The sequence below is a fragment of the Peromyscus californicus genome, unplaced genomic scaffold (assembly GCF_007827085.1).
Source record: "Peromyscus californicus insignis strain IS unplaced genomic scaffold, ASM782708v3 Scaffold_5__1_contigs__length_169319896, whole genome shotgun sequence".
NCBI lineage: Eukaryota > Metazoa > Chordata > Mammalia > Rodentia > Cricetidae > Peromyscus > Peromyscus californicus.
In genome coordinates, this window is record NW_026294573.1 from 43,340,379 (window position 1) to 43,483,119 (window position 142,741).

Here is a 142,741-nt window from a genome sequence, read left to right on the forward strand (position 1 = left end):
ATGCATATTGGTGCTTTTCCTGCATGTATGTCTGTGTACTACATGAATGCCTGGTGCCAGAAGAGGGCATCAGATTCCTTGAAGCTGGAGTTACAGACAGTTGTGAGCTGTTAAATGTCTTGGGAATTGAACCCGGGTCCTCTGAAAGAGCAACCAGTGTTCTTAACCACTAAGCCATCTCTCCAGCCAGTTTACCTGTTTTAAAATTTTTATTTTTCTGGTTATTTCTTTTTATTCTATTTTACAAAAATATAGGTCTGTTCCTGAATCAAAAACTGGAGTTACACCCCAGGTCCTTTTTTGTAAATTTTTAGTTGGATACAGGATCTTTTTATTTGTTTTGTTTTGTTTGTTTGTTTGTTTTTTGGAGACAGGGTTTCTTGGCATAGCCCTGGATGTCTTGGAACTAGCTTTGTAGACCAGGCTGGCCTCGAACTCACAGAGATCCGTATGCCTCTGCCTCCTGAGTCCTGGGATTAAAGGCGTGTGCCACCACAGCCCAGCCAAAAAATTGTTATTATTTCTTTTATGTGCATGGATGTTTTGCCTGCATATTATGTCTGTGTACCATGTGCATGCCTGGTTTCCTCAGAGGCCAGAAGCGGGTGTCAGATCCCTTGGAACTGTAGTTACCCTTGGTGGTAAGCTGCCACGTGGGTGCTAGATCCTCTGAAAGAACAGCAAGTGCTCTTAACCGTCAAGCCATCTTCCAGCTCCTGGAGCCTTTTTGCTAGTATAAAGGAAAGAGAGAAGGAATGAAGAAAGAAAGTGAATACGGGGACAATTTCCATCATGGGCAACAGACTCTAAATGAATTTTTGAAATGAGAAGCTGAAGGTAGTTCGAGGAAATAATTAAAGGAAGCGGGCCGGTGGCTTTTGGGTCTTGAATGAGTTGAAAGTTGGAGTCCTGCAGCGTGAACTAGAAAGACAGGAGGTTAAGGAGGGGAAGGGAGATGGTCAAAATTGAGATTGTGGGGCTGGAGCATGTGGCAGGCCCTAGGCTCATCCTCAGCATCACAATAAATAAATACATACATTTGAAAATTTAGCGGACTTTTGGAGAGGTCACAATCTCTGACAGTAAGAAATGTGGCAATGACAGGCAGAAAAAAGGGTGATATCCAGCGGGAAGGAGGCAGAAAGGCAGAGCACCGCCCAAATCAAACAGCTCTGGTTAGAGGGATAGTTCAGCAACTAGGAGCACTGACTGCTCTTCCAGAGAGCACGGGTACAATTCCTAGTCCCCACATGGCAGCTCAGGACTATGTAACTCCAGTTCCAGGCGATCTGGTTCCCTTTTCTGGTCTCACCGGCACCAAACATACAAGTGGTGTACAGACATACATACAGGCGAAACACCCATACTCAAAACAAAATTTAAAAATAATAAATTACTTAGGACTGGTCAGACGATGTAGAAGTTAACAGAGCTTACCTCTGAGAATAATCATCTGAGTTCAATTTTGGAGACCAACACGGTGGAAGAGAACCCACTCAACTGGAAGTCTTTTGACCTCCACAGGTACTCACGCCCCATACACGCCCAAATACACACAAAATAAATAAATATAATTAAAAAAAAGTATTTGAGCTGGGCAGTGGTGGCGCATGCCTTTAATCCCAGCACTCGGGAGGCACAGGCAGGTGAATCTCTCCAGAGTTCCATGCTGGCCCTGTCTACATGGTGAGTTCTAGGCCAGCCAGAGCTACGTAGCTTGTCAAAACAACAACAACAACAACAAAAAATTCGCTGGGTGTGGAGGTGTATGCCTCTAATCCTAGCATTCAGGAGGCAGAGACAGGAGGATTTCTGTGAGTTCCAGGTTAGACCGATCTGCATAATGAGTTTCAGGACCGCTAGGCTATGAAGAGAGACCCTGTCTCAAAAATAAATAAATAAATAAATAAATAAATAAATAAATAAATAATATATATATATATATAAAACAATGCTGAAATTACCTAGGCTATGAAGAGAGACCCTGTCTCAAAAATAAATGAATAAATAAATAAATAAATAAATAAATAAATAAATAAAATATATATATATATATAAAACAATGCTGAAATTACCAAGAACGATGACAACAATAATGACCGGGAATCAGAAGCTAAATTTAAAAATTGAGGGTGAGTGACGCGCAGGCACTGCAGTCTCCGGGAGGTGAGGTTTAAAGCTCTTCCAGTCAGAAAGGTTTGACCCGCGTGAGAGGGCGTGGCGCCTTTAAGGACTCACGCCCTAAGAAGGGACAGTCTACGCTAGGACGGGGCGGAGTCTCGAGGGGGCGGGACCTTGTGGGGCGTGGCGCGGCAGGCACGGGGAGAGGGGCGGGACTTCTAGGGGGCAGGGCGCGGTGGGCACGGGGAGAGGGGCGGGGCCTCGTGTGGGCGGGGCGCGGCGGGCACGGCGAGCGAGGCGGAGTCTGTGTTTCGGTCAGGCTGCGGCTTGCGGCTGTGGGGCTGTAGTTCAGAAGAGGGAGGCCGAGGCCTGGGCCCAGCCCGGAGCCGCTGCCCGACCGGAGCCTCCTGGAGCCCCCGCGCCGGCTGATCTTAGGGGCGGGCTCGGGTTCGGCCCGCCGCCGCACGCAGGACCGAGGCTGCATGCCGGAGGACCAGGCCCACGCAGCCATGGTGAGCTAGCGCGGCCTGCCTCCCCCCACCCCACCCCCAACCCCCGGGTGGCCCGAGGACGCTGGGCAACCTAGCCTCCTCTCACCCTTCTTCCCGCACCCTCGGCCTCTGCCGCCTCCCGCCCGGCGTTCCCCATCCAGCGGGAGCGAATCCCTTTAGGGGACATCCCTTAATCTCCCTCCTCTCCGGTGACACCCTATTGTCCCCCGGTGACAGCCTCCTTCGCGTTCTCACCCTCCCAGCCTCCGTCCTTAACCCTTCCCTTTTCTCCTCAGCCATTCTCCCTTTCTCCTCTGTGATCGTTAGCCGCCGCCCCCCCCCCTTCTCCCTGTTTTTCGTTCCCGCATTTTGCTTGCTTTCTCTCCTCGCCCCCCTTCCCCCCTTCCCCATTTTGTCTCCGCCGCCCCCTCTTCCCCTTGGTCCTCGACCATCCGCATTTCCTCTGCCCCTTGTCGGATGTCCTCCGTCGCCGGCTCGCACATCTGCCCCTGTTTCCTTCTTCAGACTTCAGGAGTCTAAGCAGGAACAATTTGAAGGCGATTGCTTCCCCGGAGCTGTTGGGCGGGCACGTACAGATTCTTAGCCTGCCTTTCCCTTTTCTGTTTTGGAGGGCGGAAGGGGGGAGATTGGAGGCATGGAAGAATAGGCTGGAAGCTTTACGACCTAGTGTTATCAACCTAAGTGATAGTGTGTTACAGAGTACATATTGTGGCCTTATGTGATCATCTGGCCTTTTGACAGAAATACCTGAAAAGGTTTTGAAATTGTCTATTTCCAGGGTGTTTTCATGTGGAGTTACAGTTCGGGAAATTAAAGCCTTTTTAAATTTGCAAGCATGACAGTTATTGCTCAGAACAAATAATTTGTTTTTTGTTGGGAGGCAGAGGCCAAGGGCATTTGAGGTCTGAAAATCAGCCTGGCAGTCAGATTGTGACAGCCTTCCGAATTCCTTCCTTGTAAAGGACGCATTTGTTCTGCCCTTTCTGTCCTTTCTTGGAGGAACCTCTTCTGTGCAAATTTTCCTTCTGCTTCAAAATGGCTGTGATTACAGTCCATTTTTAAGTGAGTTGAGTTACCTGTGTTTTGCAGTATATATATTGAAAACATTGTTCCATCATACACAAGAAGCTAAATTTTGATCTACATTCTAGTCAAAGGAGTGATACATTCTATCTAGTCAAAAGGATTCAGGCTAATCATAGTTTTCTAGTTTCTATTTTCCTCCATTTTTTATCCATTTTTTAGGAAAGTAATTTCTTGTCTGGCCATTTAACATATAAACCTTCCCTAGTTCACTCGACTCTGCCTTTCATACGTTGTCATTCTCCAGTGACTGCCTCCTTCACTTTTATTGCTGTCATTGTGTGCTAATCTGTCCTTTTCATGAAACATGGATTCTGGAAATGACTGTGCCATACTTAATTTCTTTCCAGTGCCCAGATCAGGTGGACACTTGAATGACATATGGTCTCATTTCCCTACCTGACAAATAAAGTCTCACACTGAAATTTGAGGCACCTACAGACTATTCAGGGTGAGCTGAAGCATCTTGCTTTTGGTGCAGAAAGGAATGTAGTGGGATGCAGTGATAGTGACAGACTAGAGGGCATCTTGCTGGAGAAGACAGCAGACTGCTAAACTTTGGGAAATGTGGGCCTTCCCACCTGGATTCCAAAGAATCATTTGAGCTGGGCCTAAAAGATGCATGGAATTTATATGAACTATTTGGGAAAGAAGAAGAAAGCTTCCGTTATAAATGTGAGTAGAAGGATGAACGAAGTTTAAGATGTGTTGTGAAAGCCATGTGTGTTGTGCATGCCGTTAGTCCTGGCACCTGGAAAGCAGAGGCAGGTGGATCTCTGAGTTCATGGTTAGCCTGGTCTACAGCGTGAGTTCCAGAACAGTCAGGGCTATACAGAGAAACCCTGTCTCTGGGTGGGGGCAGGGAAGGAAAGAAAAGATTTGTAGTGAAGGATTACCTGGTTACTGCCTGGAAGGAAGGAAGAAATAGGATGTGTAGTGGGACATGGAGTGAGAAAGATACTGTCTTAGTCCATTTAGGTTGCTATGACAAAATGTCGTCAGCTGGCAAACTTACAGCCTACAGAAAATGGTAAAAGTTTTGGAGCATAGGATATCCAGGAACAGCACCTCCACATGGATTGTCTGAAAGGTGCTTTCTTTTCTCTTCGAGTATGTGTGTTAACATGTGTGTGTGTGTGTGTAAGTGCTCATGTACATGTGTATGTATGTATGCATGTGTATGTGTGTAGAGGCCAGAATTTTGTTTTTTTTCTTTTTAAAATTTCTTCTAGATTTTTAATATGTGTGAGTGTTTTGTGTGTATGATGTGTATTGCTTGTTTGCCTGGTGCCTGTGGAGGTCAGAAGAAGGTGTCAGATCCCCTAGAACTGGAATTATACATGGTTGTAAGCATGAATTGAACCCTGGTTCTTTGAAAGAACAGCAAGTGCTCTTAACTGTGATCCAAGTGGACAGGCGTCAGGTTCAGTAAAGGATCCTGTCTCAGGAAATTAAATAAGGGAACAGGATCCCTTACTGAACCTAATGCTTGTCCATTTGGCTAGGCTGGTTGGCCAATGAGCTTCAGGAATCTGCCTGTCTCTGCCTCCCAGCACCAGGGTCACAGGCACACATTGCCGTGCCCAGCTTTTATGTGGGTGCTGAGGATCTGAATTCAGGCCCTCATGCTTTCAAGGAGAGCATTTATACGACTGTTACCTCTCCAGCCCCTTCTTTTACTGCTCCCTACAACAAAGCCTCAATGTAGCCCAGGCTGGTGTAAAACTCACTGTGTAGTGGAGGATGATCTTGAACTCCTGATCCACCTGCCTCAGCCTCCCTAGTGCTGAGATTTTTCGGTGTGTGCCACAACACCTGGTTTATATGGAGCGGTGTATTGAACCCAGACTCTTGTGCATGCCAGGTAAGGACTCTGTCATCTGAGCTATATCCTGAGTCCCATCCCATCCTCCCCCTGACACCACTCCCCATCCAGCTTTAATGGTTTTTTTCCCTAAGATTTCTCTGTGTGTAGCCCTGGCTGTCCTGGAACTCACTCTGTAGACCAGGCTGGCCTCGAACTCAGAGATCCGCCTGCCTCTGTCTCCCAAGTGCTGGGATTAAAGGCATACACCACCATCGCCCAGCATCCTTTTTTGAGACAGTCTTGCTATGTGGCTTGCCATGTAGTACTGGCTGTCCTCCAACTGGAAGGTGTCTTCCTGCCACAGCCTCCTGGGTACTGGCATACACCACCATGCCCAGTGTTTAGTGGGAGTTTTTACTCTGGTTCATAGATGCATGTTTCCCCTGTATCTGTGCATGGTGGATAAGCAAGGCTGCTCCCTGGGGCTTCTTTTATAGAAGGATACTGGTTTCATTTGGAGGGTTCTGCCTGGCTGATTAATCACTTTCCAAAGGTCCTACCTCCTTAGGCATCTTGTAGGCTAGAATAGGCAGTCAACATAGGAATTAGGGGGAAACACATTTGGATCACAGCAATAATTGGGCATTATTGTGTTTTAAACTTCATATTCAACTAACTTGTGTTGTTCTTGCTTGTTAAAACATGTACGAACGGCAAGAGTGTATGGGAGAAGTGAAGGGAAAATACTGGCCTATTGTGAGCTGGAAATTACTAGTAGGGGCTACTTTTTTGTTTTTCTTGCACAGTACCTTTAATATCTATTTAGTAAGTAACTGAATGATTATTATAAAGCTTTGTAATGTATATTTTTCAAATGTTTGTTATGGTACAGTTTGGATACTTGAGATATTTAAGTCAGAGGTTCTCAGAGTTTACTGTGAATCAGGAAGGGTTTGCTGGGCTCCCTACCTCCAGAGTTTGATTCATTACGTTTGGAGTTGAGCCTGAGAGTTGTATTTCTTACAAGAACTGTTGTAATGCTGATGCTTCAGGCCTAAGTTACAGCCCTGACCTTTCATTCATTTAACAGAGTTTCTGCCATTTGACGGTGTTTGTATTGGGAATATCGATTGTGAAACAGGTGTCCTCCCTACCTTTTATATTTTTGTGAATGTAGAGTAGTTTTAGGTGTGAAGGGGTTTAATATTCTTAAAATGTACTAAAAAAGACATGGTGGCATCATGGAATATGATAGCAAGTGGTGACTTTGGAAAGGATCCTTCTTTCTAATGGAGACTTGAGGAATTGTAAGAGTTCTGTTGCGGAGAGGCTAGTATAGTTAGAAGGAACCACATGTGCAGTTGACTTGTCTTCCAAGAAATTCCTCAAAAGACAAAAAATAACAACAAAAACTCCTCGGGCTAAACGTATGACGGTGCCATAAAGGGGACCAGGAAGAAATTGCTTAGTGGTTCAAGGTGCTTTGATGCTCCTCCAGAGGACTTCAGTGTGGCAACCTCCTGCAACTCCAGCTCCAGAGGATGTGATGCCCTCTTCTGGCCTTTGGCTGCTTTATGCACCTGCACTCACATCCACATATTCACACATGAACACACAATTAAAAATATATCAGAAACAACAGTATGATGGCTTGAATGTGAAATGTCTTCCACATGCTCCACTGTCTAAAGTTAACTCCCCTATGGTCTTCCTGTTGTAGGTTGTAGAACCTGTAAGAGGGAGTACCTGCCTGGGGAAATAGGTTGCCACAGGGCAGGCCTTTGGAGTTAAAGCTGGGCCCGGTTCAGGCCTTAGCCCTTTGCTGTCTAACTGCTGATGGGATGTAACAAACTGCCTCACTTTGACTGACATGCCATTCCCACCATGGTGGAGCATGTCCTTGAACTGTGAGCCAAAAGAAATCCTTCCCTTTGGTGGTTTTTGTCAGGTAGTCTAGCACTATGCTGAGAAAAGTCACGAGTACAGAAAATGCTGAGAGTAGAGTGTAGATAGGAACAAGAGGATCAGGACACAGCTGTGTGCTCTTAAGCTCATGGTAGCTCTGGTTACTTGAGTTACAAGATTGGGCTCATCACTACTCTATCATAGAAAGGGAAAGGCTCATGGGGTCCTAGTCTTCTGTGATATGAAAACAGAAGGGGGATGGTTAGGAGGAGTAAGGGGACCAGTGGGAAGGGGGAAAGGCTGGGGGTTGGTGCATGCTTAGTCTCAGGTGACAACATGAGGATCAGTAGTCAAAGTCATCCTTGGTGATTTTGAGGTCAGCCTGTGCTACAGGAGACCCTCTCTCAAAAAGCAAAACAAAATAGCAACAAAAGTCACTAAAGGTAGTATGAAGGCTAGGCAGGATACGTTCTAGAAGTCGTGACTTCAGCATTGAAGGTGTGGTAGATTAGATAAAACAAACCTGTGATCAGACTGAGGAGACCTTGAGTCCTATTAAAAACCTTCAGTAGCTTGAAAAGCTTGTTTGTTACTTTTTTGAGATGGGCTCTTGCTATATTGTCCAGGCTGGACTTGAACTGGTAGATTCAGGTGATCCCCTGCCTTACCCTCCCAAGTGCTAGGACTACAGGTACAGGCCACTGTACCCAGGTGCAAAGACTATGTGAAGTAGTGTCATATTTGAGATGGAGGATGGCCTTTCTTAAATGAATTATGAAACGTGGTCTGGAATGGGGACAACTTTTGTTCAGCCAGGTAGTAGGTGATCATGTTAGAATAGCAATTTCCTTGCAATTATTTATTTTAAAATCATTATTATATTATTTATGTGTTGAGAGTGTGTGTGTGGTCAAATGACAACTTACAGCAGTCCTTTCCTTCCACCACTGGGACCTGGGGATTGAACTCAGGATGTACGTTTTCAGCAAGTGCCTTTACTCGCTGAGCTATATCACCAGCCCAGTAGTGTGATTTAAATCAGAGGAAGGAGTGTAAGAAGACAAACTGCAAGGATCTGGCTTGCCACTTCGGCTAAGTACATTTTCTGTGATGACCTCACTCTGGACTTGTGAGAAGGGCATATTGATGATAGTGTTGGAATTTTGCTTAATGATTCTCAGTTTCATATAAACTGCTATTGGGGATTTATGAGATTATTAAAACAGTATACACACCTGTAATCCCAATATTTGGAAGGTACAAGAGGATCTTGAGTTTGAGGCCAGTCTGGGCTACATAGTGAGCCCCATCTGAAAAAAACCAGAGGGTGTGAAGTGTACCTTAGTCTTAGAGCACTTCTCAGCACGTGCAAGACACAGGGTCAGATTCCTCAGGACCACAGAACAACAACAGATGAATTTACTAAAATCTTTTATTCATTAAACAAAGTTCTTGCAAAAGTCATGTATTAGATTACTAGCCTTTCCTAGGTTTATTCAATTTTTGGTTGCTTTAAAAAAATTTTTTTAGCTGGGTGGTGATGGCACATGCTTTTAATCCCAGCAACTTGGGAGGCAGAGGCAGAGGGAACCTCTGTGAGTTTAAGGCCAGCCTGGTCTACAGAAAGAGTTCCAGGACACCAAGGGCTACACAGAGAAACCCTCCCTCGAAATATATATTTTTTATTGGTTTATGAGTTAGAGTCTCATATAACCCATGCTGGCCTTGAACTCCTGCTCATTCTGTCCCTACCTTACAAGTGCTGAGACTACATGTGTGTACTACTAAACCTGGCTCTCCTGTTTCTTAAAGAAAGGGTAGTAAGATTTTAAAATTAAAGGTAATTACTGTAAAAGAGTTTAAATTTTTCATAAACTTGACTTCTTAGCTTTGAAGAATGTATTAACTAACTTTTCATACCAAGGACTCTTATTTCACTGGTGTTTATATTTGCTAATAACTTAAGGGTCTAGGTTGTTTGGCTGGATTTTTGCAATGCTGAGGATCAAACCCAGGACCTTGTGAATGCTAGACAAATGCTTTACCACTGAGCTCTATCCTCAGCTCAAATATTGTAGCATTTTATTTTATTTTATTTTATTTTATTTGCGGTGCTCAGAATTGAATCCAGGGCCTATGTAGCACCATGGTGCTACATAGACCATGGTGGTTGGGTGATTTTGAGACTTACACTCACTATGTAGCTTTAGATGGCTTTGAACCTGCTGTATTGCCCAGGGTGGCCTTGAATTTTCAATCTTTCTGTCTGACCTTGCCATTGCTAGGATTACAGGTGTGTGCCATCATGCCTCTCTTACTTTAGTATTTTATATCTGGTTTTCACACAAATCCCATCTACTCGGTACTAATACCATATGAGATAGTTAGGATAGAGGTAGCTTCACTTTTTCAGATAAGGAAACTGAGAAATTAATTGCTTTTCCTTAGACCACATAGCTATTAAGTAGCAAAACCAGGAGACTCTAAGCCCATAACTGCTCTTTACATTATTAAACCTGTATCTGTGAACTATATTGTATTTCAAAACTCAAGCTTTCGGCCAAAAGGGAAATAATGCTAAGATATCTCTGTGTTGCTCATCAGTATAATCCATAAGTGCTCAGTGATTACTGACCTGAATTTTTGTTTCTTAGAATAGCTTTATTACATGAGCTAAGGAGGAGGCAGGGAGGGATTGATTACCATTTGAGACCTTGATCTTTTTTAGCTAGAACTCTACCTCCTTGCTCTTTAGCACATAGCTACTTGCCATATTGGCTAGGTTTTTAAGTGATGCATGCAGAAAACTTGCTTTATCTGCTTTTAAATGTTTAATCTAGGAGTTTCTGAAGAGTAGTGATTTCTTTTAGTAAAGCAGCTCAGGATATAGCTTAGCAGTAGAGCACTTGAGTAGCATAGACAAGACCCTGGGTGTGAGCCAGTTATGGTGGCACATGCCTTTAATCCCAGCACTCAGACAGGCAGAGGCAGGGCTCTCTTTGAATTCTCCTCCAGCCTGGGGTGTGAGACTCTATCTCAAAAACAAGCAAGCAAAAGACCTTGGGGTTGAGCCCTAGCACAAAACACAAGCATAAACCCATAGTCCAGTTGTTCATAACATCTGCATTCTTTTTTAAAATGTGCATGTCTATGTGAGGGTGTCGGATTCCCAGAACTGGCGTTACAGACAGGTGTGAACTGCCATGTGGATGCTAGGAATTGAACCTGGGTCCCTTGGAAGAGCAGCCAGTGCTCTTAACTGAGGAACCATCTCTTCAGCCCCTGATATCTGTATTCTCGAGGATATCACCTGTGTCCTTGAGACTATTGACTTCGTCATTTGTAAGATGTTGTCAGAAAGGGGTAGAGTGGAAGATTTGATAGTCTCAGATGCTTCTAGAAATCTGACTTGGTGGAATTATTGGTAGAAAATAATGAGGGGGGCGGCTGTAGCTCAGTGACGCTGTACTTGTACAACCCCTGACACTGCAAAAGAAACAAAAATCCATAAACCAGTAGGTGCTTTCTCATGAAGTATGGTGGTAGGAAGTCAAAATGGGTATGTGTGTGCTTCTAACTTGTAACTTAATATCTCTGGGTATGTCATCTCTTTCTCTAGGAGTGAAGGACACCTAACAGTGAATTTGTGCTTGACGATTCGCTGTTTAATCCACGTTTGTTGTTATGATGTAGTAGGTGTTATTTTAGGCTTATGACTGTATCAGTGAACAAAACATTTTTTTCCTGGTGGAACTTACATTCTATAATAAGCACTAACTCAGCAGTTAGTACATGCTGGGCACTACTTCAAGAGTTCTGCATTTAGAGTGTAGTTATTTTTGACAGCAGTTCCATGAGGTAGGTCCTGTTATCTGCATTTTTTTAGATCATAGACTGAAGTACAGGAAGACTACGTCCTTTACCTTATAAGTTTACATAGTTTTGTAAATGGTGTTTTAATCCAGACAACTGGATTAAAATCCAATATATTACTCAATCCTTCAAAAAGATATTAGTAAAAATGCATTTCATAGCCAGATTATAGATTATCCACCTATAATCAATCTTAGGGCTCGGGAAACTGATGGAGGAAGATAGTTTGACACCAACTTGGGCTGCGTAGAGTTCCAGGCTAGTTTGTTTTTAAAAATGAAATGCAGGCTGGGATCAAGGGCGTGTGCCACCATGCCTGGCTTATTTACTTTCTGAGGATTTTTTTAATGTTTCTTTTTTTTTTTTTTTTTTTTTTTTTTAAGATTTATTTATTTATTATGTATACAGTATTCTGCCTGCATGTATGCCTGCAGGAAGAGGGCGCCAGATCTCACTACAGATGGTTGTGAGCCTCCATGTGGGCGCTGGGAATTGAACTCAGGACCTCTGGAAGAGCAACCAGTGCTCTTAACCTCTAGGCCATCCCTCCAGCCCCTTAATGTTTCTTTTTATGTGTGTGTTTTGTCTACATGTATGCCTCGTGTCCACGGAGGTCAGAAGGGGGCCCTGCATCCCCTAGAAGTTGCAGGATGTGGGCCATGCTGTGGGTGCTAGGAAAGGAACCTGGGTCCTCTGCAGCAGAAGCCAGGGCTTCACTGCTGAGCCATCGTCCCTCTAGCCTGAGACTTCATTTTTCAAGTTTTACTTATTCGTTATTGTCTTTTTTTTTTTTTTTTTTTTTTTTTTTTTTTTTTTTTTGGTTTTTTTCGAGACAGGGTTTCTCTGTGTAGCTTTGCGCCTTTTCCTGGAACTCACTTGATAGCCCAGGCTGGCCTCGAACTCATAGAGATCCGCCTGGCTCTGCCTCCCGAGTGCTGGGATTAAAGGCGTGCGCCACCACCGCCCGGCTTCGTTATTGTCTTTTGATGCTGGAACCTTTGAAGTAGATCTTGAACTTAAACTTGATTCATAAGAATTAAGCCGGGCGGTGGTGGCGCACGCCTTTAATCCCAGCACTCGGGAGGCAGAGCCAGGCGGATCTCTGTGAGTTCGAGGCCAGCCTGGTCTACAGCGCGAGATCCAGGAAAGGCGCAAAGCTACACAGAGAAACCCTGTCTCGAAAAACCAAAAAAAAAAAAAAAAAAAAAAAGAATTAACACTGAGACTAAATAAAGCCAGAAACTCTAAAGGACCCACACTCCCAGTGAAAGGGAAGACTATAAAAATACTTATTTGATGGAGAAGGGAGATGTGATGGTTAATTTGATTGTCAGCTTGACACAATCTAAAATCACCTGGGAAGAATTTCAGGGACAGATTGTCTGCATCAGGTTGGCCTGTGGGCTTTCTTTGGGGGACTATCTTGGTTGCCTTAGTAGATGTGGGAAGACTCAATCTGAAAGTGGGTGGCACAGTTCTCTGGCTTTGGGGCCTGGGCTGTGTAAGAGTAGAGAAGGGTAGCTTAGCACCAAATATATATGATTCATCTCTCTGCTCTTGAATGTAATGAGATATGAGCAGTTGTTTTAAGCTCCTGACACCTTGATTGACCTTGTGTGATGTACTGAATTTGGAATTGAGAGATAAATAAACCTTTTCCATCTATGTCTCTCTACTAAGGCTCTGTCCATTCAGATAACTCTAGTGTGTGTGTTACGTGGACATAAGACTAGCCACACAGAAGGATTCAGATAGGAAAGTCACAGTTGAAGAATTTCGTCTTTGTGGCTGCACTGGTGGTGCTCACCTTTAATCTTAGTACTCCAGAGGAAGGAGCAGGTGGATCTCTGTGATTTCCAGGCCAGCCTGGTCTATGTATTGAGTTCCAGTCCGGCTAGAGGTAAGTGTGAAACTGTCTGAAAAGAAAAAGAAAAAAGAATAGCTGTCTTTAGGGTATCAAGTGATAACTTAGGAAGACTAGTCTGCTCTTCCTCTGAGGCCTTCCCTATCTGCTTTTGACTTAGAACCTGCTGTGTGTTTACACAGTCCCCGGTGTGTCCTCCCTTGTACTACTTAAGGGACTGTGTGGAGATTTGTTTCAGGACTTCTGTTCTCTTGCTTCTGAGATGCACATTACAGACTGTATCCCACTGCCTAACATGGCATCTGGTGCTGTCACTGTATTCGTTGTCTGTCTCATAGGCAGTAGTTACTGAATGAGAAAATAAGTGATTCTCTGCTCTTCTGGAAACTAATTTGTTCATTTTTGTGTGTGTATTCCCTTTATGTTCCTTCCTGTGTTCCAAGGAGGAAGCATCTCCCTATTCCTTACTTGACATCTGCTTGAGTTTCCTGACCACTAACCTTGAGAAGTTCTGTTCAGCACGACAAGATGGAACATTGTGTCTTCAGGAACCTGGAGTATTTCCACAGGAGGTGGCTGATCGACTGCTTCAGACCATGGCAGTTCATGGTAAATGATGAAAGATGGAAGAGACAAATTGTGTGCTGTTAAAATTGGCATTGGATTTTAAAGTACTGCTATGGCCCATTTAATTATTTTCTTAGAAATAGTCGACGTAGTAGAAAAAGTCAGATGAACCTGTTTCTAGGAAAAGGAATTCCTGTTTTTGCCTCAGATTTAATAATTTTTTTTTTCCTTTCCAATTTAGGCAAACCATTTTTCTTTTTTGATTTAAGAAGCAATTCTTGCTGGATGGCGGTGGCACATGCCTTTAATCCCAGCACTCGGGAGGCAGAGCCAGGCGGATCTCTGTGAGTTCGAGATCAGCCTGGTCTACAGAGTGAGTTCCAGGACAGGCACCAAAACTACACAGAGAAACCCTGTCTTGAAATGCATCCCCTCCCCCGTGCCCCCCAAAAAGAAGCAGTTCTTTAAAGTAGACACACGCAAACACACACACACACACACACATTTTGCTTTATTTATTTTATCTGAATGAGTGTTTTGCCTGCATGTATGTATATGTATCATGTGCATTCCTGGTGCCCATGGAGATCAGAAGAGGGTGTCAGGTCCCTTGGAACTGGAGTTAGGGATGGTTGTGAACCATTATGTGGATGCTGGGATCTGAACACTGGCCCTCTATAGGAATAGTAAATGCTCTTAACCATTAGCCATCTCTCCAAGACCTAAAAGTGATTCTTACAACACAAGGAACTTCTCTAACTACAGTATTTCTATGTAGAAGTCAACAGGTATAGAAATACTTTACGTCTTCTCTTGACAGTGGGAAAATCATACGATTATGAAAAAACTGCTTTCTGCTCTTGACTCTTTTCTGTTGTTGTTTTGAGACAGGGTTTCTCTGTGTAGCCCTGGCTGTCCTGGAACTCACTCTGTAGACCAAGCTGGCCTCCAACTCGAGAGATCCGCCTGCCTCTGCCTCGTGTGTGTGTGTGTGTGTGTGTGTGTGTGTGTGTGTGTGTGTGTGTGTGTGTGTGAGAGAGAGAGAGAGAGAGAGAGAGAGAGACAGAGACAGAGAGAGAGAGAGAGAGAGAGAGAGAGAGAGAATGAATTGGGATGCTGGAAGTGTCTCAGTGGGTAAAGTACTTCAACATAACGACTTAGTTAGGATCCCTAGGTTCAGGTGAGAAGCTAGGTGTGGCTACACCGGTGTTGGTAAGGGATGAAGACAAGAAGATCACTGTTGCCACCCTGACTAAAAATAGATAACTAGAAGAACCATTAGCTCCAGGTTCAGTAAGAGACCCTGTCTCAAAGGAAGAGGACTAAGAACAACAGAGGAGGACACTTGAAAACCTCCTCTGGCCTCCGCGTGTTTTCTCCCACCCCCACCCATATTAAATGTAAGAGGAAAAAAAGAAAAATATTGTTAGGTGTGCATGCAAATTACGCGTTCCAAAGAAGAATAAGGAAAATGGAGCTACAATTGAGTTATTTGGTATAATTTAGAAAAGAAGTATCTCTATATTTGTTTGTTTTCACTGAATTGCTGATTTCATTCTGACCCAGGAACTAGAATAACTATCAATAAGTACTATAGCTATTAAAAGTAAGTCACTTGCTGGGCGGTGGTTGCGCACGCCTTTAATCCCAGCACTCGGGAGGCAGAGGCAGGCAGATCTCTGTGAGTTCCAGGAAAGGAGCAAAGCTACACAGAGAAACCCTGTCTCAAAAAAAAAAAAAAAAAACCAAAAAGTAAATCACTCACAGTGCTGTGCAACAATTTAAGAGATTATGTAATACCAGCATTTCTCAGTGATCATGTTTAGCATGTTCAGTCTAAAAATTCATTTTAAAAAGCCAGGTGTGATGGGCCCGTGAGATAGCGTAGTGGGCAAAGGTTCCTGCTGCCTGATGACCTAGTTCAGTCCCACAGATCCATGTGCTGAAAGGAAAAACTTGAATTCTACAGGTTGTCTTCTGAACTCCACATGTGCAATGTGGTATGCATACACATCCAAAAAATAAAATAAAATAAACGCTATGTATATTGGCACGTGCCTATAATACCAACACTTCGGACACTGGGGCAAGAGAATCAGGAGTTCAAGGTCATCCTTAGCTACAGAGTGAGTTTGAGTTCAGTCTGGACTACATGAAAACCTATCTCAAAAAAAAAATTCAATTTTGTGTTATATTAGTTTCTTTCCTATTGCTGGTTTTTAAAATTTGTTTGTTTTTGGTTTTTGGGTTTTGGAGACAGGGTTTCTCTGTGTAGCCCTGGCTGTCCTGGCACTCACTCGGTAGACCAGGCTGGCCTTGAACTGCCTGCCTCTGCCTCCCAAGTGCTGGGATTAAAGGCATGTGCCACCACCACCCAGCTTTGCTGTTGCTGTACATCACTTACATGCCTGGTCACCTACAGAGACCAGAGGAGGATGTTGACTTCCCTGAATCTGGAGTTACAGATAGTTGTGAGCCATCATGTGGGTGCTTGGTTATTGAACCCAGGTCCTCTGCAAGAGCAAGTGCTCTTAATCCACTGAGCCGTCTTTCTAGCCCTAGCATTTTTTTCCCCCAATTTGTGGTACCTCGTCCACATAACTTGGAAAAGATATACACACAAAAAGTAAATCAGTAAGATTCATTATAACAAAACAAAAGTTCAGGTTTTGGATATACTACCAAGAGAGACAGGACCACCTGAGTGGGAGAGTACTGAAAGGTATTGGTTATTGTTTGGGGCTTTATTTTATGGAGTTTCGTGGAAGGAGGAGCTGCTTATAGGAGATGTTAGTGAGGGTGGTTCTCTGTTTGATTGACAGGTTTGGGTTGTACTGCCTTTTCTCTACTACACATCCCTTACCATGATGCAACTGATATAAATCATATGTATGCCCAATTATGCCTAAGCATAAAATAGTAAATGGGGGATTCTCTCTAAAAGAACTCTCAGAGTGCCCAGCAGTGGTGGCACACACCTTTGATCCCAGCATTCAGGGGGTAGAGGTAGAGTGATCTCTGTGAGTTCGAGGCTAGCCTGGTCTGCAGAGATACGGGACAGCTGGAGTGGTAACAGAGGGAAGCCCTGTCTCAAAAAACAAACAAACAACAACAACAAAGGTCTCAGAGTACACAATTTTTTTTGAGACAGGGTTTCTCTGTGTAGCTTTGTGCCTTTCCTGGAACTCACTCTGTAGCCCAGGCCGGCCTCGAACTCACAGAGATCCGCCTGCCTCTGCCTTCCGAGTGCTGGGATTAAAGATGTGTGCCACCACCACCCGGCTAGTACACAATTTGCCCTGATGGTTATATACCTACAACCTGTCCAGGCTGAATTGGCCCAGATACCTGATACATTTCACAACATTTGAATAGAAACAGGTGATATCTCGGGATTGCTAAGAAGAGTAACTAGTTTTCATTGTTAAAGCAGGTGTATATGTAGTTCAGTGCAGGTGTGTGGAGGGTTCCCAGGTTGCCAGCAGGTTGCAAGGTGCATTGTTAAGAAAGGGCTGCTGGGCGGTGGTGGAGGCGCATGCCTTTAATCCCAGCACTCGGGAGGCAGAGGCAGGCAGATCTCTGGGAGTTCGAGGCCAGCCTGGGCTACAGAGTGAGTTCCAGGAAAGGCACAAAGCTACACAGAGAAACCCTGTCTTGAGAAACCAAAAAAAAAAAAAAAAAAAAAGACAATACATCAGACCTTCAAAAGTATACATCAGACACATGCCATCGCACAGGTATGCACACACACACACACACATGCACACATGCACATACATACATACAGTTAAAAATACACATGAACCCTATGGCTGTTCTGCTCAAAACCCCGAAAAAGGCCTTATATGTCACTCCAATAAAAGCCAATGTACAAGGGACTAGGTTGCTGTTTAGTGGTAGAACATTAGCTTAAAAAAAAGGGGGGGGGGGCTGCGTTACTGCAATTCTTGGTATCCAGTGTTTTTTGCTGAGCTATTCCCTGTGCTCTCTTGACTCAGTTTTTGTTCAACATAACAAGTTTCATGAAGACTTTTTTAGTTTTTCCAGACAGGGTTTCTCTGTGTAGCACATGAAGACTTTTTTTTTTTTTTTTTTTTTTTTGGTTTTTTTCGAGACAGGGTTTCTCTGTGTAGCTTTGCGCCTTTCCTGGATCTCGCGCTGTAGACCAGGCTGGCCTCGAACTCACAGAGATCCGCCTGCCTCTGCCTCCGGAGTGCTGGGATTAAAGGCGTGCACCACCACCGCCCGGCAGACTTTTAAATGTCTAACAATAATTAAGCTTTGAACATGCTGGGTAAAGTGCTCTCTACCCCTTAGCAACAGCTCTCAGACAAAAATGCCTTGGTTCTGATTTGATAATGGCTATCTGGCAGCTTGAATGGCATCATTAGTATGGACTAGCTGATATGACCATAAAAATTCTTCTTTTAACCCCATAGTATGTATTTATCTTGCCCCAAATGCTTACAGCCACAGACTGTTCTTAGAGTACATTTTATAGGTATGGCTGTTATGTTCTTTCTTAGTAGGTATTGTTTGGTATGTAATATTTTGAGGTAAGGCTCCAAAGTGTCATATTCTTGTAGCACTATTGTCTGGTAGATCCTTTCCTTTTTTTGTTTTTTGTTTTTGAGGCAGGGTTTCTCTGTGTAGCCCTGGCTGTCCTGAAACTCTCTCTTAGACCAGGCTGGCCTCAAACTCAGAGATCCGACTGCCTCTGTCTCTCAAGTGCAGGGATTAAAGCCGTGTGCCACCACTGCCCAGCATGATAGATCATTTCTAAGAGGCTTTTACTCTACTCGTTTTATTCACATTTGCCCTATAATTTCTTGGTTTGTTTGTTTTTCCCTCTTTCTTTAGGGAAAAACCTTATTCTCCTTTTAGTGTCTCTGTGTGAGTTTGAGGCAGAGGGTTTAACTAAGTAGTGAACTCACAGTGATGTCCTTGCCTCAGTCTCTCCAGTGCGGGGATCACAAGTGTGTACTACCATGCCCAGATGTTATGTCTTTTCAGTAAGATTTCAAGCACTGGCTACAAGTTTGAGGCCAGTCAGAGATGCAGGGTGAGACCATGTCTTAAAAACAAACACAACACCAGAGGCAGGTAATGTGGCTCACTGGATAAATAGCATTACTGCCAAGCCTGAGACCTGAGTTCTGTTCTAGTCTGGAGATCCACATAGAAGGAAAGAACTAACTCCACACAGTTGTCCTCTGACGTCCACACTCCTGCCGTGCCTTGAGCAGACGTGCACACACATGAATAAATACATACAATTTTTAAAAATTGAAAAACAAAGCCAAACAGGGTGTGGTGGCACACACCTTTAATCCCAGCACTGGAGAAGCAGGAACAGGCAGTCTCTGTGAGTTTGAGGGCAGCTTGGTCTACAAATCAAGTTCCAAGACAGCCAGGGCTGTTAAACAGAAAAACCTGTCTACAAAACAACAACAACAACAACAAAAAACTAAACCAAAATAAAAAGATTTCAAATCTGGCTAGTAGGTTTTTTTGTTTGTTTGTTTTGAGGCAGGGTCTCTATGTAGTGCTGACTGTGTAAATCAGGCTAGCCTTGAACTCAGAGATCTGCCTGCCTCTGCCTCCTGAGTGCAGGAATAAAAGGTGTGTACCATCACAGCCAATTCTGGCTAATGGTTTAAAAATGAAATCTAGCTATTATGTCTACTAAATATATTGTGTGTATGTTTGTATATGTAATAATGTATTGTGAACTTAAAAGATACTCTAGAAATATATTGGTATCAATATATTAGTATAAAGTTTAAACCTTATTCATACATAAACTCTGCAAGGTCCACTGAAGATTCTCTTCCTTGGTCACTTTAGTATCCAGATTGATAGAGACTCAGTCCTCAGAATACTACATCTCTAGAATGTGAAGCCTTCTCCTTTGTCTCGAAAGGAGAAGAGAGCATGGGGAATCACAATTGACTCTCAGGTGCTTAAGCCACAGCCCCTTGACTGTGTCTGGCATGTGGTCCTGTCTGTTGTAAGGAAGTGCTGGGAAGCGCAGCTGCTTGTGTATCTCTTGCTGTGTATATCCACTTGGTTGGGTGAAGACAGCCGAGTGCTGGTGAATCTCTGTCTGTACCAACTCCATAATCTTGGAAAGTCCCCTTTTGAGTCTCAGTCTAAGTAATAATATCATCATCTCAGAGAATTGTATCAAGTGAAATGCAGCAGCATGTATGTTAGAAATTTAAAATAAGGGCTGGAGAGATGGCTCAGTGGTTAAGAACACTGACTGCTCTTCCAGAGGTCCTGAGTTCAATTCCCAGCAATCACATGGTGGCTCACAACCACCTGTAATGAGATCTGGTGCCCTCTTCTGGCCTGCAAGGACACATACAGACAGAACACTATGTATAATAAATAAATAAATAAATCTTTAGAAAAGAAAAAGAAAAAGAAAAGAAATTTAAACTAAGATGGAAATATTTGCTATTCTTTGACTGTTTTTTTGTTTGTTTGTTCTTGTTTTTGTTTTTGTTTTGAAGTTAAAATACTGCTTATTTTTCCCCAGGTCTGCTGAATGATGGAACTGTGGGAATTTTCAGGGGTAACCAGATGCGGCTAAAGCGTGCTTGCATTCGAAAAGCAAAGATTTCCGCTGTTGCTTTCCGGAAAGCCTTCTGCCACCATAAGTTAGTAGAACTTGATGCCACGGGTGTGAATGCCGACATCACTATCACAGACATCATAAGTGGCCTTGGCAGTAACAAGTGGATCCAGCAAAATCTTCAGTGCTTAGTACTAAACTCATTAACTCTGTCCCTCGAGGATCCTTATGAGCGGTGTTTCAGCCGGCTTTCTGGTCTTCGAGCTCTGAGTATCACTAATGTGCTCTTTTACAATGAAGATCTGGCTGAAGTTGCTTCATTGCCTAGACTGGAGAGCCTGGATATTTCTAACACCTCAATCACAGATATCACTGCCCTCCTGGCCTGCAAAGACAGACTCAAGTCTCTCACCATGCACCATTTGAAATGTTTAAAAATGACTACTACCCAGATCCTGGATGTTGTTCGGGAACTAAAACATCTGAATCATCTTGACATCTCAGATGATAAGCAGTTTACATCAGACATAGCCCTTCGATTATTAGAGCAAAAGGACATCTTGCCCAATCTTGTCTCCCTGGATGTTTCAGGGAGAAAGCATGTGACAGATAAAGCTGTTGAAGCCTTTATACAGCAGCGGCCCAGCATGCAGTTTGTAGGTTTGCTGGCCACAGATGCTGGTTATTCCGAATTCCTTACGGGCAAAGGACACTTGAAGGTTAGCTCTTAAAAATGTATTTTGTCTGACTGGTCGATTTTTTTAGTTCCACAAGACTTCGTTAGGATAGCTGTCTAATATATGAAAGAAGGCATGGAAAATCATTGTATAGTAGAAAGGCTGGCATTAGGGTAATAGTCCCAAATAAAAGTTCAGTGGGGCCAAGCATAGTGAATGCTTTTAATCTAAGCACTCAAGAAGGCAGAGGAAGGTGGATTTCTGTGTGTTTCAAGCAGCAAGGGCTACATAGTAACACCCTGTCTCAAAAGTCCAGTGGGCATGGGGATGGAGTTCATGGGGTAGAGTGCTTAGCTCTAATCCCAGTACTTTGGAGGCAGAGGCAGGCAGATTTCTGAATTTGAGGCCAGCCTGGTCTACATACAGAGTTCTTGGCCAGCCAGGACTATTTAGTGAAACCGTCTCAAATAATAGTTTGAGGCAAGTCTGGTCTACATACAGAGTTCTAGGCCAGCCAGGACTACTTAGTGAGACCCTGTCTCAAAAAATAGTAATGATAACAGCAACAATAACGATGATGTTTTAAAATATTTGGTCTGGAGATGGCTCAGCAGTTAAGAGCACTGGCTATACTTCCAGAGGACCTGGCATGGGTTCAACCCCCAGTTCACCCACATGGCAGCTCACAACCATCTGTAACTAGTCCCAGAGGATCTGATGTCTTCAGGCATTCACAGGCATTAGGCACACATGCAGATAAAATCATACACATAAATAAGTAAATAATTTAAAAATTTTTTAAAATGAGGCGTGGTACTTTATTTTTATAATTGTAGAATAGGAAACCAAGGCAAGGTTTGAGGCCAGCCTAGGCTACATAGCAAGGATCAGGTGAGTCAAGTCTACATAGCAAGGACCTGACTCAAAACAAAGGATCATTAGAACTTTTTTTATTCAAATATGTACAAAGGTTGAAGTTTCTTTGACTGCTGATTTGACAGCTCAAAAATAAGACAGGTTGAATGAAGAGAGCTGAGATTGCCTGTCTCTTATTAGAATTATCCAATTTATCTGGTCAGTGGTGGCGCACACCTTTAGTCTAGCACTCAGGAGGCAGAGGCAGGTGGATCTTTGTGAGTTCCAGGCTAGTCTGGTCTACAGAGTGATCAGGACAGTCAGGGCTACACAGAGAAATTGTCTTTTAAAAAAAAAAAAAGAAGATTTATCCAATTTAGTGTAATTGATAAACATCTTGTCTGAAATGGTTATCTCAGTATTGTGATGAGTTTAGGTTGGTTCTTAGCTTAGCTTTATGTGCCTGTTTATAAGACCACAGTAATGGATGTAAGAAACAGCCATTATAATTTCCCAGTATATTTTTTTTTTCCAGACAGGGTTTCTCTGTGTAGCTTTGCGCCTTTCCTGGATCTCACTCTGTAGACCAGGCTGGCCTCGAACTCACAAAGATCCACCTGCCTCTGCCACCCAAGTGCTGGGATTGAAGGCGTGCGCCACCACTGCCTGGCTAATTTCCCAGTATTTCTATGGGGCAGGTGTTTCTAGGAATATGAGATGTGTTTATTGCACTTCATAAGCATTACTTTTTTTTTTTTAAGATTTATTTATTATATATACAATATGCCTGTACGCCGGAAGAGGGCACCAAATTTCATCATTGATGGTTGAGAGCCACCATGTGGTTGCTGGGAATTGAACTTGGGACCTCTGGAAGAACAGCCAGTGCTCTTAACCTCTGAGCCATCTCTCCAGCCCAGCATTACTTATTTTTGTGTCTCCATAGTCCTCCTGCCTCAGATTCCTGGTGCTGGGATTACAGACGTGAGCCACCACACCTAATTTAAAATTTTTTTTTTCTTTTCTTGTGTTTTTGTTTGTTTGTAGATTCATCACTGTGTAGCCCTGTCTGGCCTGGAACTCACTATGTGGAGGGGGCTGACCTCGAATTCACAGTGATCCTTCTTTCTGTCTTTATCTCTAGAGTGCTGGGATTAAAGGTGTATGCCACCATACCCCTATCCCAAAAGACGTTCTTTTTATTTTAGTTTATTTGTGTGTACACATGAGTTGCCTGGATGTATATGTACCATTTGTGTGCCTGAGGAGGCTGTCAGATCTCTTGGGACAGAAATTCCATAGTTTCGAGCTGTGATGTGGGTGTTGGGAATTAGACTGAAGTCCTCTAGGAGAGCAGCAGCCTGTGCTCTTAACTGCAGAGCCGTCTCCCAGTCCCAGATAGGGTTTTTCTAGGGTAACATCCCGCTGATCGTAGATCCTGTCTGTGCCTTGGACAGTCTGAATCTAAAGTTTGTGTGCTTCCACTACACCTACAACCTCTACTGAAGGAGGTCTTGGTTTGGCTTTTCTGCTGTTTTCAATTCCACTGCAGCTGGTCTTCTGACCCCAGAATTCCTCCTATGGTTTTGTCACCATTAAGTTTCCTCAGTCTTGCACTTCACAATCTTAAATTTGTTGGCCGCCTCACTCCCAAAATGGCTCTTGACATCTACTAAATCCAGTGTTGATTCTCCGACTTCACCTATTTGACCCAGAGTGGTATTTGGCACAGTACGCTGCCTTCCTCCTTGTAATACTTCAGCTTTTTTAAACTTAGCTTCTAGGATATCACACTCACCTTGTTTGTTTTTTCTTCCTTGTTTTGCTGCTTGTTTTCTCTTACTGTGTTTTCCCTCATTTTTTAAGGCTTCTGCTGTTAAAATGTTCCATGCCATAGGCCTGCAACTTTTTTTTTAAAGATTTGTAATTATTCATTATGTATACAGTGTTCTGTCTGCATGTGTCCCTGCAGGCCAGAAGAGGGCGCCAAGTCTCATTACAGATGGTTGTGAGCCACCATGTGGTTGCTGGGAATTGAACTCAGGACCTCTGGAAGAGCAGCCAGTGCTCTTAACCTCTGAGCCAGCTCTTCAGTCCCAGCCCTGCAAATTTGTGACTTATTTTGTTTCTGTAATTACTTTTGCCTAAAAGTCTGAGAAGCAATTATTCTTTTTAAAAAAATTTTTTATGATTTATTTATTTTTATTTCATATGCATTTGTGATTTGCCTGCATGTATACCTGTATAAGGGTATTGGATCTCCTAGAACTGGAGTTACAGACAGTTGTGAGCCACCATGTAGGTGCTGGGGTTTGAACGCAGGTCTCTGGAAGAGCATCCAGTGCTCTTAACTGCTGACTCATCTCTCCAGCCCTGCAATTATTCTTTTATTTTAGTTTTGTTTATGTATTTTATTTTGTATTTTTTTAATATCTTAATTTTTTATTACATTCATTTATTGGGAGGGATGTGCATGCTTGCTGCACATGTGTGGAAGTCATCAGGTGTCATTTATCTTCTACATCATGTTGATGTACAGGATTGACCTCAGATCATCAGGCTGACTCCTTCAAATTGCCCTCTAACCTCTACACATGTGCCACGCATACATACCCTCAAAAAAAAAAAGGGTTAAAAAAAACTTTTTTGGAATGTCTTTTTTAAGATTTATTTTAGTCAGGGCATAGTGATACACACCTTTAATTCAAACACTCAGGAGGCAGAGGCTAGCCTGGTCTACAGAGTGAGTTCCAGGACAGCCAGGGCTACACAGAGAAACCTTGTCTTGAAAAACAAAAAAGAAAGAAAAATAAACATTAATTTTATCGTTTATTGTGTGTGTGTGTGTGTGTGTGTGTGTCTGTGTGTGTGTGTGTGTCTGTGTGTGTGTGTGTGTGTGTCTGTGGAAGCTAAAGGAGCTGGATTTCCCCATGGGGCTGGAGATATAGGGAGATCAGATCTCTTGGGACTGGAATTCCATACAGTTTCCAGCTGCCCAGTATGATGATGGGAATCAAAACTCCAGTCTTCTGCAAGAGCAATATACTCTCCCCCCCCCCCCCTGCTTTTTTTTTGTTGTTGTTTGAGACAGAGTTTTTCTGTGTAACTGACCTGGCTGTCCTGGAAGTCGCCCTGTAGACCAGGCTGGCCTCAGATTCACTGAGATCCGCCTGCCTCCCAAATGCTGGGATCAACGGCCTGTGCCATCACACCTGACACAATATGTTCTTTTAACCGCTGAGGCAGTGCTCCATCCCTGGAGTGTCTTCACAGCATCTTGTAGTTTATAGGTTCCTCCCTTCCCTTCCCATTCATTTTTATTTTTTAGATTTTTAAATTTTATGTGTGGTGCTGGGAATCAAACCAGGTAGTCTACAAAAATAAGTACTCATAACCACTAATCCATCTCTCCAGCTCTGCCCCCCCCCCTTTTTTTTTTTTTTTTTTTTTGGTTTGAGACAAGATCTCACTATGTAGCCCTGGCTGGCCTCAAACTTCTAGAGATGCACCTGCCTCCCACGTTCTGGACTTAAAGGCATGTACTCTTGTGTACGTCTTCCCACACCCCTTTATTGTTTTTGAGACCCTGATTCTCCCGGAACTCACTGTGTAGACCAGGCTGGCCTTGAACTCAAAGATCCTCCTGCCTATGCCTCCTCATTACTGGGCTTAAAGGCATGTACCAGACCCTTAGAAACCCTCTTCTTTCTTTTTTTTTTATTAATTAAAAAATGATTACATTTATGTATTATGCCATAATATACATGGCGGTCACAGGACAACTTGGAGGAGTCAGTTCTTCTGTGTGGGTCCCAGGAACTAAATTCAGGTTTTCATGCTTGATAGCAGGTACCTTTATCTAATGCTCTGTCGCATAAGCCCGCCCTTCCTTGTCTTTCCCTTTAAGCATGTCTACTGGCCTGGCATAGTGGTGCATGCTCTTCATCCCAGCACTTGGAAGGCAGAAGCAGGTGGATCACGATGTGTTCACAGCCAGCCTGTCTACACAGAGAGTTCTTGGCCAGCCAAGGATACATAGTGAGATTGTCACAAACAAAACAAAAACTGGTCTACAGTCCTCTTGACTTTTAGAGTTCTCCTGAGAGTAGAATGTTAGAAATTTTTTGGCTATACATGTTCATGGTCCATATTTCTTTCTGTCTTTTTTTGGGGTTAGGAGTTGGGATAGGATCTTACTGTGTCTCATGCTGGCCTAGTACTTACTGTGTAGTCCAGGCTGGCCTTGAACTTAGAATTCTCCTGCCTCAACCTCCTAAATGCTGTGATTAAGTTTTGAACCACTATTCCTATATTTTCTGCAAATCACTAGCTGGGTTTGGAGTTTAGTTAAATTAAGGTTTGATCCCTTTGGCAAGACCCTTGTTGTGCTCTTTGGGCTCTGTGTAATGTCTAGTCTTCTCTCCCTGTAACACCAGCAGCTGTTGGTATTCAGTATCAGATTAGTAATTCATTGGAGATTGTATGGTCCCTGGAGCTGATCATTCGTTGGAGATCATTGTGATGTCTTAGTCATTGTATGTGTGTCTGTAATGCATGATACATGTGCGTGTGTGCATGTACACTGACGAGTTTGTAGATGTCAGAGTACACCTTTGTCAGATTGATTCTCTTTCAACCTTTACTTGGGTTTCAGGGATCAAACTCGGGTCACCAGGCTTGCATGGCAAGCTCCTTCACCCACTGAGCCGTCTCACCAGCCCTGTACCTCAGTCATCACTTTTCACTTGCCAGTCTGATTACTTTATAGATATTTCTCATTATCTGTTTGTTTGCACAGTGGTCCCTGAACCGCAGTTTAACATAAGTATATTAACGTTTGTAAATTAAGTTAGGTTCAATTTTGAATAAACTCTTTTATAGAGATTGATCCATCTGGGGAAATTAACAGGTTTATTTGATGAATACATAATAAATGTTCTTCTGAGCCATGCATAATGCTAGTCACTGTTGACATACTCAGTTGAGTGGTACATGGGTCAGTAAAGTGGGAGGACCATGATAACTAGGAAAAAAATTTGGAGGTAACCTGACTTAGATTGGTGTGTCAGGAAGGCTTTTGGGCTTGACTTAGGAAGGGTAAGTACAAATTAGTTAAGCAAAGAGAGAAAATTTTAGAGTGGACATTGTATGTGATGACCTTTTGCTGAGATGGAGCGTGGCTTTTTGAAAGATCTTAGAAAAGGCCAGCAATCCTGATAACATTATGATTTAAGGGAATGTTTGCCCTAAGAGGCAGCTTAAAAGCCTCAGTGAGCAAATCACTAGCTGGGTTTGGAGTTTAGTTAAATTAAGGTTTGATCCCTTTGGCAAGACCCTTGTTGTGCTCTTTGGGCTCTGTGTAATGTCAGTGGTGATACATGCCTTTAATCCTAGCACTTGGGAGGCAGAGGCAGGCGGAAATCTGTGAGTTCAAGGCCAGCCTGGTCTACAGAGCTAGATCTAGGACAGTGAGGCCAGGGCTACACAGAGAAATACTATCTTGAAAAAACAAACAAACAAACAAAAAAAAAAAACCAAAAAAAAGCCTCAGTGAGGGCTGAAGAAATGGCTCAGCGGTTAAGAGCACTGGCTGCTCTTCCAGAGGTCATGAGTTCAATTCCCAGCAACCACATGGTGTCTCACAACCATCTATAATGAGATATGGTATCCTCTTCTGGCCTGCAGACATACATGCAGATAGAACACTGTATATATAATAAATAAATAAATATTTTTAAAAAAGCCTCAGTGAGACAGCAAGGCTTGGTGAAGTGTGAAATGTCTTGAGGTTTATTCTAGGTGCTGTGTAGAAAATATTATCTACAGGCTTGTCCTGGGTTCTTAGTTCATTATGCGTCTCTGGAGGATGATAGTTAGAAAGTAATCATTCCCATTTGCTTCAAGCCTTAGTTATGCTGAATGTCATCTTTACAGCTGATGTTAAGATGGAGAAAGGTAGAGGGTTAAACGAATTCTAAACACTTGTCTTTTGGCTGTTCAAAGGTATCTGGAGAAGCCAATGAAACTCAAATTGCAGAAGCGTTAAGGCGGTACAGCGAAAGGGCATTTTTTGTCCGGGAAGCTTTGTTTCATCTTTTTAGCCTGACTCATGTGATGGAAAAAACAAAGCCAGAAATCTTAAAGGTAAGAACAAGAAAGTGGTGATATTTGAAATAACTTTTCTAGTAGATTTTGTGTATTTAGTTTTGACTTTTATTTCTTTTTTATTTTTAATTGGGGTTGATGATCCCAGTTCCAGTTATTAGTTAAAAATAAGAAGTTAATTGCGGGGGGGGGGGGGGGGGGGGGGGGGAAGAAGTTAATTGCGTATCATTACAGAAGTTTATAGTAGTCTCATTAAGTAATTTAAATGCTTTACAGTGCTATTTAATTAGTTCAGACCAGTAACCCTGAGACGTTTTATTACAGGAAAATGGAAGTGTAGGAATGGATTCAGTATACTGCATTGTGTGTCAGCCTTATATCCCCACTCAGAAGCGTTTTAGAAATACAGTATTAGAATTCTGTAAAATATGACTAGGAAGATAGCTCATTGGAAAAGAGTCTTTAGTGGGCGAGCATGAAGAACCCAGTTCAAATCCTAGCATCACATTTTTCTAAAAAGTCAGTATAGCTTTGTATGCTTGTAACCCCTGTGCTAGGGGCAGGTGGAGACAGGAGAATTACTAGGGCTTGCTGGCCCCATTTTAACCTAAGAAGGTGGAGGTTCACACAGCAGGACAACCAGTGTCCTCTGTTATCTACACACATGTGCACATAACATCACTCACACACATACTACACACATCTCCAAAATAAAGATTTCCATAAAGTAGGGCTAGGGATGTAGATCAGTTGGTAGAGGCTTGCCTAGGATGCATGAGCCCATGGTTTTAATCTCTAACACTGTATAAACTGGGCATGGTGGGACATGCCTGTAGTCCCAGTACTTGGGAGACGGGGACAAGGCGAATCAGAAGTTCAAGGGCATCCTTGACTACACAGTGAGTTGTGAGACCCTGTCTAAGGAAAAAATGTCCATTAAGCTAGGTACAATGACACATACCCTTTAAACACTCAGGAGGCAGAGGCTGATGGATCTTTTCGAATTTAAGGCCAGTCTGGTATAAATAGTGAGTTTCAGGTCAGCCAGAGCTACACAGTGAGACTTTGTCTCAAAAAAAAAAAAAAGTTCATTGATATAAATCTGGATGTGTAACCCACTGTTAAGAGTCCTGTCGTCTCATGCATTCATGACCCTGGGTTCAGTTCTTAGGAATGCTGTAGCGGGGAGCAGTGAGATGGTCCCACAGGTAAAGGAGCGTGCTGCTAAGCTTGAGGACATGAGTTCAGTTCCCAGAACCCCCATTGTAGAAAGAGAGAACTGACTGCCAAAAGATGTCCTCTGACTTCCAGAGATGTATACACACACACACACACACACACACACACACACACACAAATGAAAAAAAAAGTTGTAAGGTATTTTTCCATCCCATTTATAAATATCCTGTACTTTTGTAACAGACCCATGCTGTTAACCAATTAAGATGTTTTTGAAAGCTGAGAAAGATTTCTTTGTTCATTTTTCTGTTGTACTGAGATTAAATCCAAGGCCTTCCATATATTAGATAAGTGCTTAACAACTAAGCTACATCCCCACTCAAGAAAGGAAATTCTTTTGGGGGAGGGGTCCTTTTTCTTTGAGACAGGTTCTCCATGTAACTCCGGCTGTCCTATAACTCACTTCGTAGACCAAGTTGTCCTTTGCCTCCAAATTAATAAACAAACATAAATATTTAACTGAGCCTGGTGGTACAGGCCTGTAATCCCAGCTACCCAGAGGCAGACGCAAGTTCATGTTTGACCTGCATTACAGAGTGAGTTCAGGGCCAGCGTAGGTTAGATAGCAAGACTTTATTTCAAAATAAAAATATACAAAGTGAGGAATGGGGGATATCGCTCAGTAGTAGAGGATTTGCTTAAGATGCATGACCATAATGGTTATTCCCCAGTATGTGTACACACACACACACACACACACACACACACACACACACACACACACAGGTATGATCAGTTGAACATGGTGGAATTAGGCCGTAACTCTAGCATTCAGGAGGCTGAGGCAGAAGGGTTACAAGTTCAAGCCCATGTGAGCTGCATAGCAAGTTTGAGAACAACCTAGGTTTCATAAGGAGAGCTTTGGGGCTGAGGAGATGGCTCAGCAGTTAAGAGTACTTGTTGCTCTTGCAGAAGACCCAGGTTTGATTCCTAGCACCCATATAATGACTTACAGCTATTCATAGCTATAGTTCCAGGTAATCCAACAAGCATGCATGTGGTGCACATCCATGCATGCAAGCTAAACATCCATACACATACAAGTAAAATAAATCTAAAAACTAAAAAGAAAAGTAAGGAGACCTTGTCTTCATAAAATGTAAAGTTAGGTATGGGTGTGTGCCATTAACCCCAGCATTTTTAAGGCAGAGGCAAGCAGATCTCTGAGTTTGCTGCCAGCCTGGTCTACAGAGTAAGTTCTACCCTGGCTAGGGCTGTGTAGTTGAGACCTTGTCTCAAGAGAGATGGAGGGTGGTTAGAAGAGCATATTTGCTACACCCAATGTATAGCTTAGTGGTAGAGAACTTGCATTTGACCTCTAACATAAACATCCGTAAATAATAACCAACAGATTTATGAACACAAGAAATTTAGATTTGATAAGGCTACATGGGCTTCAGGGATCTGTATCTTACTTAGACCAAGATAATTCTCATGCACATTCAGTTTTGAAATCTAGTGAGTGTAAGACTTTATTTCATACTTCATTTAGTGGGCACAATCTGAAGAAGTGGATTTATCTTCCATTTTATAGACTGTGAAACTTGGGCCTATGACGTTAAGTCAGTGGCAGAGCTGAACTAAGTATCTTAAATTTTTTAATGGGCTGCTTGGGTAGGAACTATAACATTTTATTATTGTCACTAATGCCTGTCAGTCTCTTCATACAAACCAGTAGATGCTGGTACTTGGTTTGTCTCCCCCCCTACCCCCACACACACTTCCAGTGTTGGTTTCTTTTGTGGGGATGTATTGTTTGTAATCTAGGAAAAAAAGCTTGCCTGAAGATGAGAAGACAGAGAGAGCCACAGAGTTAGCCATAGAGGTCAAGCAGTGGTGTCACACACCTTTAATTATAGCCAGAGGCAGAGATCTGTCTGGATCTCTGTGAGTTCAAGGCCACACTGGGCTACAGGAGATTAATCCAGTCTAAAAGAGAACAGAGCCAGGCAGTGGTGGCACATACCTTTAACTCCAGCACTTGGAATCACATACTTTTAGTGCCAGCACTTTTCTCTCCCTCTCCCTCTCTCCCTCTCTCCCTCTCTCCCTCTCTCCCTCTCTCCCTCTCTCCCCTTCTCCCTCTCTCCCCTTCTCCCCCTCTCCCCCTCTCCCCCTCTCCCTCCCTCCCTCCCTCCCTCCCTTCCTCCCTCCCTCCCTCCCTCCCTCCCTCCCCCTCTCCCTTCCTTTCTCCTTTCCTTTCTTTCTTTCCTTTCTTTCTCCAGACAGAGTCTCACTGTGTAGCCCTGGCTGTCCTGGAACTCACTCTGTGGACCAGGCTGGCCTCGAACTCAGAAATCCACCTGCCTCTGCCTTCTGAGTGCTGGGATTAAAGGTATGTGCCACCATTGCCCAGCTCCAGTTTTGGTTGCTATAAAATTGAGCACAAAGAACTAGATCTCTAGCCCTGATTTGAAAAATTCATTTATTTAGAGATTAAAGATTAAAGCCCATTCACACAAGGAGTTTTGCTGTAAAAGAGAGCAAAGGGGAAAAATGGCAGTTGATTAAGGAAATAGGATTAAAGGAGGGTTTTGTTATTTTACACAGGATCTTGCTATGAGATCCAGTGTGGCCTCAAATTTACAATCTTCCTGCCTTAGCCTCCCATTACTGGAATTACAGGCAAGTGCAGTGCCCCCTCCCATTATTTATGAATGAATAACTTTTAAAATATGCTGATCTTTTCAATCCATAATTTTAAAAATTATGTAGAAGTCATCATTTCCTTGAGTAGACAGACAAGGAAATGATCTGGCATACCCATGGAGGGATCAGCTTTAGAGAGGATTGCAAAAGATCATTATGGTTTGGCAAGGTGACATGTATTTCTATATCCCGGTAAGGAGAGCACACAGGGAGTCAGAATCTGAAGTTCTTTTCTGGTTACTTCAGTTTTCTTCGTGTGGTTGAAAGCTAGGTTTTGCCAGAGCTGGAGAGAGGGCTCAGTGGTTGAGAGCACTTGTTGCTGTACAGAGAACCTCCGGGGTTTATTTCCTAGCACCCACAGCAGGTAGGCCACAACTGCCTGTAACTTCAGTTCTGAGGGATCCAGCACCCTCTTCTGGCCTCTGTGGCACATACACACATATGTACACACATACACACATAAGTAAATAATAAAATAAATTTTAAAGAAAGCTAAATTTTCAGCTGCATTGAAGAATGGGGGGACTTTAGAAGGGAAAGAAGTGAAGAACAGTTGTATAGTCTGGGGAGAGGGTGGTTTTTATTGCATTCTAACTGGAAGGGAAGTTTGGGAATTAAGAATAATAATGGCCTAGGCTCTCTGAATATGAACATATCTTTGAAGTTATTCTAGGGCAACAAAGCAACCTCACTATATGAAGAGGGTTTGTATTTATGATGTGAATTAAGAGGACTAAATGTTTGTTTTGTTTTGTTTCAGCTTGTGGTTACTGGTATGAGGAACCATCCTATGAATTTGCCTGTGCAGCTGGCTGCTAGTGCCTGTGTGTTTAACCTAACTAAGCAGGACCTTGCTTTAGGCATGCCTGTCCGGCTCCTCGCTGATGTGACCCATTTACTGCTCAAGGCCATGGAACATTTTCCTAATCACCAGCAGGTAAGCACTCACTTATTCCCACTCGAGTATTCTTAGAGTCGTCTTTTACGATTCCTGCTTCCCTGCAGTTCACTTTAATAAAGCAAGCCTTCTTGTCTGTTGTTGTTTTGTTCTTTTGAAGCAAGACCTTTTGTAGCCAAGCTGTTCTTGAACTCCTGATCCCCCCCCCATCACCCCCAAATCCATTTTCAAAGTCCAGAGATTAGGCGTGTATCACCATGCCCAGAATTAAAACTTATTGGTGTTCCAGGCATGGTGGTATGTACCTTTAATCATAGCATTTGGGAGGCAGAGGTTGGTGATCTCTAAGTCTGAGGATAGCCTGGTCTACACAGTAAGTTCCAGGGCAGCCAGGGCTACATAGAGAAAACAAAAACAAAAAACAGAACCAAAAATGTATTGGTGTAATTAACAAAGGAAAACTGAGGGGAAAAATTCAGTTAGGAAGTAAGGGTGGGAAAAATGGAGAGTGATTGTAATAGATAATGGATGTGGGATTTTTTTTTTTTAATGCTAGGACTCAAACCCAGGGCCTTGACAGTGTTAGGCCAACACTCTATCACTAAGCTAGCTGCATCCTCAGCTAGATTTCTTTTGGAGATAGGAAAACATGGTAAAAATCGGTAGAATGTTTGCCTAGGACACACAGAGCCCTGGGTTTAATCCCCAGCACTGATTAAAACTGGGTATGCTGGTGCATGCTGTAATTCAGAGCTCAGGGTGTGGGAGCAGGAGGAGCAGGAGTTCAAGGTCATGTTCACCTGCATAGCAAGTTTGAGGCCCAAACTGGATTATAGGACACTGTTTAAAAAAAAAAAAAAAGAAAGAAAGAAAGAAACTGTATTAAAACGAACTGTGGCAATAGGTGTGCAACTCTGTGCATACACTCAAAACCACACATAACAGGAATTGTATGCTATGTGAATTATATCTTAATAAATCTCATATAGTTAAAAATCTGTACGACCAGCCTGGGCTACAGAGTGAGTTCCAGGAAAGGCGCAAAGCTACACAGAGAAACCCTGTCTCGAAAAACCTAAAAAAAAAAAAAAAAAAAAAAAAAAAATCTGTACGAATACTATGTACCCGGGCAGTGGTGGCGCACGCCTTTAATCCCAGCACTTGGGAGGCAGAGGCAGGCGGATCTCTGTGAGTTCGGGGCCAGCCTGGTCAGGAAAGGCGCAAAGCTACACAGAGAAACCCTGTCTCGGGAACCAACCCCCCCCCCAAAAAAAAAAAACAGAATACTAAAAACAGCAGTGAGTGGCTTCTCGGGGGCTTTTTTTTTTTTTTCTTTTTTTTTTTAATTTTGGTTTTTCAAGAAATGGTTTCTTTGTGTAACAGCCCTGGCTGTCCTGGAACTCACTCTGTAGACCAGGCTGGCCTCAAACTCACAGATCTGTCTGCCTCTGCCTTCTAAGTGCTGAGGTCAAAAGTGTGCGACACCACTGCCTGGTAGCTGATGATATCTTTAATCCCAGTGATCCTAGCACTTAGGAGGCAGAGGCAGGCAGATCTCTGAGTTCAAGGCCAGCTTGATCTACAGAGCAAATTCCAGGACAGCCAGGGCTACAGTAGAAAGACCCTGTAAGAAAACAAACACAAAAACACAGTAGCGAATGATGACTCAGTTACTGTTAGATTATTAAAAAACGAAGGTGGAAAGAGAGACCTGATCTGGCCCTAGGTGGGACTTGTTTATTTATAGCAAGGGAGCATTTTGTTACCCAAATGTGCAGTTGGCCAAAATGCCTACAGAGGAAGATGCAGAGTGACTTCTGTAGTCTGCAAGGGAAGCTGGGAACTGTAGTCTTTTAGCAGGAAGTATCAGTTGCAACTATAGACCACAGCCTAGATCAGTCTGCAGAAGGCTACATATGTGATTTCATGTACTCACTTGAAAAACTCAGAGTTAACCAGTATGTTAATTATTAGTATTTCTGTTGAGAAGGGGCATAATTATATAGCCAGGTTGACCTTGAATTTATAATCTTTCTGCCTTTTCTCAGTGCTAGGATCACAGGCAGGCCTGTGCACCATACCATTTTTATCCAATGTTATTTAAAGGTAGAAATACATAAGCCAGGTGATAGTGGCGCACACTTTTAGTCCCAGTGCTTGGAAGCCAGAGGCAGGCAGATCTTTGAGTTTGAGGCTAGCCTGGTCTACAGAGTGAGTTCCAGGACAGCCAGGCCTACACAGAGAAACCCTGTCTCCAAAAACCAAAAAAAGAAAAAGAAATACATGTTGTTTTTGAAGTTATTGGGCTGAGAAGTGGTTCAGTGGGTAGAGGCACTTGCACTAAGGACTAATGACAATAATTTGATCCCTAAATCCTGCAAGGTGACAAGAGATTACTGACTCCTGTGAGTTTTCCTCTGACCTTCACACATGACCATGTGCCCTGGCATCATGTGTGCTCCTTCAGGAACACACACACACACACACACACACACACACAAACTTAAGTGGGAAAAAAAGACTGATGATAGAGCCTAGCAGCTAAGGAAGTTGCCACCAAGGCTTGACAGCCTGAGTTCAACCCCCAGGACCCACATTGAGGAAGATTCTGACTCCCACAAGTTGTCCCCTGGTCCGCCACCCCACCCACACACAGATGAATACATAAAATAAAATTTTTTTCCAAGTTAAAGGCTTTTAAATACATAGTTTGTGCAGGCCAAATGTGGTAAATTCGTGTAATCTAAGCACTTAGGAGGTGAAGCTGGAAGACCAGGGATCCATGGTCATCCTTGAATGTGTAGTGAGCTCAAGCCAGTCTGGGAAATATGAGACCTGTCACTGATCATTCCCCTCCAAAATATTCCTTAGGCGGCTGGTGTCTGTCCATTAAAGATTCAGAGGTACTGCCTTATAATACATGTATTTTGTAAATATTTTCTCTATTTATTTAATAACACGTAGGGAGTTAAGAGACTGAGTAGAGTGCTTGCTGCACAATCGTGAGGACCTGAGTTCAGATCCCCAGCACCATGTAAGAGCTGGGTGTGGGAGCTGTGTGACTCCAGCACTGGAGGGCAGAGGCAGGCAGATCCTGGCGGATCTTTGGCCAGCTGGTCTAGGTGACTTTAGCTCCAGGTTCAGTAAGTATATTAGTTACTTTTCCAGTCTGTGATCAAATATTCTGCTGAGGTCAACTGAAGGAAGCGTTTACTTTGGCTTATAGTTTGAGGTTACAGTCCTCTGTTGTGGGGTATCATAGCAGTGGGACAGGAGGATTGCTGGCAGCATTGCATCAGTAGTCAAATGGGGGTGCTTTCTAGTATTGAGCACACCTTTTCCTTTTGTACACTTCAGGATCCTAGTTTAGGAAATGGTGCCATCCACAGTGGGTGAGTCTTAACTCAGTTAACCTAATCAAGATAACCCCTCAGAGGCCCATCACTAAGTCGCATCAAATTGACAGTTGAGATTAACTATCACAGTAAGAGATTTTGTCTCAAATAAGATAAAGAATAATAGTGGAAGATTACAGTATAGACCTCTGGCCTCCACATGCTCGTACACATCAAACCACACATACACACCACAAATAAGTAAATTGTTTTAAAATAGAACATTTAAATGTTGCTTAATTTATGGGGCTGGAAAGATTGCTCAGTGGTTAAGAACACTTGCTACTCTTTCAGAGGACCCAGATGAGTTCCCAACACCTACAAACAGCCAGCAATCACCTAGAACTCCAGCTTCAGGGGGAATCAGAGTCCTCTTCTGGTCTGGGCAGGCATTACATGTCCATGGTACACATGTATACTCAGGCACACACACACATAGATGTTATATAAATAAATAAATCTGAAAAAAATACTTAATATTTAGATAGGCATGTTGTTATGTATCTGTAATCCCAGCTACTGGAGAGGTTGAAGAAGGAGGATCTCTTAAGCCCAGGAGTTACAAGCAATCCTGCTCAACCTAGCAAGACTCTGGCTCCTGTCAAAATAAAGAAACACCTCACAGAAGGAAAAGTTGCAGCTACTGGATGCTATTATGAACATTTTCTTCAGCTATTTGAACTAAATGTCATAGGAACTTGAGGGAAATGAGTAGCGCTGTCAGGTACATAGTGTATGGACAAGAAGGGACAGGAAGACTCAAAGAGCAGGTGATGGAGCCGCATCTTGAAAAATGGATAAGAGGGCTGGAGGTTAAGAGCACTTCCAGAGGTCCTGAGTTCAATTCCCAGCAACCACATGGTGGCTCAAAACCATCTGTAATGAGATCTGGTGTCCTCTTCTAGCCTGCAGGATACATGCAGACAGAACACTGTATACGTAATAAATAAATAAATCTTTTAAAATGGATAAGAAAAGCAGTTGGACCTATACGGGAATGTACAAACCATTTCAGGGAGGGCAAGTTGCTTGTGACCAGAATGCAGGAAGGGCAGTGTAGGATTAAGCCAGTGATAGCCAAATTTGGTGAATGGCAGTATAGAAAATTCTTAAGTATTTGCATATTTGAGGCTAGAGCCACAAAAGTCAAAATTACAGCTTGTCAGAATTTGAAGAATGTAACAAATGTCCTCTTCTCTGTTTGCTTACGGTGTTTTGCAGAGGGAAGCCATCGATCAGATCAAGTGATGCTTTTGTCTGTTACCAGCTTAAGCCATTAGTCCAGTTTAGTGTCTCTTTCTTTATTCAGTTTAGAGTATGTGCCCCTATGATGAGGTCTGCGGTTCAGACAAAAAACCCTCATAATTTAGCATAGCATAGCAAAGTACTAAGAAACAAGTCATCTTAAGAGCCCTCATGTCAAAATCCAAAATTGGAGACTGAAAAACAAAACTTTTGATGCCTGTTCGATACTCAGAGAGCTTCCTATTTCAGGGCCTTTCAGATTTTTTTTTTTTTTTTTTTTTTTGGTTTTTCGAGACAGGGTTTCTCTGTGTAGCTTTGCGCCTTTCCTGGAACTCACTTGGGCCTTTCAGATTTTGAATTTTCATATTTGGTCTGCTCAACTGGTAAAGTCCATGCCAGTGTTCCCAAATCTTAATGCTTGTTCTTCCTACACCCTGGTCAGGAGCTGCTTGCCCTTAGAGTGGCCTGTCTAGTTCACTGCTTTTCCTAACCATTTTTCAAGATAATGGCTCCAACATAACCGGCTCATTAAAATCTAGCCTTACACTGGAAATCTTGCCTTACACTAAAATCTCTGAAATCTGATTTTTCTGCTCCCAGACATTTCAGCTGGGGGCTGGAGAGGCAGTTAGTACAATTGAAAACTAGGAAAGCATCCCGAGAGATGTAAATACCAGACCCTAAGAATATAGCTCAGTTGAGAGAGTGCTTGCCTTGAATATACAAAGCCCAGGCTCCTTCCTGGGAGTATGGCATACACTTCCTTGCCTGTAATCCCAGCACTTCAGAGGTGAAAGCAGGAAGATTAAAAGTTCAGTCATCCTCAGCTACATAGTAAGTTAGAGACCAGCCTGGGCTGCATGAGACCATGTCTGAAAACAAACAAAAACAGGATGGGGATGGGTTGAGGGCTGGAGAGCTGACTTAGTGGACAAGACTTGCTCTTACAGAAGATCCAGGTTTGGTTCCCAGTTTCAGAATGGAGGCTCACAACCTTCCCGGGATCCATTGCTATCTTCTAGCCTCTGTAGACATTAGGCACACATATACACAGGCAAAACACGCACAAAATAAAAACAAATACTTTTTAAAGTCAAAGGATTTTCGAAGATCATGGTTTAATGTACTGATATAACACCTGAATTGAATTCCCATGTTTAAAAGTATAATGTTTTCCTAAAACAATTTATTCTTGATAGCATTTATAAAGAATTAGCTTAGGGGTTGGAGAGATGGCTTAGCGGTTAAGAGCACTGACTGCTCTTCCAAAGGACCCGGGTTCAATTCCCAGCACCCATATGGCAGCTCATTACTCTCTGTAACTCCAGTTCCAGGGAACCAGGGGATCCTCACACAGACATACACACAGACAAAGCACCAATGCACATAAAATAAAAATAAATAAATTATTTAAAAAAAAGAATTAGCTTAAAGAACATAATTTTGGTTAGGTGTGGTGGTACACACCTTTAATCCTAGCACTTGGGAAGCAGAGGCAGGTTGATCTTTGGTAATTCAAGGCCGGTCAAGCCTACATAGCAAGTTCCTGGACAGCCAGAGCTACGTTATTGAGAAATCTATCTCAAATCAAGAACAAAAATTGTGTGTTTTTCAAGATTTAAAAACAGTAACTGGAGCTGGTTGTATAAGTAACTGGAGCTTAGTGAGTGTTTGCCTTGCATTCATGAACTCTGGGTTCCGTCTCCAGCACTCAGCATGTCCGCACCCTCCTTATACACATTTAAACATAATTTTTAAAAGACTGTCTTTGGATAAAAGATAACAGAATGATGTTCTTTTCAGTTTTTTTTTCTCTCTCCCTCTCGCTTTTATCCTTTAGTTACAGAAGAATTGCCTCCTCTCACTTTGCAGTGACCGGATTCTTCAAGATGTTCCATTTAACAGGCAAGTAATAGGTTGACAACATGAGTTCAGTCCCCAAGACCCACATGGTAGAAGGAGAAAGGTGACTCCCTCAAGTTGTCCTCTGACCTCCATGTGCATGCTGTGTGAGAACATGCATGAGTGCACACATTCACATATAAATAACTTTTCAAAGTTTTTAACAAAGAATATGCTTAAAGCTGTGATGTTGAAATACTAAAGTGTTTTTATTGTAGAAGATAAAATGCCAGTTTTGACTATGTTTCTACATTATTGTGTGTGTGTGTGTGTGTGTGTGTGTGTGTGTGTGTGTGTGTGTGTTGTTGTTGATAATGTGTGTGCACAGTGTTCACATGTATCAGTGTGAAAACCAGAGGTTGACATTGAGTGTCTTCCTCAATTGCTCCTTACCTTATTTTTTTGAGACAGGGGCTCTCACTGAACCTGGAGTTCATGGAGTGGGCTAGACTGGCTGGCATCAAGTCCCAGGGATCCTCCTGTCTCTGCCTCCCCAGAGTTAAGATTACAGGTATGCGTTGCCATGCCGACCTCTTTTACATGATTGCTGAGGATTCAGCTCAGGCCCTCTGCTTGCCCAGCAGGCACGTTCCCATCTGAGCTCTCTCCTCGGCCCCTATGCTCCTGTTTCTCTACCATCGCTACCATTTTGATGAGCACAGTGGTACAGGCCTATAATCCCAGGAGAAGAATCAGAAGTTCAAAGCCTGTCTGGCAACTTATTCAGACTGTCTCAAAATAAAAACAAAGAACCAGGTATGGTGGCACATGCCAGTAATCCCAGCACATGGAAGGTAGAGGCAGGAAGATCAGCAGTTCAAGGTCATCCTTGGCAACATAGAGTCTGAGAACAGCCTGAGCTACATGAGACCCTATTTCAAAAAGACATAAATGAGGGGCTGGAGAGATGGCTCAGGGGTTAAGAGCACTGATTGCTCTTCCAGAGGTCCTGAGTTCAATTCCCAGCAACCACGTGGTGGCTCACAACCATCTGTAATGACATCTGGTGCCCTCATCTGGCATGCAAAGACACATGCAGGCAGAACATTGTATATGTAATAAATAAATCTTAAAAAAAAAAAAAAAAGACATAAATGAGGGCTGGCAAGATGGCTCAGCTGGTAAAAGCACTTTCCACAAAAGCCTGACCACCTGAGTTCAGACTCTAGAACCCACGGTGGAAGGAAAGGACTGCTTCTCACAAGTTGTCCTCTGAGGGCCACATACATACCATAGCATGCATTCACATCCATGCACATCATAGACAAATACACACACACTACCAGTAAGGGAAATAAAAAGAATAGACACTATAGATAAATAAAAAAGATAAAGGGCTGGGGATATATCTCTGTGGTAGAGCCTTTGCCTAGATGAGGTCCTGAGTCCAGTCCCCAGCACAGAAAAGAAACCAAAAAGGCAACATTTTGAAAACACTAATGGTAATTTGTTATTCTCTCTCATTAAGAGAAAGCTTCCTTCCCTTCCCACACACGAAGTTGTAGCATCAGCCCTCACCTGGCTCCCTGAAATCCTGCCTGGATCTCCAAGATTGAGGAAACCCTCTTGTGTTTTCAGGTTTGAAGCAGCCAAGCTTGTCATGCAGTGGCTTTGCAACCACGAAGACCAAAACATGCAAAGAATGGCAGTTGCTATCATTTCCATCCTGGCTGCCAAGGTACCTGAACTAATGGTTTCCCAAAGGCAGTTGTTTCTCATTACAGTTACTACTGCCCCTTCATTTGTGTGCCAGAAAAGTTAGTGCACCCCTTCGCTAGCCTGCTTGTTGAATTGTGTTAAGTATTGCAGAATTGGAAGCTAAGGGGCTATTTCCATCTGGCTATGGAGGCCGTTATGGTGAATTACAGTGAACATATGCCTACTAATAATTGGACACTCACTTTATCTTACATTTGCTTCCAGCTTTCTACAGAACAAACTGCACAGCTGGGTGCTGAGCTCTTCATAGTCCGGGTAAGTTTATTTTCCCTCTTTTTAGGGCACTACATGGTGTTTTGGTTTTATATTTGTTTGGTTAAGTATTTATTTTATGCGTTTGGGTGCTTTGCTTCCATGTATGTCTGTTCACTCTGTGGAGGCCAGAAGAGTGAATTGGATCCCATGGGACTGGAGTATAGACAGACAATAGTGTGGTATATCTTCTGTGAGTATGTATGAGTGTAGGTATATGTGTTCCTGGGGATCTAGGCCAGGGCTTCACACACGCTCAGTCAGCTTTCTACCACAGAAACCCCTGTCCCAGCCGCTATTTTTTAAATTAGTTCACTTTTCTAAGTGAATGTATTTAATTGTGTTGTTTTGTTTTGTTTTGATGTTCGATCAGTTGTAGACTTAGGGATTGTAGATAGCTTACATATGCCAGGCACATGTTTCACCACTGAGCTGTATTCCTGACCCCAAATGTATGCTTTTCCATTTTATACATTTATTTATTTCCTTTTTATGTGTATGAGTCTTTTGCCTGCATATATTTATGTATACCATGTGCATGCCTAGTGCCTGCAGAGGTCAGAAGAAGATGACAGATACCCTGAAACTGGAGTTAAAGGTCGTTGTGAGCTACCGTGTAGGTGCTGGGAGTTCTCTGCAAATGCTCTCTAATCACTGAGCCATCTCTCCAGGCCCAAATGTATCTTTTTTTTTTTAATTTGAAGTAACTTTAGTCCTTGACAGATGCAAATAGCTGTGAACTAATAGTCAGTCCTGGACTCAGGAGTTAAGAGCACTTGCTGCTCTGGCAGAGGACCTGGGTTTGGTTCACAGCACCCACATTGAGTGGAAATTACCTGCAACTTCACTTCCAGGGGATTCAGTGCTTTCCTGGCTTTCATGAGCAGCTGTTCACATGTGGTACACATATATACACTCAGGCACACATATATACACATAAAATAAAAATAAATGTTTTTGTAAATAAAAGTAAAAAGGGCCATATTTTAGAACCAGGCATGGTGACACATGCCTTTAATCCTAGCACTTGAGATATTGAGGCAGGTGGATCTCTCTGTAAATTCAAGGCCAGACTGGTCTGCGTTGTGAATTCTAGGCTAACCAGGGCTACTTAATGAGACCCTCTCTCAAAGAGGTGGAGGGCTATATAGATATCTCAGTAATTCTGGCTGAAAGTACGTGAGAAGATTTAAGAAAGTGGTGTACTTGATACATGCTGTGTGAGCAGAGTTAACAGTAATGATGAAAATAGCTAAGTTTGTTGTTCTTGAGGTTGAGCCCAGAGCCTGGTGCATGTTACTCCCGCCCGAGAGCCGGGACTAAAGGTATGTATTCATCATCACCGCCCGGCTCAAACTGCATTTCTTAGGCTAGTTACAGTAGACATAGTGATACCTAGTGTAAACTTTAGTTCTCTTACCACCATGTGTGTAGCCTAGGAGGACTTGAAGTCGTGACAGCCCTCCTGGCACAGCCGCCCAAGTCCCGGTGTTACAGGTGTAAGCTACCCTGCCAGCCTTTTCCTTTCTTCCTGAGAGAAAACCTGAAATTTGTTAGAATCTAATTCTTTTATCACGTTGATTATGACCAAATTATTTAATATTTCTTAGATCCAATTTACATCCCTATATATAGGTATCATTTAGTGTAAGTTAATAAATACTAGTTTTGTCTCACTTCACCCCCTCCTCCTTTTCTTAAGTCTCAGGTTTATTATAATGATATGACTAATTAAGATAGCTGGTTTAAAACCAGTGAGATGAGTCACTGTAAAGGCAACTGCCACCAAGTCTGATGACTTGAGTCCAGTCCCTGGGACCTAATGGAGGAAGAAGAGACCATGGAGGAATGCTTTCTGATACATCCCTAGGACTACCTGTTCAGAAAGGGCACCGTCCACAGTGGGCTGGGCCCTTCCACAGCAATCACTAATCAAGGAAATACACTACAGAATTGCCTACAATCTTAAGGAGGTATTTTCTCATTTGAGAGTTCCTCTTCCAGAGTGACTGTAGCTTGTGTCAAGGTGACTAGCCCTGAGCTGCATAGCAAGATTGTCTCAAGAAATAATACAAGGCGATGGTGGCGCATGCCTTAAATCCCAGCACTCCAGAGGCAGAGCCAGGCTCATCTCTATGAGTTCAAGGCCAGCCTGGGCTACCAAGTGAGATCCAGGACAGGCACCAAAACTACACAGAGAAACCCTGTCTTGAAAAACCAAAAAAGAAAAAGAAAAAGAAAGAAAGAAAAAGAAATAATACAAAACAAACTAGGGCTAGCAAGATGGCTCAGCCAGTAAGATGCTTCCTGCCAGCCATGGCCACATGAGTTCCATCCCCAGTGCCCACAGGGTGGAAAGAAAACCAACTCCTGTGAGGTGTTCTCAGACCTCTGCACACATGCTGTGGTATGGATATGCCCCCCTCACACACACACTAAATAAGTAAGTATAGTTTACATTTTTTTAGAACCTTTACAGGGAATGCTTTAAGCTATGCGAATAGTCCTCATGGATTTGTGGTTATTGGTAATCTCAAATTATGACAATTCAATAATGAAAACTTAATTCTTTTTTTCTTCTTTAGCAACTTCTTCAAATAGTGAAGCAGAAAACTAATCAAAATTCAGTGGACACTACATTGAAATTTACTTTGAGTGCCCTTTGGAACCTCACAGATGAATCCCCAACAACATGCAGACATTTCATTGAAAATCAAGGGCTGGAACTCTTCATGAGAGTTCTAGAGGTTAGAATGGAAATTTACTTAACAGTTGGATGTGGTTGATTTCTTTGAGCATTTATTTGTTTATTTCAATCGTTATATGTTCTTTTCTTTTGTGCAGTCTTTCCCAACCGAGTCATCCATTCAACAAAAAGTTCTAGGACTTTTGGTAAGATATACATCATTGTGCCGGGCGGTGGTGGCGCACGCCTTTAATCCCAGCACTCGGGAGGCAGAGCCAGGCGGATCTCTGTGAGTTCGAGGCCAGCCTGGTCTCCAAAGCGAGTTCCAGGAAAGGCGCAAAGCTACACAGAGAAACCCTGTCTCGAAAAACCAAAAAAAAAAAAGATATACATCATTGCTGATTTAATTCCAAGGCATAATTATTTTCTGTCTGAGTGTGTACATTGGAAGTTGCTGCTTGGGCCCTCAAGGCTGTTGGGTTGGTGAGGATACTTGCTGCAGAGCCTGATGATAGGAGCTTGATCCTAGAACCCACATGATGGAAGAAAAGAACTCACCTGCAAGTTGTCCTCTGATGTCTACATGTGAGATACACGCACACACAAACACACATTCGAAATAGATGAATAAATGGGGGTGTAGGTCAGTTGATAGAGTGCTTGTCTAGCATGCATGAAACTTGGTTTCCGCCGGGCGGAGGTGGCGCACGCCTTTAATCCCAGCACTCGGGAGGCAGAGCCAGGCGGATCTCTGTGAGTTCGAGGCCAGCCTGGGCTACCAAGTGAGTTCCAGGAAAGGCGCAAAGCTACACAGAGAAACCCTGTCTCGAAAAACCAAAAAAAAAAAAAAAAAAAAAAAAGAACCTTGGTTTCCATCCTCTGCATCATATAAATTTGGGTGTTTAAGGAAAATATAAACATGAGTATAATAAAAAGTAAGATTTACATACACCTGTAATCTCAGCACTCGGGAGATGAAGGGTGGGAGCAGGAGAATCAGAAGTTTAAAGTATCCTCTTCAGCATAGCCAAGGTTACATGATACCTTGTCTTAGAAAGAATGAAGGAAGGAAGCTGGTTGTGGTAGTGCAGGTGAACCTACATAGTAGTGAGACCTTGTCCCAAAAAGACCAGAAGAAATGTAGAAAGATCGTGGTGTGTTGTTTTTGAACATCTAGTGACAATGGAAAACAAATATAATTATTAAATTAAGATAAAACAAGCCTGGTATAGTGGTGCAATTCTTTAATCTCAGCTCTCAGGAAGCACGGGCAGGTGGATCTCTGAATTTGAGGCCAGTCTGGTCTACAGAAAGAGTTCCAGGACAGCCAGGGCGGCATAGTGAGACCCTGTCTCAAGAAAAAGAAGTAAAGTATTGGTGACTCTTCCAGAAGACCCAGTGTCAAACCCCTCTGCCCATGTGGAGAATCACAACCATCTGCAGCTCCAACCCCAGGGGATCTGAAGCCCCTCTCCTGGCCCCTAGGCGCTGCACACACCTGGTGCACACTCCCACATACACATTTCTAAAAATCTCAAAAGGAAAAATTTTTTTTTGGTTTTTCAAAGCAGGGTTTCTCCGTGTGGCCTGGGCTGTACTGGAACTAGCTCTGTAGACTAGGCGAGCCTTGAACTCACAGTCAAAACATTTTTTTAAAGAAAGAATCCATGATGTCAGCCAGTGTCAAGGTGGCAGCAGGAGTAGAAGCCGATAGCTCACATTTTGATGCAGGCATGATGCAGAAGGGGCGCACCTTAAGTACGCACGCCCCAGGGACAAACTTCTCCAGCAAGGCCACACTTCCAAACTTCCCAGCAGCAGCAGCAGTTTGGGACTGAGTATTCAAGGATCCAAGACTATGGGGAACATTTACTGCTCAACCGACCACAATTCCCCTTACCTGTATTGCAATCTGCAGAATGCCCAGCTTGCATACTTTGTAGAGACCAGAAGTAGTGCTTGTCTAGTGTCTAAAAACAGTTCTCTCTGCCATTTCCTTCACATAAGACTGTTATATCTTCTTTTTCTCCCAGAACAATATAGCTGAAGTACAAGAGCTGCATTCTGAATTAATGTGGAAAGATTTCATAGACCATATCAGCAGTCTCCTGCACAGTGTGGAAGTAGAAGTCAGTTACTTTGCAGCTGGGATTATTGCCCATTTAATATCTAGAGGTGAACAAGCATGGACCTTGAGCCGTAGCCAGAGGAATTCTCTTCTTGATGATTTGGTAGGGTCATTTGGTATTTTCTGGAATGATATAAGTTACATTTTGTAATAGTTAAATATGAAAGCTTCATTATGAAGTAATATTGTTAAAAATAAATATTGTAATATATCCTATGTCTTGTGTCTTTTAGCATTCAGCTATTTTGAAATGGCCAACTCCAGAGTGTGAGATGGTAGCATACAGGTAATTAGCATGATTATTAAGTAATCTGGTCATTTTTCTTATAATCTTTACTGCAAGTATCTCTCATAGTACTGGTTTTGAATAATGTAAAGTAGCTGCTCATGGTGGTGCATGCTTATAATCCCAGCACTGAGGAGGCTGAGGCAGGATTGCCAAGTTCCTGGCCAACCTGGACTGTAGAACAAGACCCTGTTGTGATACAGCGAGAGAGAGGCGTTGGTGGGTGGAGCCAAGGTGTCTGTCCCACAGCAGGCGAGAGACAGAGATGCCACAAAGACAGTGCTCAGTGGAGAGTTTTATTTGGTGGGGGGAAGAAAAAGGGGAGCGGGAAAGAAAGAAATAATGGGGGGGAGATGAGAGAGGAGAGTGAGGAGTCCTTTCTAAAAGGGAACGGGAATGTAGGATGACGTCAGGAGGCTAGGCGGGCCAGGGTATTTATCTGCTTAATGGCCAGGATTTCAAGAAGTGGGTCTGAATGCTAACACCTGTCTCAAGGGGGGGTTAAAGTATTTTGAATTATTTTCTACTATTCATTCAACATTCCTTCCTTTTATCCATATTTATTGAAGACAGATCCCTGGAATTTGTTCTCTGCTGTTTAAATTTAAAGATGACCAAGAGGGCTGGGGTTATATGCCTGGTAAAGTGCTGGCTGTCATTTATAAAACCCTGGGTTTGTGATCCCTGTCACTGTCACTCAACTCCCATCCTACAGTTACCCCCCCCCCAAAAAAAAAAACATGAAGCCAACCAAACAAAAAACAAGAGCAAAAGGCATTGTGGAAGGCTAAAATCAATCTATGACAATTAGGTAGTAAGATAGTCAACTTACTGTCTGAAATATTCCCATTGCTGCAGAATTTTATTACAACTTATTTTTATTGGCTAATTAATACATGCTGGTATATTTTTGACTTGTTTTTTTAGATTTTAATTTTACATGTATAGTTCGTGTTTTGCCTGATTGTATGTCTGTGTACCACATGCATGCAGTGCTCTCAGAGGCCATTGAATCAGTACTCTGGAACTGGAGTTCCAGATGGTTGTGAGCCAACATGCGGGAGCTGGGACTCTAGCCGGAGTCCTCTGGAAGAGTAGCTAGTGCTCTTAACTGCCGAGCTATCTCTCCAGCTCCCCCAGTATAAGTTTTTGTCATCACTGTCAAAGGTGGTAGCTATAGTTTTGTAGGTTTATTCCTGAGTCTCCCTTTCTTATTCACTGGCCTACATATCTGGCTTTGTCCCAGTTCCGTGCTGTTTTGTTGTTGTGGTGGTTCTGTAGTATAGTTAGAGGTCTGCTATCTCCAGCATTGCCCTTTTCTGCTTGGACTGTTTTGACATTCCAGGTCTTTTCTGTTTCTTTTTAAAAGTAGATTATTATTTATTTGTGCCATGATGTGCATTAGACAGTCAGAAGAGAACCTTTGGAAGTCAGTCAACTTCTGTCTGAGGTTCTGGAGCTCACTTTCTCAGCAGACTTGCACTGCAAGTGTTTACCCCAGAAGCCATGTGTTGCATAAATCCTAAATAGTCCTAATAAAAATCCAGAGCCAGATATTGGGGTAAATCCTGAAAGATCAGAGGAAACAAACCACAGCCACTTTGTACCTCTCCGACTCCTTAGCCAAAAAGAGAAGATACTGTCTCCGTGAATCCTCACACTGAATACCTGAGTCCTCAGCCGAAAAGGCCTCAAGTTACTGTCTCATCACGCCTTATATGCCTTTCTCCACCCAGCCATTTCACTTCCTATCTCAACCTTCCTAGTGCTGGGATCAGTGACGAGTGTGCTTCCCAAGTACTGGGGTTAAAGGTGTGTGCCACCACTGCCTGACCTCTATATTTATTCTAGTGGCTGGCTCTGTCCTCTGATCTTCAAGCAAAGTTTATTACAGTACAACAAAATATCACTACATTTCCCCTTTTTTGTGTAAAATAATAAAAGGTTATAACTAATATAAGAAAAACTATATACAATAAGTACAGTAGCCATATACAATATATATAGTCAAAAATTACATTAACAATGTCCAGTCCATAAACATTTGACAAATTCAGAGAAAATACATTATCTATCCTATTTTGATGAGTCCAAAGTGTTGTACCTAATTCACTTTCTATTCTAACTTGTATTACCAACCCAAAACTATCTTTTGATGTCTTTCAAACTTATACACTTTACACCTCTTTAGTGAGGTTTTTTTTTTTTCTGAATTTGTTAACAAGGAAAACTATAACTATCTAGTCTTCAGCTCCCTCAGAGACCCGAGTAGGAAATAATATTAGCTGAGTAAGCAGGAAGTGCAAACAGATGACTTCCAAAAAATGTGAGAAATGATAGAAACAGCTGGCTGCCTGGACAGTCTCCTGAGGTTTCTCTGCAATGTTGGGGCATTCATCTTTGGCCTACAGGCTTAGCATACCTGTCAGACTCCTCTGTGAAGCAAGATTTTCTGAAGGGCTGTCCTGCTTTGTCTTGGCAAAGTTCAGCAGTCCTTTCTTTTGTGTCCTGCTTGTCCATTTTGAACAGCATACTGTCAGCAGTCAAGGCAAGGGTATTTTTTTACACAGTGGCTAACTTGACACAAAGAAAGTAAACTCCCTATGGAGTTTCTTTAATGCCCATCATCTTCTCTGAAGTTGATTGGTGCTGCCAGGAGCAGACGTGTCTCATTGACATAAAAAAAGAAAAAAAATCTATGTATTAAAACATCTTAAATACCATATTCTGCAGATAGCTAGTGTTTGAAGATCTGTATATCTAAAATATATTTTTATTTGACCCTGAAAACAGGTACCTAAGTTTGATTGTAATGAATAACTACTAACTTGTATTTCTTTATTATCCTAAATAGTTGGTAATAACTTTCAAGGACTAGAAAATTGCATTACATTGTTAAATAAGCTGTATAGTTATAATACCTTGAACAAGAGTAGAAATGTATATACAGTATATTCTAACAAAATTAATCTCAAATTTGTATCAGTATACACAATTTGTATACAGTATACAAAAATTCAATCCAATGTAAAATATTTAAAACTAGTAGTTGCTTTTTAAAAGTAGATTCAGCCGGGCGGTGGTGGCACACGCCTTTAATCCCAGCACTCGGGAGGCAGAGCCAGGCGGATCTCTGTGAGTTCGAGGCCAGCCTGGGCTACCAAGTGAGTTCCAGGACAGGCGCAAAACTACACAGAGAAACCCTGTCTCCAAAAAACCAAAAAAAAAAAAAAAAAAAAAAAAAAAAAAAGTAGATTCAATAATCTACCCTTTTTTTGGGCTGGAGAGAGGGCTCAGTGGTAAGAGCACTGGCTGCTCTTCCAGAGGACCTGGGTTCAATTCCCAGCACCCACCTGGCAGCTCACAACTGTCTGTAACTCCAGTTCCAGGGGACCTGACACCCTCACACAGATACACTTGGAGGCAAAACACTAATGCACATTAAAACAAAAAAAAGTAAAAATAAAAATTAAAAAAAAGAGTTGAAATAGTAGTTAAAAAAATAATCTACCTTTTTATCTTACATCTATATTCCCTTTTTTTCTTTTCAGAGTAAATTAAACAGTCTACCTTTTTTTTAAAGAAGTTTTTTTTTTAAGATTTATTTATTTATTATGTACACAGAGGAGGGTGCCAGATCTCATTACAGATGTTTGTGAGCCACCATGTGGGTGCTGGGAATTGAACTCAGGACCTCTGGAAGAGCAGCTGGTGCTCTTAACCTCTGAGCCATCTCTCCAACCCCAATAATCTACCTTTTTATCCTATCATTTCTATATCTTTTTTTTTTTCAGAATAGATTCAATAATCTACCTTTTTTCTTATCATATCTATATCTTTTTTTCTTTTTCTTTTTTTCTTTTCAAACAAGAATCCTGAATCTAATCTCCTTCGTACAACTTTTTTCCTGACCATTACCAATAACAACTTGTAACCAACCACCAAAACAATGGCAAATATCCATAACCCATTCATCAACCAAAAACCACCCGCCCCACCTCTTGGGAATGTGGGCATCGTGTTCTTAAGTTTGCTTCCTGCTATCTGGGGGTGATGACATCTTTTGGGGATCCTGAAAAGGAAAAATTTGGGTTAATTGTCAAATTAACCTGGGAGAGAGGTAGCTGTATCGTTTGTTGTCCAGTCTCTGTATAATGAGAAAGTGCAGGGCTTGTCTCAAGTCCTGGCTAGAGTAGTCTGTGAGGCTGGATCATCTCAGTCAGCCACCTTGAAATTGTCCTGAGCAGTTTGTAGTCCAAAGCCACTCTTTGGGTGGTGTTTGTCAGCTTACTGGTGTTAATCATAGTCCATGTGGAATCAGTGTTATGGAGTCCAATCATCTTCTTGTAGACTTCAAAGGGTCTCATCATCTTTTTGGAGACTTCAAAGGTCGCTGTTAGGCATGGTCATGGTTCACTGCATAAAATCTTTTTCACGGGACATTTTTTTCTGGATGATTTGTCCTTTTTTCTTCAGATGTCTCATTTATCCAGTGTTCTTCAGATTCCTTAGCCTTCATTCTCCTGAAAGACAAAAACAAAACCCTTCCCCAACCCTAACTTTGGGGAAGTTCCCAATCTAATCTTTATCAATTTTGATTTATAGTTTCTCCTGATTTTTTTGTTCTCTCTTCTATAGCTGTTATATCATCCAGAGCAGTATGGTTTTTTACACTAGGCATTAGGTTCTTTAATTGCTCTGGGAAGGAGTTTCCTCCACAATTACAGGAAAGGACTAAATTTGATATGGGGGCCTGAGAGAGGCCCCTCAGAGCGTTTCCTGATGGCAAAGGCAAGGGATTACCTTGTCTGTCCCTTGTTGATCTACATTCATTAGTCCAATGTCTTCCTTTGCCATACCTTCTGCATAATCCAGAAGGGAGGGGTATTCTTTTGGGATTATTTCTTGAAAAAATACTGTTTCTCGGAATGTCCTGTTTACAGTCCCTTTTTAGGTGACCTTGTTTACCACAATTGAAACACCTGACATTACTATTTTTCTTCAAACCTCTGGAAATCACCTCTCCTATCCAAGCGTAGTCATGATCATGAGATTCAATATTGATTGCATCTCAGATCCATTCCTCCAAGGATCTTGCTTTTAACGGCCTAATTACCCTTTTACATTGTGCATTAGCATTTTCAAAACCCAGAGATTCAATTATTATTTGTCTAGCTTCTGAATTTGATATCATTCTATTTACTGCTGAAGTCAATCTTTGTAAGAAATTAGTGAAGGTTTCTTTTGGGCCATGTATACCTTTAGTAAATGACTCAATTTTTTTCCTACTTCTTCAGTTGTGTCCCAAGCATTCAAGGCTGCCATGCGGCATAAAGCCAGGGCGTAATCATCATATAAAGATTGTCTTTGTACATCAGCATAATTGCCCTCCCCAAAAAGTTGATCTTGGGAGGTTTCAAGACCTCCAGCTGTACTTTGTTGTTCAGTGGTCTTAGCCTCATCTTTCCACCAGGTCCTCCAGTGTAATTGGGGACCAGCCTCTAAGACTGCTATAACCAAATCTCTCCAGTCTTGAGGGATAATTAATTCTATTACAAGTTGACCATGAGTTTAACATCTGCTTCACAAATGGGGAATGCATGCCATATGACACTATAGCTTTTTTGAATCTTCTCAAATCTAACATTTGCATAAGAGTTCAATCAGCTCTTACACAGTCTTAGGGATATCTATCATTGGTAGTTCCTATAAGGTTACTGGATAAATTAAGGTTGGCTGTTTAAAAGCCTTAGGCTGTTTCTCTGTAACCTTATGATGCAATGTTGAAATTGGTTCTCCTTTAAATTCCTCTGTCTGGGGTCTGAATATCTCTATAATCTATTTTAACAAGTTTTTCTAAAACTTTTATCTTGCCGGGCGGTGGTGGCGCGCGCCTTTAATCCCAGCACTCGGGAGGCAGAGCCAGGCGGATCTCTGAGTTCGAGGCCAGCCTGGTCTCCAAGTTCCAGGAAAGGCGCAAAGCTACACAGAGAAACCCTGTCTTGAAAAGCCAAAAAAAAAAAAAAAAAACTTTTATCTTGGTACTCATATTAACCAACTTTTTTAATGATAAAGTAGAAATGATCAAACAAATATTTATAATTGACATTACATAAATCCCATCAACTTTAATTATCCTCTCATTTAATTGTTCCATTTTTAAACCATCTAGCTTATAGTCAGAGTCCAGACTCCTTCCATTGTAATAGTGTTTCCCTTTTTTTTTTTTTTTTTTTTTTTTTTGTGGGGGGGAAAAAATCCTCTCTTTTAACTAATTTCTCCTTTAAGAAATCCCAATTGAGCCGGCGGTGGTGGTGCACGCCTTTAATCCCAGCATTTGAAAGGCAGAGGCAGGCGGATCTTTGTGAGTTTGAGGCCAGCCTGGTCTACAGAGCGAGATCCAGGAAAGGCACAAAGCTACACAGAGAAACCCTGTCTCAAAAAAAACAAAAAACAAAAAAAATCCCAATTGAGCTGGGCGGTGATGGCACATGCCTTTAATCACAGCACTCGGGAGGCAGAGGCAGGCACAAAGCTACACAGAGAAACCCTGTCTAAAACAAAACAAAACAAAACAAAAAGAAATCCCAATTGGAAATCCCAATTGATTCACCAAGTCTGCTGACAATGACAGTGTGGCTGCAGTCCAAGGAGGGGTTCTAGAGAAAGCCACAACCCACCAGGAGAGGGGGAAGCCAAAGAGCCAGCATTCTGCATGCGGGAAAGCAGCTAAGTCCGTCATGTTTGGAGCCTAAGCCTGGCCTTGGACCTGCTCCTGTGGAGTCAGCTGTCTGCATGGGGAACTGTGTGAAAGCAGCTAACTCCTGTGGCTTTTGGAGCCCAATAACCTATGAAGTTTGCTGCAGAGAGACTGCAACAAAAACTTAGCCAGCAGGCAAGGACTCTGGCCCAGGCGGGGTGGAGACTCTGGTCACGTGTAGCTCTGGCCTCAGCCTGTGGCTGCAAAGCCACAAGCGAGCGGCTTTTTCATGAATTTGTGCCCCAAAAGTCAGACACCAGATGTTGCACGAATCCTAAATGGTCTTATAATAAAAATCCAGAGCCATATATTGGAGTAAATGCTGAAAGATCAAAGAAACGAACAAGCCACAGCCACTTCTCACTTTGCCAACTCTTTAGCTGAAAAGAGAAGATCCTGTCTTCATGAATCCTCAGACTGAATGCCTCTGAGTCCTTAGCTGAAAGGCTCTCTAGTTCCTGTCTCCTCCGGTCTTACATGCCTTTCTCCGCCTAGCCATTTCACTTCCTATCTCAACCTTCCTAGTGCTGGGATTAAAGGTGTGTGTGCCTCCCAAGTACTGATGTTAAAGGTGTGTGCCACCACTGCCTGGCTCTCTTTCTCTCCTATACTGGAACAATCTCATGTAGCCCAGTGTGGCCTTCAACTCAAAGAGATCAGAGGGATCTCTGCCTCCTGAGTGCTAGAATTAAAGCTGTGTGCCACCACTGCCTGACCTCTATGTTTAACTCTGTGGCTGCTTGTGTGTTTTCATAACTTTAGGGTAATATTTTTAGTTCTGTGAAGAATGTCTTGGATTTTCATGGAGGTTGCATGGAATCTGTAGGTTGCTTTCAGTCACGTGACCATTTTCACACCATTAATTACACCAACCCATGAGCTTAGAGGTCTTTGCATCTTTCAGTGTCTTCTTCAATTTCCTTCCTGGTGTCTTCAGGTCTTCATTCTAGAAGTTTTCAGTTCCCTGGCTCGGGTTATTTCTGGACATTTTATTTTTTATGAAGCTATTCTGCATGGAATTTTCTTCCTTGAATTATTTTTCAGCAAATTTGCTACTCCTATATAAAAAGGCTACTGATTTGGAGATGTTGGTTTTGTATGCTGCTCCTTTGCTGGAAATATTTGACAGAACTAAGAATTATCTGTAAATAGTAATAACCCTCCTTTTTCTTTATTGCATTCTTTTGTTCTCTAGCTAAAACATGAATCCTAAGTTAAGTAACAGTGGAGAAAGACACCCTTGTCTCAGTCTGGTTTCAAATGAAATTATTTCTTTATTTATTTTGCCATTTGGTGTATAGTGTGAGCCTACTTGGGCCTGTTGTATCAGGCTAATTTCCTCAGACTTTTATAATGAAAGCTGAACTTTGTAAAAGGCCTTTGGTGATTGAGATGATCATTATTTCTGTCCTCGAGTCTGTTTATGTGCTGTATAAAATTTACTGGTGTGCATATGTTGAGCTATCCTGAATCCCTGGAATGATTAGCTTGGTTGTGATACATAATCTTCTAAATGTGTTCTTGAATTTGCTTTGTAAGAATTTAATTCACAGGTGGTGGTGGCACACGCCTTTAATCCCAGCACTTGGGAGGCAGAGCCAGGCAGATCTTTGTGAGTTCAAGGCCAGCCTGGTCTTCAGAGCGAGATCCAGGAAAGGCGCAAAGCTACACAGAGAAACCCTGTCTTGAAAAACCAAAAAAAAAATAAAAAAATAAAAAAAATAATTTAATTCACTTTTGGCCTTTTGTTTGTTTTGGCAGTTGGTTGGTTTTTGGTTGTTTTTTTGTTTTTTTTTTTAATTTTTTGAGACAGGCCTGGCTGCATAGCCCTGGCTGGCCCAAAACTGTAGCTCACTAAGATCTGTCTGCTTCCTGAGTATTGGGATTAAAGGTTACCGCCATTCCTGGCTTCCCTCCACCTTCGAGACGACTTTCAGTTTTTTGGTTTTTTGCTTGTGATGGATTTGTTTTAGGTTGTGTATGTCTTCTTGGATTAATTTTAGTAGGTCATTTAGAATTTTAATCCATTTTCTGGAATATTAGTTTTGAAAATATTCTCTAATAATCCTCTGGACTTCATTGTAATCTGTTGTAACATGTTTAAAATCTCTAATTGTATTAACTTCAGTCTTTTGGTTAGTGTGACTAAGTGAACCTCCAATTTCATTTTTTCTAAGGAGCAACTCCTTATTTGACTGATTGTGTGCATTGTTTTTGGTCCCCATGTTCATAACTTTTATCCTATTTATTGTCTCTTGTCATGCACTGCTTTGGGGTTTGCCTGTTTTTCTAAGACCTTAAGATACACCGTTAGGTTATTCTTTTAAGACCTCTCACATGGTCTTGCGTAGCTCAGGCTGTGTTGTTTTCTGAAGCTAGCAGCCCAGCTGCCTTTGGTGCATATGTGTGTATGTTTGTTGTCTCCTTGGTGAATGGCTCTCTATTACTATGTGGTAGCCTTTTACCTCTTCTGCCTCCTCCCCCACCTTTTTTTTTTTTTTTTTAAATCACCCTGGCTGTCCTGGAACTCAGTCTGTAAACCAGGCTGGCTTCAAACTCACAGAGATCCAACTACCTCTGCCGCCCAATTAAAGGTGTGAGCCACCACACCTGTCTTCTTCTAACTAATTTTAAAGTGTAAAGTGTATTTTCCTAAGGGGGAAGACCAAAAAGGGAAAACAAAACAACCCAGAAGTTTTTGAAAGATACACACACACACACCCCTTAGTACAGTATGTTAAATACTTTTTCTGTACCATGGTGTCTTATATCAGTCTAGAAATGGCATGTGTCTTCTTAAAGATATAAGAATCACTACTTAGAAAATGATACTTTATATGAAATGTGACTTTGATTCTTTTATTTTGAACCTTTAGATCCTTTAATCCATTTTTCCCACTACTTGGCTGTTTTACGACACCAGGAGTCCAGCTGTGGGCAGTTTGGGCCATGCAACACGTTTGCAGCAAGAATCGTATGTACCAAAATTAGAACTATGTTCAAGCGAAATTCTCCTTTACAGAAAATCATTTTGGGGAGGGGGTTAAGGGTTGTTGATTTTTTCCTATATAGTCCTGGCAAGCTAGCATAGAACTCACTATGTAGCCCAGGCTAGCCATAAACTCTCAGGAGTCCTCTTGTCTCAACTTTTTTTTTTTTTTTTTTTTTTTTTTTTTTTTTTTTTTTTTTTTTTTTTGGTTTTTCGAGACAGGGTTTCTCTGTGTAGCTTTGCGCCTTTCCTGGATCTCCCTCTGTAGACCAGGCTGGCCTCGAACTCACAGAGATCCACCTGGCTCTGCCTCCCGAGTGCTGGGATTAAAGGTGTGCGCCACCACCGCCCGGCTTGTCTCAACTTTTTGAGTGGTGAGGTGGATATATACCACCATGCCTAGAACATGCTAGACAAGACTCTTCTCTAACATATATCTTCAGCCCAGAAAGCCATGGGGTTTTTGTTTTGTTTTTAAGAGGTTTTTTTGTTGTTGTTGTTGTTTTGGGTTTTTTGTTTGTTTGTTTGTTTGTTTGTTTTGGTTTTTTGTATTATGTTTTTTCGAGACAGGGTTTCTCTGTAGCTTTGGAGCCTGTCCTAGATCTCACTCTGTAGACCAGGCTGGCCTCGAACTCACAGGGATCTGCTTGCCTCTGCCTCCCAAGTTCTGGGATTAAAGGTGTGCACCACCACAGCCCAGCTTCTTTTTTTTTCTTTCAAGACAAGGTTTCTCTGTGTTTCCCATCAGTCCTGGAAATCTGTAGACCAGACTAGCCCCCAACTTGGAGATGTTCTTGCCTTGGTGCCTGCTGAGTCCAGAAGAGGGCATCCTACCCCCTAGAACTGCAGTTAGGGATGTGGGTGCTGGGAGCTGAGCCCAGGTCCTCTGTAAGAATAACAAGTAACCATTACAGCTGAGCCATCTCTTCAACCCTAAGCTCGTTTGTTTGAGACAGGGTCTCACTATGTAACCCTGGCTTGTTTGGCCTAGAACTTATTATTTAGACCAGGCTAGCCTCCAGCTCATAGAGATTCACTTGCTTCCCAAATGCTGGAATTCAAAAAGCCACTGCCATACCCAGTTCCATAAAGCCCACCCTTTTTTATTTAATTTTTATTTTATGGGTATGGGTGTTTTGCCTGCATGTATGTTTGTACACCACCTACATGCAATCCGATTCCCTGGAACTGGAATTACAGACAGTGGTGCTCTTAACTGCTGAACCATCTTCCCAGCCTCCCGAAAGCCATTTGTTTTGTTTTGTTTTGTTTTTCAAGACAGACAGGGTTTCTCTGTGTAGCCCTGACTGTCCTGGAACTTGCTCTGTACACCAGGCTGGCCTCGAACTCATGTAGATCTGCCTGCCTCTACCTTAGTGCTGAGGCTAAAGGTGTGCGCCACCACACACAGCTCCAAAGTTATTTGGTTTTTGTTTTGTTTTGTTTTGTTTTTTTTCAAGACAAGGTTTCTCTCTGTTTTGGTGCCTGTTCTGGATCTCTCTCTGTAGACCAGGCTGGCCTCGAACTCACAGAGATCTACCTGGCTCTGCCTCCCAATTGCTGGGATTAAAGGCATGCGCCGCCACCACCGCCTGGCCTCAAAAGTCATTTTTAGTCATTTTTAAAGTAATATTGCACTGCCTTTTGTTTTGTTTATTTGTTTAACATAAGTCTCACTGTGTAGCCCAGGCTGGCCTTGAACTGACAGAGATCCACCTGTCTTTGCCTCCCAAGTGCTGGGATTAAAGGGGTGTGCCATGACCACTGGCTGCACTGATTTACTTGTGTGGGGGCGGGGTGCACATGCTTTTGTGGGTATACGCACCCATGCATACACATTCAAAGGCCAGAGGAGGACATGGTGTCTTCCTCTTTTGCCTTCTGCCTTGCTCTCACTGAACCAGGAGTTGGCTGTTTTGGGTAGGTTGGCTGGCCAGGGATTTTGTGGGACCTGCCTGTCTCCATCCCAAAAGCTGGAGTTACAGGCACACATGGCCATGCCTGGCTTTTTGTGCAGTTCTAGGATTAGAACTCAGGCTCTTATGCTTGGACAGCAAACCCTTGTACCCACTGAGCCATCTTCCTAGCCCCAAGACACTTTTAAAATACAGAGTAAGAGATTAGATTATGAATTCAGTGAATTCTTCCAGAGAGCTTGGTAGGTGTGTTTGGTGGCACACCTTTGTTTCAACACTCAAGAAGTTGAAATGGGTCAAAAAAGTTTAAAGCCAGTCTTGCCTGCATAAGAAGACCCTGTCTTACAAGAAAAGCAAATCAGAAAGAAAGAGGGAGAGAAAGAGAAAGAAAAATAGGCACACTTAAAAAATAGCTGGGCAGCCAGAGGGTGGTGGTGCACGCCTTTCATCCTATCACTTAGGAGGCAGAGGCAGACAGATCTCTTTGAGTTGAAGCCCAGTCTGGTCTACAGAGTGAGTTCCAGGACAGGCTCCAAAGCTACACAGAGAAACCTTGCCTGGAAAAACCAAAAAGAAAGAAAGAGCTGGGCTAAAGAGATAGCTCAGCAGTTAAGAGCGCCAGCTGCTCTTCCATAAAGGATCTGAGTTTAAGATTCCCAGCACCCACAAGGTGACTCGACCACCTATAACTCCAGTTCCAGGGCATTTGATACCTTTTCCTGGCTTTCTCTGGGCCCTGGCATGCAAGAGGTACACAGACATACATGCAGACAAAACACCCATACATATAAAATAAGAATTTTTTTTTTAAGATTTCCTAAATTCAAGGGAATGAAGTGAAGATTGATAGAGGAGGACACCTGATTTGTGCGGGGTTTTTTTGTTGTTTTTGTGTTTTTAGGCAGGATCTTTACTGTGTAGATTTGCTCCATATACCACCATGCCTGGCCTTTGATGCATTTGTTTTGTTGTAAGCTCTAAAGAACTTGTTTTGTTTGTGGGATAACTTCAAAATGCATAAATACCTTAAGAGAAATGTTCTTGTATTTTTCTTTCAGCTTCAAGATACTGCAGCATGCTGATTGAAGAAGGAGGACTACAGCATTTGTACAACATCAAAGAACATGAACAGACAGACCCCTATGTCCAGCAGATTGCTGTAGCCATTCTGGACAGTTTAGAAAAACACATTGTGCGCCATGGGAGGCCCCCTCCCTGTAAAAAGCAGCCCCAGGCCCGACTAAATTGATAGCCATAGATAGTTGGATAATGAACAACAGGAATCATTTTTGTGGTTAGTTCATTTGGAATAATATGCTCTCTGGTGTTGGGGTGTGGTGTGGGTGTGTGTGTGTGTGTGTGTGTGTGTGTGTGTGTGTGTGTGTGTGTGTGTGTGTGTGTGTGTGAAGAGTCCTGTGATCCATTTGGGATTGGTAATGTACAGTACTGCCCGTGTGTGTGTGTGTGTGTGTGTGTGTGTGTGTGTGTGTGTGTGTGTGTGTGTGTGTGTGTGTAGTCCTGTGATCCATTTGGGATTGGTAATGTACAGTACTGCCCATGTGAACAGTCTGATTTGTCTTGTGATTTTTAACTTATGAAGCAAGAAAGGTCTTCCTTCATTCTTGTCTTTTAGGAAATCTTTCAGTGTTTGAACTTAACCTGTGCTTGAGATGCTACAGTTTTATGATAAATTGCACGAACCCTTATGCCAGACTTGTCTAGAGTCCCTTCCAGGTCATTTGCAGCCAGGTCATTTGCAGTGTGGGCGGGGCTGCTGATGTGACATCGGCTCTGCTTCGGTTGTAAGTTTTATACTACTTCTGTAAAAATGCCCTCATTCTCTGTGTATCTCTCACAAGATGCGCTTCTTTGTGTGAGTGGAAATCCATTGTGTCTCTGGAAGCTCTTGGCTGTTTGGAGCCTGGATAGCAGTCAAAGAAATACAAAAGAAAAGTCTTAGACGAAGAACAGAGTTGAAAGGAGTTAGACATTGCTTTTATGGTATAGCTCTGAGAATGGGACAGGTTCTCCTTGTCTCCCTCTACCAAGGCCGGGAGCAGGAGCTGTTCTCCATGCTGAACACTGGAAGCAGGGACTGTTTCTGCAGGTTACTCTAGAGATACTCCCCAGTTACCACAGTATCCTGTGTCAAAGCCTCTCTGAGACACTGTCTGTTATGTTGTAAAAGAGTGCAGTTTTTTAAATGTCGTTGGTTAAAACTGGCTATTTTTACCCCTTCTTTCCCAAAGTCATTCTTACTCAGTGGAGTAGAGACTACTCACAGAGTTAATTTGCTTAGTTAAAATACAAATTGACAACAGAAAATTTGCTATAAAAATTTAATCTTGAGCTGCGCTGTGGCTCAGTGGTAGAGAGTGTTCTTAGCATGTATGGATTCAATACCCAGCACCACACACAAAAATGTTAATTTTTTCTTATAACATGCAGATATCTGTCAGCATAAATGGCTCATTCCTGTACTCTTATCACTCAGGAGACGAGGCAGGAGGGTGCCGTGAGTCTGAGGCCAACCTGTGTTAGAGTGACCTTTAGTATATCTTCATTATGTGTTCATGTTAGAAAAGGATGTCCACATCCCACGTCCAAACATGCAAGAGAAGAATAGGCTGCTGCTAAATGATTAAATATGTAGCTGACCAGGTAAAAGGAAATGTTTTTGATGGACTTTTTTTAGACAGTTGCCTTTCCTTTAAGATAATTGATACAGTGAAGAATCAGTTATTGTCCTATGACCCTGGGAGGTATCATGTTATCAACAAACTTCATTTCCATTTCCATTTTCATTTTAAGCTGGGAATAGTTGAGACCTATAGTCCATTCATCACAAGGGTGAGACAGAAGGGATTACATGTTGGAGGTGAGCTTAGGCTACAGAGCTGTAAGCCAGTCTGAACTATACAGGGAAATCCTTTCTCACAAAACAGAACAAAATTTTTATTTTAAGGAGGCTTGGTAAGGCACTTGCCCTTAATCCAAAACATTAAGGAGCAGGTGGCATTCAAGGCCAACATGGGCTAGATAACAAGACCCATTCAACAGGTACAGTAACAAAATCGTTTTGTGAATAGGTTTAATCTGAAATCTCATCTGACCACATTTTATTCATACACATCTAAAATGTTTTCAATAGAGTTTTAAAATGATATTTTTAAATAAGTCAGAAATATTTCAGTTTAGAAAGGAGCTAGTTTAAGCTGGGCATGGGGCATACACCTATAATCCTAGTGTGTGGAAAATGAAGGGAGAAGACTGAATTCGAAGCCAGCCTGGGCTACGTGAGAGTCCCTGTCTATAGGAAACCAACAAGCTGATTGATTTATTAGTATGCTTTTAACATGGCTGACTCATGTTTCATACTGCTGCCACAGACTTCAGACTTGAGTGTTTTGGGCTTCCTTCGTAGGAATGAATACAGAATCAAACTGAAAGAAAATAGATACATAGAATTATCAAAAGGCCATATAAAACAATGGTTGAATTCTCACTTCATTGATTTCAAGGGATTTTTAGAGCCATAAGATACATTTTCACCTTCATTGGTTCCTCAAACATGATCTGCCACTGGAGAGGCAGGATTGTTGAAAGTTTGAGGCTAGCCTGGACTACCTATTGATGCTGGTCTCAACAGCCTCCACCACAAAAAGATGGATTTTTCATAGTTGTGCTTATTTCAGAGGAAAGAAAATTCTTTCAAAGGAGTTTTTGCTTTTTGTTGACATTTCACCCTCAATTTTAATGTCTAAAATTAAAATTCTGACAATAGAATAGTCTGCAGTAGCTTGCAAGTTGGTGGTGTTGACCAGCCAGGTCTACCTATTCTACTTTGGGGAAGACTGTTGGAGAACTTTGACTTCCAGTGTCAGGACAAAAGTGCATGTTCCTGTAAGCTACTACTTAAACTTTCTGCTTTTACAAATCGTTAGAAAAATAAAGCCAGGTGTTGTGGTACACACCTGTAGTCCCAATATCACCAACCACATAGCAAATTCAGAACCCTGTCTCAAGAAGCAGAACAAGAAATGGTCAAAAAATTATAAAATTCTTCAGAATAATCTGATACATGAAGATTCAAAAAGATTTCAATTTATATTTTGCAGGCCATCAGGGCTACATTGTAAAACTTAAATAAAAAATGATCACATCACAAATGTATCAAGTTGTTAGTGCCTCTGTGGTTTTGATTTTTGTGTGTTAGGGGGTGGTATTTATTTTTTTTTTTTTTGAGATAGAGTCTCACTAAGTGTAGACCTAAGGCTGTAGTCTACTTTGATCCTACTCAGTTGACAGTTCAGAGTAAGTGATAAGGTTCCAGGCATGTGCTACTATGTCTGGCTCTGGGATGGATCTGAAAGCCATCAAGACAGAATTTTCAATAAAGTCCTGAATATAGCTAAAATATGGTAAATACATGTGTGGTATGTCCAGCCAGTCTCTACAGACCTCCCCTTTGTAATTAGAGACCATAATGTAAGTGCTTGATACCTCCAAAGTCATTGGCTTAGTGATGTGCTTTTAAGCACAGTTTAGACTAAGCTGAATGACCTTGTTGAACTCATCAATGTACTCAGACACAAGCCATTGGGCCAGCAATAGCAACACTTGGATCTGCTGAAGGAAATGCATGCACAAGGTCCCAGGGCCAGCCCCAGCACCCCTCCCAGAAAGGAAATGGAATTAGACTTTGTAAGATTGTAATCTAATAAAGCAAAGTATAGCAAATCAAAGCATCTGGTGTTTGTGCATTGAGAAAGTTTTGCTATGGTCTTTATACTCTGAATTTTTTTTTTCCTTCTGGGTCAAGAGTGTAACTCAGCTCAGTACTAGAGTGAGTGGCTCTGAGTTCAATTCCTACTATCAGAAAAAGAGAAAAGGATATTAAGTGTTTTTTATTATCAATAAAACCATACATCAAGAAGTAATAGGGGATGGACACAGTGACTTCTGATCTTAACTGAGGGTTTAAAAAAGAGTCCTATCAGACCCACAAGTTCCGGAGTTGACCATAATTGTTGCTGCTTCTTAGCCTGGGCAGGAGGGTTCACCCAGGTGAGGATGAAGACTGCCTTGGGAGTTTGCATCTGTATTTTTTGTTTCTAAAGAATCAAAGGTCCATGTTTAAAACCACCAACCAGTCATGCTTGATGGTACATGCCTTTAATCCAGCACTTGGTAGGCAGAAGCAGAGGCAGGTGGATCTCTGAGTTCAAGGTTAGTCTACATAGTTCCAGGAGAGCCAGGGCTATATAATGGGATCTTGTGTCAAAAACAAAACAAAAATTACAACAATCATATAAATCCAGTTAATGAAGTTTCTTTTACAAATGAGTCCTTTTATGCTGGCCTGGTCTTTCTAGTCAATTTTTTGGGTTGTTTTTTTTTTTTTTTTCTTTGTTTTGTCTCATAAAACCAGAGCTAGCTTAGAACTCAGCCGTCCTGCCTGTGTGCCCCAAGCACACCACTTGCCTGGCTGCTTAGTCACTTCAGTGTGATTGTTGTGTTAAGATAACACTGGTCAGGGCTTGAGAGATGGCTCGGGGGGGGGGGGGGGGGGGGGGGGGGGGGGGTTAAGAGCACTGGCTGCTCTTCCAGAGGACCTAGGTTCAATTCCCAGCACCACATGGCAGCTCACACCTGTCTAACTCCAGTTTCAGGGGACCCGACACCCATGGTAAAAACACCAATGCACAGAAAAATAAAAAATAAATAAAGGTAACATTGGTCTATCTTTGATGCCCTTCAGCCATACTTTCCCCCTTTGGTACATGTTATTGAAAACATTGAATGTGCCAAGTTGGGGTGAATTAATGAACAGTAAATGTGGCTCAGTTTTTGTTTTTGCTTCATTTTGTTATTTGAGACAGGATCTTATGTAGCCCAAGCTGGTCTCAGACTCACTATGTGTCTGAGGATGACTTTGAACTCTGCATCCTCATGCTAGGGGCTGGGATTACAGGCATGGGCCACCATCCTCAACTATTTTTGCCTTTTAAAAAAATGGTTTGTTTATTTTATGTGCATTTGGTGTTTTTCCTGTATGTAGGTCTATGTGATGGCGTTAGCTCTCTGGAACTGGAGTTACAGATAGTTGTGAGCTGCTGTGTGGGAATTGAGCCCAGACCCTCCAAAGAGTAGCCTGTGCTCTTAACCACTGAGCCATCTCTCCAGCCCCAATTTTTGCCTTTTTTAGATAGACTTGATATATATTCCAGGCTGGCCTCAACCCTCTGAGTGCTGGGATTATAGGAGTGCACGAAGCCAGGCTAGGCTTTGTTGTAAATGCATCCTCCTCCCCAAAGCCCAGAACAATGTGTAACAAACAGTGCTCAGTTAAAGGGGGGGAAGAGGTGACCCAGTGAACAATTTTGTATGTGGTAGTCTGCAGCCTGTCTCTTCTCCAATGGCACATTTATATTAGTTGGTTTTTGTGGGACTTTATGTGATCTAAACTCTGTTAATCACAAGCTGAAGGCATAGGTTACGGCAGTGCCCTACTGTCAGCTGATGAGGACTCTTCCGGTTTTATCTGCATATTAGTTTGTGGAGAGTTTGTATGTTTGGGCTTCAGCACTGCTCTGAGACTGCTTCCAGAGAGGTTTGCGAACCTGCTTTCCTCCTTAAATCCCTTGCGGCGGTTTCATGTGACTAGCTCGTGGATGTTGGGTGGTCAGTTGTCACCTGCTGTGTGTTGACACGTTTTTAGTTTTCAGTGTTAACTCAAAAGTGTTCATTTTAGTACTAATGTAAAACCCACCGGTGATAGGAATAAGAGTATGATAGAGAATGTTGCAGTCGGGTTTTAGGGGTGTCATGGCTTGTGTTACTTAAAATTTCATGGGACTTTGCATGATGTGGCACACTTTGTGATACATGCATTTGTTTCTGAATCTTAACCCAAGACACTAGGATGACTAGTAGCCTAAGAAAGAACATTTTTTTGTCTTTCCAACTGCTCTACTTTAAAAAAAAATTATCCAAAACTCAATTCAGTTTCTTATTACTGTGCTGAAGGGATGGCCCTTTAGAACAGCACAGTCTAGCTGACAGACCAGTGATGAGCAAGAATATGCCAAGCAGTGTGGTAACACATGCAGTTACTTTAACAAGGAAGTGCTGAGCCAGGAAAAGCTTGAGTTCCATACCATCTTGAGCTGCACCCCTATATTCTCAGATACCAGGGAGGCTGAGGCAGGAGGATTATTTGAGGACTTAAATGAGTCACGAGGTTAAGATGAACCTGGGCAACATAAGATCCCACCTCAAAAAATTGTGTGGTAGTACATGATTTTAATCCCAGAACTTGGAGGCAGATCTCTGAGTTCAAGGCTAGCCTGGTCTACAGAGAGAATTCCAGGACAGCCAGGGCTGCACAGAGAAACCCTGTCTTGAAAAGCCAATTTTATATTTTTTTTCAAAATTATTATTATTATTATTTTTTTTTTTTTTTTTTGGTTTTTCGAGACAGGGTTTCTCTGTGTAGCTTTGCGCCTTTCCTGGAACTCGCTTTGGAGACCAGGCTGGCCTCGAACTCACAGAGATCCGCCTGGCTCTGCCTCCCGAGTGCTGGGATTAAAGGCGTGCGCCACCACCGCCCGGCTCAAAATTATTTTGTGGTAAATCATAAATCTATTTCATTAATGGTAAATACTTCACTTTGAGTTACTTTATGGAAAACTTTGAGTTCTTTTAAGGATTTTTTTTTGAGTGGGCAAGTGGTAGTATGTTTATTTTTTGAGATAGGGTTTCTCTCCTGAAACTTCCTCTGTAGACTAGGCTGGCCTGGAACTCACAGAGATCCACCTGCCTCTGCCTCCTAAGTGCTGAGATTAAAGGCATGTGCCATTACACTGGACTCTTTTAATCTTTTTTAAATCAACTTTGAAGCGAGAAGTTCCTTACATAATGAAAGTTGAGATACTTTCATAAAAGGAAATCTTTGAGAGCATTTTTTTCCTCTAAAAGTTGAATGTTATGTCAAGATTTCTCAGATAATCTGCAGAAACTTTTTTTTTAAGTCACTGACTTATAGGCCAGTGAGATGGCTTAGTAGGAAAAGGCTTGCTGCCTAGCCTGAACTCAGTTCCGTCTGGTGAGAATCCCCATGGTGGAAGGAGAGAACTGACTTCCACAAGTTGTCCTCCGATCCCCATGTGTGCCCCACATTAAATAGCTAGGTATAACAAAATTAATCACCAACTTTTTATGTCTACACTCAGAAGGCAAAGCAGAAAGGTCTTCAATTGGAGGCCAGCTCGAGCTACTAAGTGAGGTTCAGGCCGTCTTGGGCTATATAGAAAGACCTTGTTTGAAAAGTCCAAAATAAGTAAATTAATAACAAAATGAAAATCTCTGATTTTACAGGATTCCTCTGTCAAATTCTAGTCTTGTGCATATGAAAAGCTATATTTTGCTTGAGCTCTGATGGGTTTAACTATTTTCAAAGAACAAGACACCCATCAAGAAGTTGAATGTGTATATTTTGGACACAATTCTGGATTGTATGGGTTGAATGAAGGTATTCTAGTTAAGGCCTGGTGAACAAGAGTATTCTGCACATAAATCATGCTATATATTCAAATGGAATATCACTAAAGTATTAATGTTGTATGTACAGATTGGGATTTTTTGCCTAAATAAATGTTACAAATTTTATGTAAATGTGTCTAGTTTCACTCCATATACTTTAAAATGTAGTATTAAGCCAAGCTTTATGTTCCTTAGTAATCCATTGTAACAAGTGCTGTCTGAAATATGTAGAAGTCTGTATACTAGAACATCATTCTGTCATTCCTTAATGAAGTACTTACATTAGAACCAGGCTTGCTGGTACACCTGTAATCCCAGCATTTAGGGAGACTGAAGAGGAGGCTCAGGTCCAGGCCAGCCTGGGTAATAGAGTAAGACACCCCCCCCCCCCCCACCTCAACAACAACAAAGTCTGGGTTCTTCAGTGGTAGAGGGATTATCAAACCTGCTTAAGACACTTCAAGGAATTTAATTTTAATGGAGAAGAATAATAGATACTATTTAACATGTGCTTGTTAAAGGGACCAATGACCACACCTATTTTGTAACTGGACAGTTGAGTCCAATTAGTCAAAAAAGAATTCCTAGAGTGTAGGGCAGTGGTGGTGCATGCCTTTAATCCCAGTACTCAGAAGGCAGAGGCAGATGAGTTAGAGGTCAGCCTTGCCTACAGAGCAAGTTCCAAGAGGACAGCCAGGGCTGTTGTTGGTTTTTTTTTTGCTCTTTTGGGGGGCCTGCCACCCAGCTCCCAAATAAATCACATATAGAGGCTTATTCTTAATTATAAATGTCCAGCTTTAGCTTAGCTTATTTCTAGCCAGCTTTTCTTAAATTATCGTTTGCTTCTTACACCTTTTGTTTATACCTTTCTCTTCTGTAATCTTTCTTTCACTCTGTGGCTGGCTGTGTGGCTGTGTGGCTGAGTGGCTGTGTGGCTGTGTGGCTGCCCCCTGTAATCCTCTTCTCCTTGTTCTCTTGTTCTTTCTGCTTTTTCTCCCAGATTTCTCTTACTTATTTTCTCTGCCTGCCAGCCCCACCTTTCCTTTCTCCTGCCTTGCTATTGGCCCATTCAGCTCTTTATTATACTATCAGGTGTTTTAGACAGGTAAGTATGACAGCTTCACAGAGTTAAAAGTAACATAAACAAAAGTAACACACCTTAAATAAAATACTACCATACAGGGATACATAGAGAAAAGAAACCCTGTCTCAAAAAACAAAACAAAATCCCTGGAGAAAATGATACCTGGGTTTGTCACCAACAGTGGAGACTTGGAAGTGAAGCGGCAGCCCCCTCTTTACTCGGGTACAATTGGGATCTTGACTAGATGCTACAATAAAGAATTTAAGATGAAGAGGTGGCTCAGTGATGAACACAGGCTACTCCAAAGGACTGAGATTTTACTCCCAACACCTATATGGAGGCTCACAACTGCAGCTCTAGGGGATCCAATAGCCCCTCCTGGCTTCTGCAGGCACTACATGAATGTAGTGTACAGACATATATACAAATAAAACATCCATATACATAAACATAAAAGCCAGGCATGGTGGTGCATGCCTTTAATCCCAGCACTTGGGAGACAGAGGTAGGTGGACCCCTGAGTTTGAGGCCAGCCTGATCTACAGATTGAGTTTCAGGAGAGTGGGGGCTACACAGAGAAACCCTGTCTCAAAAATAAATAAGTAAATAAAAATAAAATAGCCAGGTGGTGGTGGTGGCGGCGGGGCAGCGGCGGCGCGCCTTTAATCTCAGCACGCCTTTAATCTCAGCATTTGGGAGGCAGAGGCAGGTGAATCTCTGAGTTCGAGGCCAGCCTGGTCTACAAAGGAAGTTCCAGGACAGCCAGGGCTGTTACACAGAGAAACCCTTTCTCAAAAAACCAAAAATAAAAAAATTAATTTTAGGGTAAGTCAATAGTGCCCATGCTTTTAATCCCAGCATGTAGGAGGCCATGGTTAGACATTTGACCCAATGTTCAAGGCTAGCCTGGGCTATAGAATAAGATTCTATCTCAATTTTAAAAAGAAAATGCTGTGGGATATCATTCTGTATGCTGTGAATATGTGTTGCTCTGATTGGTTAGTAAATAAAGCTGTATTGGCCTATGGCAAGGCAGCTTAGAGGCAGGCAGTTTGAGGCTCAGAACCTACATAGTGGAGAGAATCAATTTCCAAAAATGGGGACCTCCACACATGCATCATGGCATGTATGCAAGCAAAAAAGCACACATGTACACACACACACACACACACACACACACACACACACACACACACACACACACATACAAATGTTTAAAATGTAGTCCTGGGTTCGATCCCTGGCACTATATAAAACTCTGTCAGAAATGACTCAGCAGTTAAGAATATGTACAATTGGATCTTTATGAATTTGAGGTCAACTTAGTCTATTTATTAAGTTGTAGACCAGCCAGGACTACATAGTGAGACCCTGTCTAAAAAAGGAAAAACAAATTTAAAACAAAGTTTGTGTTGTTCTTGGAAAGAAATGAATTTGGTTCTCAGCACAACTACAGGCAATTCACAAGGGTCTCCTATTGGTGAAATTATTAAGGCCACTTCACGTAGTTAAAAAGGAGGTTTATTTTGTGGGGTAACTTACAAGTGAAGGGATAGTTTACAGGGTCTGGGAAAGGTGTGGCGCAGTCCGGCGGTGTTCTCTGGAGAACTCTGCTCCGTCTACCTCCAGCATCCAGGGTCCAGGAACCAAGAGAGCCGGCCCATCCGGATCCAGCACCCTCTTCTGGCCTTTTAGGGCACCTGCACTTACACACAGCCTGCCCCCCCCCTCCAGGCATATTATCATATGCCTTTAATCCCAGAACTCGGGAGGCAGAGGCAGGCAGATCCCTGTGAGTTCCAGGCCAGCCTGGTCTACAGGTTAGAGAATCACTGTCTGGAAAAACAAAACAAAAACCAGACTAGGTGTGATGGTGCATGCCACTAAGCCTAGCTTTTACGATATTTTCCTTGATTATTTTGAGATGGTGCATAGCTATATTGACTAGACAGCCTAAGATGGCTTCAAAGTCACTAAGTAGCCCAGGCTGAAACTTATCTAGGCAATAGTCCTGCCTTACCTTTTCAAGTACTGGGATGATAGGCTTGTACCACCACACCTGGAGGCTCCTTTTTTTTCTTTTTTTTTTGACAGGGTTTCTCTGTGTAGCCCTGTCTGTCCTGGAACTTGTTCTATAGACCAAACCGGCCTGGATCCTACGCTTGTATTTATTTTTATTTTAGTTTATTTATTTATTTATTTATTTATTTATTTATTTATTTATTTATTTATTTATTTATTTATTAGCGCAGGACTGTAGAACCCAAGTCTGGGCATGAGTTCATCCTCAGGCCTGTATAACTTTTTTCTATATAATACTTCCTTTTTTTTTTTTTTTTTTTTTTTTTTTTCGAGACAGGGTTTCTCTGTGTAGTTTTGGTGCCTGTCCTGGATCTCACTCTGTAGACCAGGCTGGCCTCGAACTCACAAAGATCCACCTGTCTCTGCCTCCTGAGTGCTGGGATTAAAGGCGTGTGCCACCACTGCCCGGCTATATAATTCTTAAAATTTATTTTGTCTAACATTTTATTATCTGCCCACTTAGTGACTTTGGTTTTTATTGCCTTACCCTAGGTTTATCTTCTTGTTTTTGAGACACGATCTTCCTGTCTCAGCCCTCTTGTCTCCAGCGTGCTGGGGTTACAGTCATGTACTTTTACATCCTGCTTTTTTGCTATTTAAAATTTATATGTGGGGCCTAGAGAGGTGGCTCAGTCATTAAGAGCGCAGGCTGCTCTTCCAGAGGCTGGAGCGCATCAAGTCCCAGCACCCACGTGGCAGCTCACCATCCTCTGTATCACCAGCTCCAGGGGATCTGGTGCCCTCTTCTGGAGAGGTGCGCATGTGGTGTGCACACATAAATGCAGGGAAAACACCCAAACACATAAAAAGAAAGAAAAATTCTTCTAACGTGATCTTCGGTGTGCTTATGGGGTACAGGTACCCCCACCTCTGTGCACACGCAGAGGAGGATGTTGGGGTATCTTCTGTCATCACTCTGATGACACAGTCTCCAGCTGAACTTGAAGATCTTTGGGCTAGACTGGCTTGCCAGTGAGAACGGACCTGTCGATCTTAGCCACAGGTGCCTTTGCCCCCTGAGTCATCTCCCCAACCCAACTTGAAGGTTTTTGGTTTTTTTTTTTAATTCTATTTACACATCTCTGTGTGTAGAGGTATATGTGTGTGGGTACACACACATGCCACATTAAGCATGTGAAGGTCAGTGGGAATCCGTTTGTGGGGATCAGTTCTTTTCTTCCACCACGTGGATCCTGGGGATTGAACTCATGTCCTTAGGCTTGGCAGCGAAAGCTTTCCTCTCCAGCAGTTCTCAAACTGTGGGTCATAACCCTTCCCCAGGGGTCATCTAAGACCATCGGAAAACACAGATGTTTGCACTGCAATTCATAACAGTAGCAAAAGGACAGTTATGAAGTAGCAACGAAATAATTTTATGGTTGGGGTCACCACAGCATGAGGAACTGTATTAAAGGGTCGCAGCATTAGGAAGGCTGAGAACCACTTAGAATCTAAGAAGGACTGTCAACGCAAAGTTTTGTTATTATTTGTTATATTGGTTTTTATATTGATTCCTCTCCTTGGGAGTCTTCCTCTCTTCTCCTGTGCCCTTCTGCCTCCTCTTCACCGTTACCAGTCTGCAGGAGAGTAATTCATTGGCAGGATCGAGCTCCATAGTCCATGGAGTAAAGAAGAGGAAGCTGAGGACAGGGAGCAGAAAACTCACTTTAATCATACTGTTACCAGAATTTTAGGGAGTCCCTGTGATCGCAACATGATATCATGGAAATTGGGTTTGTAGTCTCATTAATAAAAAGAATTTAAGAATGGACTTAAATAGAAGATAAGGAAAAAAATTTTTTTTTTTTTTGGTTTTTCGAGACAGGGTTTCTCTGTGTAGCTTTGTGCCTTTCCTGGAACTCACTCTGTAGACCAGGCTGGCCTCTGCCTCCCGAGTGCTGGGATTAAAGGCGTGAGTCACCACCGCCCGGCGAAGATCAAGGAAAATTTTAAAAAGAGTGAAAAAAGTAACTGCCAGGGCAGGCAAGCTGTAAACCTCAGCAGCTGCCTAGAGCAGGAGGATGGAGGAGAAAAGAGCCATACCATGCAAACTACTGCCTGACATGGAAGCCGCCCACACGGCAGTCATATGACAGGAAAAGGGATAAAAAAGGCCAAGAGAGCGGGGCGGTGGTGGTGCATGCCTTTAATCCCAGGCAGAGGCAAGCAGATCTCTGTGAGTTCGAGGCCAGCCTGGGCTGCAGAGTGAGTTCCAGGAAAGGCTCCAAAGCTACACAAGAGAAACTCTGTCTCATAAACAAACAAACAAAAAGGCCAGGAGGTGGGAGTGCACGCCTTTAATCCCAGCACTAGGAGGCAGAGGCAGGCAGATCTCTGTGAGTTCGAGGCTAGCCTGGTCTAAAGAGTGAGATCCAGCCGGGCGGTGGTGGCACACGCCTTTAATCCCAGCACTCGGGAGGCAGAGCCAGGCGGATCTCTGTGAGTTCGAGGCCAGCCTGGACTACAAAGTGAGTTCCAGGAAAGGCGCAAAGCTATACAGAGAAACCCTGTCTTGAAAAACCAAAAAAAAAAAAAAAAAAAAAAAAAATGAGATCCAGGACAGCCAGGGATACACAGAGAAACCCTGTCTCAAGAAAAAAGAAAAAAAAAAAAAAATATATATATATATATATATATATTGTGGTGGTCTCTGAACTCAGTCTCCATGTAGATTCCAGCCTGTGAAAAAATAAGTCTGGCTATCATGGTGGCACACCCCTTTAATCTGAGCATTGAAGAGGCAGAGGCAGGTGGATCTCTTTGAGTACCAGGCCAACCTGGTCTATATACTCAGGCTAGCCAGGGTTACACAGTAAAATCTTGTCCAAAAACAAAAAAGGACAAGTCATGTTGAGGCAGGATGGACAGGCAAGTACAAGTACATGAGATGAAGGAGCCCCCCATCCTAGAGTCTGGCTGAAGCTTCTCCACAGCAGAGGGGCAAGAACGCCGCCAGCACAATTAATTACCGCTACTTAAGGCCTTTCCCTCTGCCCAGCTCTAAACCTGCACTTTCTAGGAATCTCAGCAGAAATAGAAAGGACGTGTGTCATCCCAGCGGTCACTGTTTTACCTTCTCAGGTTACAGCTCCAGCCAATTAGTGTCCAGAGCCACCTCAGTTATCAAAGGGCAGGGGTGTTTCCTAGCAATGCTTTGCAATGTAACTTGAGACTCATCAAAATGGTATGTGGCTAATGCTCTGACAGGAACTCTACCTCTACCACCCCACACTTGGTATGTCTTTCTTTCTAGGAGCCTTCCTTCTAACCCTCACTCTTAAGCTTGTACTAGAGTAGCTTTAATAGAATCTCCAAGTTGGCTTCATCATATACTTACTAGTTAGGCCTGAAATCCTTTTCTGCACTGAAGCCACAAGTCCCAGTTAGGCCTGAGTCTAGGTGTGCTGGACAGTTTTATGTCAACTTGACACAAGCTAAAGTCAATTATTTGGGAACAGGCAGTTGGGACAGGAAAACTCCGTTTACAAAATGTAATAAAAATTTCTAAAAAGAGGGCTGGAAAGATGGTTCAGTGGTTAAACACTGGCTGCTCTTGCAGAGGACCCTAGTCCCAGCACCCACATGTCAGCTCATTACCATCTGTCACTCCAGTTCCAGGGTACCCAGCACCATCTTCTGGGTAACGTGCATTCTTCCCCCACCGCCACCAATAATAAAATACATTTTATTTTATTTTAAAATAAATTTTAAATTTTTTTAAAATTTTAAATTTAATTTTTTTTTTCTAAAAAGAAAGAAGGAAGAAATCTTACCTCATTGGGAATATAGCTCAGGGGTAGAATATGTGCTTAGCATACATGAAAGACCCTGTGTTCTATCCCTAGCACCAAAACAGACAAACCTTATCTGCACTTCCTGTCCCTGACTAGAACAGAGTTTTACCTTAGGTATTTGCCACTGGCCCCTGTGAGGAGGTCTTCAGTCATGGAAGCACTGACCTGGACACCAGGACGTTGTGAAAGAAATTGTTAAAAACAAGCAAACAAGCCGGGGGTGGGGGGAGGTACACACCTTTAATCCCAGCACTCGGGAGGCAGAGCCAGGCGGGTCTCTGTGAGTTCGAGGCCAGCCTGGTCTACAGAGCGAGATCTAGGACAGGCACCAAAACTATATAGAGAAACCTTGTCTTGAAAAGAAAAGAAAAAAACAAAAAACCTAAGAAAACAAGCACACAAGCCAGGCGGTGGTGATGAATGCCTTTAATGCCAGCACCTGATGATCTAATAAAGAGCTGAACGGTCAATAGTGAGGCAGGAGAGAGAAATAGGCAGGACTGGCAGGCAGAGAGAATAAACAGAAGGAGAACTCTGGGAGAAGAAGAAAGGAGCCAGAGAGGGAGGAGAGAAGCAGAAGGAAGGAGGGAGGAAGGAGGACTCCAGGGGCCAGCTACCCAGCTACACAGCAAGCCATGGAGTAAGTGTATAGTCTAGAATAATCTTGAACTCTTGTAACCCTGCCTCTACTTCCCTAGTACATTAATTACAGGCATGTAACCACATACCCAGTTTATCTCATTTTTCAGAAGACAAGATTGATGTTTATAAGAACCAAATTATATTGCCAGGCGGTGGTGGCACACGCCTTTAATCCCAGCACTCGGGAGGCAGAGGCAGGCGGATCTCTGTGAGTTCGAGGCCAGCCTGGTCTACAGAGCGAGATCCAGGACAGGCACCAAAGCTACACAGAGAAACCTTGTCTCAAAAAACAAAACAAAACAAATAAACAAGAAAATTATAGTAGAGTTTTTTTGCCTTTTTTCCTTCTATCTTATGGCGCTGAGGATAGAACCCAGGCCTTGTGCTTGTTAGGCCAGCGCTCCCCACTAGTGAGCTCAGAAGTATGTTCTTCATTTTTGGGAAGCAGAGGTCAGGGACCTCTGTCCCTTTGTAATTTATGGGCTGGAGAGATGGCTCAGTGATTAGGGGTACTTACAGTCCTTGCAGAAGATCCAGGTTCAATCCCAGCAACCACATGGCTCATTACCACTTGTAAGTCCAGTTCCAGGGGCTCTGATGCCCTCTTCTGGCCTCCATGGACACTGCATACACATGGTGCACAGACATACAGACAAACACCCATGTACATAAAAATAAATATGAGGGAGTGGAAAAGGGCTCCAGTGAGTGTGCATGGCACAGGACACATGTGGAGGTCAAAGGACAACTTGTTGGAATTGGTCTGTCCTTCTGTCATGTGGATTCTGGGGATCCTTGAACTCAGGCTGTAAGACTTGGTGGCAAGCATTTTAAACTGCTGAGCCATCTGGCCAGCCCTATTAGAGATTTCATTGTAGGTTGTTTTTTAGATTTACTTTTTATTTATTATTTATTTATTCGCGTGTGTGTCCGTATGTAGCCACATGTGACAGGTGGCTGCTGAAGCTGGAGGAGGGTATTGGATGCTCTGGTGCTGGAGTTACAGGCAGCTGTAAACTACCCTATGTGAGCGTTTGCATCTGAACTCAGATCCTCTGTAAAAACAGTGAGCTGTCTTAACTGCTGAGCCATCCTCCAGATGAACCTAGATTTTTGGCATTAGAGTTCGAAAAGAGAAAGGTACTCCAGAAGAAAGACACAAGACCCTTAAAAGACAGAGGTGAAAGTGCATTCTTTTATTTTTATAGTGAGACAGGATCTTATTATGTAGTTCTGGCTAGCCTGGAACTGGATAAGTATACCATGTTGGCCTTGAATTCAGCGATCCACCTGCCTCTGCTTCATGAGTGTTGGGGTCAACCAAAGATGTGTATCACAATACCCAATGAAAAGAATATTCTCTCTCTCTTTTTTAAACAAATCTAATTTTAAAAAATTTATTAGCCAGGCAGTGGTGGTGCACGCTTTTAATCCCAGCACTCAGGAGGCAGAGGCAGGTGGATTTCTGTGAGTTTGAGGCCAGCCTGGACTACAGAGTGAGTTCCAGGAAAGGCGAAAAGCTACACAGAGAAACCCTGTCTCAAAAAACCAAAAAGGAAAAAAAAAATATTTACTTTTATTTTGTGTGCATTGTTGTTTTGCCATGGGTGTCTGGTGCCATGGAAATGGAGTTACAGACAGTTGTGAGCTGCCATGGGGGTGCTGGGAATTGAACCTGCGTCCTCTGGAAGAGCAGTCAGTGCTCTTAACCACTCAGCCATCTTTCTAGCCACAAAAAAGAATTTTTTTTTTTTTTTTGGTTTTTTTGAGACAGGGTTTCTCTGTGTAGCTTTGCGCCTTTCCTGGATCTCGCTTTGGAAACCAGGCTTGTAGCTGGAGTTTTCTCCAGTCCTGCCTGGTCCACAGTCAGGACAAATCTCTCTCACCTGCCAGTCCCACAGCCACTTTGACCCAACCGAGTGACTTATATTGTTTAAACTGTTTGGCCTAATGGCTCAGGCTTCTTGCTAGCTGTTCTTAGATCTTAAATTAACCCATTTCTATTAATCTATAAGTTGCCACGTGTCTTGTGGCTTACTGGTACCTTACATCTCGCTTTCCATGGTGGCGGCTGGCAGTGTCTGACTCAGCCTTCCACTTCCCAGAATTAGTCTCCTCCTTGTCCCGCCTATACTTCCTCCTGCCTGTCTACTGGCCAATCAGTGTTTTATTTACTAACCAATCAGAGCAACACATTTGCCATACAGAACATCCCACAGCACAGGCTGGCCTCGAACTCACAGAGATCCGCCTGCCTCTGCCTCCCGAGTGCTGGGATTAAAGGCGTGCACCACCACCGCCCAGCAAAAGAGTATTCTTAAAGTAAAACCATTTGTCTTAGTGTTCTACTGCTTTGAAGAGACACCATGACCAAGGCAACTCTTATAAAGGAACACATTTAATTGGGGGCTTGATTATGGTTCAGAAGCTTACTCCATTATCATCATGGCGGCATGCAGGCAGGCATGGTGCTGGAGAAATAGCGTTTACATCCTGATCCTTGCGTAGCAGGCAGAGAGACAGTGGGCCTGGCATGGGTTTTTGAAACCTCAAGCCCACCCCCAGTGACACATTTCCTCCCACAAGGCCACACCCACTCTCACAAGGCCACACCTCCTAATCTTTCTAATCTTTCCCAAAGAGTTCACCAACTGGGCGCTAACCATGAAAATATATGAGCCCATGGGGCCGTTCTCACTCAAACCACCCCACCATTTCATTATACAGTAGTCAAAGGAAAGGCTATCACCAGGAATACTGATAGTTTGATTTAGCTAGGGATGGAGGGTTGTAGCTCAGTGATTAGAGAGCCTGCTTAGCATTTGTGAGGCCCTGGTTCAATCCCCAATCTCAAAAACCAAATAAGCTGCTGCACATGGTGGCTCAAACCAGTAATCCCAGAATGGGGAAGGCTGAAGGAGAACGGCCCCAAGTTTGTGTTGAGACCAGTTTGTGCTACATAGTGAACTCCAGATTAGCTCAATATAGCATGAGACCCTCTCTCAAACAAATAAAACCCAGAAACAAAATAAACCCCAGAAATAGAAAACCTAAGAACAGGTGTGAGAGAGGCTGGCAATACCACTCAGTGGTAGAGTCATTGTCTAGCTTTCCCGATGCCTGAAGTTCAGTTTACAGTACCACCAAAACCAAAACCAAACCAAAGGCAGGAGACCGGCGTCTAGTTGAATGGAACACTATGGTTGAGTGTAAGACGAATTGCTGAACAGTTTCAATAAAAAAAAACCCGGAGCCAGATACTGGGGTAAAATTGAGAGATCAGAGGGCAGAGAGAAGTCAGCCACGTTCTTACCGCTAGGAAATCCTCAGCCCAAGAGAGAGCTACTCCCTATACCCACACCTATATGCTGTGCTGGTCTACCACCTAATTTCCTCTCTCCGCCCAGCTCTACCTCTTCCTGTCTGTCTGTACAGACCTCCAGACCTCTATGGTTAACTAGTGCTGAGATTAAAGGCATGTGCCACCACCACATTTGGCTCTGTTCCCAGTGTCGCTTTGAACTCAAAGAGATCTGAATCTCTGCCTCCCGGGATGCTAGGATTAAAGGAGTGTGATACCATTGCCTGACCTCTATGTTTAATATAGTGGCTGACTTATTCCCCTGATCCCCAGATAAGCTTTATTGGGGGGCACAAATAAAGTATTACCACAGTTAAGGGTGGGTTAAGAAAAGGACACAGTTTTTATCACTTGCCTTTCTCTAAACAAATGTATCTTTCTGTCTGGTAGGGGTAGAAAACAACTATATCTACAGCTGTAATTCCTTCTTTTCTGTGAAGCCATTTGGTTTTTTTGTTTAATGTTCTTTTTCCTAATTAAGATATAATTAACAGATTAAAATATATGAACAGAGGCAGGAAAGATCGTTCAACAGTTAAGAGTAGGTTGTGGATGACCAGTCCAGTTCCCAGGACCCACATGGCAGTTTACATCTGTAACCATTTCCAGGAGATCCAGTTCTGTCTCCTGGCTTGTGTAGGCACATACATACATGCAGGCGAAACATTCATATACATACAAATACAAATAAATAAATCTTTCTTTAATGTTATAGATGTTTTGCCTGCATGTGTCTGTGTACCACGTGTATGCCCTTTATCTGAAGAGGCCAGAAGAGGGCATCTGATCCTGTTATGCCCAGATCGTGGGGACCCCCAAAAGACCACCATGGAGACTGAATCCCGTATGTAAAAAAGCAAAGAGTCTTTATTATGTTCAAGCTCTGAGCTTGGTCTCTCTGTCCGACAGACACAGCAGTGAGAGCAGAGAGTTCAGGCAGAGTGGGGTTTTTATCTTGGCAGAGGTTGGGGTGAGGGGATTTCCAGGGTTCAGGACCCTGATTGGCTGATATTTGTCTAGGGGTATAGAGAATGTTAGAATGTCAGGTATTTCCTCTTAGATGCAGGCCCCACTGGGTGGGGTCTGCCAGAAATTGTGTCTGGGCCTCTAAGCCTGTCATGGCAGCTGTGTGGTCAAGCTGTTTGGGGACCCCTCTACAATCCCAGTACTAAAAAGACAGAGGCAGGTAGAGCTCTATAAGTTCTAGGCCAGCCTAGTCTCCATAGGGAATTCCTAGCCTGCCAAGACTGCACAATAAGACCCTATTTCAAACAAACAGACAAACAAACAAGAACTACCAAAATGAAGCGGTGTTATGGTTCACGCCTACAATTCTAGCACTCTGAAGGCAGAGGTAGGAGGATTGCCACATGTTTAAACCTACCTTGTGCATAATGAATTCCATCCAGGTCAGCCTGGACAGTTCTTTTTTCTTTTTCTTTCTTTCTTTCTTTTTTTTTTTTTTTTTTTGAGACAAGGTTTCTCTGTGTAACACTGGCTGTCCCAGAACTTGCTCTGTAGACCAGGCTGGCCTTGAATTCAGAGGGCTGCTGTTTGCCTTTTCCTCTTAAGTGCTGGAATTAAAGGCGTGAGCCACCACCACCCAACTGGGGACACTTTCTAAAAAACAAACAAAAAATTACCAAACTGAGTTGTATGTGGTGGCCCTTATCTCTAATCCCAGCATTTGTGAAGTAGAGGCAGGAGAATCTGAAGTTCACAATCATCTTCAGCTACATATAGCAAGTCCAAGGCCAGCCTGGGCTACATAGACCCTGTCTCTTACCTAGATGATCAGTTGTGTCAAGAAAACAAAGCTAGTAGTTTATTCAAAATAGCCGTTACCTTTCCGTATTTTTCTAAAAGAACAGTCATTTCTAGGTGTCTATGAAAAAAAACAAAAAACAGCTCTCATCTTAAAGAGAATAAGAAAGAGTTTATTCTGGGAGTCATTTTGAGTGACAGGGCCCAGGAACACAGATTTAAGTTAGTCAATGTTTACGAAATTTTATGGTTTTACAGAACAAAGAAAATCATACATCAAGGCGAGTTTAAAATACATTAGTGTGGGACTGGAAAGTTGATTCAGTTGTTGAAAGCATTGGCTGCTCTTCCAGATGACTAGGGTTCGATTCCCAGCACTCACATGGTGGCTTACACCATTTATAAATCCACTTCCAGGAGACAGAACACCCTCTTCTGACCTCTGCAGGCACCAGGCATGCATGTGGACATATACATATATACATGCAGGCAAAACACATAACACATAATAAAATAATTTTTAGCAATTGTGCTGGCTAGTTTTTATTTTTTTAGACTTATTTATTTTCTGTATGTAAGTACTTTGTCTGTACGTCTGTCTGTGCACCACATGCATGCCTGATGCCGAAGGAAGAGGCAAGCCTCCCTGTGGGTGCTGGGGATGGAACCTGGGTCCTTTAGCTAGAGCAAGTGCTCTTAATCACTGGGCCAACCTCGAGTTTTATGTCAACTTGTCACAAGCTACAGTTATCTGAAAGAAAGGAACCTCAACTAAGAAAAATGCCTCCATAAGATCCAGCTGCAAGGCATTTTCTTTTTATTTTATTTTATTTATTTATTTATTTATTTAGGGTTTTTTGAGACAGGGTTTCTCTGTGTAACACGGTGTTTTCTTAGTGATCAATGCGGGAGGGTCCTGCTCACTATGGGTGGTGCCATCCCAGGCCTGGTGGTCTTGAATTCTGTAAGAAAGCAGGTTGAGCAAGCCAGTAAACAGCACCCCTCCAGGTTCCTGCCCTGTTGATTTCCTGTCCTGATTTCCCTCGATAATGAATCATGCACGCTGTGGAACTGTAAGCCAAATAAATCCTTTCTTCCCCAAATTTCTTTGGCCATGTCGTTTCATCACAGCACTAGTAACCCTAACCAGGACAAAAATAAAATAAAATACATTGGTGGGTACACCTGAGAAGCAGTTACAGCGAGAGAGGAGAAGCTTTTCTATGGGACCGCGATACTATCTGATGACATCCTTAGTTGGGGTTGGCGGAAGCTAGTGGTCTGTTCCCAGATTCCGAAAGGTTTCTCTCTATTAGTCACAAGATGTTGTTGCAGACACAAGTGAGCAAGGAATGTCTGTTGCAGAGACCAAGAACTAGCACAAGATGAGGTAATAGCCTCTGGGCCTGCAACATTCTGATCTCTTCCCAGCACTGAATTCCAATCAGTCCATCAGCCTCTGTAGACAACAGGTTTTTCCTCAGGAGTTATTGAAACTGAGAGCATTTCCACTCACATCTTAGCTCTACACAGGCATGTGCTCCTTCCCTTCCTAGGATAGAAATGAAAATATTCTCATAGGGGCTGGAGAGAGGGCTCCGTGGTTAAAAGCACTTCATGCTCTTGCAGAGGATCAATCTTGCAGAGGTTTGGTTCCTAGCACCCAAACGGCCATAACCACTTACAACTCCAGCTTCAGGGGCTCCCACACATCTTCTGACCCCTAAGGATTCCTGTATGCATGTGTTGCTGTGAAACCTGAGCGGAAGCCATGCTGGCTTCACTTTGGAACAGGAGCCACACTGCTGTTAGGTCCCCACACTGCTGTTGGGTCCCCACACTGCTGTTAGGTCCCCACACTGCTGCTGGGTCCCCACACTGCTGTTGGGTCCCCACACTGCTGTTAGGTCCCACACTGCTGCTGGGTCCCCACACTGCTGTTAGTTGGGTCCCCACACTCTACACGGACAGGTTTCTATTTCTTTTTTTTTTTTTTTTGGTTTTTCGAGACAGAGTTTCTCTGTGTAGTTTTGCGCCTTTTCCTGGAACTCACTTGGTAGCCCAGGCTGGCCTTGAACTCACAGAGATCCGCCTGGCTCTGCCTCCCGAGTGCTGGGATTAAAGGCGTGCGCCACCACCGCCCGGCAGAGGTTTCTATTTCTACTTAGGAATAAGTTTCTGTTTCTTAGACTTGATGTGCCTTGCAAAACATGTTTTTGAACCTGCACTGAACCTGTGACCCCATGATGTATAACTGCCCCTTGCTTCCCCTTGCCTTGAAAAATGTTTTCAGGGATACTTTGACCTATGCCTGTGCCCACCACCCCTGTGATGTATGACTCCCCAATTCCACGATGCATTCTTGCTTCTTCATTGTATTTTTTTCTAACCGCCATTCACCTCACCCCTGTCAATGTCTGTGCAGCTATTTTCTATTAACCTCGTGGGCTTTTTCCCCATAAAAGGACCTTAAAAAAGTAGCCTGGGCTGCTCCCTAAAATCCCAACTGAGTGGACCTTTAAAAGAGAGCCTGCTTTAACTGGTCAGTCATGGTCAGGCACACACACATAAACATAAAATATAATAAATAAATATTTAGAACTCTTTTTGCGAGATGGGCATGGTGGTATGGGTCTCTGAGAGTTCAAGGCCCGCTTGGTCTATATAGTGAATTCCAGGAGAGCCAGGGTTACACAGATATCCTGTCTCAAAAAACAAACAAACAAACAACAAGAAAAAAAAACAAAAGAGAGATTTTTAGATTGTTGCGTATGTGTGTGTGTGTGTGTGTGTGTGTGTGTGTGTGTGTGTGTGTGTATTTTAAAACAGGTTATCACTACATGGCCCTAGGTAGCCTAGAACTCAGAGGTCAACCTGCCTCTGCCTCTCTCTTAAGTGCTGGGATTAAAGGCGTGCCGCCACCTCCAGCTAAAACCCCTACATCTTGGCTCTTCGGATTTTCAGTTTCTTCTGTAGGTTGTTCTCATCTCCAAATCCTGCTGCTGCAGTGTGATGAGTGACTTTTGAAACCTAGCGGCTATTCCCCTACATCCCAGCTAGCAGTGAGGGTAAATTTAGGGACGGCGGCAGCTAAGCCACCCTCGGACAAACGGAGGGCTGGGGCGTGCTGTGGGGGCAGGGGTAAGGGAAGTAGACACAGGACTAGAAGGGACATCAGCACATTCTTCAGTCTTTTAGAAGAAGTCGTTTGCAGAATTATCTCGATTTTTACCTTCTAGTCTGGAAAGGTTCCCACACAAATACTCAGTTCTACCTCTTTTATTGTCGGTGTTATCAAAACTGGGAGGGGAGAAGAGTGCCGGGATTACAGGCGCTTGTCTTGGGGGAGGCGGGGTCTTGCCTGTAATTTTTTTTTTTTTTATAAATACTCTGGGCTGGACTCCCCAACACACTAGGCTGGCCTGGAACTGGTGTTGATTCTGCAGATTCTGCCTGCGGAGGGCTGCGGCTGTGGGTCTGCACCTCCCAGCCAGTCTCACGCGTGTCCTCTCTGGGTTCTTCACCTCCGTGCAGGAAAACCGAGGACCTCGGGGATGGTACCGAATTTTCGTCCCTGATTCATTTTTAGAAATAGATTAAAGAACGATGGGGTAGGGTGTTGAGCTCACCTTCCACCCTGGGAAGTAGGAGAATCCGTTCAAGGTCATCTTCGGCTGAAAAAGAAAAGAGACTGTGGGGGGCAAGTATTTCCTGGTCATTTGTTCTTGAAAAGTAATTTTAACATTTGAATCCCTTTAGCTATAAGGGGTCTGGGAGGTGCCTGACCTTGGATAGTATTTTACATACGTTATCTTATGCTGTCTTGACTTGATCCCCTGCCTGATTTGGCATGGATCCCGGAAATCATATATGCACGTAGCGGAGGCTAGCTTCAAACTACTTTTTGGAGGATGACCTTGAACTTCTGACCCTCCTGACTCCACTTCTCCAAGGCGTGTATAAAGATCCGTGCTCCGTGCTGGGCCGGGCAGCGGTGGCGCTTGCCTTTTATTGGGAGGCGGAGGTAGGCGCATCTCTGTGAGTTCGGGCTGTTACACGGAGGGACTATCTCGAAAAAAACAAAGCAAAACAAAAACAAAAGCAAAATAGGTAAAATAAAGGTCTGTGCTGTTTCGTTTTTGGAATGTTATTGTATGCGCGTGTCACGTGTGCCTGGGGTGGGTTGTCCCTTCCACCGTCGTGTGGGTTCCGGAGATGGAACTCAGGTCGTCCGGCCTTGCACGCGCTTTCCCCCCCGCTGATCCAGGTCAGCAGCCCCTACAAGTATTTTGTATAATTCACAGCCAGGAGTGGAAACGTGACTGGTGTCTTACTTCCAGGGGCAAGGCCTCCGAAAGTTCCCTTTAATTTACTAAAGCATTTAAAAATCCGGGGCCAGGTAGAGTTCTTGCCTTATAATGTGTAAAGCTCTAGGTTCCACCTCTAACATGCCCCCAACACCAAAAACAAACAAAAACTTCAAGAAGGGCGGCGGCGGCGGCGGCACACTCCTTTAATCTCCGCACTCAGCAGACGGAGGCAGGTGGATTGCTAAATTCAAGGCCAGCCTGGTCTACATAGTGAGTTCCAGTTCCAGGACAGCCGGGACTCCACACACACACACACACACACACACACACACACACACACACACACACACACACACACACACACACACACACACACACACTCAGAGAAACCCTGTCTCGAAGAATAAAAAAAAAGAATCAAAGTGCGCAGCGCTGCTGTGGGAAGGGCCTCCCCGGCACGGGTCTGAGGACGTGGGCCTCCGTGGGGTGGATAGGAGTTGGGTGGCCGAGCCTAGCTAGCCATTGGCCGCGCGGCCGGGGGCGGGGTCGCGGCGGGCGGGCGAGCGGGCGAGCCGGCGGGCGGGCTGGAGGGCGAGCGCTTCGGACGCCCTGCGCCCGTCCCTGCGCTCGGCGAGTGCGCCGTGGCGCGACGCCGGCGGCGGGGCTCGCGCGGGCGGGGCGCCATGGTCCACTTCTTGCACCCGTTGCTGTGGCCGCGGGTCCTCGTCCTGCCCGACGCCCAGGAGGACGCGCGGGGCCGCGGCGTGGTGCAGGTGAGTGGTCGGGCCGCCTCCTCCTCCCGGCGGGCGGCCGGCCGGCCGCGACGGCTCCCGGAGCTCGCGAGCAGGCCCGGCCGGGCTCCGTGCTCGCCGCGCCCGCCGCCGCCCACCACGGCGCGGGAATTCGAGCCGCTCCCACCCCGAGGGCCCGCGGCGTGGACCGCCGCCCGGGGGTCTCCTCAGACCGTCCCCCCCAGCTCCTCTCCTCAGAACCCCGCCCCGTGGGTCTCCTCAGAGCCTTGCTCCCCTCGGACCCCCCCAGCTCCTCTCCTCAGACCCCCCCCTCTCCTCAGACTCGCCCCTCAGACCCCCACCCAGCCAGCCCCTTCAGCCCTTTTCCTTAGCTCCTCCACCCTCCCCTCAGCCCCTTCAGCCCTTCTCACGCCTCAGCCCTCTTCTCAGCCCCTCTCCTCAGCTCCCCCTCCTCAGCCCTCTCCTCAGCCCCTCTCCTCAGCCCTCTCCTCAGCCCCTCTCCTCAGCCCCTCTCCTCAGCTCCCCTCTCCTCAGCCCTCTCCTCAGCCCCTCTCCTCAGCCCCTCTCCTCAGCCCCTCTCCTCAGCCCTCTCCTCAGCCCCTCTCCTCAGCTCCCCTCTCCTCAGCTCCCCTCTCCTCAGCCCCTCTCCTCAGCTCCCCTCTCCTCAGCCCTCTCCTCAGCTCCCCTCTCCTCAGCCCCCTCCTCAGCCCTCTCCCTAGCCCCTCTCCTCAGCTCCCTCTCCTCAGCCCCTCTCCTCAGCCCTCTCCTCAGCTCCCCTCTCCTCAGCCCCTCTCCTCAGCTCCCTCTCCTCAGCCCCTCTCCTCAGCCCTCTCCTCAGCTCCCTCTCCTCAGCCCCTCTCCTCAGCCCCTCTCCTCAGCCCTCTCCCTAGCCCCTCTCCTCAGCCCCTCTCCTCAGCCCTCTCCCTAGCCCCTCTCCTCAGCTCCCTCTCCTCAGCCCCTCTCCTCAGCCCTCTCCTCAGCTCCCCTCTCCTCAGCCCCTCTCCTCAGCTCCCTCTCCTCAGCCCCTCTCCTCAGCCCTCTCCTCAGCTCCCTCTCCTCAGCCCCTCTCCTCAGCCCTCTCCTCAGCTCCCTCTCCTCAGCCCCTCTCCTCAGCCCCTCTCCTCAGCTCCCCTCTCCTCAGCTCCCCTCTCCTCAGCTCCCCTCTCCTCAGCCCCTCTCCTCAGCTCCCCTCTCCTCAGCCCCTCTCCTCAGCCCTCTCCTCAGCCCCTCTCCTCAGCCCTCTCCTCAGCTCCCCTCTCCTCAGCTCCCCCTCCTCAGCTGCCCACCCACCCGCTCCATTAACCGTGTAGAGAAGGTGGGAATTGAAGTCCTGAGGTCGGGTGTGCTGACCTCGGGTGCTGAGTGCCACCTGGGGTCACTTGGGTGGCACTTGGGTTGGTATCCCCGGCATCCCCGGAGGGAAGGAAGCAGCCTGCTTTGGGTTGGGTTTTTTTTTTTTTTTTTTTTTTGGATGTTAAGGTGAACCTCTAAGCCTCCCTTGGTAGTCTGCTTTTCCGCTGAGGTACACCCAGCTCTCGGAAAGTGTGTGTGTGTGTGTGTGTGTGAGAGAGAGAGAGAGAGAGAGACAGAGACAGACAGAGACAGACAGAGACAGTCCCTGTGTATCCCAGACTGGCTTCAAACTCAGTTCTACCTCAGTCTCCTGAGCGGTGGGATTGCAGTCGCCTGCCAACATGGCCAGTTCTTTTCATTTTTTCCCCTTGAACTCACAGAGACCCTCGAGCCTCTGTTGGATTTAAAAGCATGTAGCTCGGCCCTCTGGTTTCAAAGGTTCCTGTAAAAATTGAGTTGTATTTGCACATACATAAAATGGACTTTTGTATATCAGTTTTGTATTCTCCCGCCTGTCAGAAGTTACTTGTTTTCTCCATTTTTTAAAAACTTTGTGCATGTATGTGGAGATCAGAGGACAGCTTGGTGGTAATAGGTTCTCTCCTTGCACTATGAGGATTTTGGGGGTCAGGCTCAGGTGTTAGGTACCTTTGTCTTTCTGGGCCCCTACTTTATTTGGAAGTGTGGGTATAGGGCTGGTGAGGTGGCTCAGCGGTTACGTGGGTTGGGTTCCCAGCTCCCGCGTGTGCACATGCCCGTGAGTGCAGGTGCCCTCAGCCCAGGAGAGTAGGTCGATTCTCCCTCTGGAGTTGCGGGCAGATGTGGGTGCTGGGAATGAACCGTGGTCCTCTGGAGAGCGGCGTGCCCTCTTAAACTCGGCGCCATCTCTTAGCCCCGCTTTTTACTTTGTTTTAGTAAAAAGATCCTACCCTAGATCAGGCTGGTCTGGAACTCACTAAGTAGTAGTTCATGCTGGCCTTGCATTCCCAACAATCCTCCTGTCTCATACAACTGCTGGAATTACAGGTTTGTGTCATAACATCCTGCTGAGAGAGAGAGAGAGTGAGTGAGTGTGAGTGAGTCTTACCAGGTCCTCAGCACTAGGATTACAATTACAAGTAAATGACACTGGACCCAGCTTCTTTTTGCCTGGCTTCTGGGGATTGAATGCCTTGCCCTTGTGCTTTTAAGGCAAGCATTTTACCAACTGGGCAATCTCCTCAACGCTCTAAGGTTTTAGCTCATATGCATATCTATTTCTTGGGGTGTTCTAGAGCTCTTTGTATGCCTCCATATTTATAAAAGGGTTAATTCATGGGCGGTGGTGGCAGTCAGGAGGCAGAGCCAGCCTGGTCTACACAGAGCGAGTTCCAGGACAGCCTGGGCTCCACAGAGAATACAAATGCTAGAATTACAGGTTTGTGTCATAACAAATAAAAACAAACAAAAGAGGAAGATGACATTCCCAGGACTTAAACAGATTGCTGGCTTTGGTAACATCTATCAAGGAATTTATTCTCTGTTCAATTTATCAAATTTATTGGAATGGAATCTTCATAGAGTTTTCAATTATCATTTTTTTAAAAATTATTTATTTTTGGTTTTTTGAGACAGGGTTTTGCTGTGTAGACCAGATCGAACTCACAGAGATCCACCTTCCTCTGCCTCCCGAGTGCTGGAATTAAAATTGTATGCCACTACTACCCGGCTTAAGTTATCCTTTTAATGTATATGGTATCTAATTTTTTTCTGGTTAGTAATAACATTAAATCTTCAACACACACACACACACACACCATCTTTTGGCTTTGGATTCCTGGAGAACCTTTTTTTTTTTTTTTTGGTCATATCTTTATAATTTATTTTGCTCACTTGATGTGTAGTTTGACTTTTGGTTGTTTGACCTTGTCTTGTATGTCCGAGGCTCACCTCCAGCCCCCTGTGTAGCTGAGTGTGCCCTTGAACCTGTAACTCCTGCCTCTATGTCACAAGTGCTGGGGTTATAGATTTGGACTTGTAATTTTTTTTTTTTCCTCTGTGTAGCCCCAGCTGTCCTGGAACTCACAGAGATCCACCTGCCTTTGCTTCCTGAGTGCCGGGATTAAAGGCATGCACTACCACTGCCTGCCAGTACTCCCCTCCCCCTACTACATACACATGGGGCACATATATACAGGCAGAATACTCATACACATAACAACACTTTTTTAAAGAGCATATGTATTCTGTTATTGTTCACATAATCTACAGGTGTTAAGATGGTCAAAAAAACCGTTAGTCTTGGGCTTGAGAAATGGCCCAGAGGTTGAATATATGCTGCTCTCACAAATGTCTTGAGTTTTGGTTCCTAGCATCTATGTTGTGTGCCTTATAACTGCCTGTAACTTCAGCTCCAGGGGAGGTCTGATGCTCTTAACCTCGGTGAACACCTGCATTTATGTGCATGTAGCCACACATAGGCACACACTCATACATAAAGCTTTTCAAAAAGTTAGTCTTTATTAGGTGTGGTGGTGCACGTCTATAATTCCAGCAGAGGCAGGAGACTCACTGCAGGTTCAACACCAATTTGATCTACACAGCAAGTTGTAAGGCAGTTAGCCTTATGCCTCAGTTTCTCTGGTATCTATAATTATAGGCTTCTACTACCAGGCCTCGCTTTATCCCCTTGCTTCATCCATCTCTTCTTTTTTTTAAAATTTTCTTTTTGAGACAGGGATCTTATTATATAGTCCTAGCTGTCCTGGAACTCACTCTGTAGACCAGGGTGGACTCAAACTCACAGAAATCCACCTGCCTCTGCCTCCCAGTGATGGGATTAAAGGTGTGCGCCATCATGTTCAGTCTTTTTTTTTTTTCCCCTTTCTTTCCCAGCTGACCCATCTTGGTGGCCTTTCCATCTTATGTTTTGAAACAGAGTCCACATTGGAGCCAATTAAAGAGACAAGTTAATAGTGAAAAGTAGAAAAAAGATTTATTCAGTATGACCACATTGGTGAATAGTGGCACAAAGATCCTGCATACACATCCCAAGTTTCTCTTCAGAGTCCTGAATGTGAATTTTAGGGTTAAGTAGAAGGCCAGAGTTACACATCACAGGAAGAAACAAGGTGTGGTTCTGCCCATCACTGGCTGTTGATCATTGTTTCAGCTCAAATCTATCCTTCAGGGTAGTATGGTAAATTACAATGGTCATTAACAGAAGACAAAGCCCCATGGCTGGCCCCAAGCTTCAGCCTTTCTTCCCCGAACATGATTCTAAGGGAAACTGCAATTTCTTGCCATATATCCTTTCAATAATCTGCTGGCCAAAGGGGCAGATATTTTTCTTTTAGAATATCCTCATTCCTGCTGTTCAGGCTTGTTATATCCCAGAACTTCCTGTTTCTGGTAGACTAGCTAGGAGCTCCCAGGATCTGCTTGTCTTTGCCCTCCAGCACTGGGGTTATAAGCTTCCTCCGACTTTTATAAGGGTACCAGGAATCTGCTCTCACCTCTATGTGTGGCAGGTACTTTGGGTCCTGTAAATTGCAGGAACTTCCAGAGACTTAGCAGTTGCTTATTGCCAAGCCTTGTTAAGAAACCTCCTCCAGCAGGCAGTGGTGGCACACGCCTTTAGTTCCAGCACTGGGGAGGGAGAGGCAGGTGGATCTCTGTGAGTTTGAGGCCAGCCTGGTCTATAGAGCAAGTTCCAGGACAGCCAGGATTGTTATATAGAGAAACCTTGTCTTGGAAAAAAAAAACAAAAACAAACAAACAAAAAAGAAACCTCCTCCAGAATGAACTGTTTGAATTCAGAGAAAATGGCAGCACAAGAGTAGCTGAAGCTGGAGTTGAATTCCTGATCCTCCAGCCTCTGGGGTGCTGGGATCAAAGGTGTGTGCCATCATACTTGGCTAAGAAAATATTTTCTTAGGAGGCAAAGATTGCCACAAGTCAGTTTTGTTTTGTATTTCGAGAAGGTTTCTCTGTGTAGCCTTGACTGTCCACAGAGCGATTCACCTGCCTGTGTCTCCTGAGTGCTAGCATCAAAGGTGTGTGCCACCACTGCCCATCGAATAAGTTTTATATTGACAGGTTAGTGGGGCTGGGGTGTGTGTCTATGGTGTGAGTTTTTGTTATGTGACATATCCAACCTTGAACTGCTGCAGTGAAGCAGTTCTGCCTCAGCTTCTCAAGTATCTGAGACTGAGCTGTGTGTCCAGAGGGGTTTGGTTTTTTGTGTTTTATTATTTCTTTTAACGTAATTTATGTGCATGTTTTACCTGCTTGTATGTTAAGTGTGTGTGTGTGTGTGCGCGCTTGGTGCCAAAGGAGGCCAGAAGAGGGTGCTGGTTACTCTGGAACTGGAATTAACAGACATTTGTGAGCTGCCTCCTGTGTGCTGGGGATCTGAATGGGTCCTCTGAAAGAGCAGCCTAGCATCTATCTGCCTCATGAGCACTGATGTTACGGTCAGTTCTAATCACTTCTTTTATTCATTTATTCATTCATTCATTCATTCATTCATTTATTTATTTATTTATTTATTTATTTATTTATTTATTTATCTGTATTTTGTGTGCATTGGTGTTTTGCCTGCATGTATGTCTGTGTGAGGTATTGGATCCTGGGGTTACAGACAGTTGTGAGCTGCCATGTGGGGTTTGGGAATTGAACCCAAATCCTCCGGAAGAGCAGTCAGTGCTCTTAACAGCTGAGCTATCCCTCCAGCCCTGAGTTTTAGCTTCTAATATACAGCAAACATGAAAGATTTATTTTTATTTTATGTCTATAAGTGTTTTACCTGCATATATGTATGTGCGCCACATGTGTGCAGTGCCCACAAAGGTCAGACGAGGGCATTGCATCCCCCTGGGAACTGGAGTTACAGACCTTTGGGAGCTGCCATGTGGGTGCTGGGAGCCAACGGGTCCTCTGCAAGAGCAGCAAGTTCTCTGAACTGTCAAGTTATTTCCAGCGCCCCCTCCCCTTTATTTTAAGAAATAAAAGGGTTGTGCCAGGGCAGTGGTGGCGCACACCTTTAATCCCAGCACTTCGGGGGAGGCAGAGCCAGGCGGATCTCTGTGAGTTCGATGCCAGCCTGGTCTACAGAGTGAGATCCAGGACAGGCACTAAAACTACACAGAGAAACCCTGTCTCGAAAACAAACAAACAAAACCCACCAACAAAAGGGAAAGAAAAGGGTTTACCTAGGATCAAAAGTTGGAGAGCTGAAACTGTGAGGCTTGAAAATACATATCATGGGCTGGAGATGACTGAGACAGGGTGGTGGCTGATGCTTGCATCCCAGCCTTGGAAAGTGGACGAAGGAGGATTAGAAAAGTTCAAGGTCATCTTTGGTGACATAATGCATTAGAGGCCCGTCTCTAATACAGGAGACCTTACCTAACACAACGAAAACCTAGGAAGTAGGTAGATGTACCTCACTTCCAACACTTGGCATGCTGAGGCTATTGGGACTTCAAGTTGGAGGTCAGACTGGATTACTGGAGAGACCCTATTAATAAGTAAGTAAATAAAATTACCTGGCTTTGAACTGGTCCTCCTGTCTCTACCCACTGTTTCCCCTTACCTCCACAGTGCTGGGTTCACAGGTGTGTGCCACCGTGCTACCAATTAAAAAAATCATCTTTTGAGGAGAAATGATTTCTTTCATTTACTTTGTGGGTGCAGGTGTGTGGAGGTAGGAGGGCAGGCAACTCCTGGGAGGGAGTCAGTTTCCAGGGAATTGAATACAGGTCATGAGGCCTGTGAAAAAGTGTCTCTGCTAACTGAGCATATTGCTAGTCCTAAACGTGTTTGTGCCTGCGGTCAAGTTATCCCGGAGGCGAAGGTAGTAGGGTTGTTCGAGCTCAGGTTTTCGGGCCGTCTCACCAACTCAGACCTCATTTCAAAACCCCAAACAATATATAAATAAGTAAATACGCCAGGCGTGGTGGCTCAAGTCTATAATCCCAGAACTTGGACAGATGAGGCAGGAGATTTACTGAGAGTGTGAGGCCAGCCTGAGCTACGTAGCCCCTTCTCATGTACTACATTTGGGACTGGGCTGTTTCTGTAGGACCTTGGGACTCATGAAGTTACTGATGTGAGATCTTCCTGAGTTTGTAAGTGAATGTATTTGAGGGAGCCCATGTGAAGGGGGAGTGCAGAGGCCGGAGAACAGCTTGTGTGAGTTTGTTCTCTGCTTCCATACAGGCCCTAGTGAGCAAGCTCAGGAGTCAGGCTTGGCAGCAAGCGCCTGTACCAGCCGAGCCGTCTCACCCTCCCTTTTAAACTTCTTAGTCTAAGCACTGAGAATTCTAAAACTGTGAACTTTCCAAACTGCCTTAGCATTATCTCATAGGTTCTGGTAAGCTGTGCTGCCATTTGCATTTGATTACAGAAATAAAATATTATTATTATTATTATTATTATTATTATTATTGAGGAAGGCTCTTGCTATATGTACCTGGTTGGCCTGGAACTCACCATGAAGACCAGTGCTGCAAGCCGCAGGAAAACATAATGGAATTCAGCTACTATCACAAAAGCTACTGCTTGGAAAAGTCAAGGACTTTTCCGAAGATCAAGCCAGGGCTTAAGCAGTCTTGGTGAGCTGGGCGGTGGTGGCACACGCCTTTAATCCCAACACTCGGGAGGCAGAGGCAGGCAGATCTCTGTGAGTTCGAGGCCAGCCTGGACTACAGAGTGAGTTCTAGGAAAGGCGCAAAGCTACACAGAGAAACCCTGTCTTGAAAAACCAAAAAAAAAAAAAAAAAAAAAAAAACAGCAAAAAACCTTGGTGATATTTTAGCTTTTGTATATATATATTAGTTGGTTCCTACAGTGATTTTCTGTAATGCTATGTGTGCTTCCAAGAACTCCTAACGGTGTATTTATCTAAAATACCTATCAAGCATCCAAGGCCAAAGGAAACAACACCTGTCTCCTAGGTCAGGAAGATAGTTTTATTTCTTGTGCAATTTGGGGTGAGACCCTCCTTTCCTATACAACCTTACTAATAGAACCCTAACTTCTTACCTCCTCTTTTATCACTCCTATTTTGGGTTGTAAAAGAATGCCTGGTGGTCACTGCCTAAGGAAGATTCTTACCTGCCTTTATGACCCCATAAGAATTCAAGCCTGGTGACCTTGCTGGGCCAGAGGATTGCTATTGCTTGGGTTTATAACTGGATTTCTGGGAGACTTGGGGGGAATGAAGAGAATAAGGAGATGGAGAGGAGGAGAGAGAGAGGAAAAGAGAGAATGGAAGAACTAGTTGGGTAAGAACTGGAGAGGAACGGACTAGATGGGAAGAACTAGATGAAGGGCTAAAAGAGAGTATTAGAGGAATGAGATGGAAGATGAGGAAGAGCCAAATGGGGAAGAACAAGATGAGGAAGAACTAGATGAGAGAGAAGGAGATGGGAGAGGAGCTAAGATGGGAAGGAACTAGATGGATGAGAACCTAGATGGGGCAGAACTAATATGAGAGAATTAAGTTAGAACTTAGAGGACAGCAGATAAATGTAGAGAGAAATCAGGCAAGAGAGGAACTAGGCATGAGAGCAGAATAGAAACTGTAGAGAGAGAACTGACTCAGAAGAATAAAGTGTATGTACTAAAGATTTTTGTTTAAATAGATTCGTTTTCTATCCTCAAAGATTAATTATCAGCTGGTTGTAGATTCTTCCCGGACCCTGGGAGGGACTATCGAGGGACTGGACCCTCGTAGTCCTCGTTAGACCAGGCTGGCCATGAACTCAGATGTGCCTGCCTCTGCCTCCCAAGTGCTAGGATTAAAAATGTGCACTCTCATGCCTGGCTGGCTGGTTTGTTGTTGTTTCATTTAGTATTGCTGTATGTGGTATATGGAAGGCAAAGAACTACTTGTGGAAGTTGGATCTTCTCAGGGATCAAACTCAGATTATCAGGCTTGGCAGCAAGCACCTTTACCTGCTGAGCCAGCTTGCTGGTCATGACCACTTTATGTTGAATGATTGCAGATGAATTCTTGTAGCTAGAGTTTTCCTGCCTTGCCCACAGTCAGGACAAACCTCTGTCACCTGCCATTCCCACAGCCGCTCAGACCCAACCAAGTAAACACAAAGACTTCTGTTGCTTACAAACTGTATGGCCGTGGCAGGCTTCTTGCTAACTGTTCTTACATCTCAAATTAATCCATTTCCATAAATCTATACCTTGCCACTTGGATCGTGGCTTACCGGCATCTTCACATGCTGCTTGTCATGGTGGCGACTGGCAGTGTCTCCCCCACTCAGCCTTCCACTTCCCAGAATTCTCCTCTCTCCTTGTCCCGCCTATACTTCCTGCCTGGCCACTGGCCAATCAGTATTTTATTTATACAGAATGATATCCACAGCAAATTCTAACAATTTTTTTTCTTTTTCCTCTTCTGCTTACTTAGGAGGAAGCATCACCCTACTCTTTGGTCAACATCTGCCTGGATATCTTGATTGCTAACTTAGAGCAATGGTGTTCTAAAAGACCTGATGGAACATTGTGCCTTCCAGAGCTTTGGCGTTTCCCTCACGAAATAGCTGATCAGTTCCTTGAGAGGATGGCTTGGCAAGGTACTAAAATGCTTACTTCTTTTTTTTTTTTTTTTTTGTGACTCACTGAGTTTACTTAAGGAAGCTTACAGAGTCATTGGCGAGGGGTTATTTACAGGAGCACAGGCCCACCTTACCAGTGATTATACTATTAAAGACAACCCTCCACCCCCGAGTGCACAGCAACCTTTAATTACATTTATATCCTCATGGAGGATGGGCCCTTGTGACTCCCTTCCCCCCTGACAGAATGTTGACTAGCTCAGTCTTGTGTAGGTCTTGTGCTGATACAGCCAATGAGGAAACAAGATTGCAGTGACCGTGTTACGAAGGAAGAAAGTGTTCCATGACACTCCCGTTCTTTCCGTCCCTCTCTTCTGCAATTTCCATGAGCCTTGGAATGGGTAATAGAGAACACCCATTTAGGGCTCAGTCAGTGTGTGTGTGTGTGTGTGTGTGTGTGTGTGTGTGTGTGTGGTGTGTTATTTGCGTGTGTGTTTGGGTGCCGTGTGTACACATGCAGAGACTAGAAGAGGACATCAGGTGATCTGCCCTTACCATTTTCTCCCTTAGCTCCTTGAGACACAGTCTCTTACCAAGTCTGGAGCTAGGCTGGCAGCCAGCAAGCCCTAGCAGCCCCCATCTCCACACCTACACAGCTCTGGGTGATAGACATGTGTGGTCACACTGGGCTTTTCACTTGAGTGCTGCGGATTTTTTGATTTGGGGGTTTTCATGTCTGCATAGCAAGTGCTCATACCCGCCAGGCTAGTCCCCAACTCCAGCAGTCAGTCCTTCTTAGCAGCTAAGCAGTGATAAGCTGATGGCAGCACTGACCTATGACATACGAGTATCTAGAAGGTAGTTTCACAGGCGGGTCATGTCCAATTAACAAAACAACAGGGGAACCTTCCCTCCTAAGGCCTCTGCCTCCTTGGCCACAGGCTTTTGACCAAGTTTACAGTACCAGAGATGAATTCCCTCTTGCGGCGTGGACCTCAACTCCAACTGAAGAACAGTTGGTTGTACAGACTTGCCACGATTCACCAGCGGCCAAGTTGTGCCTGGCACCCCAGTAGTGTAGTATACATACGTAGTCCACAGCTGAGTAAGAATTGACAGTTCTCCTCTAAAAGCCTACTTAGCATCTTTCAGCACTCTATCAGGTCTGACCAGCAAGGAAGGAAGCTTTCAACTCAGCTCCAGCTTGAGTACTCGATGAGTTATACAATCAAAGTGTATGGTGTCTTCAGCAGTGAGGTCTTAGTTACCCTCTAATTCTAGAGGGCGTCCAGGAACAGGGACAATAGCCTGTATTATTTTGGGAGCCTCAGGAACCTCAGTGCTTTATTATTTGAAAAATACTTTTATTTATAGTTCTTACTTTATCTCAGTCTTTACGGAATAATCTAAGCTTTCTAAGCTATTCTTGCTGCTAGCCTAATAAATAAAGAAAATGAAACCATTGTCATTTATCCACCATTCTGTTACAGTCTCATCCTTTATTCTCTACATTATGGGCGTGAGTCTTTAAAGTTTCTTTGGGGCTGAAGATGTAGCTCAGTGGTGGAGAACTTGTCTAGTGAGTCGCAGGACACGAAAAAGAGCCCAGACTTGATGGCACATGCCTGTGAATCCAGCACATGAGAACAGGAGGCCGGAGGGTCAGAATATCAGTGGTCTTCAGCTCTTAATGAACCTGAGGCCAGTCTGGGCTCTAGGACATTCTGATGGGGGAGAAACAACAACAAAGGAGAGACCAGCAAGAAGGCTCAGTGTAAGGGCAGTGAGTGTAAGGACAGTTAAACCCGACGGCCCAGGTTCTAGCCTGGGACCTACGCGGTGGAAGGAGAGAACTAAGTTCTGGGAGTCGTCTTCTGACTTCACGAATGCACCCTGGCCTCGACGTGTCCCCTCCCCACCAAGTAAATAAACTGTAAAAGATTAAAACAGCAACAAGAAACAAACAGTGAGACGGAATTACCAAGGTCATGTTTGATTTGTTTTCTTAGAGCAAAAATTTTGGTTTGACATTCATTTGTGTGTATGTGTGTATACAGGAACGGAGGTCAGAGGACAACTTGGAGTTGATTTTCTCCACCATGTGGTTCTACTGATCAAACTCAGGTGGTCAGACTATGCAGCAAACTCCTTTATCTTCTCACCCTTCTCACTGGCCCTTTAAAAAATATTAGCCGGGCGCGTAGTGGCGCACGCCTTTAATTACAGCACTTGGGAGACAGAGGCAGGCAGATCTCTGTGAGGCCAGCCTGATCTACAAAGAGAATTCCAGGACAGCCAAGACTTACACAGAGAAACCCTGTCTTGAAAAACCAAAAAACAAACAATTTAGAGACCCCTGTGCCTCAAGGCATGTACCACCACACAAACCTTTTCTTTTAAAAAGGATTTTTTTTTATGTATCTGAGTGTTTTTCCTGCGTGTACATATGTATATCACATGCATGCCTGGTGCTCAAGAAGGCCACCTAAGGGCCCTAATCCCTGCAGCTGGAGTTACAGGTGGTTTTGAGCTGCCGTGTGGGTGCTGGGAACTGAACCTAGGGAGTCTGCAAGAGCAGCAAGGGCCCTCTCCCGAGCTCTTATTTCACTTTTTTCTGAGATAAGGTCTCATCCCTTGAACTCCAGCGTGCAATCAATCCATGCCTCGGCCCCTTGAGTAGTTGAGACTACAGCCCACATCACCACACCCTCCCAAATGTGGGTATTTTAGAGAGTTCTGCCAGGGTTGATGATCCCTCATTTGATGTGCTTAGGGTCTGTAATGTTTTGGATTTGGGAATACAGTTGGACACCTTTAATCTGAAATGCTCCAAAATACAGAACTTTTTAAGTGTCGTGTTGTTATGCCCAGATTTCGGGGACCCCCAAAAGACCACTATGGAGACTGAATCCCATATGTAAAAGCAAAGACCCTTTATTTTCAAGCTCAGAGCTTGGTCTCTCTGTCCGACAAATGGGTGAGAGCAGAGCCCAGAGCCCAGGCAGGGTTGGTTTTTTTTATCATGGCAGAGGTTGGGGTGAGGGGATTTCCAGGGTTTAAGACCCTGATTGAGGGGCTGGAGAGATGGCTGAGAGGTTAAGAGCACCAACTTCTCTTCCAGAGGTTCTGAGTTCAGTTCCCAGCACCCACATGGTGGCTCACAACCATCTGTAATGAGATCTGGTACCCTCTTCTGTATACATAATAAATAAATAAATCTTTAAAAAAAAAGATCCTGATTGACTGACATTTGTCTAGGGTATAGGAAATGTTTTGAATATCAGGTATTTCCTCTTCGATACAGGCCACATTGGGTGGGGTCAGATTATGGCTTTTCCTAGGTCCAAGTGTTGCCTGCCAAAAGCTGTGTCTGGGCCTTTAAGCCTGTCATGGCAGCTGTGTGGTCAAGCTGTTTTGGCCCCCCCCCCATAATTGTTGGCATTTTTTTTTTATGTGCATGGGTGTTGGGTCCCCTGGAACTAGAGTTACAGACAGTTATGAGCTGCCATGTGGGTGCTGGGAATTGAACTCGGGTCCTCTGGAAGAGCAGCCAGTGCTCTTAACCACTGAGCCATCTCTCCAGCCCCCATCCTATTGGCATTCTTTTTTTTCCCCCCCTGAGACAGGGTTTCTCTGTGTTGTTTTGGTGCCTGTCCTGGATCTCACTCTGAGATTAGGCTGGCCTCGAACTCACAGAGATCTGCCTGGCTCTGCCTCCCAGTGCTGGGATTAAAGATGTGTGTCACCGCCGCCTGGCTTCTTATTGGCATTCTTGATCCCCCCTCCTCCCTCCTCCCACCCTCCAGCCATCTCTCCCAAGCCACCCCACAGCCCCCAAGTCAAGGTCTCCCATGGGGAGTCAGCAGAGCCCAGCACACTGAGCCTAGGCAGGTCTAAGCCCTTCCCCACTGCACCAATGCTGTGCAAGGCGTCACACCACAGGCACTGGGCTCCCAAAAGCCTACTCATGCACCAGGGACGAATCCCGATCCCCCTGCCTGGGTGCCCCCAAAACAGTTCGAGTCAAAAAACTGTCTTCCATATCCAGAGGGTCTAGTTCAGGATGCTCACATGATCCTTCCTGCCACTGCCTCACAAATGTTGACATCCTGGGTATTCACTATCGCTCCTGTCTTCCTTCCTTCCTTCCTTCCTTCCTTCCTTCCTTTCTCTCTCTCTTTCTTTTTTGTGTTTTGAGACAGGGTTTCTCTGTGTAGCCTCAGCTGTCCTGGAACTCGCTCTGTAGACCAAGTTGGTCTTGAACTCAGAGATCCATTTGCCTCTGCCTCTTGAGTGCTGGGATTAAAGCCATGTGCCACCCCCACCTGGCTTTTTATTTTAGAAATTTTTGTTTGTGAGTTTGTGAGTGCACATGAGCATCTGAGGCGCTGAATGAATGTCAGTCTGCTCTTACTTTCCAACACATGGGTCCTGGGGACCGAACTCGGGTCATTAAGCTTTGCAGCAAGCACATTTACCCACTGAGCCTTCTCAGTGGTCCCCAGCTGTGCCTTTCTAAAAATATAAATATAAGCTAGGAGTGGTAGCTGGGCTACAGAATGAGTCCCCATCTAAAACACACATACACAACTTTCCCTAAATCACGTGACTCTCACCAGTCCCAATTTTTTTTCTCTTTTTTTTGGGGGGGGGGTTCTAGACAGGGTTTCTCTGTATATAGTTTTGGTGCCTGTCCTGTGTAGCTGAAGTTTTCTCCAGTCCTGCCTGGTCCACGGTCAGGACAAATCTCTCTCACCTGCCAGTTTGGCAGCCGCTCAGACCCAACTGAGTAAACACACAGAGACTTATATTGTTTACAAACTGTATGGCCGTGGCAGGCTTCTAGTTATCTAGTTCTTCTATCTTAAATTAACCCATTTCTGTTAATCTATACTTTGCCACGTGGCTTGTGGCTTACTGGTACTTTACATCCTGCTCCTCATTGTGGTGGCTGGCAGCATCTCCTCCACTCTGCCTTCCTGTTACACCAATTCTCCTCTCTTCTTTTTTTTTTTTTTTTTTTTTTTCTGAAGCTGAGGACCCAGGGCCTTGCGCTTACTAGGCAAGCGCTTTACCACTGGGCTAAATCCCCAACCCTCCAATTCTCTGTTAGTCCTGCCTATACTTCCTGCCTGGCTACTGGCCAGTCAGTGTTTTATTTATCAATCAATCATAGCAATACATTCACAGCATAGAGAACATCCCATAACACTTTCCCCTTTCTTTTCTTTTAAAGAGGAAGGTTTTAACTTTCACATAGCAAAATTACATATAACAAAACAATTATCAAGCAAGAATTGTAGTTATAATATCCAGTCTATTTGTGTTTGGCAAAATTAAAGAAGATATCCTATCTATCTTACATTTGTGAGTCTAAGATTTCATATCTAACTTATCTTTTATCATAACTAAGGAAATTATAACTATCTATTCTTTAACTACATCAAAGACCTCAGAAGGATATAATATTACCTGAGAAATAGGAGGACACAAGCAACTTTTGGGAGTCTTGTGAGAGTAGACAGAGACAGCTGGCAGCCTGGACAGTCACCCAATGTTCCTTTGTAAAGTTGGAACATCTGTCTTCAGCCCACAGGCCTAGAGTCTCTCAGTCATTTCTCTTTGTGTCCTGTAGAATGTCTGGCAGTTTCCTCTGCAAAGCAGGAACCTGAAGGACCATTTTGCCAAGCAAAGTTAAGTGATCACCTTCCTGTGGGTCCTGCATGTCCAGTTGATACATTTTTTTTAAGCACTCCAGGCAAGAATAATTTCTTGCCCAAATGGCTGTTTTTGCCAAGGTCTAAATAAACTCCATATGGAGTGTCTTTGATGTCCATCCTCTTCTCTGAAGTAAATTGGTGCTGCCAGGAGCAGACATGTCTCACTCTCCAGAAAGTCTAAATTTTTAAAACATTTTAAATGCCATATTCTGTAGGTCTTTGAAGTGTTTGAAGATTACCTATCTATCTGAAATATATCTATATATACCTAGAAAACTTAACTAACATGTTACAAGTTTGGCTATCATAGAAGACTAATTATTAATCTGTATTTCTTAATTATCCATTGCAATCTAAATGAGTTACATAAACATAATACCTCAAACAAGAGTAGAAATACATATACAGTATAACAAAATTAAGTTTAAACTTGTATCAATAAACTAAAACTATAGCAATGTAAAACATTTCTAAACAAGTTGTTACACTTTTCTAGTTTTTTGAGACAGGGTTTCTCTGTGTAGCTTTGCACCTTTCCTGGAACTCACCTTGTAGACCAGGCTGGCCTTGAACCACAGAGATCCACCTGCCTCTGCCTCCCAAGTGCTGGGATTAAAGGCGTATGACAACACCTCCCAGCCATGTTGTTACTCTTTAAAAGTAGGTTCGGCCAGGCGGCGGTGGTGGCGCACGCCTTTAATCCCAGCACTTGGGAGGCAGAGGCAGGCGGATCTCTGTGAGTTCAAGGCCATCTTGGTCTACCAAGTGAGTCCCAGGAAAGGCACAAAGCTACACAGAGAAACCCTGTCTCAAAAAACCAAAATAAATAAATAAATAAAATAAAAGTAGGTTCGTTAATCTACCCTTTCATCCTATCATATCTAAACTATCCCCTTTTCTTCTTTAGAAAGAGATTGTATTTATAATCAACCTGTTTTAAATAAAAATATTGGTTTTTCTCTGTCCCACACCAGAGGGCTCTTCTAATATGGGACACAAGAATCTCTCAACCTTTTTTTTTTTAGGAATATGCTTGGGTTTAGAGAAGGAATGAGCTAATTCCATCTCCAAAGCCAGTTTGGTATATTTGGGAATTTGGGCATAGCTTCTCTTACTACTTCCTGCTGGAGGAGGGCGTTGTATTCTTATGGGGACACAAAGAAATTTTAGGATTATAGGGTAGTCTGTGAGGCTGTATTGTCTGAGCCAGTTGCCTTGAAACCGTTCTGGGTGTTGGATCAGCTGGGCCATGGCTTATTTTTTATATTAATTTTTACTTTAAAACTTTATTTTTAAAAACTATTTCATTATATAACTGTATATATATATCACTTTTTTGTCTCTTTCAAGCCTATGTACATTTTACACACATTGTAAACTATTCCATCTGAATCTGTCTTATTGTGAACCTATTGCTTTAAACTGTAGCATTCTAAGACTGAAACGATGCTGTGGCTGCTGGCTCTACCCTCCTCAGCTTCCCAACATGGTGGTGGTACTTTTACCGCCAACTCTGGGAGCCGTCAATTCTTAGAAACAGTGGGACTATGCTTTTATCAAAGTAGTGTCTCACTCTGTAGACCAGGCTGGCCTGGAATTCACAGAGATCCGCCTGGCTCTGCCTCCCGAGTGCTGGGATTAAAGGCTTGTGCCACCACCGCCCGGCTTACCAGTCCCAATTTTATCAGTCATATGTTACTACTACGAACACAAGTATTTTAATTTTCTACTGGTGTGCCCTCCTAGATTGAGTTTCTTGGGGCCACAGGTGTCTGATAAGCCCATTGCTTAGCCTGGAATCTCATATGTAGACAGTGCTTTGTAAATCTTTGCTAAATGGAGTCTAGTACAGCCTGTTTGTTTTACAGATGAAGACAACAAAGTCCTCCAGGGTTGCAGGGATGGCTCAGCAGTTAAGAGCACTAGTTGCTCTTGCAGAGGATCCAGGTTTCGTTCCTAGTACCCACATGGTGGTTCACAACTGTCTGTAACATCAGTTCCGGGGATTGGATGCCCTCTTTTGACCTCTGTGGACACCAGGCACACACACACACGATGCACATAGACACACGAGGGCAAAACACTCATACACATAAAATAAATCAATCTAAAAGTTTTTTAAAAGAAAAAAATGGGGATAAGTGGCTCGTTAAGTCATTCTGTATTTTGATTTCAAGTGATCATAACAGAAAAAGCCAGGTGTAGTGGCACATGCCTTTAATCCCAGCACAGGGAAGCCAGAGGCAGGCAGAGCTCTGAGTTTGAGGCCAGCCTGTTCTACAGAGCGAGTTCCAGGACAGCCAGAGCTATGTGGTGAGACCCTGAACCCCCACCCCCACCCCAAGGTCTTATTGTCTGTCCCTATTTGATTTTGCTTGGTTTCTGTGAACAAGGTTGTCGTAGATAAGCCTGAGCTCCGAAGTACAAGCTTCCGTCAGTTGACTTGGGCAGGTTAAACTCTTAGTTTCCTCGTCTATCTAACAATACTAAAAGTTCCCCTGCAGTGTTAGTGTAAAAACAAAAGGGGGTCACCTTAGTGACCTAAAGGGGGTCACCTTAGTGACGAGTTCAGAGCAGTGTCTGGCTGGCAGCATCTGTCCTCCTCATTCACTGTCACCTCGCAGCCAGGAACGCCATGAGCTTTGGTTGTCCGTGTCAGCGGTTCTGCTTTTCTTCCAGGCAAGCTGACGGACAGAACAGCAAGCATTTTCCAGGGCAAGCGAACAAACCTGAAGCGGATCCGTATCCAGAGATCCAGGCTCTCCGCAGCAGCCTTCACAAAAGCCTTCTGCCATCACAAGCTTCTCGAAGTGGACGCCACCTCAGTGGACTCGGAGCTTCCAGCCGCAGACATCGTCCACGCTCTCCAGAGCAGTGCCTGGATCCAGAACAACCTGCAGTGCCTTCTGATAGACTCAACTAGTGTCCCTCAGAACTCAAGACTGCTGGCCTTGGGTCGGTTCACTGGCATTCGCACTTTAAACGTTGCCAACGTGTCCTTCTGGAACGAAGACCTAGCGAGCGTTTCCCAGTTACCACACCTGGAAAGCCTGGACATCTCCAATACTCTGGTCACTAATATCTCTGCACTCCTCGCCTGTAAGGACCGGCTCAGGTCTCTCACAATGCACTATCTGAAGTGCCTGACCATGGCCAACCGACAAATTCTTGCCGTCCTCAGACAACTGAAACGCCTGCTTCACCTTGATATTTCTGATCACAGGCAGCTCAGATCAGACCTGGCTTGTCTTCTGTTACAGCAGGAGGACATCCTGCCCAGCCTTGTGTCCCTGGATATTTCCGGGGGCATCGACATCACTGATGAAGCTGTGGAATCCTTTCTGCAGCAGCGGCCTGAGATTCAATTTGTGGGGCTCTTGTCCACTGATGCTGGTTATTCTGATTTCTTTGTTTCAAAGCAAGGCTTAAAGGTTTGTTCTAACATACATTTTTGTTTTATTTGTTCAGAGCATTATATTTTCTTATACATTAGAATCTATATTAGGTGTGGGTTACTTATATAGAGTCCTAAATAGTTTTTATTTTTTGCTGTTTTGTTTTGAGACAGGGTCTCTCAACATGGCCCTGGCTGTCCTGGAATTCACTATGTAGCCCAGGCTGGCCTTCAACTCACACAGATGCACCTGCCTCTGCCTCCCAAGTGCTGTGATTAAAGGTGTGTGCCACCATGACCGGCATTCCTTAACAGTTTGTAACTATCCTGGTCTAACAAGTTGTGGGGGCTGTAACGTTAAGATACAATTCCAAAGAGACTGAGGCCGTGGCACAGTGGGTAAAGTGCTTTCTGGGCAAGCATGAGGATCTGAGTTAAGGTCGTCAACCTCCCTGTTTTAAAATGGGGAGAAGTGGGTGTGGCAATATTTGTAATGTCTGCCCTGCGGGCAGAGGTTGGCTAATCCCAAGAGCACATTGACCAGCAAATATAGAGAGGAAGAATCTTCCCATGAATGCCTGTGGCCTCCACAACTCCTCCCAGGGGTGAGCACACCTGCATGCATAGGTGCATACATGTGCCCCACCCCCCAAACACATAAACAGTTTCAACCTCCATGTCCAGCTTGATGATGATAGCTACAGCCATTCTTTTCCCATGCAAAATCCATTTCTGATTTGTTTCCCCCTTGGTCTCTCATTTCACAGATGAGGAAAGGGAAGCCCCCACAGTTATGGAACTATTAAATGATAGAGCTAGAACTCAGATCCAAGTATCTGTGACTCCAAAACTTGTGTTCTTCCCTCTACCAAGAGCTGACTCTAGCTGCTGATGGGGATGATCAATATGGCTAGCACCATTTTTGGCCAAGGAATGACTAAAGAACAATTTCTTTAAATTTTTTTGTTTTGTTTTGGTTTTTTGAGACAGGGTTTCTCTGTGTGCGCCGTTCCTGGGACTCACTTGGTAGCCCAGGCTGGCCTTGAACTCACAGAGATCCACCTGGCTCTGCCTCCCGAGTGCTGGGATTAAAGGTGTGCACCACCACCACCCCACCAATTTCTTTAATTTTTAAAAGACTTTTTATTTTATATGTATGATTGTTTTACTTGCGTGTGTATATGTAGTGCTTGTAGACTGCAGAAAAGAATTAGAGTTCCAATAATTGTGAGCCACCATGTGGGTGCTGGGAATTGAACCGAGGTTCTCTGGAAGAACAGCTAGTGCTCTCTTTCTTTCTTTCTTTCTTTTTTTTTTTTCCTGGATCTCACTTTGTAGACCAGGCTGGCCTCGAACTCACAGAGATCCACCTGCCTCTGCCTCCCCAGTGCTGGGACTAAAGGCGTGCGCCACCACTGCTAGTGGCGCTGGTGCTCTCTCTTGTTGTTGTTTTGTTTTGTTTGAGATGGGGTTTCTTTGTGTAGCCCTGGGTGTCCTGGAATTCTGTAGATCAGGCTGGCCATGAACTCTGAGGTCTGCCTGCCTTTCCTTCCCATGTGCTGGGATTAAAGGCATGCATCACCACCGCAGGACTCAGCTAGTGCTCTTAGTTACTGAGCTATCTTTCCAGACTCCTGAAAAATAATTTTTTAAAGAGCACTTAGGGAGGCAGAGGCAGGGAGAATCTCTGTGAGTTCAAGACCAGCCTGGTCTACAGAGTTCCAAGACAACCAGGGCTATAGAGAGAAGCCAGGCACAGAAGTAGTACATTCCTTTAATCCCAGCACTCAGGAAGCAGAGGCAGGCGGATCTCTGTGAGTTCAACTCCAGCCTGGTCTACAGAGAGAGTTCCAGGACAGCTAGAGCTACAAAGAGAAACCCTGTCTTGAAAAACACAAAACAAGAGACAGACAGACAGACAGACAGACATGGTAGCTGTCTAACTGCACAGATCCCCAAATGCTAGGGTTACAAGTGCAAACTATCATACCCAGCCCCCTCCCCCCCAAAAAAATTCTGAAGGAGCCGGGCGGTGGTGGTGCACGCCTTTAATCCCAGCACTTGGGAGGCAGAGGCAGGCGGATCTTTGTGAGTTCAAGGCCAGCCTGGTCTACAGAGCGAGATCCAGGAAAGTCACAAAGCTGCACAGAGAAACCCTGTCTCGAAAAACCTAAAAAAAAAAAAAAGAAAAAAAATTCTGAAGGAGTGGGATGTATCTTAGTGGTCATTCTAGCATGTAGAAAGCCCCAGGTTTGATTCTATAAATGAAAAAAGATGTTTAGACCATTGCTTGAATAAATATGTATAGCTTTTTATGTTGTTACCTTAAAAAAAGCATGTATTTAAATAAATAAAATCGGGTTTTTTTTGTTTTTTTTTTTTTAAAGATTTATTTATTTATTATGTATACAGTATTTTGCCTGCATGTGTCCCTGAAGGCCAGAGGAGTACACCAGATTTCGTTACAGATGATTGTGAGCCACCATGTGGTTGCTGGGAATTGAACTCAGGACCTCTGGAAGACCAGCCAGTGCTCTTAACCGCTGAGTCATCTCTCCAGCCCCTTGTTTTGTTTTTTACTGGTGTAGTGGCAAATGCCTTTAATCCTAGCATGAAGCAGAAGCAGTTAGATGAAAAGGAAAAAAAAAAGAAACTGAAAAAAAAAAATCTTTAGTTGCTGATGCTTTCTTTTGAGACAGGGTCTCACTGTGGTCTCCAATCCAACTCACAGAGATCTGTCTCTACCTACTACAAGTGTTTGGACTAAAGGTGTGTGCTAAAACACCTGGCTGTGTGTGTGTGTGTGTGTGTGTGTGTGTGTGCGTGCGTGCGTGCGTGCGTGTGTGTGTGTGTGTGTGTGTGTGTGTGTGTGTGTACCCAGTGTGTGTATGTGCACCGCATTCATGCAGTGCACATGGAGGCAGCTACGGACCACCATACAGGCACAGCCTGGGTCCTTTGCAAGAGCATCAAGTACTCTTAACCACTGATCTGTATAAACAGCCGGAGTTGAGTGTACTTTTTTTGGTACTAGATGAACATACTCTATTTCTGTTTTGAAAATCACTGTTTTAGATATATTCTTTTTTGATTTTTCAAGACAAGGTTTCTCTGTGTCATTTTGGTGCCTGTTCTGGATCTTGCTCTGTAGACCAGGCTGGCCTCAAACTCAGAGATCCACCTGACTCTGCCTCCTGAGTGCTGGGATTAAAGGCGTGTGCTTCCACTGCCTGGCCTGTATGTTTAATCTAGAGGCTGGCTCTGTCCTCTGATCCCCAGGCAAGCTTTATTTGATACACAATATATCACCACAGGTATCGCTCAATCAGTGATCTCCAGGTTCAGTAAGAGACTCTGCTTAAAAAAAAAACAAAAAACAAAAAAACGATGGAGGGTAATAGAGGAAGACACCTAGTACTAACCTCTGGCCTCCATATGTATACACACAAGTATACATGTATACACACAGCCCTCTAACACCACCTCCACAAATCCTTCAGTGAATAAGTGAGTTAAATACCTATGTGTTCCTCTATCACTGATATATTTGGCTTGCATTGCCATAGTTTTATTTTTTTGTGGGGGAGGGGTTTTAAGACAGGGTTTCTCTTGTGTAGCCCTGGCTGTCCTGGAACCTACTCTGTAGATCAGGCTGGCCTCAAACTCAGAAATCCACCTGCCTCTTCCAAGTGCTGGGATTAAAGGCATGCATTACCACCGCCCAGCTTACATTTTTTATTTTCATGTTTCTTTGAAGCTTTTATGTGTGTGAATGTTTTGTTTTGTGTATGTACCACTTACGTGCCTGGGGCTGCATGAAGTCAGCAGTAGGTGTCAGATCCCTTGGAACCAGAGTTACAGATGGATGTGAGCCACCGTGTGGGAGTTAGGAATCAACCCAGATCTTCTGCAAGAACAAGTACTTTAAATCACTGAACCATCTCTCTAGTCCCCCATTTTATTTATTACTATTATTTTTAAATGTTTTATTGTGAGACAGTGTCTTATTATAATCTCTGGTTGGCCTGGACTTGCTGTGTAGACCAGGCTGTCCTTACAGAGATCCACTTGCCTCTGTTCCCCCAAGTGCTAGGATTAAAGGTGTGTACCACCATGCCTAGGGTTTTTTTTTTTTTTTTTTTTTTTTTTGGAAAATGTCCTTAGCACTTACTTGTCCACGTTTGCTTTCACGTGAGGGCGTGTGTGTCAGTGCATGCATGTGGAGATCCAAGGACAGCTTTCAGGAGTTGATTGTCTCCGAGCAAACTCAGGTCACCAGGCTTGGCAGCAAGTGCCTTTACTTGGTGAGCCATCATACCAGCCCCATTGTCATTGTCACTTATTACTCTGTGTGTGTGTGTGCTCGCGCGCGCGCGCGATGTGTTTGAGGAGGCGGAGCACATAGGTGAGGTCAAAGGTTAACTGGAGTTGGCTCTCTCCTGCCTTTATATGGATTTCAGGGTTGAAAATGAACTCAGGCAGCAGATGAGTTTAGTAACCCTTTCTTTGCCTCAGTTTTTTTAAACCTTACCCGCTTCCTTGCCTCTTTGGTATTTATGTTTTTTTCATATACCAAAGTGCATACTGAGACTCCAAGTCTTGAGTGCTTCTGATTTGTTGTTAGTTTATTGGAAGAATTGTTCTCAGATGGAATGTAGCTTTGCATTTTTTTCTCGTTCCTTCTGATTGCTCTGGAGTTGGTTTGAACGTCTTCACTTTTTCGCAGTTAGCTCCTTTTTCAAAAGCACTTCCCTAGGTGGACACACTCCTGTGATCCCAGGGCTGGTGAGACCAAGGCAGGTAGATTGTGAGTTTGAAGCTAGTTTGGGATGTGCAGTAAGACCCTGCCTGTCTCAAAAGAACAAACGCACTTGTCCGTTTGAGTACTGGGATGATGGTGTGAGTGGTGGAGGCAGGATGGATGTTTTGAATTCATTTCTTCCTTTCATTTTGTAAGATTCTCACTTATTCTCTGCTCCTCTGTTTTGTTTTGTTTTTCTTGTTCTTTACTACCCAGGGATGTTGAAAACTTGATCATGTCTAGTTTAAAAAAAAAAGAAAAAATTCCTTATGTTTTGGAGAGCAGCTACAGGAGAGGGTGTAATCAGGAGACCTCCGCTATCTTTAGGCTAATTGAAGTGGGCTGTTTAAAACACAGCATCCTGGGATGGCAAGGAAGAGTTATGGCATAGAGAAGCGGGGTTAGAACCAAGGACAAGGACGACTGAGCTCCTTTTCCTGTGCCTTCCCGCCTTGACCGGATGGTTTTTCCTGTGTGAGCTCTTAGCCTGCTGATAGGCTTCCATTGTGATTGTTCACTGCTGGAACTTTGCACGCTCCTGTGTGGCTTGTTTTGTTGTTTGCACTAGGAACTGTACCCCGGGCTTCATACTTGCTAGGCAAGTAGTCTACACCAAGGCAGATCTCCAAAATACAGTCAAGTGAGCTTTTGTGGGTCCCCCCTGCGCGCCCCCCTCCCCCAGTTCTTGATTCAGACAGGGGGCTGTTCTCGTCTGAGAATTCTCTTGCCTCTGCCTCCTGGGTGTTGGGACTCCAGGCATAACTGGACTCCAGGCATAACTGAACTCCAGGCATAACTGGACTCCAGGCAGAACTGGACTCCGGGCAGAACTGGACTCCGGGCAGAACTGGACTCCGGGCAGAACTGGACTCCGGGCAGAACTGGACTCCAGGCAGAACTGGACTCCAGGCATAACTGGACTCCGGGTCGGGGAGAAGTAATGATTCCAGCACTAGCACCAACTTCCCTCGTCGTGGTACCAAGCTGCACACTTCACTCCTCGGGTAGATCTGTAAAATGGAAGATCTGTAAAATGGAAGTTGAGGAACACAAGGTTCTATTAGAATCAGGACTAAAGGGGAGCAACTTCACTACCTGGAGTATTTGAACACCTGCTGTGCTTTTGAAGCTGGCAGAACCCAAATGCATGTGTGAGAAGGTGAAGCCTGCTGTGACTCCATGTTTTTCAGGTTGCTGGAGGAGCCAACATGAGTCAGATTTCTGAAGCACTGAGCCAGTACAGGAACAGGCCGTGTTTTGTGAAGGAAGCTCTCTACAGGCTCTTCACAGAGACGATCTCCCTGAGTGCCATCCTGCCTGCCATTCTAAAGGTACCTCAGAAAGAAGACTGACTTCATCACCTCTTTCCTGGTCAGTTGAAAGTTGTTTACTAGCAGGCCTGATAGAGCACCCCTTTAATTCCAGCATTCTAGAGGAGAATGAAGACAGATCAGTGTGAGTTCCAGGCCGGCTACTACGACATAGTGAGACCTTGTCTCCTAAAAAAAAGTGTTTGGTGAACAGTACAGGAAGATAGTAGTAGCATTGTATTATCTTTTTAAAATATAAAATAGGAGTTATGGATCTGTTTGTAGGGATTGAATTCACTTTGCTCTAGACATTTCCTATGCATTTATTTATTTGTTTAGTCTTCAAACTCTAATATTTGATTTTCTTCATTCTTTTTCTTCTGTGAGTCTCATCTATCCCAGGTTAGGCTTAAACTTCATGTTGCTGAGGATGATCTTGAACCACTGAACCGCCACATCTACCTCCTAGGTGCTAGAATTACAGGCATGTGCCGTTAAATGACCAATTTGTATAGTGAAAGGACATTGAGCATGCCTCATGTGTGCTTGGAAGCACTGTACTGCTAAGCTGTACCCCCCAGCTCCAACGCTGATTTTCTGATTTTCTTCTGACCGAGTACTAGGATGTGTTTACAGGCGTGTTTACATGCCTGGTTTATGTCATGCTGGGCATTGAACCCAGTAGTCTGTGTGTGCTAGACAAGTGTCCTACTAACTGAGCTATATTAGTTGTCCTAAAGTCAGATTTTCTGAAGGAAAGCAAGAACAGAACAAAATGAAATGAATTGTTGCCTGGAGTAGTGGTACACACCCATGACTCCAGTTCTCAGGAGGGAAAGGTGGAAGGATTAGAAGTTTAAGGTCATCGTTGGCTATATATAGTGAGGCCAGCTTGGGATACATTATAGCTGAATTTTGGCTTAGGGAATAATAAACTCGTTTTATTTTTACTTTTTATACATCAGAAAGCATTTACACTATCATGAGTTTATCCATACTAATTTGCTTCATCACATGTAAAACTCACTTTTAAAATTTAATTTTATATAACATGTAGGCACATCACTCATAAAGTAATTCTAAAGAAACAAAATCTAAGTAACATTCCTTGTTTTGCATTTGTGCTCTGGGTTTCCCTCCGCTTATATTGCCTTTCCAGTGTTATATTTTCTACTTTTAAAGTTCTTCCTTCTCCCTTGGTAACTCATCCCATCCTTTTGTCCATCCATCTGGTGGTTTTTGTTTTTCCTTCCTGTTTTTTGTTTTTTTTTTTTTTGTTTCCCTTCCTGCCTCTGTCTCCTGTCTAGGTTCTAGAGCCTGTCTGACATGCTTTGTCAGTGGAGTCTTCCAAAGTGTGGCCTCCCAGCTACTGCATTTATACCTCTCCTGGGTGCTTTTTTTTCTTTTTTTTTTTTTTTAATTATGTATACAGTGTTCTGCCTGCATACATGCAGAGCACCAGAAGAGGGCACCAGATCTCATTACAGATGGTTGTGAGCCACTATGTGGGTGCTGGGAATTGAACTCAGGACCTCTGGAAGAGCAGCCAGTGCTCTCAACCTCTGAGCCATCTCGCCAGCCGCTCCTTGGTGCTTTTTTTCAGTTTCATGTCTGGTATCCCCTAGTGTGAACGCTGAGGATTTATGCTAAGGCATGAGGCATGATCTTATTCACTGGGAGAACATGTCTGCATCCTAGCTCTTAGAAGGCAGAGGCAGGAAGATTGCTGAGTTTGATCAGCCGACCTCCACAATGAGACCCCGTCTCAAAATATCCCCCAAATGGCATACTCTGACTGATGTTTGTGTCTCTTGCGGTGCTTGTCACGGTAGCTCGGGTGATGCTCGGGAAATGATCATACAGTTCCTGGCACGGATGAAGAGATTCAGGTCCAGAGCTACCCAGATAGTTAATTTGGATTGAAGCTATTGCTGCAATTCCTGTGTCCTACAGAGTAAATTCTAAGAAAAGTCTGTTATTAACCCAATGAGCAAATACTCGCACCAACAGAGATAGACTGGAGCCAGTACCAGAGTCTTTAATGGTGACTGTCCCTCTGAAATCGCTCTTCTTCAGCTCGTGGCTATAGGAATGAGGAATCACCCACAGGATCTGCCAGTGCAGTTCACGGCCAGTGCTTGTGTCCTCAACCTCACCCGCCAGGGCCTGGCCAGGGGCATGCCCATCCGTCTGTTGTCGGAGGTCACCTGTCTGCTCTTCAGAGCAATGAAAAATTTCCCCTACTACCAACAGGTAATTTCAATTAAATTATTGACTGACATTGAACCTTAGAGCAGATAGACGGAAGATCTGTATTACTGAATTACAGCTTTTATTCTTTTATAGATAAAATAGGACTTAATGTTATAGGAAAAAGTAGGAAATATGAATAAGCAACGAAGCTAAAACCATTTACTCAGAAAGCTGGGCGTGGTAGTGTATGTCTTTAATCCCAGTACTCAGAGGCAGAGGCAGGCAGATCTCTGAGTTTGAGGCCAGCCTGGTCTATGAGCGAGTTCCAGGATAGCCAGGGCTACACAGAGAAACCCTGTTTCAAAATACCAAAAATATAAAAATAAAAAGCATTTATTAAGAAACATCCACTAACATTGTCAGGCCAGGTGTGATGGATCTCACCTATAATCCTAGCACTTGGGAGGTGGAGCAAGTAGGATCAGAAGTTCAGGTTATTCTCTGCTGCTACATACAGTTCAAAGTCCAACAGGGCTACATGAGATCCCATCTCAAACAAACAGAAATCTGAGGGAAGAAAAAATTGAGTTGGACCAACAAGATAAAAGTTAGCACTTAGCAGGTCAAAGTGCAACCTGAGTTAAGACCTGTGTTTGATCCTTGAGACTCACATGGTGGAAGGAAAAAAACCACCTCCTGTTAGTTGCTTTTTAATCTCTGTACAAGTGCGTGCGCACGCGCGCGCGCGCGCACACACACACACACACACACACACACACACACACACACACACTGAACTTCATAAAAAGATGGAATGACCCAAGTGTTTCAACAACAGATGAATAGATACTCAAATGTGATGTTTGTTTAAGTGAGTTCTGTCTAACAAGAAAGAAGTGAGGTACTGGTACATGGAGCATAGTTGACCCTAGAAAACATGAGTCAAGCAAAGCATGCTAAAAGTGTGAGTGACATGATTTCATTTAAATCTTTATTGTGGTGGTGGTTATTCAGCAACGTAAATTTGTCTAATTGAAATGCATGATAGCTCTCAGGATGAAGGCACCTCCACCCTGGTAACCCAAGTTCAATCTCTAGGACCCACATGATGGAAGAAGAGAGCTGGTTACTCCAAGTTGTCCTCAGACCTCTACATGTGTGCTATGATGTGCACACCCAAATACACACACCTACACACACACAGACACACACAGACACACACAAAACTAATATAACTTTTAAAAAAATGGGAGTTGGGACTAGAGAGATGGCTCAGTGGTTAAGAGCACTGGCTGCTCTTCCAGAGGACCAGGATTCGATTCCCAGCACCCACACGGCAGATCACAACTGTCTGTAACTCCAGTTCCAAGAGATCCGACACCCTCACACAGACAGACATACATGCAGGCAAAACACCAGTGCACATGAAATGAAAATAAATAAAAAAAGACGTATTTTAAAAAATGGGAGTTGGTCTTCTTTAGTTTTTTCAAGACAGGGTTTCTCTGTGTAGTTTTGATGCCTGTCCTGGATCTTGCTCTGTAGACCAGGCTGGCCTGGAACTCACAGAGATCCGCCTGGCTCTGCCTCCTGAGTGCTGGGATTAAAGGCATATGCCACCACCGCCTGGCTGGGAGTTGGTCTTTAAGAGTACCATTCAGTCTTTATTCCAATTGTAGGAGTGAGTTAAAATCATGGAGAGGACTACATAAGTAGTGAGCGCTCCATAAAAAAGTTCCTTGGTCACACCAGCCGCATGTCTTAACCTGCTCTGCATTTGCTTATGAGTGTTCCTCCTTTCTTCCCCAAAAGTTACAGAAGAATTGCCTTCTCTCCTTAACCAGTTCCAGGATTCTTATGGATGTCCCGTTTGACAGGCAAGTACAGATAAGCATCAGACTGAGGCCAGCAGAGTTTGGTTACTCACATTCTTACTGGAATGTACTTCTCTTGGGATCGCTCTGAAATGTTCTGATTTTCATTGCTAAGGCTTTAAAAGTTGACATTTTCACTTTTGTTTTAAAATTTTTCCTTAGCATATATCATACACAGTACTGGATTTCATTGTAGTATTTTCATACTTGTGTATAATGTGTTGATTTGTTTTAAAGATTTATTTATTATGTATACAATATGCCCGTATGCCAGAAGAGGGCACCAGATCTCGTTATTGATGGTTGTGAGCCACCATGTGGTTGCTGGGAATTGAACTCAGGACCTCTAGAAGAACAGCCAGTGCTCTTAACCTCTGAGCCATCTCTCCAGCCCTAATGTGTTGATCTTATTCATCCCCAAATATGCTCTTGTTCCCATCTACTCAGAGCTGCTTCCTCTTTCCAACTAGTCACTCTTCTTTCTTCTTTTCATGTCTTTATTTGTGTGAACAGTTAGCTTAATTAGGGCTGCTTACAGGGACATGGGTGAGGGTTTACTTACAGGCAGAGGCATGGGCGGCTTACCAGAGGCCGCACCACTGAAGAGAACATCCCTCCCTCTGCTATAAGCCACTAGCTGGATAGACTCTAAGGGAGGGGAGGGGCAGAACCTCAGGAGCCCTCTGCTCTCAGCCTTTAACTGTGTACAGAATTTTTGGAAGGAGAATAAAGGATTTATTTTCACTTGTTATTTATAACTTTGTAAACTTTATGCACCTGTGAGAAAAATAATATTCTGCTTTTCAGGCTTGATGCTGCCAAGCTTGTTATGAGGTGGCTGTGCAGACGTGAGAACCCCAAGATGCAAACAATGGCAGTGAGCATCACCTCCTTCATAGCCCTGAAGGTAGGCGTGCGTCGGCCCCCCCATTTCCCCCTTCCTGGGCTCGGGAGAATGTGGGCATTTCACTTGGGTCTTCTGTTTGCTTCCAGCTCTCACCCGAGGAGACTGAACAGCTTCAGGAAGAGCTCATCATGACAGTCAAGGTGAGCTGTGAGCTGAGGTGATCACCACTCCTACCCCACCATGCTGGGCTTTGAACCCAGGGCCTTGTGCATGCTAGGCAAATGCTCTACTGCTGAACTATATCCTTGGTCCGTAATACCTTTAAGAAAAAAGGAAGAAAGTTATGAATGAAGCTTTTGTTATTTATTTTTTCAATGACTTCTTTTTTAATGTGTATGAATTTTTTTTTTATTGTTGGGTTTTTTTGAGATAGGGTTTCTCTGTGTAACAGCTCTGGCTGCCCTGGAACTCACTCTGTAGACCATACATATACATACACTGCAACTCATGTATATTCACGAATATACACACTCACACAGTAAATAAAATGTAATTAAAAATATATATTAATGGCTTAAAAATACTTGCCTTGGGTAGAGAACCCAGGTCTGGCACTAGAGATCTTTGTATGTGGAGGTTGTGTACCTGTTTACAGTAAACCAGCTGAGGAAGTTGGGTGTTGAGACAGGGTCTCCCCCTGGGCTGGCAGCTAGCAAACCCTGGTGATCTTCTCTCTACCACCCCACAGCACTGGGAGGATGGGTGTACATGACGTGACACCAGGCCAGCTTTTTTTTTTTTTTTTTTCTTCGAGACAGGGTTTCTCTGTGTAGTTCTGGCTGTCCTGGAACTCACTCTGTAGCCCAGGCTGGCCTTGAACTCAGAGATCTGCCTGCCTTTGCCCCCCCAAGTGCTGGGATTAAAGGCATGCGCCACCACAGCCCTGCTCAGGCCAGCTTTTTCCATGGATGCTAAGAAGTGTTTTTCGTTTGTTTTTGTTTTTGAGACAGGGTCTCACTCAGTAGCTTTGGCAGACCTGGAACTTGATGTATAGATCAGGTTAGCCTCAAACTCAGAGATCTACCTGTCTTTGCTGGGATCAAAGTCATACGCCACCATGCTTAAGAAGTACTCTTATTGAGGTAGCCAGGCATGCTGGTATAGGCATGTAATCCAGCACTGGTAAGCAGAGGCAGGGTGTTCTTTGTGAGTTTAAGGCCATCCTGGTCTACATAGTGAGTTCCAGGACAGCCAGGGCTACCAAGTGAGACCGTGTCTCAAAACAAAAACAATTTTTTTTTGTATGTGTGGCACAGGTGTTTGTAGCCAGGCTGGAGCTGGACTGAAGGACTTCATGCATGCTACAAATACTCTATCAACCCAGCCATATCCCTAGCCCCCACTTTTAGGGATCCTCTTCCCTTTATATATATATAGGAGTGAGTTGATCATGAGGTCATTTAACTCTCTGTCTCTTTGGTTTTTAGGAACTTGTAACAATAGTCAGACAAAAGACGGCTGAGAATTTAGATGATGTCACCTTCTTGTTTACTCTGAAAGCACTTTGGAATCTTACAGATGAGTGTCCATCGGCCTGCAAGTACTTTATTGAGAATGAAGGATTGGCCGTCATCATCCAAGTCTTAGAGGTGGGAAGGTGGGACTGCGTTTAGATCGAAAGTTCTTTTCTCCGTGCTGTAGTAACCCGTGCGTTCTCTTGACAGACGTTCTCCGTGTCCGTGATACAAAGCAGAGTGCTTGGCCTTTTGGTAAGGTGACTTGTTTGAATTGATTTTAATTAAAACTAATCCTTACATAGCACCTACTTTGTGTTGGGCACTGCTGTAGTCAGTTTAGATTCAGTTAATCATTATATTCTGAGCAAGCAGATAATCCTTGTACAGTAATCATCTGATGCTGCGAATAACCCACAGCTTAGTGGCTTAAAATAACAGCAGTCTGGGGCTGGGGAGATGGCTCAGTGATGAAGAGTACTGATGGTTCTCCTAGAGGACCTGGGTTCAATTCCCAGCACCCACATGGCAGCTCACGAGCATCTGTAACTCCAGTCCTAGGGGATCCAGTGCCCTCTTCTGGCCTCTGTGAGCACTGCATGCACATGGTGCACAGACACACACAAAATTAAAATAAAAGTTAAAAAAAATATAGTAGCTATCTTATTTACTGAAAACCCCGTAGATGGTGTGTGTTGTGCCGTGCCTGTAATCCCAGCTCCAGGGAGGCTAACAAGTTTGAGGCCAGGCGAGGCTACATAGGAAGATCCTGACTCAAAAATTAAAACCAACCAAACAAGAGAGATTGGGAAACAGCTTAGTTGGTAGAGTGCATGTCGTGCAAGCCTGGGAACCTGAATTTGGATCCCCAGCACCCACGTATAAAGCTGGATGTGGTGGTGCATGACTGTAATCCCAGCACTGAGGATACAGAGACAAGAGGATTCCTGGGGCTCACAGCTGGTCTAGCCAAATGTTTGTGTCTTAGGTTCAGTGAAGGCTCTTGTCTGAATAAGTTAGGAAAAGAGTGATTGAAGAAGACACCAGATGTTGACCTCTGGCTTCCACACGTATGTGCACTACACAGATATAACACACATAAACATGTATACCTCTCCCTATAAGAACCAATGCGCCCATAGTTTGAGCTCAGCTCATGCTACAGTTCTGTTGTTTTGAGGGAGAGATTCCTGTAGCTGCAGGCTGAATAATCTAGGATGATCTGACCCTGGTGTCAGAGTTGGCACTGGTGGTCTGCTGAGTCTTATGTCTCACAGCAGTCTGAGAGTCCCCATCTACCAGAACTTTCCTAGCTCTGCTAATATCAGGCAATGCTGAGATTGAGGGCAGCGGATATGCTTCCATGAGAGGAGCAGCAGAGTCCCATTGCTAAGGAATATCAGGAAAAATTATGTCAAGGGTAAGCAAGATTGTGTGTTCTAATTGCACTCTATCCACAGTGTACAGGAGGGACCCGTTTGTCTCACCTAGTTGATAAGAGGTAGGATGAACACACAAACTCAGCCAGGCTCCAGACCCTCCAATAGGAACCACTTACCTGTAATTCCAGGCAGTTAGTTTTCCAGAAGCTTCTCAATTCCTATGTCTATACTGCCTCTTGACCACGATATCCCACAGTTTAGAAACTTGTTTCCAGAAGAGTTGGAATTTGGAGAAAGGGTGAAAAAGAGAAGAGCAGTAGAAAATAATCCTGAAGAGTTGAATGGAAGCCTTGTATATCTTAGATGAGAAACATCCTACCTGCAGGTCTAACAGATGCTTTTAGTCCGTCTGGGAGCCTGGTAGACTGCTAAAGACTCACAACGACTTTTGATACCCAGAGTTATGCTAATGGTAACTTGTGTCTCTTTGTTGGGGACTAATGTCATATAAGCTTGATACTGAAATAGTGTTTATTAGCAGGGGTCTAGCTGGTTGAGGAAGGCTTGACTAATCCGTATCTCAAAACCAGGGCAGTTGCTGCCTCAGACTTTTCAGCTGTGATTCCTTTGCACATACTAGTGTCTGGACCTGAGGGCTGCAGAAGCTGAAGTGTTAACCTCACTCTGCTCTTGCACAGCTATTGTTTCACCCCTTCAAGCCTTTGTGCTGTCAAATTCAAAGGGGACTCCTGATGAGTGAGGCGTCCCAGGGCTCCTTGTCTTCTTGCAAACCTCTCCAGCAGAGTGTGGCTACTTTGATAGGGTGTTAGTTACTTTACAGAAGTAACATATACATACAAAAAGCTTCCACTGCCTCAGAATGTCAGTGAGCGCCTGGCTGGAAAAGAGGGACATCCACAGTTCAAGGGACTTTGGACATCCTTTAAGAGTTGAACAAGAAACTGAAATCTTAGTTCTGCAGCCACAGGAAATGAATTCTGAGTGAGGCTGGAAGAAGATTTGCTCACTGGAGCCTCTGGATGAGGTTGAGACCCTGTGAGACCTCATTGTAGAGGCGGAGCTAAGTCATGCCCTGTCTCTTGCCTCACAGCAGCTGTGAGGTAGTAAATGCGTGTCATTTTAAGCCAGTAAGTTTGTGGAAATTTATTACACAGCATAGAAAACGAATGTAGTATGTTAAAAAACAACAGCAGGACAGTGTTCCTTTTTAAATTTCACGATAGTACTTGTGTTAGACCGGGAGTCAAACTCCGAGTTCAGTTACTGGCAGCACCAGCCCAACAAGATGGTCCCACTGAGTGCCAGGTTTCTTTGCAGGATTAAACATTAACTGAGAGAGAATACCGATAAAGCTGTTTTTCTCTCGCATTGTGCCCAGCACTTAGTAGGTGCTTTACTTGGTTCTTTGCTGTTAAAGATCATGTTCTTCATGACGGCATGGGATTTGGGTCATAGGCCAAGTTCGGAGGGAGGGGGCCAGAGTAAGTTCTGGGACCGAGTCTCGAGGGAGCCGTCGGGAGGGTGCTGGCTCCTGATCCTTTCTCCCTTCCTGCCCTGCTGTGTTCCGCTGCCCTGTAGAACAACATAGCTGAAGTCAGAGGGCTCTCTCCCAAGCTGGTCTCTCAAGAAGATCTGTTGAGACATCTCGTCAGCCTGCTCCGCAGCACCAATATAGAAGTGAGCTACTTTGCTGCGGGCGTGATCGCCCATCTGACGTGTGACAAACAGCATTGGCTATCCCGTGGCCTGCAGAGGAGTGATCTTCTCCAGAACTTGGTACGGGAATTATTCTTAACAAGATCGATTCTTCGTCTGTTGAATGTTGCCACTCATCTCATTAAATGTCATTAGTGATAGTTTCTTAATGTTTTTTGTCTGTTTGGACTTTGTTGTTTGTTTTTGAAATGAGTCTCTGTGTAGCTCAGACTCTGCTTAAATTCATGGTGATTCTCCTGCCTCAGATTCACTGGACTTTTGGATTGCCAGTGTGGGCGACTGTGCCTAGCTCTAACAGTAGTTTCAGGGTTTTGTATTTGTTTTTAATGGTGTGTATGTGTGTATGAATACTGCCTGCACACAAGTGCTTGGGACAGCCAGAAAAACGCACTGGATCTCTGAGTGCTGGAGTTGCAGGCAGATGTAAGCTGCCCAGAGTGGTGCTGGGAACCAATCTTGGGTCCTCTACAAAAGCAGCAAGTGCTCTTTTAACTGCTGAGCCATTTTTCTAGCCCCTAAAGTTTTGTATTTTCAAGTTTTCCTTGGAGCCAGTGAGATGGGTAATGAGTGGAATTTATCTGCTTGGGTTCAGGTTGGAGAGCTCTGGATTAGGTGGAGCTTACCCAAAGAAGAATCTGCTGTTTCCATGGAAACAGCACAGAAATGCACAGAAAGCCCAGGGGAGGAGGAAAGCAGGGACAGGGCTGCCTCACCATGAAGTCTTTAGAGGTCCTGTTTAGTATGGTGTCCTGCCCTTAATTGTTCTTCAGGTTGCCCATCGGGTTAGCAGAAATCTAGGTCAGTCATTTAGTCTTTTCAGCCAGATTGCTGGTGTTTTTGTTGTGTTTGTCCAGGCAAGGCCTCACTCTGTAGCCCAGACTGACCTGGAATTCCTGGCAGTCCTCTTCCCTACCCTTCCCAGTGCTGGGACTGTAGGTACTGGCCTGGCCCTGCCAGCCTTCTGTTTTCAATCGCACCTCTAATTCATTCCAGAAAGTACCTGGTATGCCAGAGTTTTTCCCTCAGGAGTTCCATTCTTTTTGTTATTTTTTGTTTGTTTGTTTGTTTGTTTGTTTTCTTTTTTATGACAGGGTTTCTCTGTGTAGCCCTGGCTGTCCTGGAACTCACTTTGTAGACCAGGCTAGGCTGGAACTCAAGAGATCCACCTGCTTCCTGAATGCTGGGATCACAGGCGTGCACCACCACTGCCCATTCACTCATATTTTTAACTTGACCCAGTGCTACATCTGTTAAACCAATTATTCCTCAATCTGCTTTGTTTTCTGTTTGCTTCTATTTTAAACCCTGTGGACATTTATTTTGTCAGTTTCTTCTTGCAGTGAAGATAGCTTTTTGTAAATGTCCTGGTGAAATGTAGTAACTTTCTGTTCATCTTTTGCAAGAAGAAAGGATGGGTCTTTTGTTTAAAAAAAGCAAAACAGATTTACCATTCTGTTAATATAAGAATTAAAGAAAGTGTATAGATAAATTCACACTCAATCTACTATCTTAAAAAGAGGTCTTTGCTTTGTTTGAAAAAAATGTTGGTCGCTTTACTTTCATTTTGTATGTACAGATACTTTGCCTGTGTGTGTCTCTGCACCATGTGTGCAGTGCCTGTGAAGGTCGGAAGAGGACATCGTATCTCCTGGGACTGGAGTTACAGACAGTTGTGAGCCACCCTGTGGGTGCTGGGCCTCTGCAAGAGCAGTCAGTGCTCATTTCTCCAGCATGGCTTTTTAAAGTTTATTTTAATTGTATGTGTATGAGTATTTGCTTGTCTGTCTGTCTGTGCACCACATATGTGTCTGGTGCCTGTGGAGGCCAGAAGAGGGTGCGGATCCCCTGGAACTGGAGTTTCAGATGGTTGAGAGCCACCGTGTGGGTTCTGGATTCAAAAGCAACAAATGCTTCACCACCGAGTAATGTCGCTGTCCCCTTACTTCTCACTGGACTGGGCACTGAGTCCGCAAGGCTTCACAAGCTGGGGAAGCACTCTGCCCCGAGCTCTCACACCCCCAGCCTTCCACTGCAGTGGTTTCCATAGGAAGTTGTTCATAAATTTTACACATAGTGGTTATCTAGTTGATCTGGCAACAGGTATATCTAAGATTTTAAAATCAGCCTCATATTAAAAAAATTGTTTCAAATATGTATAAGTAATATGTGAAATAGCAGCCTATTGTGGTAATTTTTAAATAATAGAATTAAACAATGGAACATAACACTCTGGGTTTCTCCTCTCTTTTGGAGTGCAGCGTGTAACCATCGAGAATTGGCCAAGTTCACGGTGTAAGATGTCAGCACTGGTGACCTACAGGTAATCTGAAAGTATTGCAGCCCCCAGTCTTGCCTCTTGTGTAGTCTGCAGAGATAAAGTGTTGTGTCAAGTAGCCTCATGTTCAGATCCTGTGATTCCTCTTGGTAAATTCTAAGAAAAGCTTTAAGACTAAGTTTCCCTCATGAAGAGACTGGCAGTGTGCAGTCATTCATATAAAATGAGACAGTGAATGTGTAGTGTCATATGAAATGCTGTTTCTTAAATGACCCCCCTCCCAAATACAGACTGCATAATACATCTGTCTCCATGAAGAACAGGCTCTGTAGGGGGAATACGGAAAAATCTTATACCGGAGAGCTCTAAATTGACATCTCTGTATCTTTTTAGATCTTTCAAAGCATTTTCCCCACTCCTTGGCAACTTCTCCCAGCCAGAAGTTCAGCTCTGGGCACTATGGGCCGTGCATCATGTCTGCAGTAAAAACCGTAGGTATTCAATGTGCACTCAGAGCAGATGTCTTCCAGCTAATATCCTGAGTAATGATTGAGTTTAGAATTGATTTTAGGAAAATGTTCTACAGAACAAAACCAAACAAAAACTGTAAAAGCTGGGCAGTGGTGGTGCATTTAATCCTAGCACTTGGGAGGCAGAGGCAGGTGTATCTCTGCATTCTAGGCCAGCCTGGTCTACAGAGTGAGTTCTAGGAAAGCCAGGACTACACAAAGAAACCCTGTCTCAAAAAACAACAACAACAAAAAGAAAATGTTCTCCTGGGTCAAGGGAGCTGACTCAGTGGGTATAAGCATTTGCTGCACAAGCCTGACAACCTGAGTTGGATCTCCAGAACCTGTCTGTCTTGTCAGTGTTCTGTTGCTGTGAGGAGACATCATGACCACAGCAACTCTTATAAAAGAAAGCCTTTCACTGGGGACTCGATGGCGGTTTTAGAGGGTTAGTCTGTATCATCATGGCAGAAAGCAGACAGGTGTGCAGATGGAGCAGCAGGTGAAAGCTGTACATCCTGATCCATGGGAACAGGCAGAGACTGGACCTCTCATGGGCTTTTGAAACCTTAAAGCCCATCCCCAATGACACACCCCCTCCAAAGTCACACCCACAAGGCCACACCTCCTAATACTTCCCAAACAGTTCCACTAACTGGGAACCAGGCATTCAAACATAAGTGCCTATGATGGCCATTCTCATTAAAACTCCACACATATGCCATGGAGTGTTGGACTGCACGTGCGCATACATACACACACACACACACACACACACACACACACACACACACACACACACAGACACGCACCTACAAACAAAAATACTAACGGGGCTACAGCAGCACTTCTCAACCTGTGAGTAACGACCCCTATGGGGGTTGAATGACCCTCCCCCCGCCCCCAGACAGGGTTTCTTTGTGTAGCTTTGCACCTTTCCTGGAACTCACTCTGTAGCCCACGCTGGCCTCGAACTCACAGAGATCCACCTGCCTCTGCCTGCCGAGTACTGGGATTAAAGGCATGCGCCACCCCTGCCCGGTTGAATGACTCTTTCACACAGGCTGCATATCAGATATTCCTTCATATTAGATGTTTACATTACAATTCATAACAGTAGCAAAATTACAGTTATGAAGTAGCAGTGAAAATAATTTTACAGTTGGAGGTTACCACAACATGAGAACTGTGTTAAAGGGTCGCAGCATTAGGAAAGTTGAGAACCACTGGGCTAGAGAGATGACTCAGTGGTTACGAATACTTAGTTCTCTTCCAGAGAACCCAGGTTTGGTTCCTTGCACTCACCTTCAGGTGACATACCATCTAATTCCATCTACAGGGGATCTGTCACCCTTTTCTGGCCTGCATAGGTACTTACATGCATACACAAATTGTTAAAATTTTTAAATTAAGCCTAAAATTATTAAATAAAATAAAAAAGATTATTCACCCATGTCTGCTCCGTTTAACCATTGCTAAAAGGAAAGTGGAAATGTCTTACAGTTTTTTTAAAAAGCTACAGAATTACAAGCACATCTGGAAGTGGATGTCTAGCAGCAGAGACATCCTGTTCCTGCTCCTCACAGGTCAGTACTGTGAGCTAATGCTGCTCTTCCTTTTTTGTCTTCAGGTGCTGAGGGTTGGACTCGGCCTTGAACATGCTAGGCGCCAAACAGAACTGGCCTCTTTCTGTGCATGCAATCCTATAGCTTGCTTTTCCTTAGTCACTTATCACTAATACTCTAATATGTGTTGTTTGAGACAGGGTCTCTCTAGGTAGCCCTGAATGTCCTGGAACTTGCTATGTACAAAAGGTGTGTACTACCATGCCTGGATATGTTTTTATTTTATGCGTATAGGTGTTTTTGCCTGCATGTGTGACTGTTTGCCATGTATGTGCAGTGCCTATAAATGCTGGAAGAAGGTATCATGCCCTGGCACTGGAATTCTAGACAAGCCCTGTGGAAGAGCAGTCCAGTGCTCTTAGATTCTGAGCCACCTCTTCAGCCCCAAGAGCTTCTCTTCCTTATTCTCGCTCCAAGATCCTTCCTTCACTTTATCCATTCAACCGGACATTTAGAATCTTTATGTGCATGTGTGTGTACATACAGTGCATGCAGGACCCTATGGAGGCCAGAAAAGAGGGTGTTGGAATCCCTGAAACCAGAATTCCAAGTGGTTGTGGACTGCCATGTGGGTGTTAGGAACTGGATAAACAGATGACATGACCACTCCATCGTATAGTTAAGGGGAAGGATTTTTATTGTAGATAAGAGAAAGAGAACAGCCAGAGGCATCTGCAAGAGTCCTGAGCAGAAAAAGTAGACTGAAGATGGCCAGCAGACCGGACATGGCCAGGGCCATCTGCGAGAGAGGGGAGACTAGCAGGGGACTGAGATTAGAGAAGCAGAGAGGGCACAGGCATGGATATGCAAACATTGAGTAACAGGGCTGTAAGGAGAATGGGTATCTGCAGGGAGGGAAGCCCTGGAGCTGGAGGGAATTCACTGTAGGAAAGGAGATAAGTTTTTTTGCGACAGTTAACAGTTACTTTTGATACTGAGGGAGCCTTGGAGGCCAGCATGAGCTTTGATATGCTAATAGGCACCACCGGTAGCCATATGTCCCTTCTGCCAAAGGTAAGAGACATTTTAGTGGATGGGAACCAGTTTCACAAGTTCCTGAGGAATGCTGGCTTTTATCTAACCACCATAAAATCTCCTATAGTCCAGGCAAAGCTCAATGACTGCTCTTTGGAGTTTGGGGAATTGGAGTTTTCTTTGGGGCTACGAGGAGCCAGCAAAAGAAGTAAGCGCTGTTAAAACTGCTGAGCCATTTCTCCAGCTCTGCTGTGCTCTTTTCCAAAAGATAGACCTAAAGGTATTTTGAAGCATGGAGTTGTCTAGAAAAACACACACACACACACACACACACACACACACACACTACAATGACCATCTGTGGTGTCACCATATCATTTTTTTAACCTCTTTCAATTCCCGGGCCCACGAAGACTTTAATCTTTTCACTGTGTCTTTCATGTGAATGTGGTGAACTGGGAACATTTAAAATGCCAGTTGTCCATGGAGTGTCTTTGTTTTTCTTTTAGCTAGCAAATACTGCCAACTGTTGGTAGAAGAAGGAGGACTGCAGCTCGTGTGTGATATCCAGGAGCGTGGTCAGGCCAATGCCCAGGTGAGGCAGATGGCGGCCTCCATCCTAGAGGACTTCAGGATGTACTTCACAAGCTACCAGAGACCCCCACAGCCCCAGTGCTCTTTCTGACCCAGGGGCCTTTGAGGGGTGCTGCTTAAGGACAGGGCGAAGCCTTTGGGTCATGGAATTTTGAAACCAGTTGTTGGTGTTTATCAATTGACTGTCCTTGGTGGGTTTTGTTTGTTTTTTTTTTTCTGTTACAAAAAGGCCGGGTCCTATTCCTACAGAACGGGGAGCAAAGACTTGAGGGAGACTTGGTGTTGTTACAGTCCCTCGGTGGCTCCAGGTTATGATAGGAAGGTGATCACTGCTGCAGGGAGGAACAGTTGTTACTGCTGTTTGCTTGTTTATACCAAATTGAGAGGTAGAAGGGGAAAAAACAAGACAGGTTTCACTATGTAGCCTAGACTAGCCTTGAGCGCAGCAATCCTATTGCTTCAGTACTGGGGTTGGTTGTAAGCATGAGCCACCACACCCTGACAGTTTTGGTTTTCTTTCCCCCTTTTCCTCCAATTGGAGGAATCAGACCATTGAGTATGTGTGAATGTATGGGGTTGAGGCTTGGTCCTGACTGAAGGTCTTACTATGCTTGAATGTGTGTGTGTGTGTGTGTGTGTGTGTGTGTGTGTGTGTGTGTGTGTGTGTCCGTGTGTGTCCCCGTCCGTGTCCGTCCGTGTCCATGCATGCATGTGAGTGAGGGCCTATAGAGGCCAGAAGAGGTTATTGGGATTGGAGCTGGATGTAGGCGGAGTTTTCCTATCCCACAAAAATAAAAACACTGTGACTTATTAATTACAAATGCTCGGCCAATAGCTCAGACACTGACTAGCTCTTACATTTTAAGTTAACCCATATTCCTTGTTTACACTCTGCCACGTTGTAGTACCCTTGTTAGCATAGCATGTTCATCTCCTGCTCCCTCTGCTTGTGTTGGTGACTCCAGACTTCACCCTTCTTCCTGTCATTCTCAGTTTTGGCTCTCCCACCTAATTTTATCCTGTTCAGCTATTGGCTAGTCAGCTTCTTTATTAACCAATGAGAGTAATTCATATTCACAGTATACAGAAGGATTATTCCAAAGCAGCTGGAGTTATAGGCAGTTGTCAGCTGAGAGCTGAGAACCAAGCTCTGCAAGAGTAGGAAGCACTTGTACCCACTTGAGCTTACCCTCTTTTTTTTTTTTTTTTTTAAATTTTCTGAACATTGGTATGTCTGTGTGAGGGTATTGGATTCCCTGGAACAGGAGGTATAGACAGTTGTAAGCTGCCATGTGGGTGCTAGGAATTGAACCTGGGTCCTCTAGAAGAATAGTCAGTGCTCTTAACTGCTGAGCCATCTCTCCAGCCCCTTGGTCAAGACTCTTAACTGGATTAGTACCATAAGCCCTCTTTGAGCATCAGTTGAGGAAGAAACTCATTCTTAGCAATTCTAAACCACATTCTAAATTATAGCCCCAGCCCTGAGACAGAAAAAATCTGAAGTTCAAGCCAATCTTGGCTATGTACACCTTGCTGCTTCTGCTCTCCACTGTCTCAGATAAGCAGAACTTAGGACCATGTCCATAAACTGCACTCATACCATGCTGTGTGATTCCAAAAAAAAAGGTTTTAGTTTCCGAACCTGGGTTCTAGTCCCTGGGAACACGGTGTTCCTGGGAACTAACCTTTGCCAGTGGGAAGGTGTGCAAGGTGTGCAGTCCAGCTCTCTATACCAGGCAGCCCTTCAAGTTTGGTTTCTTTCCCAGCAGCCCTCTCCTCACTCAGCAGATGAGACAAAGGAAGATCAGGAAGGTGGTGCGGAAGGTGCTGATTCTAAGGCCTGAACTCCTGTGGTTTTCTCCCTTCTGGGATATAGACGTGGTATATGCTTTGGCAGCAAACCAACAGTATCGTTGGTGTGCACCCTGAGCCATGCTTCAGTGACTCCAGACCAAGCTTGTGCTGAGGATGCTCAGCCAGAGCTCAGCTCTGGCAACCTTGGTAGAAGAGGAGAGGAGGTGGGCACTTAGTGGGTGTGCAGGGGCCTGTGAGGAGCTGGCCCTGAATACCTTTTATTTTCCAAGTGTGGCACCTTCTAGCTCTCCTTTGCTCATGCCAGTTAAGTGCCACTTGCCCTCCAGGCACCCAGTCCTCTGTTGCCCACCGATTCCCCGTCCCTTCTTTCAGGCTGCTAACCCTGTTCGTCAGTCTCCTGGAGACTACCAAAGGCCTTCCTGCCGCCACTCTACTGTCTGCAGAAGGCACAGTCCACTGGTCCCCACAATTTCATTACAAGCTAATGGTTGTAGCATGTTTATTGAACACAAGGATTTTAGGTCATCACAACTGATTGACTTCCAGATAAAAAAGCTGAGTTCTAGAGAGGTTAAATGGTTTGTCCAGAATTTCCACTGAGTTATCTGTAGAGAGCTGGAGCCTGTGGACTGGCTCCTGACACTTGCTCCAATAAACCTTTATAGATTTTTTTTCTGTGAGGAAGAAACGAGGGCTTACTTCTCACTGGTCCATGGTGATCAGAGCCAGTGACAAAGACCCAAGGCTTATTTGAGTGAAGAGAACCAGAAGGCCTGGATCCCAGTGACGAGCCAAGGCGATCTTGTGGATCGTGTGGAAGGTGGCAATGGGTGGCTGGGGCAGCACCTTGGTTCTAGGCACCATGCCAATCACAGTGTCATTGTTCTCGTGAAGAAACTGAAGGCCAGAGGTGAACTCAAGAGGGCTCACTTGCCGACAAATTTCGGGGGGCGTTTCTCCCTGAAGGCTGCCATCCCTTCCAGCCGGTCCTGGGTTGGGATGTTCTGCAAAGATACAATGGATATTAGTTTGGAAAGAACAGGACCAGAGGATAAAAAGGCCATTGTATAGGTAGATCTAGCCTGTGTGAGCATCTGAGTCCAAGTGTTTCCATTGTCTCTGCACTCTGGGTTATGCAAAGTTGTGAGCCCCGAGGGCTGCTGTCTCAGGAAGGCCAGCCTCTGGCAGCTGTGCGGTCATTGGTGACCTCTGCAGAGCTCAGTTAGAATAGGCTCCGCATCGAGAATTTGGAGCGCCTGTGAGGGTGGTATAGGTTCTGTTCACAAGCTTAGGATTTTTGTCTATTTGTTATGATGGAGAATAGCTCCCCGCCCCCTTCTCACAAGTTATCAAAATAATATGCTATCAAGTGTATAGCCCCTCTACAAGGTTGTCTGTGTGTTCTAACCACGCTTTAGCATACTAACTCCAGTTTAGCCCCCAATGGAGGCTAAGGTACTGGGCAGCAAAAGTCATTTTTTTCTATTTGTGAAGTATCTTTTTGTTCTGGTTCTCTGGGTATCAAATGATTGAGGAAAAGAGTCTTGAGGTGAAGACCTGTTAGTTAGGAGGCACTGGCATAGTTAGACTGCATGAGGCTCCCCATATTTGCTTAGCCCCCAACAAGCATCACAAACCAACAGTAGTTATGTACCTGGGCATAGCACATGTGTTCAATGGCCATCCCTGATGCGATGTCCACCTGGAAAAAAGTCCTCGCTGATTCAATATGACTTTGTCCAACCCCATCCACATGGAAAGAGTCAGCCCACCCTACTGTCTCTACCAGTCTGAGCAGAAATAACTGCTGCTCCATAGCTGATGCTTGGACTTCACAGCAGTGATGAAGGGAGGAGGGTGTGGAATGTGGCTTCCAGGTAGAGGTAGCCTCTGCGTGTTTCAGCCAGTGTCTCCCTCCTGGCTGCCTAGCCATGCCTATGGTCAGGACTTCGGAGTGAGGCTCTGGTCTTTATGAACTGGCACATTCTCTAGCCTCTGTGGCCTCATGCTCACTGTCGTTGATCCTGGCAGTCACTAGCGAGCACTGTTCAAAGCAAGCGTTTGATCTGCTGAGGAGAAGCCTGAGACACGTTAGAAGATCGGGCTAATCTAACTGAAGTCCTGGATGCAGCAGTCAGGGGAGAGACTTGGTCTTTGGATTGAGACTCCTCCCTTCCAGGATGCCATCTTGCCATTCCCAGTCAATCAATCCTCCATTTATATGCCCGTGTTTCTGCTTGTATTTTAACTTTTCTGTGGAGCCTACCCCTACTTTCCCCTGCCCCCCACACCACTGAGGATTGAACACACACGCACACACACACACACACACACACACACTGCATCAAGGAATGAACACAGGGCTTCAGGCACATGAGGCAAGTGCTCTACTATTGAGCTACCGTGAAGTAGGGTCTCACTATGTAGCTTAGGGTGACCTCAAATTCCCAGCTTTCTAAATCCTGGGATTATAGGTGTTACCATCATACCTGGCCACATTACTGGCCTCAGCTCTAGCAAACATTCTTTGTTGTTTTCAAGATGGGTTTTTCTGCATAGCCTAGACTGGCCTTGAATTCTGAGATCCTCCTGCTTCTGCCTCCTGAGTGCTAAGATTAAAGGCACACATACACACACACACACACACTCACAAACCCTTTCAAATATCAAAGTGAGCAGTAATTCTTTTCATAGTTGGGGACTGAAGTCAGGACCTCATGCTAGCCAACAAGCTCTGAGCCAGTCCCAGACACTGGCTGTCCTATGGAGAGTACCATTAATACCATGTAGGCAGTGGACATATTTCATCCCTGCATCTCAGGTCTGGTGCAGTGTGCAGGGGAAGAATTGACAGGTAAGCTAATGTCCTGAAACCTGCCTTCTTACTGTTCACTTTCATGTGGTTTTGCCCTTCTGAACCTATACAGAAGCCATGGAGACAGAACACAATCAATACTAACACCCACTGAAGTGAGGTGCATGCACATAGGGCTCCGACTCCAGGGGTGTTCAGAGAATCCATTTCTGAATTCTTGACAGCTGCGTGGTAAGAATCTACTACATCCTAGCCAATGACTGACATTGGCATACAAGTCCTGACCACTAGAATCTTACCTCCATTCCTCGGTCGATGGCAACTTTGCCCAGTCGCACAGCAATGGGAGCCTAGGGGAAAGAACATCCAGAGACTTGGACTAAAAAGACACAGTTCTTACAAGGGTCTGATTCTGTGTCCAGCTTTCCTGTGGATACACCTCTTAAGTCAAGCTCCCTTTTCTATAACGAAGGAAGCACACTTCCTGGCCCTTTCAGTCTTAACCAGCTGAGGTTGCCATCAGTCCATCCTTTCAACATGTCCTACCCACTGCAGTCACAAAGTATAACTGTCTTTGGTGCTGGACATTAAACCCAGAGCTTCGCCCATGCTAGGCAAGCGCCCTCCCACTGAGTTAAACCCACAGTGAGCCCTTCATCTGAGCAAACATTTAAGATCTTGTTGAAGCTGGTCTTCCCTGTGGTTCTTAGCCTCAGGATTACAGGCATGTGCCACAAAGGTGGTCACAGACTGCTTGCGGACATTTACACATTTTACAGATGTGAAATAGAGGCTCATGGGATTGAAGCACTGGGACCACAAGTATCGAGCGAGCCCCCAACTCCCAGTCACCTTCCCAGCAAGTGCTAGTGTTGGGGTTTATTTTCTACCTTTTTGTTTCTCTGTGTGACAGCCCTGGCTGTCCTGGAACTCACAGAGATCCGTCTGGCTCTGCCTCCTGAGTGCTGGGATTAAAGGCGTGCACCACTACCACCTTTAATATCTTAATAGATCTGAGTAAACTCTAGAACCATTTCACTCTGTATTCAGTGGTTTGCCCGCTAGGTGGTAATTGCTTACTACACAGTCCCTGTTGAGAAAGTTCTAAAAAACACAAAAGTTACTTTGATTTTACTTTAGAGACAACGTGGCTCTGGCTCTGCTGGGTGTAAAGGTGTGCACTGCCTATCATTCCTGCTTTTTTTTTTTTTCAGTACTAAGGACTGAGCCTAGCTACAGTCTTGTGTATGCTAGGCAAGCATTCTACCACTGAGTCACATCCCCAACCCTCCCTTTACCTACTTTTGAGGCACTGAAATGCTTGTAAATCTAGGATAATGTCATGTATGTGGAGATCTGGATCACCCTGGACTTCTGTTCAGTTTATTCAAAAAGGCAATATCGAGCCTACATGTCCAGCGAGCTCACTAGCCTGGCTTCCTCTGTGGAGGCTTCCGTCACTCCCTCGGTCACTCAGAGACTTTGTGTCAGAAGTTTGTCAGCAGAAGGCCTGCCCTCCAGAGGGCATCGGGCTCATTGTGTGTATGTGTGTGTATACTATATTTATCCATCAAACTGATAATGGGTATAGAGGCTGATTTGATAATTTTCATTTTTGTGAGCAGTGCTCCAATTAATGGATATCTCAGTTAAAGGAAACAAAGAATATAATTCAAATACTCTTTTTAAAGTTTGGCAAGGTTTTGTTGTTTATTATTGCTATTGCAATTTTATTTCATTTCTCTCTTTGTTTTTCTCTCCAAACCCTCCCGTACTTCTTCCTACACAACTTCAAATCCATGATTTCTATTTTCATTAGTTGTTACATTTGTACTCTGCTTTCCTTGCCAGAGAACAGAGATAGAAAACGGTCTGAAACAAATTAATTGTCCTGACCCCCCAATTAAAGAACATCTCAGCGTGTGGATTATTTCAATTTAAGAGACTAGAGAAGTTCCCCTCTTCTCCAAAAAAGTTACAAGTTTGGGGGGCTTAGGACAGGATCGCGGTAGCCCAGGCTGGTCTTGAACTCAGATCCTTACACCTCAGCCTCCTGAGTGCTGGCATCACACAACTGACTTCTGATGTGATTTTTTTCTCTCCTCAAGACAGGGTTTCTCTGTGTAACAGTTCTGCCTGTCCTGGATCTTGCTCTGTAGACCAGGCTGGCCTCGAACTCACAGAGACCCACCTACCTCTGCCTGCTGGACTTAAAGGCATGTGCCGCCATGCCCAGCTTCAAATGTCATCATAATGTTAAACTGATGTATGGCTAATATTTTTCTAAGTTTGTATTTTGGCTGTTTTGTAACTTTTAGGAATGTTTAGAAATTAATATATTTCACTTCAAAATTAAAATTTTGTACAGATTCTACTTAAGAGTGTGTCTGTGTTTGTATGCATGTCCACCTGTGTTGGTGTGTATGGACCAGATGACAGCCTCACATCTCATCCTCTGCCATGCTGGTCCACATTTTTTTTAAGACATGGTCGCTCATTGGCCTCCAGACAAACCCCTGGAATTTTTTCCATTTGTTCTGGGGACTGAACTCAGATTCTCATGTTTGGGAGGCAAACACTTACTGGCTGACTTCCCAGACACACATTCTGCAATCTTAGGTTTGACTGTAATCTGTCTGTGTTTCAATGCTAAAGTTCAGTTGCCTTATACCTTTATGAAAACTTGAGATCTCAACCTCACTTCCAGCGTCCTTTATGAAAAGCCAGCAGACCTCAGAGCCTTGGAGACCCAAGTCAGCTAGATCCTGGATCTAAACCTACCCAGCAAGTAGTTTAAATCTTGTGGGATCGCCCCCCTTCAATGCTGGGGATGGAGCCCAGGACTCATGCATACATAGCCCAGGCTAGCCTTTAACTCACTAAGGATGAGTGCTTATTTAGAATGTATGAAGTCCCCTCTACCAACTCCTAATCCTTCCTTAAGGATTTTTAAAAATGAGTTAATGTATGTCCTGAATATTTCAAGAAAATCCACTATGCAGTTCTGGTAGGAAAGGTGACTGGTTGCATATCTAGTTTTCTAGTGTTTGGGGACACTTTTAAGTAAAGGCAGTGATGTGCAATATCACATGTGCACAGGTATCTAGTGTGGATGAGGGACTGTTTAGTCCAATTTAAATAACTTCACCTTGCCACCATGCTCCATACAAGAGATGAAGGTTGCTGTAATCACAGGAAGTTACTGGACACTGCAGCTTTAATGGCTTGAAGCCCACTAGATTCCAGTCCTTCTGAATTCACTGTGTTTTAATTCAGAAGTTGGCTTTAGCTCCTGTGTAACCGAATAGGTGCCAAACTCCAGGGGGTCACTTTTTGTCTTTAGGTATGTGGGTCTTGTATAGCTCCAGGAAACATCTGGTCCCCTGGGCCTCCCATCACCCCTCCCTTCTGTGCTCCAGCTGTTACCATACCTGGGGCAGGATCTCCTGAGCCAGTGCCAGTGCCCGGTGGTAGGCAGCATTACCCTCCTCATTCTGAGCCACAGCATGGTTTACCAGGCCTAACTCATGGGCCTGCACCCCATTCAGTCTCCGGCCTGTGAAGATGAGCTCCTTCGCTAGGGCCACGCCCAGGCAGCGGGGCAGCCTCTGAGTCCCTCCTGCCAGTATGGAGAGGTGAGAGCAGTGAGTCCGGTTGAGAAAGGCAAATTCAGAGAAACTCAGGACGGAAGGAGGAAATGACCTAGGGCAGGGAAGTGAGTCAGGTGAAGTTACCTGCTCCTGGAAGAAGTCCTCGCGTGGTCTCAATTAGCCCCATGACAGCTGTGGAAGCTGTTGAAACAGAAAAGAATGAAGTTGCCCCTTGCCCATCCTCCATTACTAGTCCCAGAGTAGACCATAACTCTACCTCTCCAGCTACTTCCTCAAGGTCTGGCCATACCCAGACCTCCAGACTCCACCCAGGCCAGCTACCCACCACCCAGCTGCTATGATTGTCAATCAACAGGTCTTTCCTTCCTGAGCATCCATTGGGGGAAAAGATGGCTGCCCTTCTGCCCACATCACACAGGAAACAATGGAGTGAGTGCCAGCAACTAGGAGTGGGTCCCCGGTGGATGCCTGACATTGACGTGTAGGTCACTGGATTTTCTGTCTCATGGACCCTGAGGTCCAACCTGGACTGTTCATGGTGCCTGTTACAACTGTGGTTCTCCTTCATAGGTTGTATCGGCCTGAAATTTCCCTGAAGGTTCATAGGGCAGTCTTCTGAGTTTTGCTTCCTGGGTGCTTTTCCTTCATAGTCCTCTGCTGAGTTCCCTAAATACACGTCCCCTGACCTGTATGGTGTAGGCAGTAAAATGGGGCTGCACCATAGCAACCGTAACCTTGTCAAGAGAGCTTTCCATTCTCCACTGAGTTAGCTGCCTTGGGCAAGTGAGTGGCCTTCTGCGGAATTCTGTTGCCTGGCTGTAGGATCAAACCCTCTCCAGCTATTTGTGTGTTTGTGTGTGTGTGTGTGTGTGTGTTACTGGGAATGGAACCAAGCCTTAGGCATGCTAGGCAAACCCTCTACCCCTGAGCCACACCCCAAAGCCCTGCTCAAGTGTCTCTTCCGCACTCTGTGTAGACAGAAGGCGCCTTCATGCCTGAATACATAATTTAATATTCCTGGGTTTGAAAGGGAAAGCACGAGGGGGGTGGGCACCTCGATGGCACTCCAACTGTCTACCTCTAAGAAGGGCTCTCCCAGCCAAGTCTGACCTTGAAAAGTGACCAGTGACCTTGGTTATCCTCCCTGACTTAGGGCTCAACTGTAGAGCAAGTAACCACAAGCCTGGCTGGCACCATGAACCAGATCACACTGCCCAGTCACCTTTGCAGTGAGCTGGGACAGTGACAAACAGCCCTCGTGGCTCACCTTTGTTCAGTTCAAGTTAATCAGATTTGGCCAGCTCTAGATGGCCAAACTCCTTAACGTGGTCCTGCTTGGCTTCACCTCTCTGCTGCACAGTCAGCTGTGGTTCAGAGGTTCCTGCAGCCTTTCTCAGATGAGGAAAGCCGCTCTCTCGGGCATGGTAGAGAACAGCAGTGGGTGGTGAAGCATCTTTACCTGCTTCCCCTGTCTCCTACGCTGCCTCCGTTTCTCTCTTGTTTGGAAGGCCAAGCATGCCGGCTGACTTAAGTACCTGCTATTCGGAGGTCACAGGCCAGGGCAAGTTCCAGGCCCCCGCCCAAGGCAAACCCGTCCATGGCTGCAATCGTGGGTGCAGGGAAGGCAGCTGTGGAGACAAAAGATTGACTTAGCCTGCAAAACCTAGCAGGTCCAGGGCAGAGACACGAGGCCTAAGGTCCAGGGCAGAGGCCCTTGCAGATCCCAGGTTGAGGAACCTCATCTGATACCTCAGCCAGATTTTCTGAGAAGGAAACTGTTTTTCCCAATAAGGTAAGTTCTAGGGCCCCACTGGGGGTTGGGAACAGGGAAGTGGGCTGATGCTGCAGGCCCACCCTCTTGCTGGGACCTGCTTCCCTGTGTGCCAAGCCCTGTGCAGGGTCCCGGCATGGAACTCAACCAGATGTGGTCCTGCCTACCATGGGGATCAGCCTAAGAAGGAAGGCAAACTCCTAACCAGGCAATGACAATCTGAGGCCTTCTGCACTCTGAGAAGAGGGAGCTTAGAGCTGGTGAGGAGGACTTCCTGTAGGAGGAAGCATTGGAGGCCTTAAAGGGTGGCTGAAGGTTCAGGAGGCTGGGAAGGGTATGCCAGGCAGTGGGAACAGCCATTGTCAAAGCCTGAAAGTGTGTTCAGTGAACTTGACCATCTGGAGTTACTAGGCAGGAACCCTGAGGACAGACAAGGAGGTCCACTGGACTGGGTACATTGCTAAAGAACTAGGGCTGCTAGAAATAGCTTGTAGCTAGGCTTGGTGGCATATGCATGCCTGCAATCCCAGCAATAGGGGAGGTCCAGCCTAGACTACCCAGGGTGTCTAAAATAATAATAATAATAATAATAATAATAATTTTAAAAGGAAGAGAAGAAATGTCCTTCCCCACCCCCCCCCCACCCCCACCCCAAGTAATCCCTTGTGCTCAAAACAGAAAGAATACTCTCTTTAGAGAAGGGGTGAGTCAGGCAGAGGAGGTGCCAGCAGGGGCCCCCAGCCCTCCACCCCCCCTCTCAGACTCTCACCAATCTCACTCATCAGACCTCGGAGGCGCTGGACAAAGATTCCCACCTCCACAGCACTCATCTGCTCCCGCTCCTTCAGGTCCGCACCTGCAGTGGGCGAGCTGCCGGTGACCACTAGGAAATGGCCCGGTACAAAACCCCAGGTGGTTAAAGGAGCCAATAAAGGGGACTTGAGCAGAAGCAGTCGGGAGGAAGGGGAGGAACCAGGAAACCCAGGAGCCAGTGGGGGAAGCAGGCATCAGTAAAGAGAGGGGCAAGCACAGCATCAAAACAAAGTGGACTCCTCCAAAGTGAACGTCCTTTGTACATCAAAGGACACTGTCAAGGGGCTGGAGAGGTGCCTCCGTGGTGAAGGCTGCCCTTCCAGAGGACCCGATTCAATTCGCAGCACCAGCATGGTGGCTCACAGCCATCCGTAACTCCAGTTCCCAAGGATTTGACACCCTCTTCTGGACTCCTTGGAAACTGAATGCGTACATGCGGCAAAACACCCATACACACAAATTAAATCTTTTTTAAATGTTATTTATATTTTATGTATGAGTGCTCCGCAGGCCAGAACAGGGCATCAGATCCCATTACAGATGGTTGTGAGCCACCATGTGGTTGCTGGGAATTGGACTCAGGACCTCTGGAAGAGTAGCCAGTGCTCTTAACCGCTGAGCCATCTCTCCAGCCCCCTAAAAATAAATCTTAAAAAATATGAAAAGAACACATGTCAGGAGCATGAAGAGAAAACTAAAAGATAGGAGAAAAACAGTTTTCTCTCTCTCTTTTTTCCCCAGACAGGGTTCACTGTGTGACTTTGGCTGTCCTGGAACTCACCATGTAGACCAACGTGGTCTCAAACTCGCAGAGATCTGTCTGCCTCTGCAGAGTGCTGGCATTAAAGGCATGTGCCACCACAGCTGGCCTTTAAATATTTTATTTATTTTTTTTATTTTTATTTTTTAAGATTTATTTATTTATTATGTATACAGTGTTCTGTTTGCATGTATCCCTGCAGGCCAGAAGAGGGAGCCAGATCTCATTACAGATGGTTGTGAGCCACCATATGAGTGTTGGGATGAACTCAGGACCTCTGGAAGAACAGCCAGTGTTCTTAACCTCTGAGCCATCTCTCCAGCCCCCTAAATATATTATTTTAAACTGTGTGTGTGTTGTCTGTGTGTCCACCTATGCAGAGGCCAGAAGAAAGCAACAGATCTGCTGGAGCTGGAGTTACAGGTGGCTGTGAGCCTTCTGGTGTGGGTGCTGGGACCCACACTTAGGTCCTCTGGAATAGCAGCTGTGCTGGTTTGAATGAGAAGGGCCCCGTAGGCTCATATATTTGAATGCCTCGTCACTAGGGAGTAGCACTCTTTGAGAAGGATTAGGAGGTGTGGCCTTGTTGGAGGAAGTGTGTTACTGCCCAGCCTCCTCCCCTCCCCTCCCCCTTTCCTCTCCCTCCCTCCGGCCCCCCCCTCCCCATTTAGGGTCAGGATATAGCTCTGGACTACTCCACCACCATGCCTGCCTAAGATAGCAGTATATGCTCTTAATTGCTGAACCACCTCCCCAACCTCCAGAGGGAAGACTTTCCACAAAAAATAAAATTAAATAAATAAATAATAAAAAGATCACAAGCTGGGGGTGGTGGCGCACACCTGCAATTTCAGCACTTAGAGGTGGAGATGAGGATCAGAAGTCCAGATCATCCTCAGCTACAAAGTGAGTTCAAGGCTAGTCTGGGCTATAGAAAAAAAATGTCTCTTAAAAAAAGAAAGAAGGCCCGGCGGTGGTGGAGCATGCCTTTAATCCCAGCACTCGGGAGGCAGAGCCAGGTGGATTTCTGTGAGTTCGAGGCCAGCCTGGTCTACAGAGCAAGATCCAGGAAAGTCGCAAAGCTACACAGAGAAACCCTGTCTCGAAAAACCAAAAAAGAAATGCCCTTGTGAGTACCAGGTGATGCAGGTTGGGGGCAGTGCTCTAGGGACAAGGACTGGAATTTACCTTGTGAGCGGGTTGGGGACTCAGAGTGTTCTGGTAGAAGCTCCCCTCAGCCCCTGGCACCCACATACCCAAAGAGTCTGGAATTTTCTAGTGGGAGCCCCCCTCAGCCCCTGGCTCCCACATACCCAAAGAGTCTGGAATGTTCTGGTGGAAGCTCCACCTCAACTCCCCTCTCCCATCTCTCTCCCCAGAACCTGCCCCCTCAAAGCCTGCCAAAAGCCATCCCCTCCCTAGGGCTGCTCAAGACCATGCCTGCAGGGTACTGAAGGCCTGGTGTGAAGGCAATACAGACCCCATCTTAGGGTAGGGTCACCGTCTTAGACCACCTGCTGTACTCAGTTCCAGGAAGGACCTCAGGAATGTGCCATGACAACTCCAACAGATACAGAGCAGTATGCTCCTGCAGACATCCTGTCTGCATTTTATGGCCCTTGAATATATCCAGATTATCTTGCTGAGCAGTCCAGATAATCCTGCTCAGCAAGTTGTGGCCTCCCCACCAAAAAGTCTAACCCAATGATTTCAAATGTGGTTTCATGCCCAAAGTCTAGACCAATAGTTTCAAAAAATTACCTTGCCCCATATCCCTTCCACTCAATCCCAAATTGCCAAAGTATGTAATTCCCAGCTGCGGTTTTTTCTATAAAAACTCTCAACACCTGGGCTTGCGGCTGCCGCCACATTTCCCTCCATCTGCAGTGCGGTGGCCCAGGTTGAACCTAACAATAAAAGGACCCTTATGTGCTTGCATCGGAAACTGGCTCCTTGGTGGTCTCTGGGGGTTTCGTGAAACAGGTACAACACCTGGTAGCCATATTTGCCATGTGACCATTCCCCTGTGACCCTTCCCCTGCCCTCCCAAGGGTCACCCAGGATTGCTTTGCTCATTAAACCTAGATTAATTCAGTTTGATTTGGCTTATTACATCAGCAGTGGTGGGGATTTAAAACTTATCAGGAAGCAAGGTAGACCAGAAAGAACAAAGATACGGGCCACAGAGATCAAGTTCAAACTGAGTCCTGTTCTAGCTGTGTAAACCAGACTTGGCAAGGAATTTCACCTGCCCATCTGTAAAATGGGACCGTGTTCAATGTGAGAGCCCTAAGGCACACCAATCCCTGAGGAGGAGAGGGTGGGAGGGCACCCACCTGCACAGAACACGCCCTTCACTCCACTTCTGAAGATCAGGACACGGACTTGCTGGTCTTCCCGAAGCTGGGCCAGGGCTTTCAGCAGCTGGAGAGGACAGAGGACAATTACTCAGGTTCCTCCTGGCCCATCCCTGGCCACGCCCTGGTGTGCCCTTTCTCACCTCACTGACGAAGATGTTCCCCAGGGCATTTCGGGCATGAGGTCTGTTCATCAGAATCTCAGTGATTCCTGCAAGGGACAGGCAGCCTTGAGTGAGCCAGCTGGCCCTGCTCAGTCAGACTGAGGCCTGGGGGCAGGAGGCCCAGGTTCAGGGTAGCCTCTTCCCTTGGGGAACAGTTGTGAGCTGCAGCAAGCCACATACTCAACTTGGGCCTCAGTTTCTCCAACCATTAAATAGAATAACCTTCTCTCTCTCTCTCTCTCTCTCTCTCTCTCTCTCTCTCTCTCTCTCTCTCTCTCTCTCTCTGCTTGTGAACTGTGATTCAGAGCTACAAGAGAAACGAGCTACCAGCATGGTACACGGATCCACACGCTCTCTCATACATGTTCCTGTAATTCCATAGCTCCTTCCATATGATTCTCCCCCACCCCCAACCATCCATTTCTCTCTAAAGAGTAATATTCAGGCAAATATCCTTGTATCCGCCAGCCAGGATAAAGAAATAGAACTGGCCGGGCGGTGGTGGCGCACGCCTTTAATCCCAGCACTCGGGAGGCAGAGCCAGGCGGATCTCTGTGAGTTCGAGGCCAGCCTGGGCTACCAAGTGAGTTCCAGGAGAGGCGCAAAGCTACACAGAGAAACCCTGTCTCGAAAAACCAAAAAAAAAAAAAAAGAAATAGAACTGAAACAACCACCCCAGGGCCTCACCACCAACCCTGACCAGTCAATCCAGCTCCTCTCCTCAGTTTGTAGAAATCCCCTCCGTGGATTTCTTTCTTTTTCCAGAAAATTATTGTTATTCTTAATATAATGTTGAGATGGGGTCTAATGTAACCCAGACGGGCCTCCAGGTTGCTATGTAGCCAAGAGGGTCTGGCTGCATAGCAGCTGATCCTCCTGCCTCTACCTCCTAAGCACTGGGATTACAGGCAAGGGCCACCTCACCCAGTTTATGTGCGGCTGGCGATCAAAGCCAGGGTCACGTATGCTAGGGGAGGACTCTACTGACTGAGCTATATCCTCAGCCCCAGAAAATGCATCTATTTATTGGAGACAAGGTCTCCAATGTATCCCTGACACTTGGAATTCACCATGTAGACAGTGGGGGCGCACGCCTTTAATCCCAGCATTCGGGAGGCAGAGGCAGGTGGATCTCTGAGTTCAAGGCCATCCTGGGCTACAGAGTGAGTTCCAGGACAGCCAAAGCTGCACAGAGAAACCCAGTCTTGGAAAAACAAAACAAACAAATAAAATAAATAATTCATTTCCAGGGCCAGAAAAGATGGCTCAGTGGGTAGAGGTGTCTCCTGCCAAGCCTGACAATTTGAGTTCATTCGTGGGACTCACATAATGGAGAATCAAAACCTGCAAATTGTCCTCTGACCACACACGCTTTGTGACCTGTGCCCCCTCCTCCCACCCAAAATACATGATATAAAAATATATTAAATGTTCATTTCCTTGTTATCTATTGTAGAAATCTCTTAATTTTTTCCCCCCTGTCATAAGGAAAATTGTTGGGAGTGGGCGAGCCAGGTCCTTGCTTCCTAGTTTACACCGGGCAGCCTGAGCCGGAAGCTGCCCTGATGCAGTCCTTTCTTTGGCAAAAGGCCAGATTGGCTCAGGGCAGTCCTGGTTCTGGACACCCCGCTTGGATCACTGAAGAAACGCCACTCAAGCAGCAGGAATTTCTGTAACTACAACTGTTGCCTAAGCCACCAGTTCCTACTGTGGGGCTTCTCTAATCAGAACTGTCCCAGGCTACACCTCCTGGAAACTGCAGCTTATTTCCCAGGGACCCGGCCTGCCGCTGTTCAGCGAACCCCCGACTACCCCTAGTGGCCAGCAGGTGCAAGGCCTTTCTAGAAAATTGCAGGTTTACAACTGGGAAGGGCGTAAGGCCTTTCACGAGTGTTGTTAATTACGTTGGACTTCTTTTAAAAATTACATTTATAGCCAGGCAGTGGTGGTGCACTCCTTTAATCCCAGCACCCGGGAGGCAGAGGCAGGTGGATCTCTGAGTTCCAGGACAGCCAGGGCTGCACAGAGAAGCCCTGTCTCGAAAATAAAAAACAAAACCAACAACATTACGTTTGTTTATTTATTTGTCTATTGTGTGTATGTCTGTATGTGTGTGAGCATGTACATGTCGATTATGTGGAGATCAGAAGACAACCTGAGTGAGCTAGATCTCCCACCGTGTGGATCCCTGGGCTCAGAATGGATCTTGTCAGGTTGGGTGGCAAGGACTTCTCCCCCTAAGCCGTCTCCGCAGTCGATGTGGAATAATTATCATCATCATCATCATCATCACCATCATCACCATCATCATTATTATACGCTGGGTCTCATTATGTAGCTGGCCTAGAACCTGCTGTGTGAACCAGGCTGGCCCAGAACAGTCAGATCCCCCTGCCTCTGCCTCCCAAGTGCTGGGATTAAAGGTGTGTGCCACTGTGCCTGGCCCTATGATGCAATTCTTCATTCTCCCTTGACTAGAGGCTTTCACCAGACTCTAGGGTGGGGGAATCCTTTCTCTTCCCATGTCCCCATAACTTTCCCTGTCTTTCTGCCTCAGTGGGACAATGGTGGCCGTTCATGTCTGTCAAAGGTGACGGATGCATAGAGGGACCGGTGTACATCAGCAGGAAGGTGGTGGTAGTTCAGATTTATTCAGAAAAGCAGCCCTTCAAAACTTGATGCAGGCCTTGAGGAGGAAGAGACACTATAAAAAGTCCAGTGCTATGCCATCCGTATAAATTAAAACTGACATGAGGGGCCTGCAAGATGGATCAGCCGGGGCTGGAAAGATGGCCCAGCAGATAAGAACACAGGCTGCTACTCCAGAGGATCTGGGTTCAAGACCCAGAACACACGTGGCTGTTCACAACCATCTATGCCAGTTCCAGGGGCTATGACACCCTCTTCTGGCCTCCAGTTCCAGGGGCTATGACACCCTCTTCTGGCCTCCGAGGGCACCAGGCACTCATGTGATACACAGACATAAATGCTCGCAAAGGACATAAAAGATTATTTTTTTAAAAAGTGTGCCCTGTGGCACACACAACCACACATATTCAACAATAAAATGAGTAAATAAAAGTGGCATGAACAATAAAAAAAATACATCAAACGTGGGAAAGGAGATGGGATGGGGGTTACACAGACTGGAGAGGGGGGTCCGCACCCAGCTAATGCACCTGATGTCCAAACAAACACCCATACTTCACAGCATATTGTATAATAAAAGACTTTACTGCCGATGGTCGTGAACTCGCCCTGGGTGTCAGCGGACTCCCCTTGTTCCCTCAGGTTCCTCCGGATTGGATCCTCCATCTCCGCCCCCCCCCCCGCCCCCCCCCCGCCCCCCCCCCGCCCCCCCCCCGATCATTGCCAAGGCCCTACAGAGGAAAAGTCCTGGCCAGCACTCTTCTTGGTCCAGATCCCCTGGAGCACAGCTCCGCTCCGATCCCTCCTCTCCTTTCACACGTCCCCCCAGGCCTCCAGAGAGTTTGGGGAAACCGATACAGACAAAGTCCACCCCAGTCAAAGTCGGGGAGCTCCCTCTCGGCCCTGGGGCGGCCTGAAATCCAATCCTCCTGCCCTCCCGCCTTCGTCTCCCGGCGTGTTGGGTCCAGGCCCGCCC

The 142,741-nt window shown here is 44.5% G+C and overlaps 3 protein-coding genes and 2 non-coding genes across 6 annotated transcripts in view; 3 read left to right on the forward strand and 2 right to left on the reverse strand.

The window, feature by feature from the left end:
* The first annotated feature begins 2,382 nt into the window (after positions 1 to 2,382).
* Zyg11b (zyg-11 family member B, cell cycle regulator) lies at positions 2,383 to 62,186 on the forward strand. Of its 2 annotated transcripts, XM_052715837.1 has the most exons (14): positions 2,395 to 2,633; positions 13,609 to 13,774; positions 20,277 to 21,031; positions 27,848 to 27,988; positions 32,598 to 32,774; positions 39,216 to 39,280; positions 40,856 to 40,955; positions 41,201 to 41,251; positions 43,834 to 43,995; positions 44,093 to 44,140; positions 45,968 to 46,165; positions 46,296 to 46,348; positions 55,985 to 56,082; positions 59,072 to 62,186. In XM_052715837.1, exons 1-14 carry the CDS (start codon positions 2,604 to 2,606, stop codon positions 59,260 to 59,262), a joined length of 2,235 nt encoding a protein of 744 aa, XP_052571797.1. In that variant the 5' UTR covers positions 2,395 to 2,603; the 3' UTR covers positions 59,263 to 62,186. The 2 variants fall into 2 exon arrangements, with proteins under 2 accessions (XP_052571798.1, XP_052571797.1); XM_052715838.1 differs by lacking the exon at positions 13,609 to 13,774 and having other exon boundaries at positions 2,383 to 2,633.
* Positions 62,187 to 84,277: 22,091 nt separating this feature from the next.
* Zyg11a (zyg-11 family member A, cell cycle regulator) lies at positions 84,278 to 126,133 on the forward strand. Its single transcript, XM_052717193.1, has 14 exons — positions 84,278 to 84,598; positions 94,113 to 94,278; positions 102,660 to 103,411; positions 109,366 to 109,506; positions 111,562 to 111,738; positions 113,491 to 113,555; positions 114,360 to 114,459; positions 114,546 to 114,599; positions 115,887 to 116,048; positions 116,124 to 116,168; positions 118,895 to 119,092; positions 121,291 to 121,352; positions 121,701 to 121,798; positions 124,926 to 126,133. Exons 1-14 carry the CDS (start codon positions 84,278 to 84,280, stop codon positions 125,099 to 125,101), a joined length of 2,517 nt encoding a protein of 838 aa, XP_052573153.1. The 3' UTR covers positions 125,102 to 126,133.
* LOC128098068 (small nucleolar RNA Z39) lies at positions 110,443 to 110,505 on the reverse strand. The gene has a single exon (XR_008214100.1). It is a non-coding gene; the product is annotated as a small nucleolar RNA Z39 (small nucleolar RNA).
* Positions 120,341 to 120,468, forward strand: LOC128098073 (small Cajal body-specific RNA 24). Its single transcript, XR_008214105.1, has one exon. It is a non-coding gene; the product is annotated as a small Cajal body-specific RNA 24 (non-coding RNA).
* Positions 126,134 to 127,307: 1,174 nt separating the features above from the next.
* Positions 127,308 to 142,741, reverse strand: part of Echdc2 (enoyl-CoA hydratase domain containing 2) — a 15,671-nt gene continuing 237 nt past the window's right edge. Inside the window, exons 2-10 of the mRNA XM_052718023.1 lie at positions 139,096 to 139,163; positions 138,932 to 139,019; positions 135,792 to 135,878; positions 134,787 to 134,879; positions 133,375 to 133,431; positions 133,072 to 133,259; positions 129,940 to 129,990; positions 128,480 to 128,527; positions 127,308 to 127,829 (exon numbers count right to left, since the gene is read on the reverse strand). Of these exons, the coding sequence (XP_052573983.1) occupies positions 127,752 to 127,829; positions 128,480 to 128,527; positions 129,940 to 129,990; positions 133,072 to 133,259; positions 133,375 to 133,431; positions 134,787 to 134,879; positions 135,792 to 135,878; positions 138,932 to 139,019; positions 139,096 to 139,163 (758 nt within the window). The 3' untranslated portion in view covers positions 127,308 to 127,751. The remainder of the gene's footprint in view (positions 127,830 to 128,479; positions 128,528 to 129,939; positions 129,991 to 133,071; positions 133,260 to 133,374; positions 133,432 to 134,786; positions 134,880 to 135,791; positions 135,879 to 138,931; positions 139,020 to 139,095; positions 139,164 to 142,741) is intronic.

Coding starts and splice junctions, on each gene's coding strand:
- Zyg11a (XM_052717193.1), top strand. CDS start 84,278: ATGGTCCACTTCTTGCACCCGTTGCTGTGGCCGCGGGTCCTCGTCCTG. Junction 114,600..115,886: donor AGCTCATCATGACAGTCAAG/GTGAGCTGTGAG, acceptor TTTGGTTTTTAG/GAACTTGTAACAATAGTCAG. Junction 121,353..121,700: donor TCAGCACTGGTGACCTACAG/GTAATCTGAAAG, acceptor GTATCTTTTTAG/ATCTTTCAAAGCATTTTCCC.
- Zyg11b (XM_052715837.1), top strand. CDS start 2,604: ATGCCGGAGGACCAGGCCCACGCAGCCATG. Junction 13,775..20,276: donor TCAGACCATGGCAGTTCATG/GTAAATGATGAA, acceptor ATTTTTCCCCAG/GTCTGCTGAATGATGGAACT. Junction 46,349..55,984: donor TGTGAGATGGTAGCATACAG/GTAATTAGCATG, acceptor TTGAACCTTTAG/ATCCTTTAATCCATTTTTCC.